Source organism: Lampetra planeri, chromosome 20, assembly GCF_965212315.1.
Source record: "Lampetra planeri chromosome 20, kcLamPlan1.2.h2, whole genome shotgun sequence".
NCBI lineage: Eukaryota > Metazoa > Chordata > Hyperoartia > Petromyzontiformes > Petromyzontidae > Lampetra > Lampetra planeri.
The window spans coordinates 17,225-135,662 of record NC_136126.1 but is presented as its reverse complement, the minus strand read 5'-3'; the positions used below and the strand labels follow the sequence as shown (position 1 = coordinate 135,662).

The window sequence follows — 118,438 nt, the reverse complement described above, 5'->3', positions numbered from 1 at the left end:
GCCCGGGCTGAGTGGAGTCGGAGCCCAGAGACCCCAATCCTCTCCCCGCCCTCGCCGAGATGCCGGTTCGAATCTCCACCGTGGAGGCCGAGGGGTCCTGTGATGGGTCTGTGGGTGGTGAGGGTTTCTGAGTGGTCACGCGCTTGAGATTGACGTCTTGACGGTGGCACAACATGAAATATCACGAATTGTGCGGTGTGGTGAGGGTGTCTGGGTGGTGAGGGACTCTTGGTGGGGAGGGCTGTTGGTGGTGAGGGCTCTTGGTGGTGAGGGCTCTTGGTGGTGAGGGCTGTTGGTGGTGAGGGCTCTTGGTGGTGAGGGACTCTTGGTGGTGAGAGCTCTTGGTGGTGAGGGCTGTTGGTGGTGAGGGCTGTTGGTGGTGAGGGCTCTTGGTGGTGAGGGACTCTTGGTGGTGAGGGCTGTTGGTGGTGAGGGCTCTTGGTGGTGAGGGCTCTTGGTGGTGAGGGCTGTCGGTGGTGAGGGCTCTTGGTGGTGAGGGCTGTTGGTGGTGAGGGCTCTTGGTGGTGAGGGCTCTTGGTGGTGAGGGCTCTTGGTGGTGAGGGCTCTTGGTGGTGAGGGCTCTTGGTGGTGAGGGCTCTTGGTGGTGAGGGCTCTTGGTGGTGAGGGCTCTTGGTGGTGAGGGCTCTTGGTGGTGAGGGCTCTTGGTGGTGAGGGCTCTTGGTGGTGAGGGCTCTTGGTGGTGAGGGCTCTTGGTGGTGAGGGCTCTTGGTGGTGAGGGCTCTTGGTGGTGAGGGCTCTTGGTGGTGAGGGCTCTTGGTGGTGAGGGCTCTTGGTGGTGAGGGCTCTTGGTGGTGAGGGCTCTTGGTGGTGAGGGCTCTTGGTGGTGAGGGCTCTTGGTGGTGAGGGCTCTTGGTGGTGAGGGTGAGAACTTCCACGGGCCCCACAGCTGCGCGAGGTGAACCGGCGCACACGCGGTTGTGATTAAACACGGGGCTCAGTTAATGAGGCTCCAGGTGAGGGGTGAGGGGGGGGCGGGCTCACCTGTCAATCAGCGTCGAGGGCAACGCGAGACACCGAGATAATTTAACAGCAGAACATGCGGCAATACCTCACTAGCACGCCGCCATAGTAATACACACTCAACACCATAGCAACACTTACACATCCACCAACAGCAATACGACACTAAAACACATCGTAATAACACCCTCCGCGCGCACGCACCACCACTCCAGCAACGACACGGACACACGCCGCCGACACCGACCACGTTAACTCCACACACGGGAGAGCGACGCCCGGGGCCGGCGAGAGTGAAACTCTCGGGCTGGGAGAGGGAGCGCAACTTTCCGATCTCGCGAAGTGGAGCGTGGCTGTTGCCATGGCGACTGGCTGTGATTGACAGCTACGATGGAGACCCGAGTTAATTGAGCTCTGATTGGAGCTGAACCCAGCACGGGGCGAGGATGCGAGAAGCAGCACGTGGCTTGCATCATCACACCGTCACATCGTCACCACCGTCAACACCATCAACACCGTGGTATATAGTGGGGCGTATCACGTGACTCGCTCCGCTAATTAAGGAGTCGCGCAGCTGCAGTCATTAACCCCCCCCCACCCCGCGCCCCCCACTCCCCTGGCGCGTGACCCCCGTGACTCGGAGCCCCGAGTTTATTTAACTTCGCGCCTCACCTGGGAGAGAAGTGGGAGTTTTAGCGTGTGCCGGTGTGTGTGTGTGTCGGTGTGTGTGTGTGTACCGGTGGGGAGCGGTAGTGTAGCGGTTAGCGCGCTGCGCTATGAACCTGGCGACCCGGGTTCGATTCCCGCTCACGGCCAACACCAGTGACGATTATTTGAACCGGTCCTGGGCCTCCCCTAGGTCGACTCAGCCTGAAATGAGTACCTGGTGCGGTGTGTAAACATCGCCACTAGGGAGACAAAGGCGGTCGGGCGTGGTGCTGGCCACTCACCCCCTCGTGTACCGTTCCGGCCTTCATAGGTGCTCGCTAACAGCACTTGCCCCTACAGTCTGTTAAGGCTATACGGGGGATCTTTGTGTGTACCGGTGTGTGTACTGGTGTGTGTTGGTGTGTCTCTGTGTGTGTGTCGGTGTGTGTGCCGGTGTGTGTGTGTGTCGGTGTGTGTGTGTGTACCGGTGTGTGTTGGTGTGCCTGTGTGTCTGTGTGTGTCTGTGTGGGTGTGTCGGTGTGCGTGTGCCGGTGTGTCGGTGTGTGTTGGTGTGTGTTGGTGTGTCTGTGTGTGTGTGTCGGTGTGTGTGTGTGTACCGGGGTGTGCCGGTGTGTGTGTGTGTCGGTGTGGGGAGCGGTGGTGTAGCGGTTAGCGCGATGCGCTACGAAGCGAGTTCCATTCACGCTCACGGTCAACACCGCAGACGATTATTTGAACCTCTTCCTTGGATTCTTCTAGGTCGACTCCGCCTCAAATGAGTACCTGATGCGGAGCGTGTAAACCTCGCTACATGGTAGACAAAGGTGGCCGAGCGTGGGGCAGTCCACCCATCCCCTTGTGCCGTGCCGGCCTTCATAGACGCTCGCCCACGGCACTTGCCCCAACCGTCTGTGAAGGCTACACGGGCGATCTTTGTCACTGGCGCTGTGTTTTGTGTCGTCTCGTCAGCCACACAAAGTTGAGGAAGTTGATCGGCCTCTGATCTCTGAGCTTGGGGCTTGTGGGGGGCGATGGGGGGGTCATAGAGGGGCTCTCAGCCCGGGGTGAGAAGGCATACATTTTACAAACACACCAAGTCAAATATCCCCCGTATAGCTTGCAGCAGACTATTGAGGAAGTTCTGTTAGCGAGCACCTATGAAGGCCGGCACGGAACACAAGATACGATAGCCAACACCACACCCGACCGCCTTTGCCTCTCCAGTTCCGATGTTTACACACCGCACCATGGACTCATGTAAGGTCTGAGTCCACCTAGGGGAGGCGTGGGACCGCCGTGGCGACTGCAGCTGAGACTTGCTGCTGCTGCTGCTACCGTGGCCCCGTAGCGCCCCCTGCCGAGCCTCAGTCGGCGGTCCCACGCCGATTTCCTCCCAGAATCACCCACAAATGTCTGTCCGTCCCGCGCGTGACGTCACTCCACGTGAGCCCCCCCCCCACTAACGCAGAGGAAGGTCGAATTAACTCATTTATTACGCAAAGTCGCTTCAAATATGACGACGTCTCTTTACAGAAAGTGACGGTAAAAAATGTATCTACGCAGCACAGTGTGTGACGTCACTGCAAAAGAGCCCCCCCCCCTTCATTAATATTCATGCCCGCGTGGAAATTTACACGAACGCACAAAAAGGTCGCGCACTCCACATGCCGCACCCCTCCCTTCATGAATAACCATGAGTGGGTGACGTCACTCCACATGCCGCACCCCTCCCTTCATGAATAACCATGAGTGGGTGACGTCACTCCACATGCCGCACCCCTCCCTTCATGAATAACCATGAGTGGGTGACGTCACTCCACATGCCGCACCCCTCCCTTCATGAATAACCATGAGTGGGTGACGTCACTCCACATGCCGCACCCCTCCCTTCATGAATAACCATGAGTGGGTGACGTCACTCCACATGCCGCACCCCTCCCCAATAACCATGAGGGGGTGACGTCACTCCACATGCCGCACCCCTCCCTTCATGAATAACCATGAGTGGGTGACGTCCTCCACATGCCGCACCCCTCCCCAATAACCATGAGGGGGTGACGTCACTCCACATGCCGCACCCCTCCCCAATAACCATTAGCGGGTGACGTCACTCTACATGGAGCAACCCCCCCTCATTAATAATCATGAGCTGAACAATTTTTTAATGAATATTTCAGATTTACTGCAATATGCACCCGTCATTGGACGGGCAAAAAAGCTAGTTAGATATAACTCATTTATTTATATATATATAACTAGCTTCTTTGCCCGTCCTAGGACGGAAGCTGTAATATTTACGAAAAAAATGAGCAGAGTATAATTGTATCTTGCATAAATTTAACGGCAGTGAATCTTGCACTAAAGTACGTCATCAAAGACTTCACTGCATTTGACTGTAGCACTGCATTAATGACAGTGGTTCTTGCACAAAACGAAGTCATAAAACGCCTCACTTCATTTTTATATAGCACTGTATATAACTGACCTTCAATTTGTGTTCAAATTCACTGCTCTGATACTTTATTCTCTTTTGCTTTCGGTCGCTGGGGTTGAAATTAATTGGAAATCGATACAATATCTGGAAAATCACCGAGAAATGTCTATTTGCCCATAATGTCGAAGTATAACTTAGACTAACATTTCGTCTCAAGTGCTGAAGAAATAAATGAAGACACCAAATCTACTTTGTTGCTGCGTAGAATTATTTATTAGGGTCACTTTCAATAAAGAAACGTCAAACTTAAAGCGAATTTGCGAAAAAATATATTTCCACTCGACAATCTTCTGCGTGAGTGTAAAAATCCACCCGCTCATGAATGTTAATGACGGGGGGGGGGGGGGCATGTAGAGCGACGTCACACGCTCATGAATATTAATGACGGGGGGGGGGCATGTGGAGTGACGTCACGCGTGGGACACACAGACATTCCTGGCTCATTATAGAAGTCATCCTCTCACCCTTCACTGGGATTACCGATCCAAGTGAAGGGTGAGGATGCTGAGAGGTGAGTTTGAGAGGCGGGGTTGAGAGATGGGGATGATGAGGGGTGATGAGTTTGAGAGGCGGGGTTGAGAGATGGTGAGTGATGATGAGGGGTGATGATGAGTTTGAGATGTGGGGTTGAGAGATGGTGAGTGATGATGAGGGGTGATGATGAGTTTGAGAGGCGGGGTTGAGAGATGGGGATGATGAGGGGTGATGAGTTTGAGAGGCGGGGTTGAGAGATGGTGAGTGATGATGAGGGGTGATGATGAGTTTGAGATGTGGGGTTGAGAGATGAGGATGAGGAGTGATGATGAGGGGTGATGATGAGTTTGAGAGGCGGGGTTGAGAGATGGTGAGTGATGATGAGGGGTGATGATGAGTTTGAGAGGCGGGGGTTGAGAGATTAAGATGATGATGAGGGGTGATGATGAGTTTGAGAGGCGGGGTTGAGAGATGGTGAGTGATGATGAGGGGTGATGATGAGTTTGAGAGGCGGGGTTGAGAGATGGTGAGTGATGATGAGGGGTGATGATGAGTTTGAGAGGCGGGGGTTGAGAGATGGGGATGATGAGGGGTGATGAGTTTGAGAGGCGGGGTTGAGAGATGGTGAGTGATGATGAGGGGTGATGATGAGTTTGAGATGTGGGGTTGAGAGATGAGGATGAGGAGTGATGATGAGGGGTGATGATGAGTTTGAGAGGCGGGGTTGAGAGATGGTGAGTGATGATGAGGGGTGATGATGAGTTTGAGAGGCGGGGTTGAGAGATTAAGATGATGATGAGGGGTGATGATGAGTTTGAGAGGCGGGGTTGAGAGATGGTGAGTGATGATGAGGGGTGATGATGAGTTTGAGAGGCGGGGTTGAGAGATGGTGAGTGATGATGAGGGGTGATGATGAGTTTGAGATGTGGGGTTGAGAGATGGTGAGTGATGATGAGGGGTGATGATGAGTTTGAGAGGCGGGGTTGAGAGATGGGGATGATGAGGGGTGATGAGTTTGAGAGGCGGGGTTGAGAGATGGTGAGTGATGATGAGGGGTGATGATGAGTTTGAGAGGCGGGGTTGAGAGATGGTGAGTGATGATGAGGGGTGATGATGAGTTTGAGAGGCGGGGTTGAGAGATGGTGAGTGATGATGAGGGGTGATGATGAGTTTGAGAGGCGGGGTTGAGAGATTACGATGATGATGAGGGGTGATGATGAGTTTGAGAGGCGGGGTTGAGAGATTAGGATGATGATGAGGGGTGATGATGAGTTTGAGAGGCGGGGTTGAGAGATTAAGATGATGATGAGGGGTGATGATGAGTTTGAGAGGCGGGGTTGAGAGATTAGGATGATGATGAGGGGTGATGATGAGTTTGAGAGGCGGGGTTGAGAGATTAGGATGATGATGAGAGGTGATGATGAGTTTGAGAGGCGATCACAAGGGACGAAACTGGTCGATGTCTCCTCATAGCGCAGGAGCACAGATAACAAAAAAACACATCTCCTTTCACCAGGTAAAGCCACCTCGAGCGATTTTCATAGGCCACTTCGAGTGCTCATCGAAGTGGCTTCTATCATCTCACGTTGGAATTTCTAGTAGCAGCCAAATCATATAAACGCGTGTTTCCAAATGTGGAGGGCAAAACCAACTTACCCGGATAAAACTCCACGCGACCACGAGGAGAGAACACGCGAACTCCAAACGTACACGGGCATCAATCGTCAGGATTCCCGTGTACCAGGCAAGGGAGATCACATCTCGCCCTCGCGTCGACTTCCTGAAGACTGTCGCTAGTCCAACAGGATTGATTTATGAAGAAATTATTACAAGTTTTACCCTTTCTGGCAATAAAAAAAGGTGTTAAGACCACTCGCTCTGGTGAGGAGGGTGAGGGTGTCACGAGAGAGAGGTGAGGGGGGTGAGGGGGGGGTGAGGGGGGGGTGAGGGGGGTGAGGGGGATGCCGCTCGTGGACGCTAGAGGGGGGTGAGGAGGGTGTCAAGGGTGAGAGGTGAGGGGGGGGGGTGAGGGGGGGGGTGAGGGGGGTGAGGGGGGGTGAGGGGGATGCCGCTCGTGGACGCTAGAGGGGGGTGAGGAGGGTGTCAAGGGTGAGAGGTGAGGGGGGGGTGAGGGGGGTGTCAAGGGTGAGAGGTGAGGGGGGGTGAGAGGTGAGGGGGGGGTGAGAGGTGAGGGGGGGGTGAGAGGTGAGGGGGGGGGGGTGAGGGGGGGGGTGAGGGGGGGGGTGAGGGGGGGGGTGAGGGGGGGGAGTGAGGGGGGGGTGAGGGGGGGGGGGGTGAGGGGGGGGTGAGGGGGGGGTGAGGGGGGTGTCAAGGGTGAGAGGTGAGGGGGGGTGAGAGGTGAGGGGAGGTGAGAGGTGAGGGGGGGGTGAGAGGTGAGGGGGGGGTGAGGGGGGGGGGTGAGGGGGGGGGGTGAGGGGGGGGAGTGAGGGGGGGGGGTGAGGGGGGGGGTGAGGGGGGGGGGGTGAGGGGGGGGTGAGGGGGGGGGTGGGGGGGGTGAGGGGGGGGGGTGAGGGGGGTGTCAAGGGTGAGAGGTGAGGGGGGGTGAGAGGTGAGGGGGGGTGAGAGGTGAGGGGGGGTGAGGGGGGGGGGTGAGGGGGGGGGGTGAGGGGGGGGGGTGAGGGGGGGGGTGAGGGGGGGGTGAGGGGGGGGGGTGAGGGGGGGGTGAGGGGGGGGGTGAGGAGGGGGGTGAGGGGCGTGGACGCTAGGTGGAGCTCTCCGCCGGCTCCCCGAGTGGTGTCCCAGGCGAGGCCTCGGCGGCGTGGCGGCGCTTTTGTTCGCGGCTGGGGCCGACCTGGAGAGGAGCCGAGGAGGGTCCTGGGGAGCTGTAGGAGGGCGCCGAGACGAGAGAGAGGCGCCTGAGGATGGGGGAGACGCACCGTGGGGGGGGGGCAGCTGCGAGAGGCGACGGCGCGGGACCGCCGCACGCTGCTTGTGAGGCGGCTGCCGCGCGCGCTGCCCGCGGACGCGGAGCGGCAGCGGCTGCTGCGGCACTTCGGGGCGAGCGACGTGCGCCTCGCGGGCCCCGCGGGGAAGATGGTGGGGAGCTGGGACGAGCTGGGGGAGCTGGGGTAGGGGGACACAGAGGGGAGCTGGGGCAGAGGGACACAGAGGGGAGCTGGGACGAGCTGGGGTAGGGGGACACAGAGGGGAGCTGGGGCAGAGGGACACAGAGGGGAGCTGGGACGAGCTGGGACGAGCTGGGGTAGGGGGACACAGAGGGGAGCTGGGGCAGAGGGACACAGAGGGGAGCTGGGGTAGAGGGACACAGAGAGGAGCTGTGGGGACACAGAGGGGAGCTGGGGTAGAGGGACACAGAGGGGAGCTGGGACAGAGACACAGAGGGGAGCTGGGGTAGAGGGACACAGAGGGGAGCTGGGGTAGAGGGACACAGAGGGGAGCTGGGACAGAGACACAGAGGGGAGCTGGGCAGAGGGACACAGAGGGGAGCTGAGACAGAGACACAGAGGGGAGCTGTGGGGACACAGAGGGGAGCTGGGATCGAGGTGAGAGGACGCGTTGTGAGTGTGAAGCCCGGGACGTGGAGGCGAGCTGGGAGAGCCGAGCGGGCTGTCTGGATGCGACACTTTCGACGGCAGAGGGCACCGGGTGTCCTCTTCTTTGCTCTCCTTGTAAACCAACCCCCACACCGATAGGCGTGGTGAAGTATGGCCAAATCACCCCCCTAGACCAGCATGGCATGGAGATGTCCTCATCCAGCAGTAGAGTTACACGCGGGCTGCGTGGCTGGTGTGAAAGATGCTCTCGTCTTGTTGGTGACGTGAGAGAGAATGATGGACGAGGTTGTCTCCTCATTGTCTCCTCTGCAGAGAAACGCGGCATTTGCCACATTTCCGAGTGAAGCAGCAGCAGCCAAGGTGAGGAGAGCACCATCACCACAATCACCATCACCAACACCACCATCACCACCACCATCACCGCCATCACCACCGCCATCACCACCATCACCACCATCACCACCATCACCACCACCATCACCACCATCACCACCATCACCACAATCACCATCACCAACACCACCATCACCACCACCATCACCACCACCATCACCACCATCACCACCGCCATCACCACCATCACCATCATCACCATCACCACCACCACGCGAGACGAACCCTGAGAAGTGGAGGAGCCACCCCCATGTTTGTTCCTGTGCCGTTGTGAACCCGGCGACCCGAGTTCAAGTCCCGCTCACGGCCAGCACCGCTTCTAGGCCTCCCCTGGGTGTCCGATGGGTACCCGGCGCGGTGTGTAAACACTGGGGAGACGAGGGCGAGCGCTGTGTGTGTGTGTCTGTGTGTGTGTCTGTGTGTGTCTGTGTGTGTGTGTCTGTGTGTGTGTGTCTGTGTGCAGGCCCTGAGGCGGCTTCACCAGCTGGAGGTGCTGGGCTCCGTGCTGGCAGTGGAGTTCGCTCGGGGCCGGGACGCGGCATCAGCCCGCGAGCCACCGGCCCCTGCCCCGGGGTAGGACCCCCCCCTCTCCCCCCCAGGGAAGGGGGCCTCAGGGCGGACACACGGGGGGGTCGGGTTATGGGTTATGGCTTCAGGGAAATTGGTCAATGAAGCAGAGATGATTTAATCTGTCGGCGCAGACGTGTCAAGTGAGTTGCCTCAGTTGTTTACTGGGAGACCCAAGGAAGCACATGCCAGCTCATTCAGGGTGGAGGGGTAGAAACATTCGCACCTCACAGCAAACAGAACCAACTCGGGCGCATTCCTGTGTGTAGTTTGTTATTCCCCTGACCTGCGTGGTTGCTTCCGGTTTCTCCAGTTTGCTCCCATAGCTAAACACATTCGCAATGTAACTGGCATTGACCGACCAAATGGCAATGCTGAATATGTACCTGCAGATTACTAGCCGAGTACTGGTAGCGATGCATGTGGCCTGTCACCCAGCACTGTGGAGACAGCCAGGGAGGATCACAGATATTGTGAAGCTTCCCGTGGACATTAACGAGGGCCATACCTGGGCTCGCGAGAATAAGGCCGCACAGTCCATGGACTAGTCACCATCTGTGTCCATCTGTATGGGGATAGAGTGTTGCCAACAATGCAGGACCCTGCTGAAAATTAGTCTCAGTGTGGCTTGTCCTAGATCAATACGTAATTATATACATCAGAGGTGGGACAAAGTCATTGTTATGCAAGTCCAAGTCGAGTCGCAAGTCATCAAATTCATGACTCGAGTCTGACTCGAGTCCAAGTCACATGACTCGAGTCCACACCTCTGATATACATATAGCAACATCATGCCCTACGGCGATCCCAGTTCAATTCCTCCGCACGGCCAACAACACGTTTATTTGATACTCTTCGGTTTGTTCGGTAAAGCCGCCACGTGGGTAAAATGTTTAAATAAATTAAATCACGACGTTTCGGGCGCAACACAAGCGTCCTTCTTCAGGTGGGGACAACGTAGCGAAAGCACCACCGCTGAAGTGTCTCCACACTTACAACGTAGTGAAAGCACACCGCTGAAGTGTGTCTCAGAGGTGGCTGTGACGAGTAATTATGTAGTCGTGGGGGGGTAGGGGGGTGGTGAGTGTGGGGTCGGGGTGGGCTGGGAGGTAGCGTCGTGTACCCCGAGTTCAAACTGAGGCTTTGTAATGTAGATGGTGGAAGGAGATAAGCCGCCTTTTGTTATGCTGCCGGGTAAATTAGTAACGCGTAGAGTTCACACTGAAATGTGCAGGCTAAAAACAACGTGTGGTAATGTGGGATAACAGACTGGGAGTATGGATATGTTTATAGAATTACATCTAAACTGGCTGTCTAGCAGTAAACTGCATGGCAGCTAACGTTTATTTGAACCGGTCCGGGGCTTCGCTTAGCCTTAAATGAGTACCGAGTGCGATATATAATCATCAGCAATGGGGAGACAAAGGCGGCTGTGCGTGGTTTTGTTCACACCACCCCCTCGTTTGTTGTGCTGGCCTTAATAGGTGGTCACTAACAGCACTTGTCCCACCAGCCTCTAAGGCTATATGGAAATTGTTTTCTTGTTTTGGATAATACCGTGTGTAAAGTTATTGTTGTGTGTTGATATAAAATGCGTTGTGGGTCTGTGGTGTCATCTGTGTGGGTGTTGTGCGTGGTGCAATGCTGTGTGGGTGTTGTGCATGGTGTTTGTTGTGGGTGTTGTGCGTGGTGTAATGCTGTGTGGGTGTTGTGCGTGGTGTCATATTGTGGGTGTGGGTGTTGTGCGTGGTGTTTGTCGGTGTGTGGGTGTTGTGCGTGGTGTCATGTTGTGGGTGTGGGTGTTGTGCGTGGTGTTTGTCGGTGTGTGGGTGTTGTGCATGGTGTTTGTCGGTGTGTGGGTGTTGTGCGTGGTGTTTGTTGGTGTGTGGGTGTTGTGGGTGGTGTAATGCCGTGTGGGTGTTGTGTGTGGTGTTTGTTGTGGGTGTTGTGCGTGGTGTTTGTTGTGGGTGTTGTGCGTGGTGTTTGTCGGTGTGTGGGTGTTGTGCGTGGTGTTTGTCGGTGTGTGGGTGTTGTGCATGGTGTTTGTTGTGGGTGTTGTGCGTGGTGTTTGTCGGTGTGTGGGTGTTGTGCGTGGTGTTTGTCGGTGTGTGGGTGTTGTGCGTGGTGTTTGTCGGTGTGTGGGTGTTGTGCGTGGTGTTTGTCGGTGTGTGGGTGTTGTGCGTGGTGTTTGTCGGTGTGTGGGTGTTCTGCGTGGTGTTTGTCGGTGTGTGGGTGTTGTGCATGGTGTTTGTCGGTGTGTGGGTGTTGTGCGTGGTGTTTGTCGGTGTGTGGGTGTTGTGCGTGGTGTTTGTCGGTGTGTGCAAAGTCGTGACAAGAGCACCGTAGGAAGTCACGCGGAGTCTTCCCCCGTGCCGCCTAAGGCTTCCCAACTCGACGCCATTGCTCCAAAACTCGGGTTTGTCATTTTGTTGACTCGATGCATCGTTCACTCTCTGCATCCCATGTGAGGACTCCCCATGACCTTGTCTCACTGTAATGGACACGTTGCCCTTTTCCTGCAGGGTGACCTACACGGCAAACCCCCTGCTGAGATATCGTTACCCACCGCCAACCACCAACATTCTCGCCAACATCTGCCATGCGCTGTCCAGCAGCCCCCGCTTCTACACACAGGCACGCACGCACGCACACACATGCACGTCGGCATGTACACACAAGCACGCACGCACACACATGCACATCGGCATGTACACACATGCACGTCGGCATGTACACACATGCACGCACGCACACACATGCACGTCGGCATGTACACACATGCACGCACGCACACACATGCACGTCGGCATGTACACACATACACGCACGCACACACATGCACCTCGGCATGTACACACAGGCACGCACGCACACACATGCACGTCGGCATGTACACACCCAGCTGGTGATGAAGTCACATACAGACAAACCCGGATTAAGTTGAAATATAAACGCACCCACGTGTACACATGCATGTCCCGTGCTCCTGATGCTGCTCATGTATCCGTGTGTCTATATCTCCGTGCTGCTTATGTTTGCAGGTCCTGCACCTCATGAATAAGATGAATCTCCCAGCTCCATTTGGTCATGTGACATCCCCACCTCCCCTGGTAGGCAAAATGCCCAGCAATCACTCTCATGGTATTTAGGAGGATGAGTGTGAGAAGGAAGAGTTTGGCATGAAGGTTTTCGCAGCCACTTGTGATCCAAGCGTGGTCTCCCAGGGTTAGACCATGTGTTGAGCATTTCCTCTCTCAAGCTTTCGCCACACACGTCTGCAGGCATCTTCAGGAGTTGAAGGAACAGCAGGAACCTCTGAATTCGCTGTCCAGTTGGCTGCATCAACTTAAGAACCTGTGATTGTGCCTAGGGAAAGCTTCATAGAAAATGTCTCAGCACATTGCCTGAGCTGAAATGCAACGTTGGAATCTATTATGATTGATTATTATTACTCTTTTTCACACAGAAAAACATCAGGACCTGTATTTGACAGACTGGGTCCTCACCTATAAACATCAGTTCACCAACATTGGTTCAAGCAAGTCTGACTCCTAATGAGACAATTAATGTTGAGTTTGCCTGTGTTTAACCAATATTGCTGATGTTATGCACTCTGAGAAGGGCGTGTGGCTGATGGGATGTCTACAAAACACTTGTATTGTTTATGTCGAGGGACCGCTATGGGAAGGTGTCTTGTCGGCTTATCTGTTGTTTATATTATCTCCGCTACGGCGCCTATGATGATCTTGTGTTCACAACCCAAGCTCGTTTTCTCTTTGCTCTTAGGTGGCAGACTTTGCTCCGGTGCCCCCTGCTGCCTTGCCACAGTTGCCCCCCTTGCCCCCCGAGGAGCCCCCCCGAGACGCGGAGCGGCTCCCCCCAGCTCCCCCGGAGCCCGAGGAGGTGGAGATGGAAGTGTCCAGCGATGAGGAGTCCGAGTACGAGAGTGAGGAGGACGAGCACGCACGCAGGTGAGTGGGGGGGGGGGGGCGCCACTTGGTGAGGCAGACGGCACAGGTGAGCGAGCAGTTGAGGGATCTGAGAGGCAAGGCGATCTGGGCCCGGTGTGGTGGTTGTGTGTGGTATGGTAGGTGCCAGCAGTTGCCCCAACAGTTGCCCCAACAGTGCTAAATGCTATATGGGAGATCCTTGTCCTTTGGGTGCGGTGGGTGTCCAGTGTTTGATAGAGCTGCCGTCCTTCATCCCGAGTGTCTCGGAGCGCTATACATGCCAACTCGCGTCACGTCCCAACTCAACACGTTTTGAGAGGACAATGGCGGCTATTCCTGTGGGATAGCTGTGCAATCCCAATTAAGTTATTTGTGGGTAACTCTTGAATTTGCCTAATTCGGATGACCCCAGCACACAATGAACTACTCTTGCAAATTATGTCACGGGACCTTTAACATCCGCTGTGAAGAAGACGGCCTGGTGCTGGGCTCAAACTGCGAACCTCTGCAACGGGCGGCGACCACGCTAGTGCCGTGCCACTACGTCACCACGTGTTGTGTGGTCTCTGCGGTCCTTGTGCTTCGTAGGCTCAAAACGATGACGGATACCGCCCCTGCTCTGCCTAAGAGGCCGCTGGGTAAGAAGAAAATATCAAAGCGCAAGCGGCCGAAACTCCAGGATCTTCTCGTTGCCCCGAAGGCCCCAGTGCCAGGGTGAGACTGGGCTTCAACGCGGAGAAACGATTACCTGCAACTGAATGAGTCGCTTGTGTATGGATGTCTCTGCAATCGGTTGCCACACACTCGGCCATTTGTAGTCAAGCATGTAATGACATGATGCATTTGTGTAACTGATGAGTTGTTACAATCCTGACATGGGTAGGGGGAGGAGCTCACCAGGCGAGGCATCGGGCTCTGCTCTAGGGGCATGGCCAGACACTTGAGCCATGCCCGGACACGCCCGGACTGCACAACTGCTCACTCAGATTGTGGATAAAGCAGTTGCAGGCAATTAAGTTGCGTGATGTCGAGAGCGATTTGGTTGATTTCTCAAGTTTGGAGAAAGCTGTAATGTGACGGTGGCTAGAGATAGAGAGTTCCCGCGAGTGGGAGCTCCCTCTCTTGGAGGCCCCTCCGTCATCAGTGGCAGGGCTGCGTCCTTACCTCTTAACAGAGACGCGAGGATACATGATGAACCACGCTGTGACTTAGGCCAATGTGCCATTAGTAGGTTTGCGCATGCCCATTAGTGCGTTCGTTACTCATATTCCACTGGAATTAGTTACCGGTTCTTGTCTTTTGATCCCAATTTGATTCCCACTCACGGCCAACAACAGCGACGAATATCTGAAGTGCTCTTGCGCCTCCCCTAGGTTGACTCAGCTGTAAATGAGAACTTGGTGCAATGTCTAAACATCTCGCTGGCACGCCACACCACTCCCTCGTGTGCCGTGCCGGCCTTCTTAGGAGCTTGCTGACAGCGCTTGTTCTGACAGGGTGTTGAGGCTACACAAGGGATCTTTATCTTTTTTGTTACAGTTCCCAGCCGGCCCTCACACCGGCACAGGTGTTTGAGCAGCCAGCACTGGCCGTGTCGCGCCAGATCGCCATCTCCCTGCCCTCCCGGCCTCCTGCACACACAGCTCCTCACCCTGCCTCACCGGGTGAGTCCCGAGCGGGGCAAGTGGTCTCCGCACAAGAACGGATGAGTCTATGAGTCTCTTTGACTACCTTATATCTGGGGTCCACTCCCCCTGCCATCTGTGCTGTTAACTCCCTGCCTCTGCTCATAAATAGACTCACTCATGGAGCCTTAAGAATTCACAGAGACCCATACACTTATAGAAAAGCTCAACGACTCACAAAGATACCTATAGCTGTCTCTTTCTCTGTGCCTGTCTTCCCTCTGTGTTGTGTTTCCATCGTCTATGAGGGGAGAACGACTCCGTAAATTTGTGATTTATTTCAGTCGATCCTCTCGGGGAGAGAGAAGGGAAGGAGGAGAGAGAGGGGATGGAGGATGTGGGAATGGGGGCTGGGGAGGAGGGGCAAGGGGGAGGAGGGTTCGGAAAGATGTTCCCTGCTCCCGCCTGCCCCTCCCCGAACCGCACGGATGATGAGGGTGAGGAGGAGGAGGAGGAGCAGCCGTCTCAGTTTATCTCCCGGAAGGAGCTGTCCTCAGGCCGTGTCTCCAGAGAAGGTGAGGTTCATCGTGACTGCAGACACATCCAGGGCATCGAGTGACACACACAGCAAAACAGTAGTGACCCCCGTACGAAAAAAAATCGCCTGTATAGCCTTAACAGACTTATGAAGGCCTGCAACACCCATATGCACACTAATACCAATACCCGCCATTCGCCACTAAGTGACGGTGACGTCACCATGGCGCCTGTGCCAGGCCAGGTGCACTTTGAGGCCACGTGAAGCGATGAAGACTCGCTGACTGACCGGAGGTCTCGGGAAAGACCCAGGTGCCATGGGTTGGCTGACTGAGATGACTGGTGGATGCACCAGCTGTACCCCCTACTGTGCCAACTTGCTGTATTTTAGCCGCCCAGCACTCCGCTCGTTGTTGTGAACCTCACTCCTCTGCCCTCCGTTGTTGCTGGAGGGCGACTGCCTCCAACTGGCCAGTAGTGTCCTTCACGAGCCTCCTCCACAGAGGCCGGTCTTGACACCGCTGGTACCAGCCATCGGTAAGTCCACTCAGCTCCCCATCCTCCCGTACTGTATCAGTCCATCTTTTCTCCCGCCCATGTCGTGCCCATTTAGCCCCCTCTATGTGGCCAAACAGAAGCTGCTTGGGCATGCGGTGGCTGGGCATGTGGTGGCTGGGCATGCGGGCTACATGACCCAGCCAATGCAGCCTTGCCTGCAGGAGGAGCTCACTGATGGGAATGTGTCGAGATCTTTAAAGGATTGTGAGCTCATACAATCCAGCCTGGTTAACCTAGGATGGATCGTAGGCAGGCCAGCCTGAAAGTTTCTAACTGGGGCAGATGTTTCATTAGAAGGGTCCACATTTCACCAGCATCGAGAAGGGAGGGCATAACTGTGGCCAAGAAAACCCGAAGCTATATGCGGAGTGAGACCTCTGCTGTCAAACCGGAGCTGTTCATAAGCACACTCCCCAGGTATGGGAAACTCTTTACGACTGTTCCATAACCAATGTGGAGCTCAGGGGGTGGAGTGTTTGGTGGCACAAAATACCCAGGCAGGTGCTTAGCTTTGGTGGGGCTGATGGTAAGGCACACTCCAAGTTCAGCAGCAGCGCCTCCAACTCCTCTAAGTGAGCAGCAATCACCAGATCATCAGCATACATAACATGGTTGACCAATAGGGAGCCATCAACTCGACCGCACCCAGGCATCGATCATCCTCCCGTTGTATCTGTATCAGATGGAAATTCCTCCGGTACAGCCATGGAGAGCTTGTTGAACTACGTGGTCAAAGATGTGAAATTATGTGGAAGCCAGAGGACATCCCTATTGCACCCCAAGGTGAACAAAGAATGGCTCCAACTCCTGGCCACGTTGCTTTACCCGTGCCTGCCCACCTCATGAAAGCCCTTAATGATTGTGAGCAGAGAGTCAGGGACTCCGAAAGCACAAAGAACTGCCCACAGCCCTGGTCTGTTGATGGTATCATAGGCCTTGACCGGGTCAATAAAGTAGAGATGTAGGTATTGTTGGAATTCCCTACACCTCTGCTGTAGCAGGCAGACAGAGAATATAGCATCCATGCAGGACCGCCCTGGTCTGAAACCACATTGGAGCTCCACAAGCCTCTCCTCAGCGTAGCTGGCAAGGCAATGTTCAATAATATAATCCTTTCCAGGACTTTTTCCAGCACAATGAGAAGAGAGATGCCCAAATAGTTGTTACAATATGTGCAGTCACCCCTATCCCCCTCTTAAAGAGGGGGGACCACCAGGGCATTCTTCCAATCCTGTGGAATCTGTCCTTTGGTCCAGACAGTTGTGATGATGTAATGTAGGGCAGTATGTACACAGATGCCACCTTCCCTTGGCATTTTGCTTGGGAGATCATCCCTGCCTGGCGCTTTTCCTGGTCTCAGACTTCGGATCGCCCCTCGCACTTCCTCCACAGACGGCACCTCAGCCAACCACTCAGAAGCGGTGGTTACTTCTGCCAATATTTGAGGCACCGCAGCCCAGCAGGGTCGTCCCCACCTTGCCCCATGATGTTGTCTGGGCTGAGGGAATTCCCCTTCCCCAAGACCTCACGAGATTATCTGAAAATGTGCAGACCTGTTGCTGGGGGTCAGAGATCACATTACCATTCTTTCCCTTAAGGATGGTGATAGGTGAGGCGCTGCAAGTAACTTTTTAAATATAATTAAATAATTAATTTTACTTGCGGGCTACTGAGGAAGATTCCATCTCCTCAGCAATCCATGCTCACCGCTCATCCTTGCAGCACCACACGGCTCTCCGAAACTCCGAGCGAAGGCTGCGGTAAGCCTCCTCATTCTCCGATATTAGGTGTTGTAGACGACGGGAGTGGGCCTGTCGTTTTCTCTCAACCAGTTGAAACACAGGGTGTCTGGGGAGGTCTGGACCGCATACCCAATGCAGCCGTTGCAGCTGCATGAGCCACAGTCCTGAACCTCACCCATTTCCCTCAGCATCAGAAGTAAGAGGGGACGATGCCAACCCCAGCTGTAAGCGACGTTAAAATTCCTGTTTGCAACTATCCTCAGCTAGCTGAGACCAGGCCACTGTGGGTTTGAATGGGGTCCTAGATGGACACCCACCACCGGAGTCGAAGAATGGCAGGCGCATCTTACAGATGACAAGTCGATGGTCAGTGGGCAGATCAGCTCCACGGTAGGTCCTGGTGTCAAGGACATGAGCCCGCATCCGCTGGTCCGTAATAATATTGTCCAGCAGATGTTCTTGCTTGGACCCGGTGTGCATCCATGATGTTGTGTGGATGCGGACATGCTAGAAGACTGTGTTCGTAATTAGCCCAGGTGTCTGCGTCATGACCCACTCGGGCATTAAAGTCATCCAACAGAATTACTCTATCCTGAGGGGCCACTTTAGCTAGCATCTGGGACAGGAGGTTATAGAAGGCGTCTGACTCATCGGCCTTGTCTGCATCCCTCCACTGATGTTCATCTTCGGTGGGGGTGTAAGCAACCACCACCACCATTCCTCACCTCTTGTTGATGGGGAGGCGAGCCCACAGTAGCCTGGGACTTACAGCTTCCCACACCTCACCACCACGCTCCCACACCCCCTTCTTTTTTTCAAAAGAAGTGCCACACCCTGCTGTTTGGTAGTTTCCTGCCCCGAGTGGAGAACTGTCCACCGCTCATGATGGCTGGAGCCAGAACCGTTCCACCAGACCTTCTGTATTCCACAAAGGTCCAGGCGGTACCGGTCCATCTCCCGACAGAGGAGTGGCCGCCTCTCTTCCGCAACGAGATTTCGAACATTCCACGTGGCCAATCTCAGTGTTTTCCTGTTCCTGGAGGAACCCTGAGAGGGGGCGGGGTTCAGTTCCCTGTCTCTGCCAGATGAAGTTTGGCCAGAAGGCATCATGAACGCCTGTCCCCCTGGTCACTAGCACGAGCTTATTTCGGTGTTTCCACCATATGGTGCATGGTAGAAAAAGTGCCAGTTGGAGGGATTACCTCGCACGTACTGATCTATCAAAATACACACACATAGTCATGCACACACATATGCACACGTACACTCACGCATGCACACACATCCATACACACACACATAGCGAACAGAGGTGTAGTTTGTGAGCACGTGTGATGCTGCCATTGCTCCAAGTGCCCCTGAGTTATCTCTGGAACATCAGAGTGGTTTCTTGCTTCATCAGCATTGAGGCATTGGTGCTCATCTCTCTTGTTTACGATGAGCCAGTGGTGGAAATTCCACATTCCTATTGCAGGGGCGAGTCTGTCCATGGATAATTTCCTTTGAATTCTTCACAAAGTGGTTCTTGTTTAATCGACCATGGAGGGATGGTGGGCTGAGCCAATCCTCAACCAGAATTTGAACTCGCGTCCTTCCAACTGCTCGCTGCTCGCTGCTCGCTGAGCCACTCACCGTGGACCGCGTTGTGGAGATGAGCGCAGCCCCCCGATGCTCGATTGTGTGGGAAGTCACCAGCGGTCTGTGTCGTTCTGCAGAGATGGCGAAGAGTTCCGTGTTCAAGAACTACTCCGCAGGAGAGCCGACGTGCCGTTTGTACGTCAAGAATCTGTCGAGGCAGGTCTCCGAACAGGTACGCACATGCGCACGCACGTACACACGGCGCATGGGTTTGTGTGTGTGTACACGAGCTAGCGTCCTGTGTACTTGTGGAATGCGTGAGTTTGAGCTTGACTGCCTGGCGTTTAATGATGCAATGATTCATCGATCAATATCGATTCTCGCGCTCATCATTCACGCATCGAATCACCCATCTTATAAGTGCCTATTTACAATTTATGCATATCAGCTTTGTGCTCATGCAACGAACAAGACAGAACAATACCGAGACAAATGAGACCGTTACACACGAGTTGTTAAAAATAAAACAAAACAATTCTTGATTCATTCATCATTCCCACAAAATGAACCTGTAAATGTCTGGCAGGATTGTTGGTTGCACTGTTTTGCGACTGCAAAGTTGTGTTAGAGAGGGCATGACACATGAGAGGTTGAGGTATCTGTTCAATGATGTGCTCCCTGTGCCTCGTGTTGGCAGGATCTGAAGCACATATTTGGAAGATACGTGGACTTCTCTTCAGATGTGGAAAAGAACATGTGAGTGTATTCGCATCACATGAACCACCATTGTCTCTCGTGTGACTGATGTCACTCTGGTCACTTGCTCACCGGTGGCCAGGCGTCTCCTTATCTCTCTTTTCTTGCTACAACCATGGATACTGTTCTTGTGAACTTTACTCGTTGATTTCTCCACCCATATTCACCCACCACACTGCAGATCACACACTCACCCACCACACTGCAGGTCACACACTCACCCACCACACTGCACAACACACACTCACCCACCACACTGCACAACACACACTCACCCACCACACTGCAGGTCACACACTCACCCACCACACTGCAGGTCACACACTCACCCACCACACTGCACAACACACACTCACCCACCACACTGCACAACACACACTCACCCACCACACTGCAGGTCACACACTCACACACCACACTGCAGGTCACACACTCACCCACCACACTGCACAACACACACTCACCCACCACACTGCAGGTCACACACTCACCCACCACACTGCACAACACACACTCACCCACCACACTGCACAACACACACTCACTCACCACACTGCACAACACACACTCACCCACCACACTGCACAACACACACTCACCCACCACACTGCACAACACACACTCACCCACCACACTGCACAACACACACTCACCCACCACACTGCAGGTCACACACTCACCCACCACACTGCACAACACACACTCACCCACCACACTGCACAACACACACTCACCCACTACACTGCACAACACACACTCACCCACCACACTGCAGGTCACACACTCACCCACCACACTGCAGGTCACACACTCACCCACCACACTGCACAACACACACTCACCCACCACACTGCACAACACACACTCACCCACCACACTGCACAACACACACTCACCCACCACACTGCAGGCCACACACTCACCCACCACACTGCAGGTCACACACTCACCCACCACACTGCAGGTCACACACTCACCCACCACACTGCAGGTCACACACTCACCCACCACACTGCACAACACACACTCACCCACCACACTGCAGGTCACACACTCACCCACCACACTGCAGGTCACACACTCACCCACCACACTGCACAACACACACTCACCCACCACACTGCACAACACACACTCACCCACCACACTGCAGGTCACACACTCACCCACCACACTGCAGGTCACACACTCACCCACCACACTGCACAACACACACTCACCCACCACACTGCACAACACACACTCACCCACCACACTGCAGGTCTCACACTCACCCACCACACTGCAGGTCACACACTCACCCACCACACTGCACAACACACACTCACCCACCACACTGCACAACACACACTCACCCACCACACTGCAGGTCACACACTCACCCACCACACTGCAGGTCACACACTCACCCACCACACTGCACAACACACACTCCGCCCCACAACACACTGCACAACACACACTCGCCCACCACACTGCAGGTCACACACTCACCCACCACACTGCACAACACACACTCACCCACCACACTGCACAACACACACTCACCCACCACACTGCACAACACACACTCCGCCCCACAACACACTGCACAACACACACTCGCCCACCACACTGCAGGTCACACACTCACCCACCACACTGCACAACACACACTCACCCACCACACTGCACAACACACACTCACCCACCACACTGCACAACACACACTCACCCACCACACTGCACAACACACACTCACCCACCACACTGCACAACACACACTCACCCACCACACTGCAGGTCACACACTCACCCACCACACTGCAGGTCACACACTCACCCACCACACTGCACAACACACACTCACCCACCACACTGCAGGTCACACACTCACCCACCACACTGCACAACACACACTCACCCACCACACTGCACAACACACACTCACCCACCACACTGCACAACACACACTCCGCCCCACAACACACTGCACAACACACACTCGCCCACCACACTGCAGGTCACACACTCACCCACCACACTGCACAACACACACTCACCCACCACACTGCACAACACACACTCACCCACCACACTGCACAACACACACTCACCCACCACACTGCAGGTCACACACTCACCCACCACACTGCACAACACACACTCACCCACCACACTGCAGGTCACACACTCACCCACCACACTGCAGGTCACACACTCACCCACCACACTGTACAACACACACTCACCCACCACACTGCACAACACACACTCACCCACCACACTGCAGGTCACACACTCACCCACCACACTGCAGGTCACACACTCACCCACCACACTGCACAACACACACTCACCCACCACACTGCAGGTCACACACTCACCCACCACACTGCACAACACACACTCACCCACCACACTGCACAACACACACTCACTCACCACACTGCACAACACACACTCACCCACCACACTGCACAACACACACTCACCCACCACACTGCACAACACACACTCACCCACCACACTGCACAACACACACTCACCCACCACACTGCAGGTCACACACTCACCCACCACACTGCACAACACACACTCACCCACCACACTGCACAACACACACTCACCCACCACACTGCACAACACACACTCACCCACCACACTGCAGGTCACACACTCACCCACCACACTGCAGGTCACACACTCACCCACCACACTGCACAACACACACTCACCCACCACACTGCACAACACACACTCACCCACCACACTGCACAACACACACTCACCCACCACACTGCAGGCCACACACTCACCCACCACACTGCAGGTCACACACTCACCCACCACACTGCAGGTCACACACTCACCCACCACACTGCAGGTCACACACTCACCCACCACACTGCACAACACACACTCACCCACCACACTGCAGGTCACACACTCACCCACCACACTGCAGGTCACACACTCACCCACCACACTGCACAACACACACTCACCCACCACACTGCACAACACACACTCACCCACCACACTGCAGGTCACACACTCACCCACCACACTGCAGGTCACACACTCACCCACCACACTGCACAACACACACTCACCCACCACACTGCACAACACACACTCACCCACCACACTGCAGGTCACACACTCACCCACCACACTGCAGGTCACACACTCACCCACCACACTGCACAACACACACTCACCCACCACACTGCACAACACACACTCACCCACCACACTGCAGGTCACACACTCACCCACCACACTGCAGGTCACACACTCACCCACCACACTGCACAACACACACTCACCCACCACACTGCAGGTCACACACTCACCCACCACACTGCACAACACACACTCACCCACCACACTGCACAACACACACTCACCCACCACACTGCACAACACACACTCCGCCCCACAACACACTGCACAACACACACTCGCCCACCACACTGCAGGTCACACACTCACCCACCACACTGCACAACACACACTCACCCACCACACTGCACAACACACACTCACCCACCACACTGCACAACACACACTCACCCACCACACTGCACAACACACACTCACCCACCACACTGCACAACACACACTCACCCACCACACTGCAGGTCACACACTCACCCACCACACTGCAGGTCACACACTCACCCACCACACTGCACAACACACACTCACCCACCACACTGCAGGTCACACACTCACCCACCACACTGCACAACACACACTCACCCACCACACTGCACAACACACACTCACCCACCACACTGCACAACACACACTCCGCCCCACAACACACTGCACAACACACACTCGCCCACCACACTGCAGGTCACACACTCACCCACCACACTGCACAACACACACTCACCCACCACACTGCACAACACACACTCACCCACCACACTGCACAACACACACTCACCCACCACACTGCAGGTCACACACTCACCCACCACACTGCACAACACACACTCCGCCCCACAACACACTGCACAACACACACTCGCCCACCACGCTGCACAACACTCACTCACCCACCACACTGCACAACACACACTCACCCACCACACTGCACAACACACACTCACCCACCACACTGCACAACACACACTCACCCACCACACTGCACAACACACACTCACCCACCACACTGAACAACATACACTCACCCACCACACTGCACAACACACAGTCACCCACCACACTGCAGGTCACACACTCACCCACCACACTGCACAACACACACTCCGCCCCACAACACACTGCACAACACACACTCGCCCACCACACTGCAGGTCACACACTCACCCACCACGCTGCACAACACTCACTCACCCACCACACTGCACAACACACACTCACCCACGCACTGCAGGTCACACACTCACCCACCACACTGCACAACACACACTCCGCCCCACAACACACTGCACAACACACACTCGCCCACCACGCTGCACAACACTCACTCACCCACCACACTGCACAACACACACTCACCCACCACACTGCACAACACACACTCACCCACCACACTGCACAACACACACTCACCCACCACACTGCACAACACACACTCACCCACCACACTGAACAACATACACTCACCCACCACACTGCACAACACACAGTCACCCACCACACTGCAGGTCACACACTCACCCACCACACTGCACAACACACACTCCGCCCCACAACACACTGCACAACACACACTCGCCCACCACACTGCAGGTCACACACTCACCCACCACGCTGCACAACACTCACTCACCCACCACACTGCACAACACACACTCACCCACCACACTGCACAACACACACTCACCCACCACACTGCACAACACACACTCACCCACCACACTGAACAACACACACTCACCCACCACACTGCACAACACACAGTCACCCACCACACTGCAGGTCACACACTCACCCACCACACTGCACAACACACTCACCCCCCACACTGCAGGTCACATACTCAGGTCAGTGCTCAGCAAATGTGTTAACAACAAAGAATGTGTCCGTTACTTGCCTGTGACTCCACAAAGACAAAGATCCCTGTGTAGCCTTCAGAGACTGATGCAAGTGCAGTTAGCGAGCACCTATGACAACCAAGATGGCGCACGAGGGAGTGGTGTAGGCAGAGCCACGCTTGACTGCCTTTTGTCTCCACACACGTACAAACACTTCACGTTCACACTGCCCTCACAGAGCCGTGTGGGTTGACTGCTTTGCTTGTGTTGTCCACTTGTGTTCCCTGTTAGGTTTGACGTGCGGTTAATGCGGGAAGGCCGTATGAAGGGTCAGGCCTTTGTGGGCCTGCCAAGCGAGCGGGAAGCGCAGAAGGCCCTGAGGGATGCCCATGGCTATGTGCTGCATGGCCGCCCGCTCGTCATTGTATCCTCCCCTGTGCCCGCCATGATGATGCCATCTTTAATTTTCGTTTTCCCCCCAACTTTATCCTGATTGTGCTATCGGTAGGGTTACCAGCTCCCCAGCGTAGAGCTGGACTGGTTGGCAACTCTACCAGAGGGGTAGCAACCCCCCCAAGTTTGACCCAGATAGTCCGTAAATGATTAGGAAATTGGCTGTGCTGGGTGGGACAAATATGTAGGATGCAAGATACGGTAATCACCTTGGAGATTGAGACGAGAAAATGGCAGGTAAGTGTTGTAGATATAGTTAGGAAAGTTAGTTGATTTCTATAAGACGATGGTATTTTTCAAGCCTACTGGCTATCAACAAAGATTCGTTCATGAAGCCATCCATATATAGAGACACAGACACAATTTTAACCGAGAGGATGGTTATAAACTCAGCAACCATTGGAAAGATGTCATCAACCACTTTGGGGCATGACTTGATTTGTGTTTTCTTGTCAACCTCCACCGTCAGCAGTATGGGTGTGTGGAGCGAGGTGCAATGATTGCCTGGATGCCCTTTTGGTGGAGACCCACTGCGTTGGCGTTGCTTTCTCCGACATTAACATCAGCTGCCCCACCCATGCTGCTGACACACTTGGGCTACGCCCATCTCTAAACCTTTATAAACAGTTTGCCTTTAGAGGCTAAACCCCCCTTTTCCTGATGACGACCGCTTGTGTTGCGATCGAAACTGAGTGGGTTTTTGTTTCTATTTAAATTTTCTTTTTATTATTTTTCTTTTCACTGAATTTTTTAAATTATTTTTCTATCTCCGTGACTTTACCGAAAGAACCAAAGAATAGGAAAAAACGGTTGCGCTGAGTGGATTGGTGAGGGCCGATTGTGGAGTCAGGCACTGTAGTGTCCAGCGGCCAAGGAGAAGATCGAATATATATATTCACTGTGTAACAAAAAAATATTGTTCCTGGGTAGTAAGTGTAATTTCCTAATTGCTTATCCCTCAAAAGTACAGAAAATGGCTGTTATTTTTCCCCACAAACTTTGCTTTTATGACCAGGGCACTGATTTTTTTTTATTTACTTATTTTTAATGTGAAAACGTGGTGTGCATTCATGTATTTTGTTCACATAAAGTCCTGGTCACAAAAGCAAAGTTTATGGGGAATAATAACCATTTTCTATACTTTTTAGGCATAAGCAATTAAAGAATAACACTTAGTACCCAGGAACAAAAACTGTGTTACATCGTGAGATCAGAGGGTGGGAGGTTAGAGCAGATGTTCGAGGCTGCTGTGTATCGATTGTGTAGCAGCTGTGGGATCGAGAGCGGAGGAGGATCGAGAGCGTTGGCGAGGCGTGGTGGCACCGGCCGCTTCGGCCACGATGACGTCTCGTTCCCAATCTTGTTGGTCTCCCTTGACTGGCTCCGCTCAGCAATTCGCACGCTCGGCCCGGCCCAAGGAAGAGCCCAAGGTGGGCAAGAAGAAGAGCTCGCTCGATGCGGTGACGTCAAACCATCCGAGATGAAACGCGCCCCAGGGAGGAGACGCAGCGGCTGTGCGAGCCGCTCACTGACCACAACGCATTCGACACCGACCACAACAGCGTGGCAGCGCAGTGGTGACACTCGCACCTCGCGGCAAGAAGGGCCTGGGTTTGATTTCTGGATAGGGCACCTCCGCGTGGAGTTTGTATGTTCTCCCCCTGTTCTCCAATGTGTGGTTGCCTTCCGGCTTGTCCGTAGTTCCTACTCGCACCTCCGAGTCATTCTCTGTCTTCCAGAGTGAGTGGATACTGTGCAGCCGCGGTGTGTTATAAGTTGAGATTGTTATTATTCATCTTGTCGTGCTGGGTTAGGGTTTAAATCCTTGCACGTGTGAGTGAAATTAAGTTGTCTTTGTAAATAAAACATGAGAGATGAGTGTGAAGCAATCCGTGTTTTTCACGTTTCTACTGCCGCACAGTGCCGCACCCTCCGCTTGGCTGTGACTGAGCCCAGTGGCTCCTTGAGTTAAACCTTGGGATTGTGATGGACCTGGCGACTCGGGTGGCTGGGTCACGCAGGTTTTGTAAAACTCTCAAACCAGCTGGGCTGCGAGTGACGGGGTTGATGAACTCTTGCAAAACTTGGACGCGATTGCCGAAAAAAAAAACCAAAGAGTTATGCTTTTAAACACAATTGCTGAGCCCAGGCCAAAACTGTCAAACGTCCAGCAACAAACAGCGAGAAAAAAGTTGCAATAGATAAGCGTGAAGACGTTTCTTGAATTAAGCAAGGTTACAAAAATAGTTTGTAGAATAGACCATGGGAGGTAATTCCAAAGTGGAGCAGTGCGGGGGAAGAAGCAGACAGTATGACGAATCAGCGTGAGGGCCGAGTGGATTAGTGAGTTCGATGGGTGACGTGAATGGGTAAGTGTTGTTGAGACCTGCAGTCGTCGTGGTCAACACGGTGTATCTGAGATCAAACTACAGTATCTGGTGGACAGGCCCCCCACCGTGGGTGGAGGGATCAATGAGTGAAGTTCACGGGAGCAGGAATAGTCGTGGTAACGATAGAAGAGTGACGAGGAGGCGACTGACCACCGGTGAGCGCTGGATCACCAATCGTACAAATAATATTTGACAAATTGAGAAAATAAATAAGATTAAATTATAGATAAACATTTGAAATAGGTTAATACAAATATATAATACAAAATTATTTAAGATGTCAGTCACAATACTTAAGCTACATTAATGGAATAGTGCATTGATATTTTTCATGCTTTATTATTTATTCAAATTTATGACAATTGTTATCGTTTGGCCAATGGAATGATCAGTCCAGAACAAGAATCGATTAGACACGGAATCGTTAACTACAAATCGTTGGCGTACGTGATGACGTCACCAATGCGGGTGGAAGTGGTCGGCGTGATGACGTCACTGCGCGTCCAAAGTGGGGCGCTGCCTCTACATTCCCTACAGCGGATACGCGGCTTGACGCTCACGCGTCTTCTCATTGGTGGAACCGCCGCGAAGGGGCGGGACGTCTTGCACTTAACACGCAGCCATTGGCTGAATATCAACGTGGCTTCGCCTCCTCCACTAACGCTGACCAATCACGCGTGAGGCGGCAGGGCTTCCCGGCCGATGCGCGCGGGGAAATATGAAACAGCCCCGGAGCGAGGAGGAGGAGAGAACCGCGGGAGGAGACGCCGCCGAGGGTCGGGAGAGAGGCGGGGGACACGGAGAGAGAGGCGGGGACACGGAGAGAGACGCGGGGACACGGAGGGAGACGAGGAGAGAGGCTGGGACACGGAGAGAGACGCTGAGGGTCGGGAGGGAGACGCGGGGCTGAGCCATGAAGTTCGCCGAGCATCTGTCCGCGCACATCACACCCGAGTGGCGGAAACAGTACATCCAGTACGAGGTGCGGGCAATCCGGCTTGAGGGGGTGCAGGGTGAGGGGTGAGGGGTGTTGTAGAGTTAGGAAGGGGTAGAGGGTGGTGAGGCTTGAGGGGTAGCGGGTCAAGGGTACAGGGTGAGGGGCACTGGTTGAGAAGCGAGGGGTCGGGGGACAGTGGTGCGGGGATAAGGGCTACAGGGTCACTCGAGGTCGAGGCTGCTGCCCCACGGCTCTGCTGCTGCCCCTGCCCCCCTTGTGACCCGCGTCTGTGACCCGCGTCTGTGACCCGCGTCCCGTCCTCTCCCCTCTGCAGGCGCTCAAGCAGACGCTCTACGCCGCCCACGACCAGGCGCCGGCGCCAGAAGGTAGGCGGGCGGCAGCAGCGTTTGTCCTGACCGGGGTGGTGACTGGAGTGGTGTGGTGAGGGGTGGGGTGGTGAGGGGTGGTGTGGTGAGAGGGGTGGTGTGGTGAGAGGGGTGGTATGGTGAGAGGGGTGGTGTGGTGAGGGGTGGTGTGGTGAGAGGGGTGGTGTGGTGAGAGGGGTGGTGTGGTGAGAGGGGTGGTGTGGTGAGGGGTGGTGTGGTGAGGGGTGGTGTGGTGAGGGGTGGTGTGGTGAGGGGTGGTGTGGTGAGGGGTGGTGTGCTGTGTTTACGTGTTGTTGTTGTGGTGTGCTGTGTTTACGTGTTGTTGTTGTGGTGTGTTTACGTGTTGTTGTTGTGGTGTGTTTACGTGTTGTGGTGGTGTGCTGTGTTTACGTGTTGTTGTGGTGTGCTGTGTTTACGTGTTGTTGTGGTGTGCTGTGTTTACGTGTTGTTGTGGTGGTGTGCTGTGTTTACGTGTTGTGGTGTGCTGTGTTTACGTGTTGTTGTTGTGGTGTGCTGTGTTTACGTGTTGTTGTTGTGGTGTGCTGTGTTTACGTGTTGTTGTTGTGGTGTGCTGTGTTTACGTGTTGTTGTGGTGTGCTGTGTATACGTGTTGTGTATTGGTGATTTCTTGTTTACGTGCATTGCTTTGTGTGTTTGCCTGTGTTGTTTTTGTGTGTTATTTTGGTGTGATGTGTTTCCTTGAGTTGTGTTTGCATGTGGTCTTTTGATCTGCTTGCGTGTTTTGTGTTGTAACTGCAGGGCGCAGCGAATGTAATTTCTGGTCTATGAGGTTTGGGCTATAAATGGTGCAAGCCCTTCCGTGGCAATCTGAGCTCAGCGCAGCGGCCCCACTTCCAGGGCCTTGCGAGTGTCTCCTCTCTCTCCCTCTGCGCCCAGTGCAACAGCAATGTGGGTCGACTTGGCACCCAAACTCACACTTCAGCAGCTCTGGGTGTCAGGCTTCAAGGCCCTGGGCATCTGCCATTGAAATACACAACACACACATTGATGTACACAACACACACATTGACATACACATTACACACGAGGCCTGTGGGACAGTGTTAGCAACACATTATACACTTCCTTAAGTTTTAACATTCATGTTGTTATGGAGAATAACAGAATATTATAAGCAAACAATTTCCTGCTTTCAATATCTTTTCCTCAACATAAAAAAGGCAAGTATTTTTTCCACATCCCATCAGTCGCACGGCCTTCTGGGAGTGCCGAGTCAAGCTGCATTGGTTCAACACAAGCAAATGCTGCACCAGTTTTCACATCTATTTCCCACCCTAGGAAAACATCTCTCAGTCAACTGTTGTTGATTCCAGTGTTGAGTTATGTTTGAACTCGAGACGAGTGGCGATGCGTGGTGCCTGCTTGGCAGTGGAGCTCCCTGCCAGGCCAGAAGCGGAAGCCAATGTCTGGGATGGAGCACCGAGTTCCTACCTCACTGCATTTGATCCAATTCAATGTAAAGCAGCCTGGTGTGTTGATCCAGCATTCACTGCAGTCACTCACTCGCGGGCAGTACCCTCCTTATAACTCTTCTATCACTCCACTCCATGGTTACTGGTCCTGTGAACATCACTCACCGATTCATCCACCCATGTTGACCACTCGGTCTACCACACTGCAGGTCACAATCACACAGACACTCACCTACCCACTCATTCGCAGAACAGGTCACAACACTGATCTTTCTGCTTGATCCACTTTGGAATAACCTCCCATCGTCCTTTTCCAAAGTTTTTATAATACGCCTACTTAATTCAAGTCACTTCGTCACTTTTTTCTATTACAACTTTGATAATGCTATTTGTTGCTGGCCGTTTGACGTTTTGGGCCTGTGGGCCTGTGCTCAGCAACTAGCTTTAAAAAGAACCCTAATAAAATATAGAACAAAACTTTTAAATGTGAAAACAATGTGTGTGTGAATATTATCTTGAGAGACAGAAAGAGAGAATACATGATTCAGAGAACATATGTAGGCTAATGACAACCAAATTAAAGTCAAGGCAGATAAAACCAAATAGAAATTGGAACAAAAAAAACTGAATAGAAATCGGACCAAAATGAACTGCATTGCAGGGCTTGTTGTGTAGCAGAGTGATGGAGCATCGCCGTTTCGGTGGCACTTTGCTTCTTTCACTCGTGGCAACACCACCCAGTCTCCCTCTCCCAAATCTTCTCCTGCTTCTTCTGTATTCTCTCGCTCTCTCTGCCGACTTGTTCATACCCACCCGAGGAGTTTCCGCGGCACCGCGAGCCCTTGCTGGACGACCACGTGCCCATCAATAATGGATCGTGCCTCTAATGGGAAAGCCATGTTGTGTGTTTTGCTATCGAGCGAGCGGCTTGTGGGCGGGGATGGGGGGCTGCCCATCCCCTCGGTGGCTCTGCGAGCTCCTCTGCGCGATTGCAAATCGCGAGTCTTTGTCCGGTCGAGCGGAAATCCGCCCCGTTACACGCGCACAGGAAATTGCAGCCTGAGGCACAGCCAGCATAGCACGTGTACACCAGGGCTGAGGATATGTGTGTGTTGTATCATGTGTGTCATGTGTGGTGATGTTAATCATGTGGTGGTAATGTTTGTGTTTCGTTGGTGTGCTAATGTGTTTATTGGGGGTGTATGTGGGGTGTGATTTGTGCGTCTCGTTTGTGGTGTGTGAGTACCTGGTGCGGTGTGTAAACATCACGAGGGAGACAAAGGCGGCCGGGCTTGGTGCTGGCCACTCACCCCCTCGTGTACCCTGCCGGCCTTCATAGGTGCTCGCTAACAGCCCTTGCTCCTACAGCCTGTTAAGGCTATATGGGGCGTCTTTGTATGGGGCCGTATTGTCTGGTGGTATGTATCGGGACGTCGTGGTTGTTTTTAACGGTGTTTTTCTAACGTGACATTCAGAGATACAGAGAGCCAAGAGAAGGCAACGCAGTTGCCGTGATTGAAACAGAAAAACACTTACGTGGGGAGACAATCAAAGCGAGATTTACTGATGCGGAATTCAGCAATTGTACACCCGCAGTGGCAGGCTGATGCCTACGATGTCACGTATTACAATATCATGTAATACTATGTCATCTATTATTATGTCATGTTATGTATTACTACGTCTTGTATTACCATGTCCTGTTATGTATTACTATGCCGGCTACGTGGTAGAGCGAGCGACACACAATCAGAAGGTTTACTAATAGGGTTTTTCCCCTTTTTTCTGGCAACAAAACTGACACCTTTTGCAAGGAATCATGTTTGCATTAACCACAATACTTGCAGTCAAATGCAAACAAAAAACAATACTCTGATAATGTATGCATTGTCCTTGAAACTGATTGGTCCACACCAGAGACAGCTTTCATTTAGAGCCTAGTCTCATATGGTGTTCGACCAGATGACGCCAAAAGGCGCCTTGAAAAAGGTGTCAGTTTTGTTGCCAGAAAAAAGGGGAAAACCCCTCTTAGTGTATTTTGGTACTGGCAAAGGAGGTCCCATGAAATCAAAAGGTTCTCAGTTCAAATCATATTTGTACGGATATTGAACTTCTTTCGCACTGTACGTATTTGCGGGGTTGACTCAGCCCATCTTCCTTACGGTGGGGTCGACACAATGATTATAACTTCTTGGGGAAGTCAACTGGTTGTCGTCCTATGGATGGCCTCAACGTGGCCAAGCGCTGTAATCGGCCATAATGGAGGTTTTTTGGGGTTAGATCGCGTAAATATATAAATGTGTCGTTAAACCCGCCACCACCCGACACAGCCAATTAGTAAGGTTTGTCACGTAAACAGAACGTGCCAATTCGTCTCTAGTACAACAGACCGGTGTGTTGGAGAACAAAGCCACAACATTTACAATCTGAGTACGACGTTTCACCAGTACTTACAACTAGCTTCATCAGGCGACAGCCAGATTTATGGAGAAATCCTCTTCTTAGGTTTTTTCGGTAAACGTGACTTTACCGAAAAAACCTAAGAAGATGATTCCTTGCAGTCACGAAAGCTTCAAATCTAGAAAGAAATCCTCCTGTTTCGTTCCTTAAATCGAGGAGTAGATGTGATGACAACACTTGTGTGCTCTTCCTGCGTGTGAAACTCGCTGTAATCAGGATATGAGCACCAGCTCAATGCTCATTTAAGCAGGAAGTAACTCATTTACTGTGACTTATTGATGTTGGTAGACAAATATGAATGTACTGTATATGTACTTTTAAGCTTTAAGTTATAGGTAACGGTTTTCCAAATATGGGGGTGTGTGTAGGGTGTCTGGTGTATGGTGGTGTGCATATTGTGTGGTGTGCATAGTGGTGTGTATCGTGTATCAGTTTAACAGCAGAGGTCTCACTTTGAATCAGTCGAGCGGCAATATCTTTTCATCGGTTGCGTAACGCTGTATGGAAGCTACCTGGTCTGTCACTCCGCACGAAGCTTCAGGTCTTCTCGGCCACAGTCATTCCCTCCCTTCTCTACACTTGCGAAACGTGGACCCCCCTAATGGAGCATCTTCGCCGGTTCGAAACATTTAGGCTGGCCTGCCTACGATCCATCCTGGGTTTAACCAGGCTGGATTGTGTGAGGAGCTCACAAATCCTTGAAAGATCTGGGCAAAGTCCCATCGGTGAGCTCCTCCAGCAGGCAAGGCTGCGTTGGCTGGGTCATGTAGCCCGCATGCCCAGCCACCGCATGCCTAAACAGCTTTTGTTTGGCCGGATCGAGGGGGCTAAACGGGCGTGGCAAGGTCTAGAGAAGAGATGGAGTGATGTGGTACAGGAGGACTTGGAGCTGAGTGGACTTGCCGATGACTGGTACCAGCGGTGTCAAGATCGGCCTCTGGAGGAGGCTCGTGAAGGACGCTACTGGGTAGTTGGAGGCAGTCGCCCTCCAACAACAATGGAGGGCGGAGGAGCGACGCTCACAACAACGAGCGGAGCGCCGGGTGGCTAAAGCACAGCAAGTTGGCACAGAAGGGCACAGGTGGTGCATCAGCCAGTCATCTCGGTCATCTCAGTCGACCCGTGGCATCTGGGTCTGCCCCATGACCTCCTGCCAGCGGGCGTTCGACACTTCACGTGGCCTCAAGGTGCACATGGCCTGGCGCAAGCGTCGTGGTGACGTCACCGCCACTTAGTGGCGAATGGCGGTTGTTGTATCGTGCATGTGATGGTGTGTCTGGTGTATCGTGTGCATGGTTGTGTGCGGTGGTGTGTGTGATGTTTTTGTAGTGTAAGGTGGTGTGTATGATGTGTGTGGTGGTATGTATTGTGTGCGTGGCGGAATGTGATGGTGCGCATGGTGCCATGAAACGCCACTGCAGCAATGATTACTGCTATCATCAGGTTTTTCCCCTTTGTTCTGCTTTGTCTTTGGAGGTGGATGGGACAGGAAAGCTTTTTGCATTGGCTGTGATTGGCAGGCCTGACGCTGCCCTGTGACCCCAGCAGGGAAGCTTGTGCCTTGATTACCTCATCGGTCGACCCCATGACCTCACTGGCTTGCGTGTGTGGGTGGTGTGCTGCTTTGTGCTGCCTGTCGCTTATGCTGATCCAAGCGCTTCTCTCATCAGCGCTGGTGGCACTGAGCTCCTGTCGTTTCTGCCATGAGGTTCTCCCACTGTTGGAACTGTTACACAGCATCCACAGTGACAGATGTGGCTAGTACTTATTAGAATTACACTTGTTGACCAGGAACCCCTCACTGAGTATCAAGACTGTTGTTGAGGAGGGGGTCCTGTTAAATGTTCACAGTACGGGGGAGATCGATTGTGATGTGTTTCTGAGTCATGTAATTGTAAAAGTGTAATTGTTGATGTTTGGCAAATTTGGACCACAGTGGTCTGCCCTTCTTTGAACAACGTTATGGGATCTTGAACATCCACAGAGTGAAGCAGACAGGCACAGTACGTTATGGTTAAAATACACCGCAGTTAACTTAACATGGAGGATTTTACAGCCAATATTATGATTCATAATAGATTTTTGGGTTAGGCCACAATGATTTGATCAAATTTCTGTCGTAAGACCCTATACCACCTGACATTCAAACAAATGATATTGTCACGTGCCAATTGTTGTTTCAGCTCACCGTGGGTAAGGCGAAGAACAATTCTCAACCAAATGTGAATACATTTCGCTTGAAACTTCATCAAGCATCTTCTGGACATAAACCAGGAAGTTGGAACAAAATCCAGTTATTCAGACTTCCTGGATATATTCTTGTACACTTGGCAATTTAATTAGTTTGGCTGTGTCAGGTGGTGAAGGGTCTTAGAGCATACATTTGGTTCGATTATTACATAGCCTAACCCAAATATCAATCGTGAAATGCACACCCCAGTATTAACCACGGCGGCCTGCCAGATGGAACCACGAAGGTCTCCCACGAGCGGCAAAGCCGTTGCTGCTGGGCCACCTCGCTACCCCACTGCCGTCCACGCGCCCCAGCGGCGCTCGTGTCGCCTGCAGTGGCCCCACTGCACCGGCGAGCGCTGCAGCTCCGCACGAGACGCACCCTTTGGTCCTCGTGGGGAGAGACCGGCGCCGTCTGAACAAGGTTATTTATCGTGAAGCATCCTAGAGGAAACATTTCTGCCTTCTAATGGTGCAGTAGTAATCATAATATTCATGGGGAATTGTTACCGTGTTTGGCTAATATCGTGGTTCTCTTCGTTCTGTCGCCACTGAAGCCGAGTGGCCTTGTGTCGTTGCAGCTGTTATGTATGCATGTTGAACTTCTTTCGCACCGTATGTGCCCAACCGTGGTTTGAAAGTAGGGATAGAGGGAGGGAGAGATGAGATGGGGGGAGAAGGGGAGAGAGGAGTTGAGAGGAGGTCGGGGGGTAAGGAGGGAGAGGGAAGGAGGAGGGGAGACGAGAGAGGAGGAGGAGAGGGAAAGAAGGGGAGGGAGAGGGGGGGGGGCTTGCAGCTGAAAAGCGAGAGCTTTGTGCCGCAGGTGATGATCGCTTGTAATTTGCGGCGCTGCGGCTGCGGGAGCTCGTTAATAGCGGCCGCTCGTCAATATGTAAATTCTGCCAAGTGGTGACTGCAGGGAGGGACTGTGGGAGGAGGGGTGGAAGTCCACAGCAGCAGTTTATCCATTGAGTGTCGGCCTCCTCTGCTGTGGGACTTGGCGCGGCTGTAGAATTTATGAGGGTTGTTTACCAACTCGTTGCATTGACACATTTAAGAATTTGCTTTTGCTCGAGCAGCTCGGAGCACTCTGCACGTGATGTGTGACTTGCATCACACATCATCTCAAACATTTGAAGGGCTCTCACAATTCGAGATTTGAAGCTTTCGTGACTGCAAGGATTCATAGTTTTAGGTTTTTTCGGTAAAGTCACGTAGGTAAAAAATAAAATGTAAATTAATAAAAGTAATAATAGTAATACAATTAAATAAATCACGACGTTTCGGAGGCAACACTTGTAATTTGCGGCACTGCGGCTGCGGGAGCTCGTGTGTTGCCTCCGAAACGTCGTGATTTATTATTTTATTTCTATTACTACTTTTATTAATTTTATTTTTTACCTACGTGACTTTACCGAAATAACCTAAGAGTATGGCTCTCCCAATGGCAGTTCTCAGTATGGTCCTGCAAGGGGACATAGTCATCCAGTAGAGGGCGATAATTGCTCCATGTAATCCCAATAACAATATAATTTTTACCTTTTTCATTGAGAATCCATGTCTGTCTTTCCGACAGACCTGTTCTTCACTTTCCATCCAGAGGTCGCCGGGTTAAATTACAGCTCCTGGCTTGGCAGTTGAAACAATGACAAGTATCTTAAATCATCATCCTATGATCGGCAGAGCACGTGTATGCTGGGTAAAGTGTGGTTGTGCCCACGTCTTCTAAGACGTCTGGTCAGGGTGGAAGAGTAGGCCACATGCCACGCTGTGACTTCGGCCTGCACCGTGCGGTTTGTGCGTCCGCGCGTACCAATTGGGGCGTTCGTTACTCACACCCCACTTGAATCAATTACTTGTTCCTGACTTTCGGAACCGGTAACCAATTATTAAAATGGTTACCGGTTTATCGTTCAACAGCCACATTATGTCAGAGAGTGGTGGGTCTACATGCATCTCCCAGTGTCTCTCTGTGCACGGCTGCTGACTGGGTATTGGGGGGGGAGCTCGGGGAATCGAAATCGACCTTCATTGTCGAGTGAGCGGCAGCCAGGAATAGTAATGGTGCTCACAACTGGACCCGTGCTGGCGGCGTCAGCTCAGCCACTCGTGCCTCTGCTCCAGTGGTTGATTTTCACCGTTTCTCTGGCAACAGCATTCCTCCTGCCACCCCTATTGGAGAATCGCATGCAGGTTTTGTTCTGCTTGTGTTTTGCACGGAGGTTTGCAGAGATGTGTGAAGAAGGCTTCTGTGAATATTCCTGCGGATTTGAGAGGCTGATGAACGATGGTGTGCGTTTCTGTTGGGGCGTGTGCGCGCGCATCTGAGCGACCTTGCCCCAACAGGTTATTAAGCCTATATGGGGGAATATTTGTCTTATGTATATGTGTACATGTGTGCACGTGTGGGCGGGCATGTGTGTGGGTACATTTGTGTGCATATGTGTATGTCTATTAAAAAAAATTCGTGTATATGCACATGCTTGTTGTGTGCGTGTGTGGGTATGCACGTTTGAATTGTGCTTGTGGTGGTATGTCGGTATGTATGTTCAACTTCTTTCGCACCATACGTAGCCAATCGTGCTAATCGGAGGTATACGTGTTTGTTGTGAGTGTACACATGTGTTGTGTGCACGCGAGTTTTGTGGTTGTGAGCATGTAATTGGACGTGATTGTGTATGCGAGTGTGTGTGATCGTTTGTGAACCGTTTATGTGCGTGTTCGTGCTTGCGGTAGTGTAGTGGTTAGTGCACTGCGCTACGAACCCGACGACCCGAGTTCGATTTCCGCTTATGGCCAACAACAGTGACGATTATCTGAACCGGTCCTGGGCCTCCCCTAGGTCGACTCAGCCTCAAAGGAGTACCTGGTGTGGTGTATAAACATCGCCACTGGGGAGACAAAGGCGGCCGGGCGTGGTGTTGGCCACCCACCCCCTCCGTGTGCCGTGCCGGCCTTCATAGGTGCTCGCTAACAGCACTTGCCCCAACAGTCTGTTCAGGCTATACGGGGGATCTTTGTCTCTTGTTTTGCTTGCCTGCCTTTGTGTGTGCACCCTTCCATGTGCGATGAGCTCGGCCAATCGCCGTCATTTGGGAGTGGGGAGAGAAGATAATAAGACGTCACCATAGAGACCACGCACCGTCCCTCGGAAGCGCTCATTTACACATTGAGCAAGCCTGCAGCCCCGCACCAACGCGGGTTGCCACCTGTCCCGGTTTGAGCCGGATAGTTCGGGAGTTGGTATCTGTGTCGGGGTGACATTGATTCATTTGTACTGAGAGCTGGTACCGTTGTTGCTGTGTCGAACTTTTTCTCAGGAAACTGCACAGTTATGATTACAGACCTGGTGCTGACTGAGAATTGTGTCCGGGTTTGGTCAACAGTGGAAAAGATGGAAACCCTCGCACCAACCGCACGCCCTGTGCCCGTTGTTGGCAAGTCCGTCCCTGCTGCAAGCGTTACCCTTAGCGCACAGTGACTGACATGGCGAGGGTTTATATTATGATTAGCATCTTCATCGTCGTTATTACGCTTGTTCGCACGGGAGTATACTATTAATTAACCAGGTGAGAACTCCAGAGACAAGAATAGTCACATTTGCAAGTAACTTGGGTCTCAATACTCTTTTTCAGAGGGGCCCTGCTCAGTTTTTGCCGTGGGGGCTAACAATTGCTTCGTGTTTGCCGATTAAGTAATTTGTGGTGTAATTTAGCAAATTTGGAACACAATAACTTTTCGAATTAAGTCACAGGGTCTTTAACGTCCACTGTGAGTGAAGCGGACTGCAAGTGGTATTCTACGTGTACACACAGCAGTGCAACCAGGACGGCATGCTGGAGGCTGACCGCGAATGTCGACAACAAGCAGTGAACGCTCTACCGTGAGGTCGCGTCACCACTACACATCATGGAAGTCAACTAAAAGTAGTCCGAGCGATCGGTGGTCCAGCAGTCATGAGCTCCCTCCAGCCATCAGTCGCCTTATTGTTCCTCTATCGCCATTACCATGGTTACTGTTCCCCTGTACTTCACTCATTGATTCCTCTACTTATGTGGAGGACTCTGTCTACCAAACTAACTGTTTCATCTCATCCGTACTGTGATCAACGACTACATTGCAGGTCACAACAATGCACTCAATCACTCACCCAATCACCCACCCACATGCTGACTACCAAAATCACGCACCGTCTGGAACGCGGCCATCATCCCACTGCACTTTCGCGGCATTCAATCTCCACCTCTTTGTCGAGACACTGAGGCGCCACCTCTTTCATAACTAAGCCTGGCTCCTGAGACACGCTCAGCCTGGCCCTGTGCCTCAATCACGGTCACTGGTGCCCGTGAGATCTTGTTGTGCGCGTTATAAGTTGCATCGTAACTAATACGCTTCTCTTTCTGCTTCTACACCCGCACTGCGAAACTTTGCAATTCCCTCCCATCTTCTCTTTCACCGCAACTTCTTTAAATATTAACATTGCTGCTCCATTCAGGAAACGTGTTTAAGACTGATCTATTTCGACTTTTATAGTGCTGTTTGTTGCTGGATGCTTGACAATCTGGGCTTTCGGGTTTGTTCTCCGCAACTGTAACAAAAATGAAAGTGTAGCACAGCTTGACAGCTCATAGTGGCTGCTGACCGAGAGCAGTTGCCCTCTCTCCCTGCGGGTCGTGGCTGCGTCTCTGCATCCAGAGCGGGTTCTCAGGACCGCTGGCTGTCTCCCTGCGTGGCCCTGTGGGACGCCTGCTGTTTGGGCAGCAATCATTGCTTACCCCAGCTGCTGCTAGAAGTGGCTTTGCCGTGGTTGTCATGGGGACTGTTGCCGTGGCAGCGAGAGCCCTCTTGTTGCATCCACATCTGCACGAGGCCGGTCCCCCCCCCCCCGTCAATGTCCGCATTGAAAGCCGCAGTTGGAACGCAGCATTCGTACAATGACGGCTCACGCCGGCGCCGCTTGCTTGCAGAAGAAATAATTTACACTGCGTTGGCAGTGGTGCACAAGCACAAATAACAAATCCTCACCACGTTTGTCCAAAACACTTTGACCATTAAAAATATATGTAGAACATTCAACGGTTTAGACAATACCCCTACGACATAGCACACACCTCTGTGCTATGAAGATGTGTTCTGGGAAGAAGGGGCTGTTATATATACATCTATACATATATATAAGTGTCTCATCAGCAGTCACGCTTGCCGAATATGACGCTGAATGTTCATACTGATCCAGAATTTGCCTATATTAAACCAATGCTGCTGAAATTATGCATTTCTAGAATGATACGTAGCTGATGGAATTTATACAGAAATACTGTTATGCTTTGTGTTATGCTTTGTGTTGAGGGTTGGCTATAGGAAGGATGCAAATTGCACTTATTCTGTTACTCAACACAATCTGACTTATTTACATAAACGATGACCAAGTGAATGCATGGTACATGTGTGCTCAACCAGCGTTTATCGCAGTGCGTTTTACGAAGACAGCAATGCCGTGATTTGTATCTCGTGTGGTTAAGAGGACATCATTCAAATGACTGCGGAGAAGCCGCTCTGACCAAACATTTAATGGACGTCTTTGAGCGATGGCGGTGGGGGCTGTGTGGGATGGGGGTGGGGGCTGTGTGGGATGGGGGTGGGGGCTGTGTGGGATGGGGGTGGGGGCTGTGTGGGATGGGGGCTGTGTGGGATGGGGGTGGGGGCTGTGTGGGATGGGGGCTGTGTGGGATGGGGGTGGGGGCTGTGTGGGATGGGGGTGGGGGCTGTGTGGGATGGGGGCTGTGTGGGATGGGGGTGGGGGCTGTGTGGGATGGGGGCTGTGTGGGATGGGGGTGGGGCCTGTGTGGGATGGGGGTGGGGGCTGTGTGGGATGGGGGCTGTGTGGGATGGGGGTGGGGGCTGTGTGAGATGGGGGTGGGGGCTGTGTGGGATGGGGGCTGTGTGGCCACTTGTGACTGTGGACGATGATCGAGGTGGTTTGTGCAGCCTCGTCGTGGCAGGCGGAGTTGTCTTGTCAGATTCATTGGCGCCGAGTGGGTGGCCCAGCGGCTGATACCGCGGCATGGCAATGAGCAAGCACCGCTCAAGTCCAGGGTTCGAATCCAGGTTTCAGCTGCCCGCGATTAAACAAAGTGCTGTGCGGAGGTCCTGATATGTTGCTGTTTGTGTGTTGCTGTTTGTGTGTTGCTGTTCTCTGTGCACCTTCATAGGCGCTCACCAACAGCACTTGCCCCAACAGTTTGTTAAGGCTATACGGGGGATCTTTTGTGTGTTTGTGTTGCTTTGTGTGTGTTTGCCCAGCGCCATGCGGATTTTAATGAGTGTGACTGGGTGGAGATGATCGGCATCGCTGCTCTGGGGGGGGAGGGGTTGTATTTCTGCCTGAAGGCCCCTCGGGGAGATAGTGAGGTTGGGAGTGGGTATAGGAGGGGGGGTAGGGAAGGTGATGTGGAAGTGGGTACAGGGTAGGGGAGTGGATTGGGGAAGGGGGTCGGGGAGGGTTACTTTGGATTCTCATGATGGATGTAACATTCACTCCCCACCAACAACCGCCAGTGGATTTGATTGGGGGTTCCACACTAAAGAAGATCATGACGACTTTGTCATCCCTTCCCTGTCTCTGACGACGAGGAGTCTGCATCCATAACTTTCCTCCCCTTTCTCATCGTCCAAGTGCCCATGGAGGCGTTGGGAGTGACAACGATTTTAATGAGTTTGAAGATTGTCTACATTTGCCGTTTAAAATTTTAATCTATTTTCCATGTAGCAGTGAAAATGAGGGGTCTCCCCCTCCCCGCCAGGCACTGCGTGCGAGTGGATATTGCCCCGAGGGGCACGGTGCGGTTATTGCGGCGCGCGGACGCGATATTAAAAGCCCCCGGGCTCCGCTCCTTATTAACATTTAGCACGCGTCCTCCATTATTGTGGGGCTGCTGCTACATCACGGCGCGGTTATCAGCGTGCTTCCCACTCGCTTCTTAAATGCTTCTCGAGCGTTGCCCGTGTTGGCGTGGCCTGTGAGTAGCGACGCGGCCCAGCGGCAGCGCCTTTGCCACTTGTAACGCAGGTTTGTGGTTTGAATCCAGCAGGCTGCCGTGGTTATTACTTCGGAGCTTGTGAATCGTAAAGAAATCTGGGCAGTCTGCACCACTCACAGTGGATGTTAAAGATTCCATGACGTCATTCGGAGAAGAGCAGTCCCGCCATTGTGCGCCGGTGTCATGGTCCAAATTTGTCCACATTTGAAAAATGACACCGCTAATTATGGAACGGTGATTGTCATCCCCCGACTGTGCAAACGTAGCAGGACCCTCCTGAAAACGTATCAGGACTCAGTGAGGCTTTCCTGAGTAAACAAGTGGGAGTTCTGCTGTGTTGATCATAGTCAGGTTGATTTGTTTAAGAATGCGTTACACGCAAAAATCACTTCTCATCTCAAACATCTGGAAGGGTGCCCCTAGTAGCAGCCGTTCCAGTGTGGCTGCAAGTAGGCAATGATATGGAGTAATTTTTAGCACTTTGCAAATTTAGACAATGATGTTGATACACAGTGGTCTTCTTGTTTCGAATGACATCACTGCGAAGCAGACGTTGCATAGTGATCTTTATGGTTCATACACCTGCAGTAATAACCAGGGCAGCCTGTCGGATTTGAGCTGCAAACCTCTGCTTAATTAGCGAACGCTGGTCCATGTCACCACCCCAATGACGCCTCGTGTGGTGGTGGCCTTGGGTAGAGGCCTTGTGTAGCCACTGCTGTTTGTGGAGTGAGAGGCTGCATGGCATCCTCACTGCACAGTGGCAGCGTTGTGTACCCAAACGGGGGTGGCAAATGGACAATTTGCCCCACACTGGCCTGGTTTTTTGTTGTTGTCGGCGATACATAACATGTCCCTACACGACATACGGGCCTTCAGGAACCTCTGGGTGGCCCTGGTGGCACCAGCACCGCTCCCCTTGTGGACTTGATCCCACTTAGGAGCGATGTGCCGATTGGGAGAACGTGGTCGATGTCTGAATGGGGTTGCTGGGCGAGAGTGTGTAGCAGCGGCTTTGTGGGAACGAGTGGTGATGCTCAGGCTCCACCTCACTTGCGGCGCCTCCTGTATCTGTGCAGCTGAGACTGCTATTTGGGTGCCGTGTTAGTTGAGTGGATGCTGTCACTGTGCAATCTGAGTATAGTGTGAGAGCTGAGTGGGTGGCGTGTTTGTGCTGTGGTGGTGCTGTCTTGGTGCTGTGTGGAAACTGCATGGTTTGTCGCTCCATACAAAGTTCCAACCACAGTTTTACCCTCCCTTGTCTAATCTTGCGAAATCTTAACCCCCTTACAAGAACACTTGCACCAGCTTGAAAAATTCAAGCTGGCCTGCCTTCACGTGTACTTAGCCTGGCACAAGTACGGTGGTGTTTTCACCACCACTTAGTGGTAAATGGTGGTTGCTATGTAAGCACGCCCGCGTGTCAGTGTGCATCGCTGGATGGACACACGTACATGAGGAGCAATCGTGTCAAGGTTAGCGCGCTATACTGTGAACCTGGTAACCTCAGTTCGATTCCCACGCGGTGACAAATCTCTAAATTGATCCTGGGCCTCTCCTGGGTCCATTCGGTCTTAAAATCAGTCCCTAGTGCGGTGTATGAACATAGATAGGGAGACAAAGGCACTCGGGCGTGGTACTGAAAATAAAAAACATTCTGATGGGTGCTCGCTAACAGGACTTGCTGCAACAGTCTGTTCAGCCTATTGGGGGGGATTTTTGTCTTCGTACAGCCACAGATGAAGCGACGATCCGTAGGTACTTCGCGAAAGTGGAGGAAAAGTTTTTCCAGACATGCGAGAAGGAGCTGTCCAAGATCAACACCTTCTACTCTGGTGAGTTGCAATACGTGCATGGTTTGTGAGTGTTTGTGTCTGTGATGTGCATGTCTTTGTCTTTGTGTAGTTTTGGGGAGCGGTAGTGAAGAGGTCCGCACGCTGCACTATGAAGCCGTCGACCCAAGTTTGATTCCCCCTCAAGGCCAACACCAGTAACGAATATCTGAACCGGTCCTGGGCCTCCCCTAGGTCGACTCGTCCTCAAATTAGTACCTGATGTGGTTTGTAAACATTGCCACTGCGGAGACAAAAGCGGCCGGGTGTAGCATTGGCCACCCACCCCCTCGTGTGCCGTGCTGGCCTTCATAGGTGCTTGCTAACAACATTTGCCCCAACAGTCTGTTAAGGCTATAAGGGGGATCTTTTTTTTTGTGTGTACGTCATGTTTGTTGTTTGTGTAGTGTTAGTTATGTGGTGTGCTGTGTCCTGGACTGTTGTACTGTGTATGTAGTGTGCGTATGCTTGTCTGTTGTTTGTGTGTGCGACGCACGCGATGTGCATCGTGAGCGAGGATCTGTGCTGCTGATGAACGCGCTGCTGCGATGGAGGTGGCTTGGGTGCAGTGGTGGCCCCTATCGGCCTTGGACTGCAATGCTTCTGCTGCAGATCCTTATCCTTGAGCTGTACATATGTTCATGCGTGTGCGCATGGGGCATTTGATGCCAAGGGGGTGCAGATGAGATCAAAGGGGTGCTCGAGAGATCAAGGGAGTGCAGGTGAGATCATGGGGGGTACAGGTGAAATCAAGGGGTGCATTTGAGATGGGGGGAGTACAGGTGAGGTCAAGGATGATCAGGCAAGATCAAGGGGTGCAGATCAAAGGAAAGCAGGGATTATCAATGGGGTGCACTTGAGATCAAGGGGTATCTAAATGTGTACACATGTTTGTGTTTATAGTTACACCTACGTGCCTGTACCTGCATCTGTACACATGCGTGTGTGCCTGTACTTACGTGTGTACACCTACTTGTGCGCATGTATCTTCGTGTGTACACCTGCGTTTGTGCTTGTACCTGCGTGTGTATACTTGCGTGTATGCGTGTGCCTGTGGGTATACACCTGCTTGTGTGCGCGTGTACTTGCATGTGTACACTTCTTATGTGCCTGCATGTGTGTGTCCTCAGAGAAGCTGGCCGAGGCTCAGCGCGGCTTCTCCACACTGCAGGGGGAGCTGCAGTCTTCTCTGGAGGCCCAAAGGGAGGGGCCCCTGGCCCCCACACCGCCCCCGCTGCTCCGCCGCCGCAAGAACGTGTTTGTGTCGCACGAGGAGCGCGTGCAGCACCGCAACTTGCGCGACCTCAAGCTGGCCTTCAGCGAGTTCTACCTGAGCCTCATCCTGCTGCAGAATTACCAGGTCTCCCGCCACCACCACCACCAGACAAAGATCCCCCCCTATAGCCTTAACAGACTTTTGTTAGCGGGCACAGCACACGAGGGGTGGGTGGCCTGCACCTCATGGAAATGTTTGCACACTTCACCAGGTACTTGTTTGAGGCTGAGTCGACCTAGGGGAGGCCCATGACAGGTTAAGATAATTGTTGCTTGTGTTGGCTGTGAGTGAGAATCGAATTCGTGTCTTCAGGTTGGTAGCGCATCACGCGAACCGCTACACCACCGACACCACTACCTTCGTACCCTACGTCGCCACTCCCACCAGCTGTCCCCACGCCGAACTACCCACTGCTGTGCGCGCACACTCCCCCCCTTCAACATCCCCCACCACGAGCCTATGTGTGGCACGCCTCAAGAATTGTTACCCTTGAGACTCACGGTTTTTCATTACTTTTGTTGTTTATCTGAAATATACGATATCCCACTGGTAGCTGCTGTCGATGCTTCAGGTCTCGTGTAAGGGTCAGATCCAAAAGTTGCGTCTTTACTTACAGCCTTTCTATGAGAAACACTGGAAACTCATCACAACTAACTCGGGTCATTATTATGATTTAATTTACTATTGGGGGTGTTCACTAAGTGGTGGACATAAGCCTATTGATGTTACCCTCGTTTAGTTACCTCTTCCCCCCCCTTTTCTCCAAATGGACTCCCCCATGTGACGGTTCAATGTCTGTGCCTCGGTTTTTAGGGATTTTTCCAAGGGTTTTCAGATGTCCCATTGATGTGAACCCTTTGGAGTTGACGTGTATGCTACCCACTCATGCTGTCGCTCTCAAATCAACTCTTGGCTTGGTACTATCGGATGATTGTCACTTTGGTTACAACTTGTATCCTCACAATGACGTGAATGATTATAGAGTTTTGCATTGAACTAGGACCCATAACTAACAGAGGAGGGTCCTTGCCTATAAACATCTGGCAGTTCACCAACATTCGGTCAAGCAAGCCTGACTGCTGATGAGACATTAAATGTGGAAACCGGCCCAGAGTTTGTGTTGAACCAATGTTGCTGAAATTATGCACTCTCAGTAGGCTGTGTGGCTGAAAGGATGTGTAATTTATTTTTTTATGTGGAGAGACATGGGAAGGAGCATGTTGTTTGTTCAGATATATTATGAACAGTTTAGATAACTGACATAAGTCGAGTAAGGTTTGGTTGAACAGGAGGCTCATGTAATAAGACTTTACAAGTGAAATCTAACGTTGCAAATGATTCCCGTAGGTGGCGCGGCTTGACCCTGCAACTTTGTAGCACGGGTTTGTGATGTGAGGGTCAGCCACGTTCTTTCCGCTGTGCTACGCTCTGCACCAGAACCTGAACTTCACCGGGTTTCGCAAGATCCTGAAGAAACACGACAAGATCCTGGAGACGAAGCGAGGGGTGAGCTGGCGCGTCGCGCACGTGGAGACGGCACCATTCTTCATCAGCAAGAAGATCGACCAACTCATCCTGGAGACCGAGGTACAGAGAGGAGACATGGTGACGGCAAGGCTGGGCATTCGCTAGACTGCAGTGATGTCGCCCTGCTTGGCCACACCACCAGGCCATCTCATGGCCGCTCCTTTTGTTGTCCTTCCCCCGCACCTCCGATTAGCACGGATGGTTACGTACGGTGCGAAAGAAGGTCTATACATATGAAGTATTGGAAAATGACGGCAGGAAACTCCTTGACGGGAACACACTTCTTTTATTAAATCTTGACTTGTAACAATACAACGCGTGGCCTCTCTTCTTCACACCGCACTTCTCTTGACTCAGGATTCTGTGCTGCCGGCTCTCTGTGCCTCGTGTAGACTCCGCGCCTCGGCTACACTCCTCTCTCGCCTCGTGTAGACTCTGCGCCTCTGCTACACTCTCCTCTCTCGCCTCGTGTAGACTTTGCCTCTCTCTCGCTGGCTACACCGTATGCATACTCGGCTCGTGCAGACCGTTCTCTCTCGCTGGCTACACCGTATGCATACTCGGCTCGTGCAGACCGTTCTCTCTCGCTGGCTACACCGTATGCATACTCGGCTCGTGCAGACCGTTCTCTCTCGCTGGCTACACCGTATGCATACTCGGCTCGTGCAGACCGTTCTATCTCGCTGGCTACACACTATACATTACTCAGCTCGTGTAGACCTTTCTATCTCGCTGGCTACACACTATACATTGCTCAGCTCGTGTAGACCTTTCTATCTCGCTGGCTACACACTATACATTACTCAGCTCGTGTAGACCTTTCTATCTCGCTGGCTACACACTATACATTACTCAGCTCGTGTAGACCTTTCTATCTCGCTGGCTACACTCTATACCTTACTCTCTTCTACTCTCCATTACTCTCCTCTCCGGGCTCTATCTCTACACCTTCGTCTTCATTCTTAGATGGTTCCACTTCTGCCCCTTGCTCCTCTGTGCATCACCTTATATACCCCTTCTTCCCGGGAGACGGAGCGGATGCGGACCTCAACGTCGGCACCGCTCCTCCGTTACCCAATCCCCACGCGCTATCCCCACGATCCGGTTCCGCTCAGCGCGTGTTTCCACTCTCCGACCAATCACACCGCGCTGCTACCCGATCACTCCCTCTGGGCGCGTCACCGGCACACAGCCAATCAGCAGCACTACCCCCACCCGCGCACTGACGCCTGCTCCTCCCCGTCAGCGCGCGTCACCACACACACACCCGTACATACGCGCTGGCACACGACATATACACCCAGCGCGTATCACCACTACATCACCCCCTCCCACATAGCTCGCAGCCGGCCCGGCTGCTAACAACAACCAACCACGACGATAAAACGACAACCAACAAAAAAAAACCCCATAACCCCCCGAGTGTGCCCCGTAACATAACACAACAACAACAACAACAAGAATAACTATGTACAGATTGACAATGAACGCGAAAAGTCAACAATAACACGATACGAGCAAATACGAAACGAACGCGCCCCACGTCCCTGCGACTACACGCAGTGACGAGGCGCTCCAGCTGCCCCGACTCCTCACGAGGCAGGTCATGCAAAGTAGCACGACCTGGCGCGAGTCCGTCTGGCTGGTCCATCGTATGGGGCGGGACACTGACGACCGTCCGGCGGTTCCGGCCGCTCCAGACGGCGCGGAACGGGCCTGAAAGGGCCGGCCCCGCCGCGGAGATCCGGCCGCCGGTGATCGGCAGCTGTCAGTTCCGAGACACCTGGGAGCAGATCAGGCGACAATACGTGTGGATCAGGCAGAGACATTTCCCCCTCTGGGTCGCCGGTCACGTCACACGCCCGGCCATCACGACACAAGGGGAGGCCATATGGAGGCGAGAACGGTTTCAGTCGGGAGGGGTGAACGTACCACCGGCGCTTTCCCCACTTTATCTGAACGCACTGGGGCCGTGCAACGCGCACGACCTCCACGGGTCCCCTCCACGGTCTCAACAATTTAGGCGACGTAGCCAAGGGTGCCTGAGGGCAATGCAGCCAGGCCCTGTCACCTGGTTTCCATTCATGCATGGACACCTTCCGTGCCCGCAACCGTTCATTAGCAATTTGGCGAGCCCGCGAATTAAGCCGTGCGGCCTCCCTCGCCTCTGTCAGCTTATGAATATTAAACTTAATATGTTCTGCCAAATTAGAATTAGTTCGTGGAGCGGACAGGCCAAGTTGCGTTTCTATTGGCGGGTCAGCTTCCCGACCGTACATCAAATAGAATGGGGAAAACCCCGTAGCTGCATGGGGGGCCATTCTATACGCGGCAAGGACTCCCGGGACCTGCAGGTCCCAATCTACATGTGCCTCGCACACCTGCTGGCACAGCATGGAAGTCAAGGTTTTGTGGAGTCTCTCCACCATCCCGTCAGTCTGCGGGTGGTACGGGGAGGTACGCACCTTCTTGGTACCCAACAGATCGCACACCTCTTGCAACAATTTACTCGAAAAATTTTTACCTTGGTCGGTCAGCAGGCGTTCGGGAGCCCCCTTGTCCAGGACATAGCCCTGGACGAAGGCATCCGTCACAGCCGCTGCCGACTGGTTAGCGAGAGGCCACGCCATAGGCCATCGGGTAAAGTATTCGACCCCCACTAACAAATATTTATTCCCTCTCGGCGTGACTGGGAAGGGCCCCAAAATATCGAGTGCAACGAGCTCGTTGGTACGCGAGACCTGAATAGATTGCAGCGGTGGATTAGCTGCCACGGCCGGTGGTTTACGCCTGGCGCACTCAACGCACCCCTTCAGAATATGCACCACATCACTTCCCATTCCCGGCCAGTAATAGTCACGCTGAAGCAGGGCAAGCGTCTTGTTAACTCCCAAGTGCAAGAGGCGTTCGTGTGCCGCCAAGACAACCCTCCCCCTCACAGCGGAAGGCACCACGAGTGCGTTCCGCCGGGACAAACTGTCCCATTTCAATAACACGCCCCGCTCAAGTACATAGGAGCCGGTACGCTCCTGGTCCCCCTCGGGACCCCCAACCTTGCGGCGCAATGCTAGCAGCGAGCTGTCCGCCATCTGGAGGCGGCCCCATTCGCTGAGCGACAGCGAGAGCAGCGAGTCCCGACCCTGAGAGGCAGTGGAATCATCCCCACTCGGTGCGCCCGCTGTCGCAGCCAGTGCCCCCATCTCCCCCGCAAGCGTCGGTTTACAGCGCGCCGATCCCGACAAACCCGCGCATTCATCACAAGGCAACAACCGCGACAAGCAATCGGCATTCGTGTGTCGCGACCCCTTACGGTACGTAGTCGTAAACTGATAGTCCTGGAGGACTTCCAACCAACGCGACAACTGGCCCGAGGGCTGGGCGACCCTCAATGAATACTGTAGCGCCGCGTGGTCCGTTCGGACTGTAAAGTGACGACCATACAGATATGGCCTAAACTGCTGCACAAAAAAAACAATGGCAAGCAGCTCGCGACGGGTGACACAGTAGCGCTGCTCCGCCGGAGACAACACCCTACTACCGTAGGCGACAACTCTTTCGACCCCCCCAACGACTTGGGATAGCACCCCCCCAATGCCCGTGTTGCTAGCATCCGTGTCCAGCAAAAAGGGACTGGCAAAATCGGGATAACACAAGGGTGGGGCACCCACCAAGGCGTCCCGGAGGGAGCGAAACGCGGCCTCCTCCTCCGGTCCCCATTTGAACTTCACTCCTTTCGCCGTTAGAGCGTGCAAGGGTTTTGCAATAGTGGCGAAGTGCTCAACGAACCGCCGATAATAAGAAGCAAACCCGATGAAACTACGCACGTCGGAAACGGACGTAGGTGTTGGCCATGAACCGACACAATCCGTCTTCGCGGGATCGGTGGAGATCCCCGAAGAATCGACAATGTGACCCAAGTATCTAACGGACCTACGAAGGAGGTGACATTTGGCCGGTTTAAATTTCAACTTAGCCGATCGCATTCGCAAGAACACCCCTCTCAATCGCCGGAGGTGTTCCTCAAACGTTTTACTGAAAACAATGACATCGTCCATATAAATCAAGCATGTATCCCACTGCAAGCCCGACAAAACCAGCTCCATAAGTCGCTGAAACGTCGCTGGAGAGGAGTGAAGTCCCATGGGTAACCGGTTAAACTGGAACAGCCCCCCTGGAGTCCGAAATGCTGTCTTAGGTTTCGACTCTTCGTCGAGCGGCAACTGCCAAAACCCCGATAACAAATCAAGAGTCGAAAAATATCGCGCACCAGACAATGCATCGAGGGACTCATCCATCCTGGGGAGCGGATACGCGTCAGCCACAGAGATCTTATTCAGGCGACGGAAATCAACGCAGAATCGCAGGGACCCGTCCTGCTTCTTAACCAGCACAATAGGCGCTCCCCACGGGCTAGAGGAGGGTGAAATAATATCGGCTTCTAGCATATCGTTAACAGCCGACTGAACATGTTCCTTCTCCACGGGACTCAGTCGGAAGGGATTTAGCCTGACCGGCGCCGCATCGCCCGTTTCAATGTGATGGTGCAACAAATCCGTGCACCCAATGTCATACTTATGTTTACTGAATACATCAGAGAATTCAATGAGCAACTCGCGCAGCGCACCCAACTGCGCCGCCGACAAATCGTCCGAGGCGGCACATAACGAATGGACCCACTCAAGGTCTTCCCTTGGCTCAACGTTCCGCGCGGGGCTCGAGCCCACCTGCGCAACCAACCCATCATCCCCAGGAACCTGCGCCGCGTGAGCCAGCACGGTGCCCTGCGGGATGACAGCTGGTCGCGACCCCGCGTTCAAAACCATCACAAACGGATCCCTGTCAGCCCGCACCAAAGTGTGAGCCACCGATAAATCAAGACCCCCGACAGCCTTGTTAGAAGGACCCAAAAGCATACTCTGTCCCGAAGCCTCCCTCACCCATGGTTTTCGCAACCGGAGGGGAATCAACATCTGTGAACCCGGGGGCACTTGCACTGTCTGCGTCGCCACCGCTTGTATCGTAGCGCACGCCGTCCGAATGTCAGTAGGGCCCGTCAAAAATGAAATCCGGCGACCCGATGGCAGTTCAATGCATCGTTGATCGATAAGAATTTTAATGGGCATTTTAGCCAAAAAGTCAGTGCCCAAAAGACACGGAACTGCCAAGGAAGACGAAACGAAAACGGGTCCCGATAATTTGATATCTCCAATGCAAATGGACGCCCTAACCTGACCGATAATGCCCAACGATCCCCCATTAGCGGCGTAAAATGGCACATCCACTGGAAGCAGCGGACGACATTGGACTGGAAGAATATTATAAATGAGGTCCGATATAATAGTTGCCGATGCCCCCGTGTCCACTAACACCCTAATCTCAACCCCATCAATAGATCCCGTAACAACGGACGAACCCGCCGAAGCAGCCACAATTCTATGCCCCAATTCCGCCCATTCAATGTCTCCCTGGTCCCGGCCGAACCCCCCTCGCCGAACCGAATCCCCGAACCTTAACCGGCCCTCCTCCGCCGCAACGCGGCGTCCCATGTGTGCCGAATAAACAGGCCGAGCGTGTGAGGTGCCGCGACTTGCCGGGGATTGTAGAGATGACTTGGGCTCTCGGTCGTCGTCCAGCCGAGCTCCCATGGCGCGCTGCCGCGGAGCGCGGCACCCGGACGCCACGTGGCCCCGGAGGCCGCAGTTATAGCACGTGACGAGGGTCGGAGTAGATCTTGGTTGCTCCGACTTTCGGCCCGATCGCAGAGGCGACCGGGCCCCCGGCCTCCAGTCCCCTGGTCGTCCCGTGGCGAACGCCTCCTCTCGTGGGCTGACGACTTGGGGTTCGGCGACCACCAACCCCGGGGCTGCGACGACAGCAGCGTTGCAACCAACGCCTTGCTTCCGTTGTAGGGCCTCGTGCGCTTGAATACTCGTGGCGACTCTCAAAGAAGAAATATCAATGTCGTCAGCTGTGTTGATAGGGACCCCCAGGTCCTGCGCCAACTTGAGCAGCTGCTCCAAAACCATCGCGTCTTGGCCCTCCTCGTCCATCCGAGGGAACGCAGCATCAGCAAGAGCCAGCAACGCCGTGCGATAGGCCAGCGCGGTCTCCGTGGCCGCTTTCCGTCTTGCGTAGAACTGATGGCGGCATGTAGAGGGAGGCCCGTAGACCCTGGCCAACAACCCCAGCGCATCCTTCAGCGTGGAGCGGTCCGACTTCCGTGCAGCCCTGAAGGCCGCGAGCGCATCGTCGTCCAGCATGGCGGGCAATGCCCGCAGCGCCGTAGCATCGGACCACGCTGACATCTCTTGATGCGCCAAAAACCTTCGCTGAAATTGGCCCCAGTCTCCGCCTTCCGCCTTGAAGGCTGACAACGTGGGCAGGCGCTGCTGAAAAATGAAGTCATCCGCCTCGTGGTTCCTCTCCGCCTGTCCGTCGGTGTCTAAGATGGCGGCTCCAGCAGCAGACGTAAGATGGCGGACCCCCTCGCGCGCTGATGAAGTCGATGCGCGCGCTTGGGAACCCACCACCACGTGGCGCTCGCCGTTCCCGCCAAAAGTAGGCCCAGGTGCAATGGCGGGAATCCCCCATTCGTTTTGGCGGGAATCTGCGGGGCGACCTCGTAAAATGTCCCCCACCGTCCCCGCTCCTCCCGACGAGCTGATCTCCGCCAAGATGGACGCGGCGGCGAGCAGCAGCTCCGCCAGTCGGGAGTGCGCCTCACGAAGCCCGGCGTCTGTCCCCGGTCGCTCGGCCGGCGCCGTCGACGGACCCTGCAGCGTGGGCAAGTCCTCTTCCTCACCCCCCGCCACCAGCGGCTCCGAGTCGTCCAGGTCTTCCTCGCGGTCAATCCCGTGGGTCCTACGGGTCTTCCTCGTCTCCATACTTGGAAGCCCGTTTCACTTCTGACGCCAGATGAAGTATTGGAAAATGACGGCAGGAAACTCCTTGACGGGAACACACTTCTTTTATTAAATCTTGACTTGTAACAATACAACGCGTGGCCTCTCTTCTTCACACCGCACTTCTCTTGACTCAGGATTCTGTGCTGCCGGCTCTCTGTGCCTCGTGTAGACTCCGCGCCTCGGCTACACTCCTCTCTCGCCTCGTGTAGACTCTGCGCCTCTGCTACACTCTCCTCTCTCGCCTCGTGTAGACTTTGCCTCTCTCTCGCTGGCTACACCGTATGCATACTCGGCTCGTGCAGACCGTTCTCTCTCGCTGGCTACACCGTATGCATACTCGGCTCGTGCAGACCGTTCTCTCTCGCTGGCTACACCGTATGCATACTCGGCTCGTGCAGACCGTTCTCTCTCGCTGGCTACACCGTATGCATACTCGGCTCGTGCAGACCGTTCTATCTCGCTGGCTACACACTATACATTACTCAGCTCGTGTAGACCTTTCTATCTCGCTGGCTACACACTATACATTGCTCAGCTCGTGTAGACCTTTCTATCTCGCTGGCTACACACTATACATTACTCAGCTCGTGTAGACCTTTCTATCTCGCTGGCTACACACTATACATTACTCAGCTCGTGTAGACCTTTCTATCTCGCTGGCTACACTCTATACCTTACTCTCTTCTACTCTCCATTACTCTCCTCTCCGGGCTCTATCTCTACACCTTCGTCTTCATTCTTAGATGGTTCCACTTCTGCCCCTTGCTCCTCTGTGCATCACCTTATATACCCCTTCTTCCCGGGAGACGGAGCGGATGCGGACCTCAACGTCGGCACCGCTCCTCCGTTACCCAATCCCCACGCGCTATCCCCACGATCCGGTTCCGCTCAGCGCGTGTTTCCACTCTCCGACCAATCACACCGCGCTGCTACCCGATCACTCCCTCTGGGCGCGTCACCGGCACACAGCCAATCAGCAGCACTACCCCCACCCGCGCACTGACGCCTGCTCCTCCCCGTCAGCGCGCGTCACCACACACACACCCGTACATACGCGCTGGCACACGACATATACACCCAGCGCGTATCACCACTACACATACATACATCAGCCCGTCATCGGGTTACAACAACCCTTCTACTCGGCTCCACCACACGTAGTGCCCACCACAGCAGCTGTCACCTCATGGCGTGTGGTCTCCTCGCCCGCAGAACGTCTTCACCAATGAGCTGGAAGCTGGAGACCGGCAGAAGGCGATGAAGCGTTTGCGAGTTCCCCCGCTCGGAGCCGCCCAGGTGAACCGCAGGCAGCTTTTGTGCTCACCTGTGTGCACATCGCTCGCCTTTCACCCGCACCTCCTGAATGCCTCGCTAGGGGAGAGCTCTCCTGCTCTTCCTGCTTTCTTGTTTAGCGATGCCTGGCATCGGCTTTCTGCAGAACGTGGCGCCACGCGTGGCGTACTCGCTGTTCTTACACTTTTCTCATTTCAGGATTACGAAGTAAACTGGGTTGTGGTTGCGTGCCGCTGTGTATTGACATTTGCACTTACGTGTATTTTGTATGCATGCGTGTGTTCACGTGTGCGTGTGCCCATGTGTACACGCGTTTGTGTTTTATTTCTATGCGCGTGTCCGCGTGTGTGCTTGGGTTTTTATCTGCATGCGTATGTCTGTGCTTGTGCGTATGTTGTATGCATCTGTTTGTCTGTGGGTGTCAATTCTTGCATGTGTTTTTATCTTTGCATGCGTGCGCGTGTGTGCTTGCACGTGGGACCCACAGCCCTCCCCAGTGTGGACCACGTTTAGAGTGGGCCTGTTCTGTGGCGTCTTTCTCGTGCTTGTGGTCACCGTGTCGCTGGCAGGTAACGGCCGCTCAGAAACTCACTCCACTAACTCCACCGTCTGGTGTTCCTCTGCTCCTAGCCTCCTCTCCTTCCACATTCCACCTCACCGTGTCCTTTCCTCCCCCTTGTCACCCTGCCCTGTAACACCCGCACCCCCACTCTAGAACATCCCCTCGGACGTGATATTCCGAGTCGGAGCTTACTTTGGAATCATCATTGTCCTTTTCCCTCTTGCCTCCTTCGCCTTGTCAGGTAGCGAGTGTGTTTTGCCCCCCACTCCTCTGCCCTTGCCCCCCCCACTCCAACCCCCTCTTCCTGCTTGATTATTCCTGCTATGTATTCCTGTGCGAGTCATGCTCACACGTAACCCCCAGTGCACTTCCATGAACACCGCTGTTTTCTATTGGCGAGATATTTGACTTTGCACATTCACTGCAGATTTTCTTGAAATGCACATAGCTGATTGTGATCATGGCGGAGGAGGCACAGTATCTCCCTCTCTGCGTGTGTCCGTGCCCTTGTCTCTTCACCTTTGTGTTTGTCCCTCCGTATCTCTGCGTGTCTGTTCCCCTGCGTCTCTGTGCGCATGTCTCTGCACGTGCGTGCGTTTGTCTTCCCGTGTGTCCGCGTGTGCGCGTCCATCCGCGCCTCTGCGATGCGTTTGTGTCTCTGCGTGCGTGTCCCCGTGTGTCCCTGCGTATCGTCTCCACGCGCGCACCCGCGCAGCGGCCTACGTGCTGGGCTCGGTCCAAGACGTGTGGCCCATGGTGCGCATCTACCGCGGCGGCTTCCTGCTCATCCAGTTCCTCTTCCTGCTCGGCATCAACACGTACGGGTGGCGGCAGGCCGGCGTCAACCACGTGCTCATCTTCGAGCTGGACCCTCGCAACAACCTCTCCCACCAGCATCTGTTTGAGGTAGCAGCACGGTGCTCTCACCGCTCCCCGCTCCCGGTGAGCACGTCGGGGTCGGCTGCCGATTCCGTGCTGTGACTTTTTATTTTGAACGTCGGTATTCACGGAAGCGGTCCTCCTGTTCAGGCTACATGTGGAATCCTTGTGTTTGTGTGTGTGTGTGCAGGTAGCCGGGTTCCTGGGAGTGCTGTGGTGCCTCTCCCTGCTGGCGTGCGTGTTTGGGTCGTACCTCCCTGTGCCCGTGCAGGCCTACCCCTTGGCGCTGTATATCTTCATCCTTCTCTTTCTGCTTAATCCCACCAAGACCTGCTACTACAAGTCACGCGTCTGGCTCCTCCGGCTGCTGGTACGTGCATCTACTTGCTCGCTCACTCGCAACATCTACCCACTGAGTGATGATTGCTTGTGCCAGGTTAGGTGCACTTTTGGGTCATGAGATGGACTCGGTTGTTTTGGGTTGATCGACTGAGATGACTGGTAGATGCACCACCTGTTCTGCCCACTCACTCTGACAGACACTCACCCATTTACCAGGCTGGTTTAATCCAGTATGAATTGTAGTCAGGCCATAGTGATAGCTGCAAGCTGGCATAGCCATTCCTTTCAAGGGGCATCGCTTCGCAAGCATTATGCGCACGTCCTCTTACGGTTGCCTGTCAATGCCTCTGCTGTTCCTGCGCATCTCCACTCCCCACCCCCCCTCCCCAAGTTGCGCGTGTTCACAGCCCCATTCCACAAGGTTGGCTTCGCTGATTTCTGGTTGGCCGACCAGCTCAATAGCCTCGTGGGCATCCTCATGGACCTGGAGTACATGCTGTGCTTTTACGCCTACGAGCTCGACTGGACCAACCTCAGAGGCCTCTGGTACCCAAAAGGTCAGCGCGGCTTCATCCTGCTTCCTTGGCCCTTCCGGCCCAATCGGCCCAGCGCGCAGTCGCGGTTCTTGGTGCACTATGTCACTGACGCTGGGTGCACTATGTCACTGACGCTGGGTGCACTATGTCACTGACGCTGGCGGCACTATGTCACTGACGCTGGCGGCACTGCTGCTGCATGCGGGTGTGTGTGTGTGTCACTGGTGCTACTTCTTCAGAGTGCTGGGGTGGTTAGTGAAATTACATGTTGCACGTGCGTGGATAGTGCGCGTTGCATGTATATATTACACGCGCTCATGTATTGTGTGTGGTTATGTGTGCGCGTGTTTTGTTTGTGCATTTCATCCATTACGTGTGTGTGTTGTGCGCATATGTATTGTGTTACACGCGTATGTGTGTATTGTGTTCGCTAAACGGGCGCGGCACGGGCTAGAGAAGAGATGGAGTGATGTGGTACAGGAGGACGTGGAGCTGAGTAGACTTGCCAATGACTGGTACCAGCGGTGTCAAGATCGGCCTCTGTGGAGGAGGCTCGTGAAGGACGCTACTGGGCAGTTGGAGGCAGTCGCCCTCCAACAACAACAGAGGGCGGAGGAGCGACGCTCACAACAACGAGCGGAACGCCGGGTGGCTAAAGCACAGCGAGTTGGCACAGTAGGGGGCACAGGTGGTGCATCAGCCAGTCGTCTCGGTCATCTCAGTCAGTCGACCCGTGGCACTTGCTGGGTCTGCCCCGTGACCTGCCAGCGGGCGTTCGACACTTCACGTGGCCTCAAGGTGCACATGGCCAGGCACAAGCGTCGTGGTCATGTCACCGCTACACCGCTACTTAGTGGCGAATGGCGGTTATTGTTGTTGCGTTCGTGTGCTTTGTAGAAGGGGACCGCGTGTGCAACTCGTATGCATACGGCGTGCGCGCCGTGATCCAATGCCTGCCGGCGTGGATCCGATTTGCGCAGTGCCTGCGCCGCTACCGCGACAGCAAACGAGCGTTCCCACACCTCGTTAATGCCGGCAAATATTCCACTACCTTCTTCGTGGTCATCTTCGCAGCACTCTACAACCTCGGCAAACGTGAGTGCCGCCTATCTCCTGCCTCTTCCACCTCCTCCTCCTCCTTCACAAAGTCTGAACAGAAGATGCTGGTCAGGTGACTTGGCGACAGAGTGGCTCTGCAGGGCTGCGTACAGGAGATGAGACGCACCACCTCGATTCTTATTGGAGTTGGAAGTCACTCTGAGTTTGTGATATGATACCATTTTTGGAGAGCAGAGTGACTGTGGTGGGCAAATAGAGGCCTGAACCCGTGAGAGTGACGACGTTGGCTCGAGGCCGGCGGAAGTGCGAGTCACGGTGCGGCACCCCCCCCCCCCCCCCGCTCTGTGCGACGCAGTGGGCGGGGAGAGCTCCTCGGCGTTCGAGGTGCGCGTGTACTTCTACTTGTGGGTGGTGGCGTCGCTCGTGAGCACCTGTTACACGCTCACCTGGGACCTGAAGATGGACTGGGGCTTGTTTGACCGCAATGCCGGAGAGAACTCGTTCCTGCGCGAGGAGATCGTCTACCCACAGAAGGTGGGGGCGCTGCCGCTGGGCGTGTGCGTTCCTGTACATGCGCGTGCCTCACAGCAAGAAGACCCGGGTTCATTTTCTAACTCTGGTGCCTGTGTGGAATTTATTCTCCCCCTGTTCTGTGTGTGTACGTATCTGCGTGCGTTTGTGGCGTTTGTGGGGAATGGTGGCGCAGCGATTCGCGTGCCGCAGTACGAACCGAGCGACCTGAGTTCAATTTCCGCTCACGACCAACACCAGTGACGATTATCCGAAGCAGACCTGGGCCGCCTCCCCTAGGTTGACTTGCCCTCAAACGAGTTACCTGCTGTAGTGTCTTAACATCGCCACGTAGGAGACTACGGTGGCCGGGGTGTGGTGATGGCCACACCACCCCATTCGTATGCCATTTTAGCTTTCATCGGTGCTCACAAACAGCATTTGCCCCAATAGCCTGTGAAGGTTAAGCAGGGATTATTCGACTTTGTGCGTGTGGGTGCGTGTGCGGTGGCAATGGGCAGGCCTACTACTACCTGGCCATCGTGCAGGACGTGCTGCTGCGCTTCTCCTGGGTGCTCTACATCTTCATCCCGGATATGGGCTTCTCCTACATGGGCGATCTGCTCTCGACACTCATGGCCCCCATGGAAGTTTTCAGGTGTGCATGGGAGCCTGGCGCCCAGCCTCACCGTCGCAACCATCAGTGTCGTCCGATCCATGTCTCATCAATTATTGATTAGCGATCTGTCTCATTAATCGTACCTTCTCTGCAGTCTGATCAATGACTTATCCATGTCGACTTGGTGTCTGATCAGTGATCATTGCATTCTACACACTCGGTGTTGGAGTTACTTGGCTTGTTTTTGGGCTCATGCCTGTTCCTGGCTACGTCTGTACACGTGGTTTTGTGTAAATGTACATTTGTGTACTCGTGCAGATTTGCATGTACGCGCCTTGTAGTACATGTAAATCTGCGGTATTGCGTGTTGTGCCACACGTGCATTGCACAGGAGCTGCGTGCGTGTGCGTGTACGTCCGTGTACGGGCGTGTGTGAATGCACCAGGCGCTTCGTGTGGAACTTCTTTCGGCTTGAGAACGAGCACCTGAATAACTGTGGAGAGTTCCGCGCCGTCCGGGACATCTCGGTGGCACCGCTCAATGCCGACGACCAGACACTGCTGGAAGCCATGATGGACTCTGAGGATGGGGTCCGCAACCGGCGCGGCAAGCGCAGCAACGGCAAACGCAACTACAGCTTCTCACTGCGACGCAACCGGTTTGTGCTGCGACTTCTCGCCGCCTGCATTAATCACTAGCTCGGTCTCCCTTCAAAAATCTGCAGATGTTCATTATCTTGCATGTATCTTTGGAGTTGGCATCTTCTCCCCGTGGTCGTGTGCATTTTTCTCCGGGTCCTCCACATTTAGAAACATGCGTTTAAAGTATTTGGCTGCTTTAAATGTCCACATGATAAGCCACTTCGTTGAGCTATCATTTGTGGCCAGGTCGCTTCTGAAAACGAGCTATATAGCTCAGTGGGTTTTGGCTGGTAAAATGTAAAGTTTTAGTTTAGTGTAGTTTGGAATGTCGGTGTGTATAGATTTGATGCATACCTCCATCATGCACGAGTCGTAACCTCAAAGAGGTCTGAGATGGATTCATTACCTAAAATCACTGCTTGTGTAGTGGTGGTGTTGACGCGCGCCGACAGTGAGAGATCACGGGGCGGCGCAGGGTGCGTGGTTGTGCGCGCTGACACAAGGTGGGAAATAGGATCGTGGGCAGCGCGCGGTGATTGGTCAACTGGGGTGGGTGCTCTCAGCGACGTCCGCATGAGGGACTATAAAGGGGGACGCGCGGGAGCACTCGGGGAGTTGTTAACCAGTGGAAGATCGAAGACGGAGTTGAAGAGGTAGGGCCCTGAGACCCCTAGTTCCGCTGTCCTTGTAAGGGCCGGGACCCTGTGTGGCTCGGAGGCGAGACTGTGGGACCCGTGGTCTGACGTCCATGTGGGACGAGGCTGTGGGACCCAGAGTCGAGACGGACACCCCAGCCGGGTGGGTTCCGAGAAGCTACGGGGCCTAAGAGCCCGTGTGGGTGTAGCCAGGGGAACCCCGTGGGTTAGGCTGCGGATTAGCCACCCGTGTAATATAAGTTGGTGTAAATAAAGAGTGTGCTACCCGTAAGGTCGTCTCCTGCCAAGTTACTACATTACAACTGGCGTCAGAAGTAAACCTGTCTTCAAAAGGATGGATACTAGGAAGACTACCCGTACCCACGAGCGAGATCGGGAAGACGACGACGTACCGGAGCCACAAGCCTCGGAAGGCGAGGACGAAGAGTTGCCGCCGATGCAGCACTTCGCGGCGATGGCCGACGCTCCGCTCGCCTCCGACACCAGCCTACAGGATGCACACTCCCGCCTGGCGGAGTTGCTGCTCGCCGCCGCTTCAATTTTGGCAGAAATCACCGTTTCAGCAGGCAGGAGGACGACTACGAGGGTGGAGGAGGGAGCGCGGCCGGAGGGATCCCGCCAGAACGCGCTCCGCGCCGAAAGTTTTGAAATTGGCGCCATTTTTGAGGGTCCACCATCGATTGGCGGGAAGCGTGGACACCACGTGGTCGGGGACCTCCACTCTACACAGCCCGCGTCATCGGCGCGCGCCAAAACTCTCCACCATGCGCCTACCGACGGAGCCGACATTTTCGTCAACCACAGCGGTGCGCGGGAAAAGCATTCATCGGAGGACGACGACCAGGTCTTCCAACAAAGACTGCCCACGCTGACGGCGTTCAAGGCAGACGGGGGCGACTGGGGGGCCTTCCAACGAAGGTTCCTCGCACATCAAGAGATGTCGGGCTGGTCCGACACCACTGCCCTACGCGCGCTGCCGGCGATGCTCGACGACGACGCACTTGCGGCCTTCACATCCGCCCCGAGGTCGTCCCGCTCAACGCTCCAGGCCGCGCTACATCTCATGGCTAAGGTGTTCGGACCGCCCTCGACCTGTCGCCACCAGTTCTACGAACGGCGTAAGATGGTTGGAGAAACTACGCTCGCCTATCGCACGGCGCTGCTCGCCCTGGCGGACGCCTCTTTTTCCCCGCATGGACAAGGAGGGGAAGGACACCATGGTGACAGAGCAGCTGCTGGCGTTGGCTCACGACCTGGGAGTCCCCATCAATACGGCGGACGAAATGGACATCTGCTCCTTGGGGGTTGCTACAGGTATCCACGCACACGAGGTCCTCAAGTGCAAGCGGGCAGTCGTCTGTGCATCGGCGGGGATCGCGACACCTGCCGCGACGGTCGCCGAGCCTCAGACTGATACGGCTCGGGAGGAGGCCTTCAACGTGTCGAGACCGGGGGAGTGGAGATCGGGAGGTCGTTCGCCCATACGATCGTCCCGCAAGCTGGAGCAACCGAAACCTACGACGTCCCTCGTCATGTGTTACAACTGCGGCCTTCGGGGTCACGTCGCGTCCGGCTGCCGGGCTCCGCGTCAGCGCGCCACGGGACCACGTCCGGACGACAACCAAGGCCCCAAGTCGTCCCAGCTAACCCCGGCAAGTCGCGGCACCCCACACGCTCGGTCCACATACACGGCACACTCGGGTCGCCGCTTTGCGGTGGGGGGACCGCGTATGGGTACCGGGGATTCGGTTCGGCAAGGGGGGTTCGTACACGGCCCGGGAGCAGTCGAATGGTCCGAGTTGGCCCACAGGATAGTGGCTGCGTCGGCCGGGTCGTCCGTAGTAACGGGTTATATTGACGGGGTTGAGGTCCGGGTGCTGGTGGACACGGGTGCATCGGCCACTATCATTTCGGACCTTATTTATAACATCCTACCCGTCCAAAGTCGACCCCTTCTTCCGGTGGACGTACCGTTTTACGCGGCGAACGGGGGTTCTTTGGGAATCATCGGACAGATTCTGGCGACTATTTGTATTGGCGATATCAAATTGGCGGGTCCTATTTTTGTGTCATCATCTCTGGCAGTTCCTTGTTTACTGGGTACGGACTTTCTGGCTAAAATGCCCATTAAAATTCTCGTCGATCAGGCCTGCATTGAGCTTCCATCGGGTCGGCGGGTTGCATTTTTAACGAGTCCTACCAAAATACGCACGGTTTGTGCTACGGTTCAGGCGCTGGCAACTCGGACTGTGCGGGTGCCCCCGGGATCGCAAATGTTGGTACCCCTTCGATTGCGAAAACCCCTCGGGGTGGATGCGGCGGAACAAGGTGTTCTGTTGGGGCCGTCAAACAGAGCTGTTGGGGGCCTCGACTTAGCGGTAGCTCAGACCATGGTGCGGGCGGACAGGGATCCGTTCGTTATGGTTCTGAATACGGGATCGCGGCCAGCTGTAATTACACAAGGCACGGTGCTGGCTCACGCGGCGCCGCTACCCGTCGATGAACAGCTCGTTGCACATGCGGATTCTAGCCTCGATACGCATCCTCCATTGGAGGAGGGGACAGAATGGTTGGACTCGTTGTGTGCTGGGTCTAGTAACTTGTCTAGTGTGCAGTTGGGAGCGTTGAGGGGCCTGCTACTCGAATTCGCTGACGTGTTTAGCAGACACAAGTACGATATTAGCTGCACGGACCTGTTGCGCCACCACATAGCGACGGGTGACGCGGCCCCTATTCGGCAGAATCCCTTCCGGCTCAGCCCAGCCGAGAAGGAGCATGTGCAGTCGGCTGTTAATGACATGTTGGCTGCCGACATCATTTCACCCTCTTCCAGTCCGTGGGGTGCTCCCATCGTCCTTGTTAAAAAACAAGACGGGTCCTTGCGGTTTTGTGTGGATTTCCGCCGCCTAAATAAAATCTCGATGGCCGACGCGTATCCACTCCCCAGGATGGATGAGTCGCTGGATGCCTTGGCGGGAGCACAGTTTTTTTCGATGCTTGACCTGCTTTCGGGATTTTGGCAATTGCCCCTCGATGAGGAATCGAAACCAAAGACCGCTTTCCGGACACCAGGAGGCCTATTTGAATTCAATCGATTGCCCATGGGCTTACATTCCGCTCCCGCCACGTTCCAGAGGCTCATGGAATTGGTTTTGTCAGGACTCCAATGGGACACCTGTTTGATTTACCTCGATGATATCATCGTTTTCAGCCGGACTTTCGAGGAGCACCTCCAGCGATTGAGAGGGGTGTTCCTCAGGATGCGTTCCGCTAAATTATAATTTAAACCGGCTAAATGTCACCTGCTTCGGGAATCGGTCAGGTACTTGGGGCATATCGTTGGCCGTTCAGGGATCTCTACAGACCCTGCTAAGACGCACTGCGTCAGCTCGTGGCCAACGCCAACCTCAGTCACTGAAGTCCGCAGCTTCATAGGATTCGCCTCCTACTACCGCCGTTTTGTCGAACATTTTGCCACCATAGCCAGGCCCCTACACGCTTTGACGGCTAAAGGGGTAAGGTTTCACTGGGGGCCGGAAGAGGAGGCGGCGTTCTGCTCCCTTCGGGACGCCTTGGTGCGGGCTCCTCCCTTGTGTTACCCCGATTTCACGCAACCGTTCCTGCTTGACACGGATGCCAGTAACACGGGTATCGGGGGAGTGCTCTCACAGGTGGTCGGGGTGTTCGAACGGGTGGTCGCCTACGGTAGCAGAGTTTTGTCGCCTGCGGAACAATGCTACTGTGTAACACGTCGTGAATTGCTAGCGATCGTTTTTTTTATACAGCAATTCAGGCCGTATCTCTACGGCCGTCATTTTACTGTTCGAACGGACCACGCGGCTCTCCAATACGCTATGCGGGTGGCGCAACCCTCCGGCCAATTGTCCCGATAGCTGGAGGTCCTCCAAGACTACCAATTCACGACGATTTACCGTAAGGGATTGCGGCACTCGAATGCGGATGCCTTGTCGCGGTTGTCGCCTCGCTCGGAATGCGCATGTCTTCTGGGATCGGCGCGGTGTAAACCCCCTGTCACCGTTCCCGCGAAAGTTTTGCTCGCCGCCACTGACGCTCCCGGGGTCGACGCGCCCGCCGCTCCCACGGGCGGGAACTCGTTACTCGCGTTGCCTCTTATCGAGTGGGGCCGTCTCCAAATGGCCGACAGTTCCCTACTCACGTTGCGTCGGAAGGCAGAGGCTCCCGGGGGGGGGGGAGACGCGGGTCGGTTCATGGGTGGTCAGACAGGGCCTCCTGATGAAGTGGGACAATGTCCCGGCGTCATACACTCGTTGTTCCATCTGCTATGCGGGGTAGGGTCGTTCTGGCTGCTCACGAACGACTCGTGCATTTGGGATTTCACAAAACGCTCGCCCTACTCCAACGGGACTACTATTGGCCGGGTATGGGGAGCAACGTGGCAAACATCCTCAAGGGATGTGTGGGGTGTGCTCAAAGAAAACCGCCACAAATAGCGGCTAATCCACCACTACAATCCATTCAGGTTTCGCGCACGAACGAACTGGTTGCGCTCGATATCTTGGGGTCCTTTCCCACTACACCTAGGGGTAACAAGTACCTGCTGGTTGGCGTCGAATACTTCACCCGATGGCCCATGGCGTGGCCACTCGCCAACCAGTCGGCTGCGGCAGTGGCGGACGCCTTTGTCCAGGGCTATGTTTTGGACAAAGGCGCCCCCGAACGCTTGCTGACAGACCAAGGAAAGAATTTTTCGAGCGTTTTGTTGCGCGAGGTGTGCGACCTGTTGGGTACGAAGAAAGTGCGTACCTCCCCGTACCACCCGCAGACTGATGGAATGGTTGAACGTCTAAACAGGACGATTACTTCTATGCTGTGCCAACAGGTCTGCAACGATCAGGTTGATTGGGACTTACAGGTACCTGGGGTACTCGCGGCCTATCGAATGGCCCCCCATGCGGCGACGGGGTTTTCCCCATTTTTTCTCATGTATGGCCGGGAGGCCGATCCGGCCATGGATGTCCAACTGGGGATTTCCCAGCCACGTGCAAAATCTAAATTGGCCGACCACATCAAATTTAATATCGCCAAACTGGCTGAAGCGCGAGAGGCTGCGAGGTTGAATTCAAGGTCTCGCCAGGTCGCTAACGAAAGATTGCATGCACGAAAGGTGTATACGCACGATTGGAAACCAGGCGATAAGGCCTGGCTGCACTGCCCACATGCACCGTTGGCTACGTCCCCTAAATTGTTGAGACCATGGAGGGGACCCGTGGAAATCGTGCGTATTGCACGACCCCAGAGTATCCAGATTAAATGGGAAAAACGCCGTTGGTACGTACACCCCTCCCGGCTGAAACCCTTCGCGGCACCGCATGACCCCCCTTTGTGCTGTAACGACTGAGCGTGTGATGTGGCCGTCGACTCGGGGAGGGATGTCGCAGTCTGATCCTCACGTGTCTCCGCCTGACCCACTCCCAGGTGTCTCGGACTTGACGGCTGTTGACCGACGTGAACCGGAACCCCGAGGCACGCGCGGATCTCCGATGCCTGCCCCGTGCCTTCCTGAACTGCCGGCACCACCGGACGGTCAACCGCGTCTGGTGCCGTACGACGGACCAGCCAGGCGGACTCGTGCTAAGACACGACACTTTTCATGAAAAAAAAAAGAAAAAAAAAAAAAGAGGGGAGGGCCCGAGATTGCAGCTCGCCGCCGCGTTCCCCTTCTGCCCGGTATAATGTCCCGTTCAAGGGGCGCTCGGAAATGAAGGGACGCTGCACGAGTCATTTTTTTGCATACACATTTATCGTTGTCGCTCGCCGGGTTGTACATATTGTCATTGTTGTTGCGGTGCCATGTTCTGATTCTTGCGGATGGCGGAGTTATTGTTGTGTTGTGTTGTTGTGATTGTTGTTTGTGTTACGGGACACACACGTGGGGGGGGGGGGGGGTAATAAAATGTTTTTATAGCAGCCGGGTCGGCTGCGAGCTATGTGGTAGGGGGTGATGTAGTGGTGGTGTTGACGCGCGCCGACAGTGAGAGATCACGGGGCGGCGCGGGGTGCGTGGTTGTGCGCGCTGACACAAGGTGGGAAATAGGATCGTGGGCAGCGCGCGGTGATTGGTCAACTGGGGTGGGTGCTCTCAGCGACGTCCGCATGAGGGACTATAAAGGGGGACGCGCGGGAGCACTCGGGGAGTTGTTAACCAGTGGAAGATCGAAGACGGAGTTGAAGAGGTAGGGCCCTGAGACCCCTAGTTCCGCTGTCCTTGTAAGGGCCGGGACCCTGTGTGGCTCGGAGGCGAGACTGTGGGACCCGTGGTCTGACGTCCATGTGGGACGAGGCTGTGGGACCCAGAGTCGAGACGGACACCCCAGCCGGGTGGGTTCCGAGAAGCTACGGGGCGTAAGAGCCCGTGTGGGTGTAGCCAGGGGAACCCCGTGGGTTAGGCTGCGGATTAGCCACCCGTGTAATATAAGTTGGTGTAAATAAAGAGTGTGCTACCCGTAAGGTCGTCTCCTGCCAAGTTACTACATTACACTTGCATAACCATCATGCAGCAGGCGAAGAATGGTGACAAATTTCAGTGGATATCCATACGTTTGAAGGATCCTCCAGTCCTTCTTGGTTGACAGAATCAAAGGCTTTCTTGATGTATTTGTGTTTTCGAGTGTGTGCCTGTGTGTGTCTAAGAGAGTATAGAATGGTCGTTAGCACACTAAGTGATAAACCCAACAATATCGGTTGACAAATATCTGAACAGGTCCTGGGCCTCGCCAAAGTTGACTCCGTCTCAAATGAGTACCGCTGCGGTGTGGAAACATCACCACTGGCGAGACATGCAGTTGGGCGTGGTGCTGGCCACACCACCCCCGCGTACGCCGTGTCAGCCTTCATATCGAGCCTTCCGCACTTAACGTTACAGCCTCGGATTGCACCGATCTTGGCACGAATGGCATGGTTACGTCACCGCCACTTAGTGGCGTATCGCGGTGGTGGTTGTCGTGTTTGTGAATGCGCGTTGTGTGTGTGCGCGTCTTGTACCTGTTCTGCTCTTCTGGCCTCAGGGTGAAGAACAAGGACACGAAGGTTCTCATCGACGACACGGACGACGAGACGCTCAACACGTAAGCGCCGTCGCCCCAGGCGGCACTGGCAGCCCCAGAGTATGGCTCCCCACTGACTTTGTTTTGAGTTTTTTTTGCATTTCATGAGCGACTGTGGACATTTTTTATTTCGCAAAAACTTTTTGAGAATAATTAATATCACCCACGAAGAGTTCATCTCAGCGGGCAAGAGGTCACCGGGGAGGGCCGTGCTGCCAGGTGCCAGCTCCAGTGCAGAAGCTGCCATTGTCGACCACCCTCCCGCTGCTCGCACTCATCACTCTCCCTTCTCTACACTCACGTTCCTTCCAACTCGCCATCGCTTTCGCACATTAATTGGCAGCGCAAATCTTCTCCCCCCACCTCGCTCATGAGCCCCCCCCCGCCACCCTCGGGAGTTGTCGGCAGAAGCCTGCACTCGCGCACGGGAACGCGCCTCCTCTCACTGAGCATTGAACTCAACTTTACTCACGTTTTGTCCAAATTCTATCCCTGTATGCGAATTTACGCGACTGCGCTTTCTCTCGGAGTGCCGTAGCTTTTTGAAATTTTTATATAAAAAAATTGCCGCACGTGAGCAGTTATAACCAGATCCTGTGACAGTAAAAGTCTTGACTGGAATCTCAAATCTCGAGCTTGCAGCTTACGGACGTTTGTCTCGGTTTCCTTGGTTATACCTAGACGCCCCGTCGATGGCAAAGCTGAGCTGCCCCCCGTCTCACTCTGCCAATGACGCACTCAGGGCTCAAAGGTGCTTGCGGGCTTTCCAGTGGCGCGTGGGGCCCGAGCCCTCTCGACGGGGGGAATCGTGGGCTCTGCTGTTGGTGGCAGCGCGCAGAGACGCGGGGTGCCACAGAGGCAAGTCCGCCCCTTGGTGGTCACGGGGTGGAAATGTAATGAGGGCTCCTGTGAAGGGTCGCCACCTGTCCGGGTTTGAGCCGAACAGTCGGCATTTGGCATCTGCGTGCAGGTGGCAGGAATTGATTTAGTACCGGCATCGCGTTGAACTTTATTACAGTTTACTGCAGTTTTGATAAACCTATGCGGACTGAGAAATATGTCCGGGTTTGGTCTCTGGAAAAGGTGGCGACTACTCCTGGGCCTCCAAGGCATTGGAGCTCAGGTCACACGTGACCTTTTCACTTCATCCGTATATTTTTTATGCATCGTTTTTCTTTTGGGTTTTGGAGCAGGCTGTGACCAGTTTTTGGCAAATTAGCCAGAGACTTTAATCACAGGGGCTGTTGTGCTCCACAAATGGTGCAAGAATCTTTTTGCCATTTAGTGAATGTGAGGTTGTGTGTCACTCTGTATGTTACACGATTAGAGGTGGCCCCACACCAGGACCATGGTCGCCAGGTTCGTGGAGACCCCTCAATTCTCACGTTGTGAAGCCCTGTGCCACCCTAGCGACCTGTATTTCCTCCTCACAGCAGTATGTTGAACTTCTTTCGCACCGTACATAGTAAACTGCTAATCGTTAGAGTAGCACGGTCTTGCATCCATGCAAACCCCAAGCACTAAGCAATGCATCTGTGCTCTTATAGAATTCAGTATAGTGCCGTCGACCTCTTTTAAACGTAGGTTCAAGTCTGGATGTAGCTATGGATGTACTACTAGATTTCATATCGAGGTGTCAACTGCTGTCCCCGTGTCCACTGGTGGTGCTGTTTGACCCAGTGTCTCCAGGTCCCCCTGAATTCCCATAATCTCTGGGTGGCCATGGACAGTGGAGGCTTTGAGCTTATTGGGCTTGGGGCCCCATTTGAACCCCCATCAGTGGGTTTGAGGCAGTTTTATTGCAGAAGAAGCTTTTGTAGCACTTGTTAAACAACAATCGTTCGGTGTTGCTTTTAACGCCATAACTAGCATTGACTCCTTCCTGGGATGTTTTCAAACGTAACCAAAATCTTCTTATGTCGGTCAGGTTTGGTTTCAGGGCAGAGAGAATCTTACAATTGCACGCTGCATTCGTGCCCTTAGCCAGCCTTAATGGACACAGGCGATTGCAGAGACGTCGCACAGCGTGCAGGAGGAAGATCAGTGTTTGCCCCCCCTCCCCCCCAAGCCCAAGTGGCTGTAGCTGGAAGGCGGAGCTGGTGGTGTTGGTGTCTGTGCTGTTGTAAACTTGCTTGTGTAGGTAGGTGGTTTCTCTGGGCTCTCCTAGTGGATTGCGATTGGCTGTGCAGTTATGTCCCGTGCGCTGTCCTGTGCTAGTTGTCGTTTGTAATTTTCAAAACGGATTCTTGGAAGAGACGCAATGGCGGTCCTCCCCTTCCAAGCCCAACCCCTGCATGCTGCGTCATTGCGCTGTCCTTCTCATGGGCAGGGTACTTGTGGATGGTGTCGTGTTCGTTGTTTGAAGTTGGAGGTAAAACAAAACAGAGGCAGTTTTTGCCTTCAATCAAACTTTATTTACTGTTGTATGTCTTAATTTATTTACAAAATGTTTTAATAATGCAAATTAGTAGTTGTGAAAATAAATTAGTGTATAAAATTCTGCCTTTGTCTTACAGATGCTACTAAATCAAAATACACAAAAGTTTGCCACCGCTGGGTTTTTGACCGCGTAACTTGTAAAGCAGCAGCGCAGTCACTGCTGCTGTCTGGAGTCGAAGCAGCAACTCCCCAGAGCGAGCGGCGTCTACTTGAGAGCCACTCAAGGCAGCAACAACACAGCCACCGGCAGGCAGCTTATGGAGTCGCCAAGCACGTTTGGGTTGTTGGGCACCATTACATTGCTTCCCCTGCGATGCCAATTTGGTCGTCCAAGGTTTTTCATAAACCTCTTAGCAGTGCAATTTACCACTTGCATCATATAAAAGCCACACTCCTGACAAAAGACTTGGGATTCTGTTTTTTGCACATAAGCCCCGATGTGGTGATATGGAAACAGAAAGAAGCAAGACAACTCCTTGTCCTGGAAGGCCGACCAATCTCCACTTTCTTCCGCTCAATAAAAGGTCCGAGTTTCAGAGGCTGCGCGGCCGGTGACATTCTTGCCGCGTGGCTCACACGTGTCCATGTGCTTCTTCAAAAACTCTGAACAGACCTGTACCGCGGTCGAGACTCTCTCACGATGTAAACCGATCCTAAAGCACACGCACACTACAACGTACACACTAACAGTCTCGATGCCGGACGAGTTCTTATTTTGCTCACACGATCTCTCGCTCGCCCCGTCCACGTGCTGTTTACACGGCCCCCACCTAAAATCACAAAAAAAATCTACGTAAAAAGCGTTGCCTACGCTGCGCAGGCCTCTCGCGGCGTTGTTGCGCAGGGGGGTGGGGGGGGGGAAGAGGATGCCCCCCTCCTCCCCAGCACCGCCGCCCCTCTCAGTGCTGTCCCTCATAGCCGCCGCTCGTCAAGTTCCCCCTGGCCTCGTCCCCCGAGCTCTCGTACGAGTGCACGGCCGGGTCGGAGCCGTCGTATGACGACGCGTGGTCAGGGAGGCCGCCCCCCCCAACCACTGCCGAGTGCTCCAGGGCCCCCCCGGCGCCACCACCCTGGTCCGGCGGCTCGGCCTCCCCATCCGGGCCCTCGTAGCAGCCCTGCAGGTCGGGCAGGAGGCCGTGGTACATGATGTCTCTCTCAGGCAGCGCCGAGTGCAGCCAGCGCTTGCGCACGCGGCGCGCGTTGGTGCACATGTCGGCCGCGATCACGTTCATCTCGCTCTCGCGGAAGTTGGGGGCGAACTTCTGGCAGTAAACTGAGGAGGCAGCGACACGGGCGGGCTCTTCGTGAGAAAACTACAACAGCACTTGACTCGGAGCAGATGATAACTCAACAGCACCGCAGGAACATCAGACATGAATTTGGTGGAGACGAAGGCTGAGGCAACTGATATGAGAAAAGGCAGATGCTGCCAGCGACCTAAGTGGTGTGGGCTGAGGTGACGCAAATCAGGTCGTGGTATTAATTGACTTAGGATGTATTTGCGAAATGATGCAAAAGGGGGAGACGTAATTTCTGGCATTACTGTACCATGAATGCTGTGTAAACCTTGTACAAGTTTCCTGTAAAATGTCACGTGGCTTAACTCTCAGCTTCCCCTCCAAAGTTCCTGCTTGGGGCCAGGGATTACAGGTGGTCGATTATTGATTATACTAATTATTTGCGTCTTAAGGCTTTTTCATGAGGGTCCTGCTAATTTGCAATGTTTGGTCAACACCAATGACATTGTTTTCAGTGAAGGGAGGAAACTGGATAACCCGGAGGAATCCGATGACGGACAGAGGGAGAACTCCACACAGGCACCTGTGTCACGAATCAAACTTTTAGCTTCGCGGATGAGGAGCACTTCCTGGAATAACTTTCTCAAACTCCTAGATTGGGGTGACATGATTTTCTCACTTTCCAAAAAAATGCATTCACGGGGTGATGGCTGAGAGCGACTGCTGAATCATCGAACGTGGACTGTGGAAGAGGTGAGAAGAGGTGAATGCTGGAATATGGAGGTGCACAACAATGAGGTGGAGGCTGTCTTGGTGACGAGCGGGAGGTCACATGACAATAGGGGGTGACCTACGTTTGACGGCATTGAGGACACGGCTGTCCAGCGGCTTGCGCGTTGGATCGTTCGTGGAAGAGCGAATCCCAGTGCCACAGCTGTTTGCCAGAGTGGTTCTGCACCCACAGCACGACCACATACCACACATACAACAACATGCAGCACACACAGACCCACACAAGTACACCCCAAACTACACCAAAAACAGGAGTCTATTAGGCTAAATGCAGAACTCGTTTCTGTGTGTGTGAATAGGTTTGTGTTTATGCACACCTCTGTGAATTGATGTGTATGGGCAGCAGTCACCCAGTGGCTACTGCAATGCAATATGAACCCAGCCACTTGGGTTTAATTTCCAGTTACGGACTACATTTGTGGCATTCGGCATCTGAACCTTTTCTCGAGTGAGTGCCTGGTGCAGTGTAAATGATGTCAGCACTGGTGAGACAAGGTGGCTACACCAAACCTACGTGTGCCATGGTGGTCTTTTGAATAGGTGCTCGCTCACAGCACTGGCCGCTCAAGCCCGTGCAGCCACACGGGCACGTGTTTGTGCATCGGTACCGGTCAAAGAATGCCGCAAGCAGACGGCGCAGCAGCACCTTGTGCCGCACGCCGGCACACAAGTGACAGTTCATGAGCTGCCCCCGCGTGATGTAGACGCCCGTTCCTGCACGGCACGAGCAGTCGTGTTGAGCCTTGAGTCCACGAGTGCACAGCAAGTACAGCATGGAGACTGCACCGAGTCTTGCCAGCACAATTAATCTTGACAGGATGCAAGTCACAAGCGGACATCGGTGTCGGTCCACTGACCTGATACCAGCTCAAGCTTCTCCCCAGGGTCTCCCTCGGAGTAGAGGTGAGGGTGGCAACGCTGACCGATCTGCGTGAGTAGGTCGGGAGGCAGGGCCGACAGCTCGCAGCGCGAGCCACGGGCCGTGGGCAGAGACTCTACACGCTCGCAAACTACACGCGCACACACAAATTCAGTACACAGGGCAGCCCATACACTTGTTCACGACACAATTCACAGCGGGCATATCTATTCTGACATCACACGAACCCTAATTTTTTTATCCAAATGTTATATGTTTGGCAATACCTACAATCCACTGCCCTAAGCTACCCCAACCGTCTGTCCCCCAACTCCCAGTTCTTTCCCAGCTAGGGAGCCAGACCTACCCGAGTGATAGGCAGCTGACATCATGCTGTACACGTGGCCGTAGTATTCGTCGCCACCCTCTTCGTAAGGCTCCTCTTCTCCCTCCTCCTCGTCCCCCACCTCCCCGTCTCCTTCCTCCTCCCCCTCCTCTATCCCAAAGGCACTGCCCCCTGCCCCTGCTGGGCTCTCCCGGCCCTGCAGGCAGCTGCCGGCACCAGGGCTGTCCTGGTCGCTGCGCCCTGCATAACCAGAAGCTTCGGCAACAGCAGAGAGAGAGAGTGGGGAGGCCATGTGGGGAGCTCAGCAAGGTGCAGGCAGAGGTTGTTGGGAGGCAGCCGGAGGGTGGCAGGCGCATCTGCCGCTCCATACCTGTGGCCCCGCCATGGCTGTTGCGCTGGGCCTTGCTGGCCACGGTGCCTTGCGCCCCGGGGCCCTCGTACAGCCGCTTGTGCGTTGGCACGCACTGAATCACCGCCTGCTGCGCGTCTCCTCCGGCCTCCAATTTCACGCGCGGCAGCAACCCATGTAGCCGGTTGCCCGAGCCCTGCTGTCCGGCCAACGCGTGCGCAGGGCTCGACTGCCCTGCCTGGGGACACGGGGGGCAAAGGGTCCAGTGTAACGGTGGGGCGAGAGGATGCAGAGCAACTTTGCCAGTCCCGGAGACTCCACACTCCCGCAACTATGCTCCCGACTTGAGACGCTTATGCCAAACAAGGGCCCGAGTTGTATACTTCTTGTCGATACCTAAAGAGTTAATGCCATTTTCTAAATTAAAGATGGCACAGATGTTTAGAGATGAGGAATATCAGCCACCCCATGTTTTTCCCTCGTACTTAAATATCCACAGCCACATCCTTGTGTGTGGGAGCATTCTATGTCGTGACAGTGTTGCTGTGTGTTTTCATTATGGGTGTGAGTTGTGTAAATGGTGTTGCTGTGGGTCCACAATGTGTGCAGTCATGTAATGTACTTTGTAATTTTGTCCCCATGGTGGTTGTGTTGCTGTGTGTTTTTGTAAAGTAATGCTGTGGTATATTGTGTGTGTCGTGTGGGTCCCTTAACCAGATGAAAACTCAAGAGACTAGGCGTCTTATTTGCAAAAATGGGACACCAAAATTGCTAAACACACAAAGTACAGTAACAAGGCAAATAGAAATAAACAAAAACAACATCACATGATAAATTGGAAACATTGCATGAACATACATCAATGTTAATTAGACTTTCTGGAGTGCGAGTTGGCTCAGAAAGATTATATTTCGACTGATCACAGCACATTACAAAATTAAGTTAAAGAAACATTAAACAGATAAAGTGAGTGACTATTGCACTAATGTGTAAACAGATGAGGGCATAGGAGTCAAATGCAAGTTAAGTTATAAAGAATCTCCAGCTCGGAATCAAATTGGCACAAACCAAGAACGTTTGTGAAGTGATGGAATCCAGGTGTTGGGATATTCACAGAGAAAAGTGCCCAGTGTGTTTTCACCGAGTCGATGTCTCAGTGTGAGGTTATGGGTCTTTGCAGAGTACCTGAAGCGATGGAATTCCAGGAAGTTGAGGCATTCTCAGAGGATGAGTGAGAACCATGTGAGCTTTGTGTCCTCGGTGAAGTGCACTTTGGTGTTATGGGGTGTCTTAAGATTGAGGAATTTGGTCCTGAATAAACACTAATTGTGTACTATATGTTACATGAGTGGATGTAAGTAGTGTTGCAGTGGTTGCTTGTGTACTGTGTGTGTGTTATCTGTGTTGTTTTTTAAACAGCTTCTGTTCTGCCAGATAGAGGGGACTATACGGGCGTGGCACGGGCTAGAGAAGAGATGGAGTGATGTGGCACGAGATTGTGGAGATCTATGACTGGTACCAGGGGTGTCAAGATCGCCCTGTAGAGGAGGCTCGTGAAGGACACTACTGGGCAGTTGGAGGCAGTCGCCCTCCAACAACAACAGAGGGGAGAGGAGCGACGCTCACAACATGAGCAGATTGATCACCGGGTGGATAAAACACAGCAAGTTAGCACAGTGGGGGGCACAGGTGGTGCATCGATTGACCAGTCATCTCAGTCAGTCAACCCATGGCACCTGGGTCTGTCACGTGACCTGCTAGCGGGCGTTCGACACTTCACATGGCCTCAAAATGCACATAGCCTGGCACAAGCGCTGTGGTGACATTACCGCCACTTAGTGGCAAAAGGTGGTTGTGTGTGTGTATATTGGGCGAGTGGTGGTGTAGCTGCTAGCGTGCACACATACGTGCGCGCGTGACGCATGCGTCTGCCCAGGTGGGGAGTGCCGATTCTGGTGTTGCTGGTAGGTGGCCCCAGGCGGAGTGGTCCCATCCCTCCCCGGGCCCTGCACATGTCGCCCGTGGCCCTGCCCAGGGCCCTGCCCCGGGCCCTGCCCCGGCGGGGAGGGCTGGTGGGTGAGGCGGTAGAGGTGTGGCGCGCCCTGCGAGGTGGTCTCCACCGCAGAACTCTCCGACTCCGAGAGGCCGTCCTCCGGCTGTGGAGCCGTCTGCGAGTCGCAGCGTGGGGAGCTCACTTTGGCGGCCATCTGCAGTCAGAATCAATGGCATGGACACACGACCCACGACGACGTGTGTTTGTCGTACACGACAGAACATATTCGAAAGACGTGCATGTTCTACAAACAACGAAGAACACAGGCGTGTGCACGCTGTACACAATAACAAATGGTCACGTTCGCTCCACGTGCACGCGCGCACACTGCTGCGCGACTGCCGTACCGCGAGCTCAGCACCCCGCTCGACGATGCCACGGATCTGCAGGAAGCCGGCCGTGTACATCACCAGGAACTGCTCGCACGCCGGGAGGCTGAGCCGCCCCGTGTAGCAGAAGGTGAGCACCTGCTGGAACGAGCATGGCTGGATCGCAGGAGGCAGCTCCACCTGTAGGGGCCCCTCTGAGCCGTCCTCTGCGTTCGCTGTGGGAACACGGCCGCTCAACTCCATCCGAGCTGTCGATTCTGTGCGGCAAAACTTCACTTGCTGTTGTATTTGACGTATACAACCGTCTCTTGACGCACTTGCACAATTATCAACCCAGAATAATTTTGATGATAGTTTGACTGAGTGGCTTTGTAAAGTAATTTGTCATGAGTCCACTTTCATTCCAAGACATTGATTTAATGTAATCCTGCTGTATATTTAGGCACTGTTTTTGACATCTTCTGTAACGTGGTTGTTTTTGCATTGATTTCTATTTGCTTCATTGTTGGAAGTGTTATTATGTTATTGCTTTTGTCATTGTGTGACACGTTACACCATCCTGGCCTCTTTGAGTTTTCACCTGGTTAGACACAATAACTGAGTGCAAGCACACGACAAACGTGAAGACGCCTAAGTTCACATTTGTGTACACGAGACATGAAACCTCGACGTGCTGCTCAGGCTCACGGAGGGGCGATGTTGCCTGTGGCGGCTGTAAATGTAGCTTGTCTTTGTCCTCTGTAGTGGCTCAGCGATCAAGCAAGTGGCTCATGATCAGAAGGTTCTGAATTCAAATACAGATTGGGAGTCGACTTAGCTCATCGTCCATCCAGGGGTCAATAAAATGATTACCACCAAGTACCACTTTGTGAGGAAGTCAACAGTTGTCCTCTTGATACTCGCCCCCACCATAGGTTAGTGGAATTTCCACCACTGGCTCTGAAGGCCTGTAAGAGATGAGCAATGCCCCAATGCTCAGAAAGCAGGAAATAACTTTTGACTTGATTATTTTTCCTTGTTTACCTATGAAAGCCTCATTAATTGTCAATAATCTTTTTCAGGATAGTGATGCCAAATTATCGCAGGAGAAAGCGATTTTGCTGCTGTGTGTAATTTGCAGATGAGCATTGGTGATGTTTGGCCAATACCAGTTACATTTTACGTGGGTTTGTTTTCACGATGGGAGAAAACCAGAGAACCCAAAGGAAGCCCATGCAGAACAGGGGGTGGACATACAAACTCAGCACAGAAAGGTGCCCCAGTCGGGAATCAAACCCAGGTCGTGTGTGCGCCCAGTACCTGTGCTAGCGAATATGTCGCGGAAGTAGGCGCTGCTGGCGGCCAGCACGGCGCGGTGCGCGCGGAAATCCTGTCCGCGGGCACGCACCGTCACGTCGCAGTAGAGGCCCTGCATGCGCTGCTCGTTGAGGCTGCACAAGACGGCGCTGCCAAAATCCGGCACCTCCAGTTGCACGCTGGACGCCATGGCGGCTTCACTAGGCCACGGCCCCGCCGCCCTCGCGCACCACACGACACCGTTTCAAAGCGCCGGTGGGAAGCGAGCGAACGTGGCCTCGCAGAAACTCCCCTAGGCGCCTCCCGAGCCGTGACGGCTCCTTCCCAACATCGCACGGCCGCGGCAGTCGCGCACTGAACGGCTCGCGGAGGCAGGGGAGAGGACCGCCCGCCAGACCTGCCACAGGCGCGGGACAGCAAGCACACACGACGTGAACACACTGCCACATGCGGTGCCTCGTGCTGTCCATTCCAGCTGCTGCTGCTGCTGCTGCTGCTTGACATCACAGGTTCTACGCACATTGTTGTAGTCCAACGCCGTGCCACAGGTTTCCATACAGCGCCACTTTGGAGAATTATTCAGTTTCTGCAACGTTCTCTTCTAAAGCTATCGAGTGAACTGAGGATACATGTTAAAGTTTCCTCCTGTGATTATGTATGTTTGGTTGCTAGAAACAAATGTTGCACATATCAAAGCTGCGCATCCTTTGACAAACAGTGGGTATCGTGTTGCCATTGAGCACATCGTGTCCTCAGTACAATACACGAGATGAGCCTCCATGCAAGGTAGTAAAATTAACACAAGACTACAGCCACCCACTGCGGGGCTCATTAGCAAACAGTCAATCACCACCACAAGCCACCATCGTCTCCATTGCAAGATGCTGACACGCAAACCTGCAAGTGCCAAGCAGATAGAGCAATGTCTCAGCATGCAAAAGCAGCCCTTTGTACTTTGGTTTCAACTTCATCCCAAGCCAATAGGTAATGATGTTAGCGAAACAGTTGGTCTGAGCAATGGAGATAAACGATATAAAATGCACCAACGTGATCACAGCTGTAATGTACACTTATCTGGCCAGTCCACACACGCACGCGGAGAAAACTACTTGTGTTCAGCAGCCTCCGAGGAACACAGCTCGTCACCGGGGAACATCACAGAGAAAATCACTCACTGCACGGAGGACGCAGGCAAAGTTGGGTATGAAGGCGCTGCCGTCACCAGCAGCAGTGTGAGATTCCGTGTTGCCGTGCGTCTATGCACGCAGACAATGGGCGGGATTGAGACGGGACCCAGACGGCCTAAATGAGTCATCACCATTCGGCATATCCCACCATGTGACACGCATGTCAAGCAGCAGCGCGGCCCGCGTTAACATTCTATGTACACACTCACACTGTACCAGCGCGCGCCAACTTACTTTGTGCCCTACAGTCGCGGATCCTATCCAAACGTGCCAGTCGCAAAACATAATAACCAGATAACAGACAGCAGGCTATACAAACAGGCTATACAGCCATACAGCATACAAACTAAACAGCAGGCTAATCAAACAGCAGAATGTACAGCCGCACAGCAGAATAACGAGAAATACAACAGTTCACCCAGAAAAACAGCAGACTCCACAGCCACACAGAAAATGAACCAGACAAGCAGCAGGCGAACCAGACAGCAGACCAACCAGACAAACAGCAGGCGAACCAGACATCAGACCAACCAGACAAACAGCAGGCTAACCAGACATCAGACCAACCAGACAAACAGCAGGCTAACCAGACATCAGACCAACCAGACAAACAGCAGGCTAACCAGACATCAGACCAACCAGACAAACAGCAGGCTAACCAGACATCAGACCAACCAGACTAACAGCAGGCTAACCAGACATCAGACCAACCAGACAAACAGCAGGCTAACCAGACATCAGACCAACCAGACAAACAGCAGGCTAACCAGACATCAGACCAACCAGACAAACAGCAGGCTAACCAGACATCAGACCAACCAGACAAACAGCAGGTAACCAGACATCAGACCAACCAGACAAACAGCAGGCTAACCAGACATCAGACCAACCAGACTAACAGCAGGCTAACCAGACATCAGACCAACCAGACAAACAGCAGGCTAACCAGACATCAGACCAACCAGACTAACAGCAGGCTAACCAGACATCAGACCAACCAGACTAACAGCAGGCTAACCAGACATCAGACCAACCAGACTAACAGCAGGCTAACCAGACATCAGACCAACCAGACAAACAGCAGGCTAACCAGACATCAGACCAACCAGACAAACAGCAGGCTAACCAGACATCAGACCAACCAGACTAACAGCAGGCTAACCAGACATCAGACCAACCAGACAAACAGCAGGCTAACCAGACATCAGACCAACCAGACAAACAGCAGGCTAACCAGACATCAGACCAACCAGACAAACAGCAGGCTAACCAGACATCAGACCAACCAGACTAACAGCAGGCTAACCAGACATCAGACCAACCAGACAAACAGCAGGCTAACCAGACATCAGACCAACCAGACAAACAGCAGGCTAACCAGACATCAGACCAACCAGACAAACAGCAGGCTAACCAGACATCAGACCAACCAGACAAACAGCAGGCTAACCAGACATCAGACCAACCAGACAAACAGCAGGCTAACCAGACATCAGACCAACCAGACTAACAGCAGGCTAACCAGACATCAGACCAACCAGACAAACAGCAGGCTAACCAGACATCAGACCAACCAGACAAACAGCAGGCTAACCAGACATCAGACCAACCAGACAAACAGCAGGCTAACCAGACATCAGACCAACCAGACTAACAGCAGGCTAACCAGACATCAGACCAACCAGACAAACAGCAGGCTAACCAGACATCAGACCAACCAGACAAACAGCAGGCTAACCAGACATCAGACCAACCAGACAAACAGCAGGCTAACCAGACATCAGACCAACCAGACAAACAGCAGGCTAACCAGACATCAGACCAACCAGACAAACAGCAGGCTAACCAGACATCAGACCAACCAGACTAACAGCAGGCTAACCAGACATCAGACCAACCAGACAAACAGCAGGCTAACCAGACATCAGACCAACCAGACAAACAGCAGGCTAACCAGACATCAGACCAACCAGACTAACAGCAGGCTAACCAGACATCAGACCAACCAGACAAACAGCAGGCTAACCAGACATCAGACCAACCAGACAAACAGCAGGCTAACCAGACATCAGACCAACCAGACAAACAGCAGGTAACCAGACATCAGACCAACCAGACAAACAGCAGGTAACCAGACATCAGACCAACCAGACAAACAGCAGGCTAACCAGACATCAGACCAACCAGACTAACAGCAGGCTAACCAGACATCAGACCAACCAGACAAACAGCAGGCTAACCAGACATCAGACCAACCAGACTAACAGCAGGCTAACCACACAGCAGGCCATACAGACACTAGAGTAACCAGACATCAGGCTACACAGACAAGATTACAGAGGGCAGACCACACAGATGGCAAGTTATACACACAGACAGCAAGTTATACACACAGACAGCAGGCGACACAGACAACTGGTTACACCAGACGGCAGACTACACATCGCCAAGTGATCCAATACAGTTTACCCACAATAATGTTTTACATCAACTCACACGCATCGCTGCGCTATTAAATGACAAGGCCCTAAAAACAGCTACTCCACTCACATTCAACAAGATGGTCTCTCACTGCTTGAACAGGACTTCAGAGAGCTATACAGACCACTCATCCACCACCACACTACTCATCCACCACCACACTACTCATCAACCGGTGAGGTGGCTCAGCAGGAGAGTCTACGGCTGTCAATCGGTGATCTGAGTTCAGATCATGGTTGGGGGTTGAGTCAGCCCATTATCCCTCCAGGGTCAATAAAATAAATACCACTTCGTGGAGAATTCAACAAAGGTTGTCTGTGGAGAGACTTGTCCACGCTATAGGCATATCAAAATCAGAATCAATCTTTGTAAAGGAGATGAGCATAATTGGTTTATTTTGGGTTAGATCGTGTAGGTAAAATGCCAACTTGTTATTGTAGCCTCCACTACACGGCAGAGCCACATAAAATCAGGTTGTCACGTGCGCAAATATGCTCGTTGATTTGGTGCCCAAACGAGCACCGCCTTGAGGTTCATTTGGGCAAGAGGTCGATCACTTTGACTTAACCAAACACGACTCATCGCCGACCACGCCACTCCCCGATGACCACGACACATTTAGTCGTGCACGGGACTGACGCAGGCACGTTCGTGCGGGCTACGCGTGCCGCACACCGCCTCAACGCATTGTGCACTCGTCAACACACAGGGACCACTGGCCGGTGCGACATTTGCTTTGTCTGTTGATTGTGGCCAGCACGCGCCAGGCAGGTCTTAAAGAAACAACACCTTGCAACCCTTCACGGGGTACCATCCTTCTTTACCAGTAATCATCCTTCAACGCCCAAGTGCCCTCGGCTGTGGCCGAACACGGCCTCATTCAGCGAGGCCACCCATACGAGTGCTGTGCCGTGGCCTCCCCGCTGCTGACCTGGGCACTACCGTCCATTATTTGCACTTTGCCACGTCCATTATTTGCACTTTAACTGAGCGCGATTCGTGCGCTGTTGGATGAGCTCCTGCGTCTTAGGAACGCGGCGTGGGCATTGCCATTCCACGCACGCTCCCGCCGGCGTTATGTCATCCGCTAAGTATGTCATCAGCATGCGGCGGCGGCGGCAGCGTGTAAACACTTTAATGTGCATTAGTGAGGCGCACACGCAGGCCCGTGCATGCCAAACGACAGCGGCCAGGGAGGGTCGCGACGGCAAGAAGACACCGCAAGACCACCTCGTCTTGTCACGGCGCACACCGCCGTCTGAGACGATAGGGTCACTCGTGCCCAGCGACCGTCCACGTGGGGTCACACGTGGACGGTCACACAGAGTTTGACCCCTCCTAACCGCCACAAGGGTTGGGTGTTGCGTGAGCACAGATTGCGAGCGCAGAGTCTGCGTGCTTACAAAGGCTGTGAGCACGCTGTCTGTGTGCTTACACAGGCTGTGAGCATGCAGAGTCTGTGTGCTTACACAGGCTGTGAGCACGCAGTCTGTGTGCTTACACAGGCTGTGAGCACGCAGTCTGTGTGCTTACACAGGCTGTGAGCATGCAGAGTCTGTGTGCTCACACAGGCTGTGAGCATGCAGAGTCTGTGTGCTCACACAGGCTGTGAGCATGCAGAGACTGTGTGCTCACACAGGCTGTGAGCGCAGCTGTGCAGCCCCCCCCCCCCACTCAAACACGGCAGAGGAGCGGCACCTCCACGCCCGTGTGAGCGGTCAACATTCGCCACCGCGAGCCGCGAGCAAACAAGCTCAACTCCTCACTGCCTCACGCGTCGAGCCGCCACGGGCCCTTTAAACAATAGAACATCCCAACAGCGCCGCCACTTCACACAAAGAATGCGAAGTTGGAACGCGCTGCGCTTGCACACGAAACGCGCGGCATGGCGACACCACACAGCGACATCGCCCGCCTCGCAGTCTCACAGATAGGGCCGAGCACCGACATCACACAATTCGTGCGTCTTAGGAACCTACAGGCGACATAAACATAAACCTACATCACACACAATTTGTGTGTGATGTAGGTGGGAAATCTTCATGGCCGAGGCCACAAAGTTTATTTTTCCAAGCAGTCGAGTCAACGTGATTTCCTACTCAAATGAGTCTCGAGGTGATGCTCATGTCCTGTTTACACACCGGAGCCAGAGGTGGAAGTTCTGCATTCTATCCATAGGCCACCGGTTGACTTCCCCGCAAAGTGGAACCTGTATCGACATCGTCAGGATGATGAGCTGATAAACCTCAACCCAGGATTGAAACTCGCAACCTTCCTCCTGAGAGCCGCTTCCTCTACACCTCCGAGCCACCTGTCGGGGTCAAGAATCGTCACGAGGCGAAACAAACGTGAATTGTTAAACCGTGGGGTTGGTTACGAGGCGGCGATGTGTCCGGCCCAATGAACTCCCGTGAGGACGCCAGAGTCGCACTCCCGTGTCGTTACTTCACCGACTCGGAGGTGCAATGGGGCTGCCGCGACATGAACATGGAGGCATTTGAACGGGTGGCGCGGGTAGCCAAGCGGCACCATTCGTCTGTTTAGGTCGCCAAAGTGTTCGTAGCACGAGAATTCCCCCTGCAATGGGCATCCGCCTCCGGTCAGTTCCACGTCTATAGGCGTCGTGTCGAAGCACAACCCATGTCACACTCTCAGTGACCCTCACACTACTCACCCTCACCTTCATCACACTCACCATCATCAGTACATCCACTCACAATCACTACCGCAAACCGTGATCATCACACTCATTCACGGCCACCCTTAGACACCACTTACCCGCAGTCTCACCCCGTCCTCCCCGCCTGTATTCTCGGCCCACACTCGCTCACGATCTCGCACTGCCCGCACCCAGCGCGAGCCCCCCTCCTCCTCCTCGTCGGCTTCTCGGCGCCGCCAATTCTCGCAGCGAGTGATGGTCCCCGATGCGACCTCTCGGCCCCCTCTCGAGCCCCCCCCCCCTCTCGAGCCCCCCCCCCCTCTCGAGCCCCCCCCCTCTCGAGCCCCCCCCCCCTCTCGAGCCCCCCCCCCCCTCTCGAGCCCCCCCTCGAGCCACTCTCCCGCGACTTTTGCCGTCGCGGCCTGTGCGGCCTTACCCGAGTAGAAGCCTGCGATTTGCCCAGCGCCTTCGCGGCCAGGAGGCTCCGCGCCCGGGGCCTCAACAATCCGACCAGGGGGGGGTCCCGGTCCGAGCCCTGGGGTGGCGCCTCTGCGCGTGAGCAGCGGCGCGGCCGAGGCGGTGAAGCGAGTGGCGGCGTCCCGAGAGGAGACGCGGCCGGGCAGCCGAGCGCACTGCCCGGGGAGGGCGAGGCGGGGCGAGGGGAGAGCGCCACTGCCGCCCCAAGTTACCTCCGAGCGCGACGACTCCGCGACTCCTCCGCGAGATCCGCGCGCTCCGCACTCCGCCGCGCGTCCTGGGCGCGGCCCCAGGCGACGCAGTCGAGCGCCGAGCGCGGCGGGGCGGCGCCTCGTGGACTGTCCTCGGTGTCACTCGTCAGCTCGTGTCGCAGCTGATGCAGAGCAACAACCACAACTTCGTAGATGCAGATCAACAACCACGACCTCGTAGATGCAGATCAACAACCTCGTAGATGCAGAACAACAACCACGACTTCGTAGATGCAGATCAACAACCTCGTAGATGCAGAACAACCACAACTTCGTAGATGCAGAGCAACAACCACAACTTCGTAGATGCAGATCAACAACCACGACCTCGTAGATGCAGATCAACAACCTCGTAGATGCAGAACAACCACAACTTCGTAGATGCAGAGCAACAACCACGACTTCGTAGATGCAGATCAACAACCTCGTAGATGCAGAACAACCACAACTTCGTAGATGCAGAGCAACAACCACGACTTCGTAGATGCAGATCAACAACCTCGTAGATGCAGAACAACCACAACTTCGTAGATGCAGAGCAACAACCACGACTTCGTAGATACAGATCAACAACCACAACCTCGTAGATGCAGATCAACAACCACGACTTCGTAGATGCAGATCAACAACCTCGTAGATGCAGATCAACAACCACAACCTCGTAGATGCAGATCAACAACCTCGTAGATGCAGATCAACAACCACAACCTCGTAGATGCAGATCAACAACCTCGTAGATGCAGATCAACAACCACGACTTCGTAGATGCAGATCAACAACCTCGTAGATGCAGATCAACAACCACGATCTCGTAGATGCAGATCAACAACCTCGTAGATGCAGAACAACAACCACGACCTCGTAGATGCAGATCAACAACCACGACCTCGTAGATGCAGATCAACGACCACGACCTCGTAGATGCAGAACAACAACCACAACTTCGCATTCAGGTGCTCACGCCAGATAACCGCGTCAGGAGCAGCGGAGTGTGTCGCTGTGATGATGCGCCCTTCGTGTTTGTGGATGGGGCATTATCAGGTCGTGGTTCTCCGCTGTGTCTGGTCGGGATGACCACAGGCGCACACTGCTGACTCCTGCTGCTGCTGGAGACTACATTCCCCACGTGTGCAGCAGCAGCAGGAGCAGCTATCAGCATCTGCCGTGGTTTGGGGTGGGCCATGAGTTGGCATGCTTTGAGTTGGCATGTTCTCCCCATGGCCGAGTTGAACTTTCTCCGGGTCTCCCACCACATTTAGAATGAACGTGCGTTTAAAGTATGAGGCTTCTATTTATTTCCACATAAGCCGCTTCGTCGAGCTGTCATTTGTGGTCACGTCGCTTCTGAAAACGAGCTGCTGGCTGTAACATCATCGCCCTGTGGGGACGAGCCCCGAGCATCTGGGACCCACGATCGCCTCCTGCCACCCGACATCAGAAACTCGCCCCGCGTCTCTCAATTCACGCGCCGACTCACACTTGCTTCCACACAACTTCCACAACCCTTTACTTTGCATATATTTGTGTTCTTGTTGCTCCGTGCCCGTACCGTTCACGTTCCGTTGTAATGTGCACCGATGTCTACTTTATTGCGGGCGATATTGGCACATACAATAAATATTACCTAGTAAAATAAAAAATGGTTGAGTTATCACTCCTTTATCGCTCTTACGATAGCGTTTCCATGAGTTTCACTCTTTGATTCCTCCTGTATCGAGGACTCGGTCTTCCAGACTTTCGTCTCATCCCACACGGTTCACCGACCACACTGCAGCTCACGTCACCTGCTCGCTCACTCACGATGCAAGTCTGCGTCTTCCCCTGCCACGCGACACTGGAACGTCCCCACTCCCCTTCGTCCATTTCCTATAGGCAGTATATAGTACGGGGTAGACTCGTGTGATGTAAGATAATAAAGTTTAGCTGGAAGCATATTATATTTTTTGCGACATAGAATTGTAATGTATTACTTACTGCTAGTAGCTCAGCTTATTGGAAAGTATATTTAGTATACTGATACTATGTAGTTTATATTTTAGTTGTTTACGTGGTGGTTTAATTACTACAGCTACATACTATTAACTCCCTTTATTAATGTTACCCCTATCCCCTCCCTTTGATGCTGTTAATCCTGCATAATGCACGGGCATAATGACTTTAAACCCCCCGCCAAACCTTCTACGCATTTCACAAGTAGTACTAATCGCATATCTGCATTTCCCATAAATATGCTAAATTCCTCTTGATATGCAAATTATTTTGTCAAGGCGCCCTTCCCCCCCTCCATCCCAGCTTAAATAGTCGCTCCAAACTCGGAGTGTGTCATTCAGACTCTGTCTTCTCGACAGACCTGTTCTTCACCTGAGGACGGCTGCTTGCGTTGTGGCCGAAACATCGTGAGAATTATTTTATTATGTTTTTTTATTTCCATTCTACGTGACTTTACCGAAATAACCAAGAAGATGAATCCCTGCAGTCACGAAAGCTTTAAATCGAAAAATATTACGTTTTGTTCAGCCAACCGATTGTACGTGACTTCTGTTTTACTGATTTGAGTTCAACTTTGCAACTCTGTAATTTGTGTTCAATGGTTTATCGGACACTACGAGATGAGAGGCTGTCTTGAACTTGCCTTTTTCTCAACATTTTTGAGAAACATCTTCTCTTGCTGTTAAGTCATGCTGAGAATGTATCATCGGACTTCCTCATTTGTATTCTGCCGCTTGTTGTACGGTTTGTTTAATGGGCCACAACAAATAATGAGTAAGCGTTGTACATTAAAGCCACGCTTAACGACCAATGCAGGCAGTTTTATTTTCAAACTTCAAAGCCAAGTTACTAAATACAATCAGACATAAAATGTTCCAATTGCAAACGATAGCTCCAAATTAAATACTCAAAAAGGTACATTTGACACAAATCAATATCAGTAATTATGTATACTATTTGGTTCTTTCGGTAAAGCCACGTAGGGAGAAAAAATAATAGATCACGACGTTTGGATCGCCACACAAGACGATGGCGATCGAAACGTCGTGATCTATTATTTTTTCTACCTACGTGACTTTACCGAAAGAACCAAAGAATATGGATTCCTGCAGTCACGAAAGCTTCAAATCAAGATAGTAATTATTTAGTTCGCATAAATTCTAAATCGTTTTTTACTTATAATTGATTGCAATTCCACAGACACGAACAATCATTTAAAACAACCATGTCAGCCATGAGTGTTATACTCCATGAGGAATGGCTGGCAATGATGAATGCCCAATATAAAAATCTGTAGTGGTGTTCAGATGTCAGTGACGTACGACGCAGCAGCAGCAGGCTAATTACTCGGTACGAATGTGGCCACCGCTCATCTCCCACTGGGATGAGTGGTGGTGGCTATGCTGGTGGTGGCTATGCTGGTGGTGGCTATGCTGGTGGTGGCTATGCTGGTGGTGGCTATGCTGGTGGTGGCTATGCTGGTGGTGGCTATGCTGGTAGTGGCTATGCTGGTGGTGGCTATGCTGGTGGTGGCTATGCTGGTAGTGGCTATGCTGGTGGTGGCTATGCTGGTGGTGGCTATGCTGGTGGTGGCTATGCTGGTAGTGGCTATGCTGGTAGTGGCTATGCTGGTGGTGGCTATGCTGGTGGTGGCTATGCTGGTGGTGGCTATGCTGGTAATGGCTATGCTGGTAGTAGCTATGCTGGTTGTGGCTATGCTGGTGGTGGCTATGCTGGTGGTGGCTATGCTGGTAGTGGCTATGCTGGTGGTGGCTATGCTGGTGGTGGCTATGCTGGTGGTGGCTATGCTGGTAGTGGCTATGCTGGTAGTGGCTATGCTGGTGGTGGCTATGCTGGTGGTGGCTATGCTGGTGGTGGCTATGCTGGTAGTGGCTATGGTGGTGGTGGCTATGCTGGTGGTGGCTATGCTGGTGGTGGCTATGCTGGTAATGGCTATGCTGGTAGTAGCTATGCTGGTTGTGGCTATGCTGGTGGTGGCTATGCTGGTGGTGGCTATGCTGGTAGTGGCTATGCTGGTGGTGGCTATGCTGGTGGTGGCTATGCTGGTGGTGGCTATGCTGGTAGTGGCTATGCTGGTAGTGGCTATGCTGGTGGTGGCTATGCTGGTGGTGGCTATGCTGGTGGTGGCTATGCTGGTGGTGGCTATGCTGGTAGTGGCTATGGTGGTGGTGGCTATGCTGGTGGTGGCTATGCTGGTGGTGGCTATGCTGGTAATGGCTATGCTGGTAGTAGCTATGCTGGTTGTGGCTATGCTGGTGGTGGCTATGCTGGTAGTGGCTATGCTGGTGGTGGCTATGCTGGTGGTGGCTATGCTGGTGGTGGCTATGCTGGTGGGGCCACTGTGGCCAAGGCAGTGACTGGTAGTTCCGATTGCACTTCCGCTGTAAACAGTATCTGACGAAGACGAGTGGATGGCTTGCATTGATTTTCACCAGCACACAATTACACAGGCTGAAAACGGATTTGCTTACAAACTGCACAATCTTTTAAAATGACTGTGGATGGTTTTCATCACCACTAACAACAACCGTTTTCCATCTCCATGCTAAGGCAACACTCACACTTGCAGAGATGCACCGTTTAAATCTTAGAGTATTTGCTCAAAGCTTAGAGACTGGGCTGCTTAGTGCAAGCTCTTGCAAGTCCAGTAGGGCTTGATGCAGAGCCTGGGCCAGACGGGCTGCAGAGGTGTCTGGGCAGGAATGGAAGGCAGACACAGCCAGGTTGATGTGGTTCTCCATGGGGTTGTAGCAAACGCCATAGCCGTCCTCAACCACTGGCCCAAAGCACATGACGCAATCTGTCCTGGCCGGAACCTGCAACAACGTGCACCACACCAACACAATGTTTACACAACGGATCCTAGTCAAATGCATATACAAACCACAGAATATTCAACAATATTTTGGTCCATCGGACTATTGGCTTTCCAGACCTATATTATGCAGCAGCTTTTGTTTAAGCAAGCAAACACTGAACAGGTTTCGACAGACCTTCTGGGTCTCATTGGCAGCTTATTAAACAAATGCTGCTAGATGTCAAGAAGTTATTGGCAAGATTAATCTAAACTATGGAGTCCGAATCAGTGCTGCTTATAAATGCGTTTAACTCGTTATGCTCCACAACAACGCATGAGTAAAACAAATGATATGCTACTCAAATGAAGATTGAGGCATTGGTGCTTATCTATTTACAGCCCAGAGTGGTAGAAATTCCAAATTCATATGGCGGCAGTAAGTCTATCTATATGACAACCTATCTATATGACTTCCCCACAGAGTGGTACTCATTTTTATTGAACCTGGAAGGAAGGACCGAGTTAACCCTCAAAAACCCTCCTATAGCGAGTCGCTCGCTTTACCGCCGAGCAACCGGAACGAATAATGAATTTGGATGAAATGCACTGGGCACAAATGCACAGAGGGAGGCCTGCCTGGCTCGTGGAGAGGCGGTAATGCATGGCTGCCTGGTAGGTAGGGTCCGAGTAGATCTCGGGCAGTGGGAGCCCTTCCTCCAGCGCCTGCAGCTTCAGCCCCAGCAGATGCCGGTCCACGCCTTGCCCTGTGATGGCCTTAAATACGCACGCTCATTGATCACACATTCACTCTAGTTCAGGGGTAATGTATAGTTATCTTTATTGCCAGCGTCAACAAAACAAGCAGTGAATGCAACTTTTGTCCAATACAGGTGTCACCAAGTGCTGGGGGGCTCACCCGGGTTGTGTATTCACGGTGAGCCTGGATTGCTTTTTTCATGAGCTGCACTTTGGTCTGCCTCTGGGTGACACAGGAACACAGTTCTTCATTGAAGAAATCAGGTGAAAGCCCATTGACACTCAGCAAGTTTCACTTTCAAGGAAACATACAGTATCACAATTAAGAAAACCAATCAAGATTATTTTTATTAAAACATGGTATAAGATTCTTAGGACATGGCTTGAGTAACAAGGCTTTGCTATTAGGGTCGTAAATGAGATAAATGTGGTAAGTTTTTCAAGGAAGTCTTGAAAACAAATGAAACACGACTGCCAGTGGAGGTAACCAGTCATACAGTAGTGGACAGTGCGCTTTTTATTTATAATTAGTAGAACCAAATACACTATTTAATCCAGAAGCAGCTACATATCATACTATAATCATTTAAGTAGTTGGTAACACACACACACACACATGCTAAACAAGAAAAGTTCCCCCATATAGCCTTAACAAACTCTTGGGGCAAATGCCATTTGCGAGCACCTGTGAAGGCCGGTAAGGTTACAGGAGGGGGTGGGTGGCCAGCAACATGCCCGGCCGCCTTTGTATCCCCCCTATGCAAATGTTTACACATCGCACCAGGTACCCATTTAAGGCTGACGCGACCTAAGGGAGGCCCTTGACCTGTTCGGATATTCATCACTGGGGTTGGCCTAGAGCAGGAATCGAACTCGAGTCGCCAGGTTCACCGTGCAGTGCGCTCCCCACGACACACAGACACACATACGTCACAGTTGGGGTCTCCCATGGCTCGTGAGAAGGCGAGCGAGTGGCGTGAGGTCGAACGGATCGTTTCCGTGCGTCCCAGGCGAAACATCCGCAGCGAGGCACTCTCATAGGTGGCACAGGGCTGTGCATACAACCTGCACCACAGCCCCAGAACAGCACCTCAACATGCCGCTGTACTCTCCTCCACTACAAACCACACGCCACCACCACCACACCACGATGTGGAATTGCTTTCAAGACTGGGTTGGTGTGACACTTGCAGTTTTACACACTGGCAATGATGTGCAGGCAGGCATTTGTGTCACACCTGTAGTGGTGTCGCACACCTATAGAAGTGTCATACCTGTAGTTGTCACGTACCTGTAGTAAGCAAGCTGCAGCCCTATTTGTATGAAAGCATCCGGGCTGAGTTTCTGTGACTTTGGGAAGCCTTTGCCAAAATTCTTGAACACAAAGCACTCCACTTCCAAGTTTGCAACCAGCCTGCATACATAAAGGAGGCACACGCACACATTTTAATGCACACTTCCTGGCACTGCACGAGGGATGAAAGCATTCTCTTACCTGGGAGACCCTCTCATTGAGTCTCAACTCTCCTTTAGGAGGGTCCTGCCAAGTATTCGCAGTAGGGGGCGATAATGCTCCTGTGTGCGATCTCAATTGAATAATTTGCAGGGCATATATCAGCATTGGCATGTTTTTGCCAATACCGGTTACATTGTGTGGGTTTAGCTATGGGAAGAAACTGAAGAAACTGGAGAACCAGGAGAAAAACTCATGAAGAACAGGAGGAGAACAAACTTGACACAGAAAGGCGAACGAGTTGGGGACCGAACCCATGCTCTTCTTGCTGGGAGGCAGAACTGTTATCAGTGCGCCACCCTGTCGTCCCATTAACAGATATTGATCTCTTCAAAATATCGAAACCATGCACATGCTTTTCAAGCGATTGGAGTCATTATAACCTTCGTACCACATAAGGAATAAGTTCATGAACAGCTCATACAGTGATGCTCATGGTTTTTAGTGCATTATTTCACCCAAAGTGGGGCTGTGAGAGGCTCACTGGTCCAGGCCGACTTTGGCCTCAGCTGCAAGCGCGAGCAGCTCAGGGCTCAGGGAGAACTGCAGGTGCCGTGGCTCCGCTCCGTGCACCGGGGCTCCCTGCGAGGTCGTGGGTGCCGTTTGCTGCCTGGATTTCTCGCTGCCGGACACCGGAGACCATGTGCACACAAACACGCACGCGCTCAACGTGGGCACCAACCTCCCGGACACCTATTTTAAAACAACGATTTTATTTTAGCAGGTAAAGCCCACTGAGTTATTAGCTCTTTTTCAGAAGCGACCTAGCCAAAAATTATAGCTCAACGAAGTGGCTTATCATGTGGAAGTTTATAGCAGCAAAATAATCTAAAAGCATGTTCTTCAACGTGATGGTAAAACCCGGAGGACTCGGAGAAAAATCCACACTACCACAGGGAGAATATGCAAACTCCAAATATACAGGCATCATCAGGGTTGGGATCGAACCCATGTCCTGCATACCAGGTGTGGGAAATAACATCTCCCCACCATGGTGCAATCCGCAGCGTCCACCGCTGCATGCGTCAGGGTGAGTCGCGCTGGCAGGCGTACGCACCAGTAGGCCACCACGTGGTCGACGAGCGCGACGATGGGCGGGCCCTCGGCCGGCGCGTGCTCATAGATGAGGCCGCATGTGCCGCCATCTCCAACTATGAACTGAATTGACAGGGACGCATCGGCCGGTCAGCCCATGGCAGCAGGCCCAGTCACACGCAAAAACCATTGATCCACATTTGACCTCTTCTATCTAGACTGTCAAAGTAAGCGTTATTAGAGAGAGCAAGGGATACATTTCAGATTAAAACATATAAGATTTTACGGACAATTTCTGATCTTGTTTGGATTGTGGATCATTGACTCAATCTTCATTTGAAGCTTTCGTGACTGCAGGAATCCATACTCTCAGGTTATTTCGGTAAAGTCACGTGGGTAGAAAAAATAATAAAAGAACACGACGTTTCGGTCACAACACAAGCGTCTGTCATCAGGTGAGAAAGAATGATCTGCTGTAGTGGCTTTATATAGGCACGGGAGGGGGGGGGGAAGGGGGGGTTTTAGAGTCGTGGCTGCAGGAGTTCACGGGGGGGGGGGGGGGACACGGTTTGTGGCCCCCCCCCCCCCGAACTCCTGTAGCCACGACTCTACAAACACCCCCCTTCCCCCTTCCCCTCCTGTGCCTATATAAAGCCACTACAGCAGATCATTCTTTCTCACCTGATGACGGACGCTTGTGTTGCGACCGAAACGTCGTGTTCTTTTATTATTTCTTCTTCTTCTACCTACGTGACTTTACCGAAAGAAGCAGAGTATGGATCATTGACTCCTTGTTCTCACGTCGTTGTGCTATGTTGATGTGCTATCAACAGGGATGTCACCCGATGCCACGTGACAACAGTTTTGGAGAAAGTGCAGAAGTTGTCATATTAGTGACATATTAGTCATATTAAGTTATGTCATATTAGTGACCTCACTTGGGATTTTCAGATCAGTTCAAAACAAATGCATATTTTGGATCACCCAAAAATGTGTTATCAAGGCCAACCTTTCAATTATTTAGGATCAATCTGAAATTTTGGAGCACATTCCTCGTCAGCACTCACTGTCCCATACAAAATACACAAAGGGCCTGTTAAGCCTTGCAGACTGTTTGATGCACACTTTTTGGTGTTTAGTTTGTTGTCCTTCCCCTGCACCTCCGATTTGCACAGTTGGCTACGTACTGTGCGAAAGAGGTTCAACATACATTCGTGGGAAATGAAAGACTCTCCTGTCTGTACACGACCACTATACAACTTTGCACTGCACCAAATATAACTTTGAACGTGATGTATCTAAAATTTGCCAACTCTCAGAGCAATTGAAGGACTAAATCACATAGAACTGAATCTCTAATAGTTGCTCCATTGTCCACACAACATCCTCAGAAGTGTAATAACAATGCATGTGCACAAGTGTGCACAGGTCAAGTGTCATGCATGCACACCTGCAAGGTCTTGTCAAACCAGCGGTTGGCACTGTGCAGCGCGCTGCCGCCTCCATGCAACATCTGTGCCGCAGCGAGGCTCATGTCCCACTCGGGGCGCTGGCCGGGCCCGTCCAGGCACAAGGCGAATGCGCTGCGTTCTACCGTGTCCACGCTGCCCCGGTGCTTCTCGTCTGCGCACGTCCCCCAGCACAGTCACAGGGGCACGGATACGAGCGAGTGTCCCTCGTCCAGTGTTGTGCGTCACTGACGCAGGCGTCTTAGGGAACACTCAAGGCACAAGCTCAATTGTAATAGTGGTTGTAGTGTTGAAACACTCGCCCCCCGCCCCCCCCCTCATAGGAAGGTGGAATTTCCATGTATGGCTGAGGGCTATAAAAAGGAAATTAGTCTTGCCTCAATGCTCACTTGAGCGGGAAATAACTTTTATTTTGTTGGCAAGGAGTGTGGATTCCCAAGGTGAACGGCACCTGCAGTCAGCACTTGGTAGGCCTTGGCCCAGCTGTCCCGGTCTTGGGCAGTGAGCAGCCCCACGACCCCAGGGGCAAGGCCCAGGGAGTGGGTACGAATGTTCTTCAGCTGCTCGTACAGATCTTCCACATCCAGCGCTTTGCCATCGGCTCCATACACTTCCATGTGATAAAACTGCAAAGGAAAAGCCACACAAACCCACAGACATTAGTAAGATGGAATGTGAATTAATTTTAGTGTTGCAGCGGAAGTCCTCTAAAACGCAAGCGGCATTGCTCAATATTTGGAAAAATATCCTGGCCACAGGGACTCGTCCACCATATCTCTGCCGTATGTTGGACTTCTTTTGCACCGTACGTAACCAACCGTACTGATCGGAGGTGTAGTAGGCGAGCACAAACATCCCTGCTCCTGACAACGCTGAGCCAAGCAAGACCCTTCCACTACCGTGCTTATGCAAGAACTATGGGTAGAGAAAGACCCAACAAGCCTGGTAGATTTTAGAGAGAGTTGTGTGGAAATCCACCCCGCAGCGGCAGGGGGAGAGGAACCTATGAGAGCCTGGTTTTCTCTCTCTGCGTGTCCCTGTTTGTCAAATTTCACACTTAACTTCTAATTTAGCAATCTTTGGAGAATGTAATCAACCAGGCGATGCATTAATTGTGTGTTAGTCGACTCTCTGTGTTGCATTGCCTTACATTTCCAAAAAATTGCTAAGTTTGTTTTCTCAAACTGCCTATTTCTCTCTCTAAAATTTACCAGGCTCTCATAGGTCCATTCTCTCTTCCTCTCCCCCTGCCGCTGCGGGTGGATTTCCACACAACTCTCTCTAAAATCTACCAGGCTTGTTGGGTCTTTCTCTACCCTGCCGCCGCGTGGTGGATTTTCACACAGCTCTCTCATTGACATGCTAATTTCTCTGCTCCAGCAGACTCACCTCTCTCTCTGACCCCCCCTCTCTCTATTTAAGGCCTCGACACAGAGGCGTTGGGTCTGTGTGTCTATGTTGTGTGTCTCTCTCTGTGTGTGTCTCTGTGTTGTCTCTCTGCTTGTGTGTCTCCGTGTCTATGTTTTGTCTCTCTCAAGTTTATAAATCTTTGGAAGAACGTAATCAACCAGGTAGGGTGTTGACTGTTATGTTAGCCAACTCTCTGTGTTGTATTGCATTATATTTGTAAGTTCACGAGTTTTGTTTTCTACCTGATGACAATTGCTTGTGTTGCAATCGAAACGTCGTATTCCATTATTTAATTTATTTTATTTCTACGTGACTTTACCGAAAGAACCAAAGAGTAATTCCTGCAGTCACGAAAGCTTTAAATCAAGTATCAAGAGAGATATATTGTGACTTAAAGGTTTCACGTTCTAACATGTGAATGACCAGTTAGTGCAGACTAGGGGTTCCCAATCTCTCTGTGTGTTGAACGTCAACCATACTAAATGGAGGTGCAGGGGAAAGACAAAAAACGAAAGAGTCGATCAATCAATAAAACTTTACTTATATAGCACAATTCGTGCAAAGCATGCAATGTAAAATGCTTTTTAGGACTAAATCAAGGGACTGACATAAAATACATATGACTGTAAACTCCAAAAATGAGTCGCTGACCGCTTTTCAGTTAAACATGCAGTGTTTTGTGATAAAAAGGTATCTGCAAGAGTTCCACGGAGTACTTCCTAGGGTCTTGCAGAGGTTCTATTAGCAGTCTACAAAGCACAGGTCGGGACCACTGGCATTAACACTCACGTGAGCATTGCTGGCCACGGTAATGTGCTTCGGCGGACAGGCGTCACGCGCAACGTTGCGCACCGAGTCACGCGGGAAGCCTGGCACGCGGCACGATGAGAAGAGCCGATAGTACTGGTCCATGCAGAGCGGGCGGCCTCCCAGGTGCTCCACTGGCAGAGATTCGCTGGGCGATAGAAATGCACAAGCGATTAGAGGGTGACTGGTCAGGCGTGTTCACGTTCGTAACTCATGAAGCACAGCACTTGCTTATTCCAGGTGGTGAACTTGATGATACTAAATGGGATAATTGCACATCGGGTTTTTTTTCTTCCAAATCAGCTCAGCGACTGGAAAGGCTCATGTCTACATTTTAAGCACTCGCATAACTGTCAACACAAAGCCTGCTTGGACATGTGCATACATGTGTGAACATGTATGTGAATGATCAAGTCTGCCAGGCTTAACCTGTGTCACAAGCTCATAACATACATTTCAAAAGGTCCCAGGTACAGTTTACCTTGAACCAGTTTAGGTTTATGCTGGAGGATGCAAATTTAGTGGAAAAGTAAGAATGTGCTAGAGATTACATAGATATCTCCTCCTGAATGAGTTTTCTTTAAGAGAAAAACATCACTGTATTTCATGTTAAAACGTGTACAGTCACACAACTTAGCATTATTTTTTAAATCGCTTAGTTTTCATATGTGGCAAGCCTGGCAGTATGAGCAAAAATACTTTTTATATATTTAGCTCATAGCAGGGGATGGTGCCACGTACTTGTCAACCATTGCCTTGTAGTCGAGCACCCCGGCAATCAGCTGCGCAGCAAACCTGCCAGAGAGACGTGTACCTCGTCACGGTGAGCATGACGGTGATGTCTGTCAAACTGAGATGGGGGTCGAGAGCAAGGGTTCCCATCCTTCCTGGATCTGGGGACCGCTCTCAACCCTAAACAAAATGTGCGGACCGCCATGCGGTGAAATTATGGTGTTTTGTGAATTGAATCGCATGTGTTCATTATTTATTATTCTTGGCTACTCAGGAAAGCCTCACCGAGTCTACTCGTTTTCTTGAGGGTCCTGCCAATGTATTGCAAGAGGGGCAAGTTGGTGCTATGTGCAATCCCAATTGAGTAATTTGCAAGTAATTTTCATCATTAGGATGTTTGGCCAATATCAGTTGTATTGTATGTTTTTAGCGATGGAAAGAAAGTGGAGAAACCAGAGAAAACCCAAGTAGAACAGGGGGAGAATATACAAACTCCACACAGAATGGCACCAATGTCAAGAATTTAACTCAGGACCTTCTTGCTGTGAGCCAGAAGTATTACCAATGCGACACCTTGCCATCAAATCTGCACCACCCTATCTGCAACTTTCCATGGCCCTGTCGACCACCAGTGGCCCACACACCACTGGTTGGAATCCTCCGGTCTATTGGTTTGACAGCGCACATTTCACAACCAACTTGGGCGTCATGGTGGCACAGCGGTGACACCTGAGCCTTACAGCGAGAATGCTTTGGGTTCAATTCCGAAGGGATCCGCATGTTCTCGAGCTGTTCTCTTTGGATTCCTCCTGTATCTAAAGACACATACCGTACAACGTAACTGGTGTTGGCCAAGCATCCCAATGCTGAAAACATTACTCTATTGGCATTACACATAGCAGCAACATCGTCCCTGACTCTGAAAACCTGCCAGGACTCTCCTAAAAAAAGTATTGAGACTCAACGAGGCCTTTTTAGGGAAATAAGCATAAATGTGTTCGTAACTTTGCAGTGCTCAAGAACGCGGCCACACCAGAGCTGTCCATGTGCATCGCGATAGGGCTGATGGGGCAGCACCACCCCCGGACTCGAATGCACCACGACAGGCAGACGGTATTCCAGATACGCCATCAGCAGCCACCAGTCCGAGAGCTGTAGCCATACAAGCCACGCGCACACACTCAACAGGTATCACAGAAAACTGTACATTTGGAAGTCTTATGATTGTGTATGAAGCTCAGTGTCAAAATTCCATAAGATTAGATATTTTTTTACCAAATGGTACACCTTAAAGAAAAAGTAGAATAGTGTAAAACTAGAAAACCATGAAGCAGGAGGTAACACTGTCAAAAAGCAAATTCGCGAAAGGCGTTATGCAAAACGAGAGCACACAATACAGGTTACCTTCTGAACACTCAACAGCTCCTTTATACTGTCCTTAACGCATACACTACCCCAAGCCTTAACCTTCGAGTTGTATCTATTAATACAAAGTATTTTAGATGTCTTATCACGTCACTCATTTATCTGGTCAGGTGGTTCAGAGGTAGAGCGAGTGGCTGCAAGTTCAAATCCTTACTAGGGGTTGACTCGGCCCATCAACCCTGAGGTCGGTGAAATAGTTACTAATTCGTGGGGAAGTCAACAGAGGCTGTCCTGTTGGTAGCCTCATTTCTTCCACAGGACTGTGCAATTTCCACCACGGGCCCAGAGCTGTTCAAAGGAGATGGGACCGTCTCAATGCTCATAGAGAAGTAAATCACTTTGAATGTTTCAATTTTTGTCTCACCACCCAAATTTCCTACGGGGGGTTCCCACCGAGCAAAGGTCCTCCCCTGCGGCGCCTCACCCAGTTTTCGCGCTCACGAGCACGACGCTCCAGCCCGGCCTGCAGCACCTCCCCCACTCCTCCTGGCTGCGCAAACTCCCGCAGCAAGCGGCGGGTATGTTCCATCTGTGTCGAGTCTTCTCCGGCGAGCGGAGCCACCACGTCTGCGTAGCGAGTCAACGTGTCCACGAGCGGCGGCACTGGGAGACGGGCCAGCGAGCTCTGGTGGGCCATGAAGCGGCCTTGCATCCGGCCCGGTGCAAGGGGCCGCACCAGGCCACTGGCCCGCAGGCCCCCAGGCGCCATTGGCCCGGGTGAGCGAACCATATTGCGCCACGGCAGCTGCCAAAAGCGAACCACGGCAGGAGTCACACATTGTCCGCCACAGCTCCTCCACGTTCCCAGTCTCGGCTGTCCCTCTCTATGCCTCCCTCACCCTGCGCCCTGTCACGCTTCCTTTTCCGTCCCTTCTTGACAAACGTCACTGGAACGAACTCCCACTGCACATGAAATAATCATCTTCACCTGCCTGCTTTCATTCCTGCCTGAAAACAACCCCCATCTCTTCTCCCTTGTCCACCCTACTGCTTACCCCAACCCCTCCTTCACGACTCCCTCCTGTCTTTTCACCATAACTGCACCAGTAGTTTAAATAATCTCACTCTTTATTTTCATCACTATTATCTTAGATACATTATTGTATAATCATTGTAAAGCGTCTTGGATTAAGGCGCTATATAAATCATATATGACGCTCTAAATCTCATTCTTGGGAGAAGACAAGGCGGCATCAATATGGGTTTCCCATAAAAGAACATTAGACGAGGCTATTAGTGGCTCTGCTGGGAATGCCAACACTTGGCAGAACTAAGCCCCGTAGAGCGTGACACCTCTTGACACGTGCAGCCATAGGTGGAAACCACAACACACACACAACAGTCTGTTTGCATATGCAAAATAAGAGTGTATTATTTAAACATCCCATTGGCCACAGTGCCTTCTGTGGCATTTATGAATCTGATTATTTATCCTGGAGGAATTCGATGAGCTATTAATGTCCAGTAGGGGCGGGTGAGCAAGTCACATTTTTCGGCAGAATCGGTTCTACACCGGCGAACTGTGGACCGATTTCGGCACAAAGTGTCTCATAAGGAGAGTCAGGCCTGTTTGAATCAAGACTGGTGAACTGCCAGAACTTTATAGTCAAGGGCCCTTTGCATATATGATTTGGCGTTGAGGATCACGCGTGGAGCTGAGGGCGCGGGGCAGTATTTGATCCTGCAGCTGTTGCTGCTGTCCTCGTTGGCGGCCACTGCGGGGTCACTGGAGCACCACCACTCCCCCCGTCTCTCCCCCCCCCCCCCGTCTCTCTCCCGATCTCATCCGTCTGTCCGCGTCTCTCTCCACTACCCCCTGTATCTCACCCGTCTCTCCCCACTACCCCCTGTATCTCCCCCGTCTCTCTCCACTACCCCCTGCATCTCCCCCGTCTCTCTCCACTACCCCCTGTATCTCCCCCGTCTCTCTCCACTACCCCCTGTATCTCACCGTCTCTCTCCACTACCCCCTGTATCTCACCGTCTCTCTCCACTACCCCCTGTATCTCACCCGTCTCTCCCCACTACCCCCTGTATCTCCCCCGTCTCTCTCCACTACCCCCTGTATCTCCCCCGTCTCTCTCCACTACCCCCTGTATCTCACCGTCTCTCTCCACTACCCCCTGTATCTCACCCTTCTCTCTCCACTACCCCCTGTATCTCCCTCGTCTCTCTCCACTACCCCCTGCATCTCCCCCGTCTCTCTCCACTACCCCCTGTATCTCCCTCGTCTCTCTCAACTACCCCCTGTATCTCCCCCGTCTCTCTCCACTACCCCCTGTATCTCCCTCGTCTCTCTCCACTACCCCCTGTATCTCCCCCGTCTCTCTCCACTACCCCCTGTATCTCCCTCGTCTCTCTCCACTACCCCCTGCATCTCCCCCGTCTCTCTCCACTACCCCCTGTATCTCCCTCGTCTCTCTCAACTACCCCCTGTATCTCCCCCGTCTCTCTCCACTACCCCCTGTATCTCCCTCGTCTCTCTCCACTACCCCCTGTATCTCCCTCGTCTCTCTCCACTACCCCCTGTATCTCACCGTCTCTCTCCACTACCCCCTGTATCTCCCTCGTCTCTCTCCACTACCCCCTGTATCTCCCCCGTCTCTCTCCACTACCCCCTGTATCTCCCCCGTCTCTCTCCACTACCCCCTGTATCTCCCTCGTCTCTCTCCACTACCCCCTGCATCTCCCCCGTCTCTCTCCACTACCCCCTGTATCTCCCCCGTCTCTCTCCACTACCCCCTGTATCTCCCCCGTCTCTCTCCACTACCCCCTGTATCTCCCCCGTCTCTCTCCACTACCCCCTGTATCTCCCCCGTCTCTCTCCACTACCCCCTGTATCTCCCCCGTCTCTCTCCACTACCCCCTGTATCTCCCCCGTCTCTCTCCACTACCCCCTGCATCTCCCCCGTCTCTCTCCACTACCCCCCGTCTCTCCCCTCTCACCCCGCGCTCCCCCTGCCTCTACTTGGCCCGACTCCGCAGTGGCGACGTGTCACGCGGCACCTCGGTGAAGAGCGACGCCTCCACACCACTCCACGGGGGAGTTTGCGGGTTCGCAACATCAAGGGCCACACGGCTCCCTATATCCGAGCCCCCCACTCTCTCTCCCTGCAAGTGCCCCAGTCGCTCCCTCATGACGCTCTCCCCAGTCTCTCCCCGCTCTCACCCTGCGCTCTCCCCGCTCACAACCAAACGCTCCTCCCTGTCCCCTGATCTCATCCCGCACGTCCCGCACTCCCTCAGAACTCTCTCCACGCTCTCTCCACACTCTCCGCACTCTCTCCACGCTCTCTCCACACTCTCCGCACTCTCCACGCACTCTTCACACTCTCTCTACGCTCTCCGAACTCTCTCTACGCTCTCCACACTGTCCGCACTCTCTCCGCACTCTCTCTCTACGCTCTCCACGCACTCTTCACACTCTCTCTACGCTCTCCACGCACTCTCTCTACGCTCTCCACACTCTCTCCGCACTCTCTCTCTACGCTCTCCGCACTCTCTCTCTACGCTCTCTACGCTCTCCACACTCTCTCCGCACTCTCTCTACGCTCTCCACACTCTCCGCACTCTCTCCGCACTGTCCACGCTCTCACCGTCTCCACGACCGAGCGCAGCAGCATCGCGACTCCGCGTGGACCTTGAGCCTCGCGCCACGGGGCGGGACTCTGGAGGGAGGGGGTCACCGGAAGTGAAGCCCCGCCCACAGAACTCGCGTCACAGGTCACGTGCAGTGCCTGCCTCTTGATTCGTGCCACGTCGCACCCTCTGGTGGCCACTCTCAGTACTACAATGCATTCAAAACGTGTCATTCGTACTGTTTGGTTCTTTCGGTAAAGTCACGTAGAAGGGAAATAATAATAGATCACGACGTTTCGATCGCAACACAAGCAATCGTCATCAGGTGGGACAACCACAGAAAGAAAAAACTGCTGAAGTAGGCGAGAGATCTGCCGTGGCACGAGGTTATATAGTAGTGTATAGTGTAACCAACATGGACACTTGCTAAATAACTTAACCAACATGGACACTCGCTAAATAACCTAACCAACATGGACACTCGCTAAATAACCTAACCAACATGGACACTCGCTAAATAACCTAACCAACATGGACACTCGCTAAATAACCTAACCAACATGGACACTCGCTAAATAACCTAACCAACATGGACACTCGCTAAATAACCTAACCAACATGGACACTCGCTAAATAACCTAACCAACATGGACACTCGCTAAATAACTTAACCAACATGGACACTCGCTAAATAACCTAACCAACATGGACACTCGCTAAATAACCTAACCAACATGGACACTCGCTAAATAACCTAACCAACATGGACACTTGCTAAATAACTTAACCAACATGGACACTCGCTAAATAACCTAACCAACATGGACACTCGCTAAATAACCTAACCAACATGGACACTCGCTAAATAACTTAACCAACATGGACACTCGCTAAATAACCTAACCAACATGGACACTCGCTAAATAACCTAACCAACATGGACACTCACTAAACAACCTAACCAACATGAACACTCGCTGAATAACCTAACCAACATGTAAAATCTTAATCGAAACGTCGTATTCTATTATTTAATTTAATTTATTATTTTATCTTTAGACGTGACTTAACCGAAAGAAACAAATAATAACTAACCAACATGGACGCGTGCTGAAGTCGGGTAGGTAGTTCGGGGTAATGAGACACGGCGGGCACAGACCCCGCGTCACTGTGGAGTCCCTCTCGCTTCTGTGGCCACACCGCGACCCGAGCCGTCACCGCGCCGCACCGCGGACTATCGACGCGAGCCGCGCACCGTGGACGCGGTGCCGCGGGTTGGTGCTGTAGCGCCACCGTGTGGTCATGTGGTGCAACTGCAGTGCCAAGGCGCGGTAATAGCAGCATCTTCCATGGTTTTGAAATTCTTTTGGTCTTTCGGTAAGTCACGTAGATAAGAAAATAACAAAAAAACTACGACGTTTTGATCGCGACAAAAGCGGTCGTCATCAAGGAAAGTGGTGAGTGTACTGGTAGTCTATAATGTAGACTGTATAAATGGTTATCAAGCTGGGTCAGTGTACTGGCAGTCTATAATGTAGAGTGTTAGGGGTTAGGGTTGGGTTAGGGTTATAGGGTTAGGGTTAGGGTCAGGGGTAGCTTTAGTGGTTAGGGTTAGAGTTAAGTTGTTATGGGTTCGGGTTATAGTAAGGGGTTAGGGGTTAAGGTTAGGGCTCGATTTTTCTGACTCACTACTCTCCGGCACATCTGGCAAAAACATTACCAAGCTGCAGCGAGTACAACATGATTTGGCAGGCGTCATGACGGGTACTGCAAAATCCGACCATGTCTGTCTAGTGCTCATCGAACTGCATTGGCTTCCTGTTGCCGAACTCATCCATTATGAGGTGGCACTCATTACATACAAAGGGCTTGCCACAAATGAACCACAATACGTTGCTGGTATCATCAAAGACCATAAACCATCAAGCAAACTCTGGTCATCTTCGCAGCAGCTTTTGGCTCGTCATCGAATAAAGACGGTCTCTGTATTGCACGCTTTCAGATGCACTTCTGCAGCCGTCTGGAATGTTTTTCCTTCCGATATTAGGAAGTCACTGGAGCTACGCATTTAAAAAATCTAGATTTAAAATAAATTTTCTTTAGAATAGCTTTTTGTGTTTAGTTTGTTGTCCTTCCCCCGCACCTCCGATGAGCTTGATTTGCTATGTACGGTGTGAAAGAAGTTCAACATACACACCATCATGGACACTCGCTAAATAACCTAACCATCATGGACACTCGCTAAATAACCTAACCAACATGGACACTCGCTAAATAACCTAACCAACATGGACACTCGCTAAATAGCCTAACCAACATGGACACTCGCTAAATAACCTAACCATCATGGACACTCGCTAAATAACCTAACCATCATGGACACTCGCTAAATAACCTAACCATCATGGACACTCGCTAAATAACTTAACCAACTAGGTGCTGTAGCGCCACCGTGTGGTCACGTGGTACAACTGCAGTGCCTGGCGCGGTAACAGCAGCAGTGGCGCTGTGCGGCATCTTCACGGCTTCATTGCCGCCAACCCGCGTGGGACTAACGCCAGGACGCCGCAGCAGCAGCGACTCACAACTACGGGGAATGCGCGGGTGACACCTGACAGCGGCAACTGCTGGCGTACTGTGTTGGCCTATACTGCACATGTCCACCACATAGCAGACGTAGCCACGAATTGAATGCTTGTGGTACTGCACTTGTCCATTAGAGGGCACACGTAACACATCAAGCGCCGGGAAAAGAAAAACTAAACTATCTGGCCGATTTGCACTGCAATTCTTTATTTCTTCGCGGATTTTCAAGTAAAAAACTGCTGCATTGATATCTATAACTGTACCATATGTTTACACCGTTGAATATATATATATTTGGTGAACATCGGTGCTGAAACGCACTGCATTCTCAAACAGTGCCCTTCAAATCTGCAGCAATCACACCCATCATTGACTTCAATGCAAAATGCCGCCCCGGTTCCACACGTTACACAAGCAAGTGGTGGATGTCCTTCGACTCTACTCGACAGAGTCGCGCCATATACGATTGAACTCATCTCACTAAGACGCGTTTAAAGGCATATTTGAGGCATCCCACTTGCAACCTTAAGAAGTCCTAATTCCCAAAGCAGGAGTCTCAATTCCAAATCTAGGAGTTCCGATTCTTCATGCGGGAATGTGAACACCAAGGAAGTGGTTGTGGGGCTCACGGAAATGGAATAGGGACTCTCAAAATAATCCATATACCCTGTTAGCCTAGTCAGGGTTATGGTTAACGGTCAGGGTTAGGGGTAAATGAGAAGTGAATTCCTCCATTGAATTTAGTCTTACAATGCTGTATATAAAATAAAAACTGCGGAATGTAACATGTATATTTTTTCTGCGTGAAAAAATCGACATAGCAGTCAAATACACTAAACGCATGTGGAGGGGAAAAGCCACACGACCGTGGGGTAAACATTCAAACTACAAACATACAGCAGGTGCGAGGGACGGGGCTGAACCTACGACCTCCTGTATACCAGACAAGGTCGTTACATTCTTGCCACTGTGAATTCTTCCGTTGACGTTAGTCTTACTACGTGATGTATGAAACAAAAACTATTAAATTAAACGTACTACGTGTTTTTTTGCAAAAAAATTGCCACATTTTTAACATGTCATTTTACAATTAGAAGCTCATTCCTCCAATGCCTTGAGGCATACTATGCTATATATCAAATAAAATTAGGTGATTATACAAATATATTTTTTCTCGAGAAAAAAATCAACGCACTAACCCAATTGAATTAGGGGTAGGTTTAGCTTTAGGGGTTATGGAGGTGCAAAGTTGACCATTCTTCAATGCAATTTTCCATTGGAAAAAGTCTAATTGTTGCAAAACATCGCTAAAAAGCACTTAATTTTGCTTGTTAATAACACTGCAACCAAAGAACATGGAGAGCCAGTTGTTGCATTTCATGCTTGCAGAATATGGAGGCTACAAATTGTCCAGGGGTTTGACGAAAAACATTTCGAAAGCATTTGCAATTTCTGCATCCCAGAATTGTACGAAAAACATACTTACACATGGTCTGGAAGATCTGTATATACTGCAACTGATGTTAACCGAGTCACCCCTTGTCTCAACGAAGCCCCCCGAGTCAAAACCAGTTGCATTTGAGCCACTGAGTTGAATGGTTTTCCAAAAAGGGGGGCTCTGTGCTCAAAATGACATTCTCTTTCACAGGCTTTCATTGACAGATTAAAGATTGTTGGCCATTGACTACTGAACAATCTAAAGGTCCACAGAGTCAGTTTTAACATTTCCTGATTTCAAAATTTGTCGGCTACAAATTGTCCCGAGGGGTTTAAAAAACACTTCCATCGTGAAATGAGCCCCCAAAAAGCATTTGCAATTTATACATCTCCGAATTGTACTAAAACAGAGGCAAACATCGGATAGCATAGGGGGGGGGGGGACATTTTTTTTTCAAAATCCCTTTTCTCAAATAACTGAAATATAGCAACTGAAATTATAACAATCATTGTGGCATGCAAGCCAGATATTCAATTCAATCAAGGCCATAGGGTTTGAGGTGGCTATATGAGCATTACAGATTATGGTCAGGGTTATAGGTTCTACACAAGTCACGTTTCTCCCTCGTGTGGACAAATGCACAACTACAGTACACAGTCGAGGGTTTTCAACGGTTTTACTTAACTTGATTCCTGTGTCGTGGTCACATCTTGTAATCAACATTTAGTCTACTTCGTGTTGTCCAATCAATTCCAAATGTTGCACACGGACTCAGATTCGGTGACAATGCATGTCTGTATCAAAATCGGCATCAATTCATAAATTAATTCGCTACTTTAAAGCAATTTACATTTTGTATGGACGCCTTATTATTTATATATATTTATTTGTGTATGTCAAAAACTGCGCGGTCCCTAAACTCTCGAATCGTGTTGCCCAAGAAGCAGGCGCCACATGCCTCAGGCGTGCACGCTCCGTGTCACGAGTTACGGGCACCCTCGCTCCACGCAAACAAAAGTTTTACATTGAAGATTCATTTATAACATTTCGTCGTGAGAATTTTTATTTTATTGTGTTTTATTTTTGTTATTTTATTATTTCCCTTCTACATTGCTTTACTGAAAGAACCAAGAAGATCAATTTATTCAAGTAAGCGTTGATGTGGGAGTAGACGCCGCATCGTTGACATACTTCTCGTACGTGAGTTAAACTAAGTTGTGAATAAAACCGTTTTTTTTACACTTTTTAAGGAGTTTATTTAACTTCACTTGTGTTTGTCGTGATCAAATCTTGTAATCAAAAGTTAGTCTACTTCCTGTTCTCCAATCAATTCCAAATGTTTGCACAAGTACTCAGATCCGGAGACAATGCATGCCTGCTTTCAAGCAATGTTTGTATGGACGGCTTATTAACTATATATCTATGTGTAGGTCAAAAAACGCCGCGGTCCCTAAACTGTGGAATCGACTCGCACAGGAAGCCGGCTCCGCGTGCCTCAGACGCGCCGCGTGGTCGAGTTACGGCCGCCATCGCTCCACACAAGCACAGAAGTTGGACATTCAAGACGCAGTTATAAAGTCATCAAACAATTCAAGTCAGCGTTGATGTGGGAGCAGGCGCCGCATCATTGGCGTACTTTTAGACCGTGAGTTGAACTAAGTTGTGAATAAAAGCGTTGTTTATAAAAAAAACATTTTAAGGAGTTTATTTTATATATGTATAATATATGTACGATATATAGATGTTGGGGCTCTAGTTGCGAATGGCACTATTATATGATGGATTAACAGACGCTATTTTTTTATTTGCACGAAGTAGTCGGGAAATGAATTTAAAGGAAAAAACGAAAGGCACCCACATCACGTGCCATGCCTTTTGAGAAAAACAAAGATGCGTACTTTAACGAAAATAAGTGACGAGACCAAAAAAGAAATTAATTGACATAATGCATTGCTGCACCTTAATATGCTGCATTCATTATCTGTGCGATTGTTATGATGATGACAAGATCTGACATCTTTGTATTTAATGTAGTTTAACTTTTTTTTTTAAACCAACGGTGCGGAAAAATGCGTTTAAGAAACCGAGTCATGTTATTCATTACACGATTTGCATATATCGGCATTTTTGTTATTTCTAGTGGTATACTGTATAAGCGCAGCTGCATTCACGTGTAACACTGGGTAAAAAAACAATGTTATATAGGTTAGACTAGCTTTACTACCCGGGACTTGGATTCACCACGCCCGACCGCCTTTGTCTCCCCAGTGGCGATGTTTACTACACACCACACCAGTCTACCTAGGGGAGGCCCAGGACCGTTTCAAATAATCGTCACCGGTGGTGGCCCTGAGCGGGAATCGAACTCGGTTCGCCGGGTTCGTAGCGCAGCGCACTAACCACTACACTACCGCTCCCCCCCACACACACGTCCATAGGTGCACAGACACGCGCCTGCTGCAGACACAACGTTCAGGGTGCGTCCGGCAGTAAACGACTGATATAATAAAGCAGCAATGCTGCGCGAAGAACGCCTTAGACCTGCAACACATTTGTATGGCACTGTACCCGCGGAGGGTTGGAGGGAGGGTGCGTGACATGAGCAGGCACACTGCGTGACGCTTCCACATGTGTTTTTTAAATACATTTACACGGTGTACAGTCTGGAAAGTACCCACATGGCAAATTTCAAGTTTGTTGCATGTCCGGAAGTACGCTAAACATTTTGAACAGACACATAATCACAACTTTGCCTTTTATATACAGTATATGGAGATGAATGAAATGCAGATGGCGGTCTTCTCGCACGGCCAGCTCCATGTCGCCTTATCTCGATCACATCGAACCGAACCTCCAGTAAGGCCTTCTACTTAACGACGAGAGAAAATTCACGTGAAATGTCCTTTTCAATAAAGTCTTCCAGATCAGGAAAATCAGGAGGACACACTAAAATTAAATAACGATTAAATGTGTTGCTCCCGCTATGTATCTTGGTGATATCTGTCTGCTAATATGTCTGTCTATAGTTTTCTGGTTAGATTTTATGTCGCTATTTCATTATACCTGATGATGATTGCTTGTGTTGCAATCGAAACGTCGTATTCTATTATTTAATTTATTATTTTATCTTTAGACGTGACTTAACCGAAAGAACCAAATAATAATTCCTGCAGTCACGAAAGTTCTAAAATTAAGATTGAACCACTTCTACGGGGAAGTTTTAAGCTTATCTTTTTTCTCTCTCTCTGGCGACTTGTTTTCTCTGCCTGTGTCCTCTTTAGAATGTTCACACTTAAATTCTAACTTAGCAATCTTTGAAATCCGTAATCAACCAGGCTATGCGTTAATTGTGTGTTGACCGACCCTCTGTGCTGTATTACATTACATTTCGATATTTTTAGTAGGTTATTTAATTTTAGTGTGTCCTCCTGATTTTCAGGCTTACTTGCCGTGCAGCACCACGTCTGTTGACCACTCATTGATATGCAAATTTTTTCTCTAACCCACCTTCCTTCTCTCTGCCTCCGCCCCCCCCTCCGTCTATTTAAGGCCACCCCACAGAGACGATCACCCCTCTCTGTTACCTGTGTTGCTCCCGCTATGTATCTTGGTGATATCTGTCTGCTAATATGTCTGTCTATAGTTTTCTGGTTAGATTTTATGTCGCTATTTCATTATACCTGATGATGATTGCTTGTGTTGCAATCGAAACGTCGTATTCTATTATTTAATTTAATTTATTATTTTATCTTTAGACGTGACTTAACCGAAAGAACCAAATAATAATTCCTGCAGTCACGAAAGTTCTAAAATTAAGATTGAACCACTTCTACGGGGAAGTTTTAAGCTTATCTTTTTTCTCTCTCTCTGGCGACTTGTTTTCTCTGCCTGTGTCCTCTTTAGAATGTTCACACTTAAATTCTAACTTAGCAATCTTTGAAATCCGTAATCAACCAGGCTATGCGTTAATTGTGTGTTGACCGACCCTCTGTGCTGTATTACATTACATTTCGATATTTTTAGTAGGTTATTTAATTTTAGTGTGTCCTCCTGATTTTCAGGCTTACTTGCCGTGCAGCACCACGTCTGTTGACCACCCATTGATATGCAAATTTTTTCTCTAACCCACCTTCCTTCTCTCTGCCTCCGCACCCCCCCCTCCGTCTATTTAAGGCCACCCCACAGAGACGATCACCCCTCTCTGTTACCTGTGTTGCTCCCGCTATGTATCTTGGTGATATCTGTCTGCTAATATGTCTGTCTATAGTTTTCTGGTTAGATTTTATGTCGCTATTTCATTATACCTGATGATGATTGCTTGTGTTGCAATCGAAACGTCGTATTCTATTATTTAATTTAATTTATTATTTTATCTTTAGACGTGACTTAACCGAAAGAACCAAATAATAATTCCTGCAGTCACGAAAGTTCTAAAATTAAGATTGAACCACTTCTACGGGGAAGTTTTAAGCTTATATTTTTTCTCTCTCTCTGGCGACTTGTTTTCTCTGCCTGTGTCCTCTTTAGAATGTTCACACTTAAATTCTAACTTAGCAATCTTTGAAATCCGTAATCAACCAGGCGATGCGTTAATTGTGTGTTGACCGACCCTCTGTGCTGTATTACATTACATTTCGATATTTTTAGTAGGTTATTTAATTTTAGTGTGTCCTCCTGATTTTCAGGCTTACTTGCCGTGCAGCACCACGTCTGTTGACCACTCATTGATATGCAAATTTTTTCTCTAACCCACCTTCCTTCTCTCTGCCTCCGCCCCCCCCTCCGTCTATTTAAGGCCACCCCACAGAGACGATCACCCCTCTCTGTTACCTGTGTTGCTCCCGCTATGTATCTTGGTGATATCTGTCTGCTAATATGTCTGTCTATAGTTTTCTGGTTAGATTTTATGTCGCTATTTCATTATACCTGATGATGATTGCTTGTGTTGCAATCGAAACGTCGTATTCTATTATTTAATTTAATTTATTATTTTATCTTTAGACGTGACTTAACCGAAAGAACCAAATAATAATTCCTGCAGTCACGAAAGTTCTAAAATTAAGATTGAACCACTTCTACGGGGAAGTTTTAAGCTTATCTTTTTTCTCTCTCTCTGGCGACTTGTTTTCTCTGCCTGTGTCCTCTTTAGAATGTTCACACTTAAATTCTAACTTAGCAATCTTTGAAATCCGTAATCAACCAGGCTATGCGTTAATTGTGTGTTGACCGACCCTCTGTGCTGTATTACATTACATTTCGATATTTTTAGTAGGTTATTTAATTTTAGTGTGTCCTCCTGATTTTCAGGCTTACTTGCCGTGCAGCACCACGTCTGTTGACCACTCATTGATATGCAAATTTTTTCTCTAACCCACCTTCCTTCTCTCTGCCTCCGCCCCCCCAACCTCCGTCTATTTAAGGCCACCCCACAGAGACGATCACCCCTCTCTGTTACCTGTGTTGCTCCCGCTATGTATCTTGGTGATAGCTGTCTGCTAATATGTCTGTCTATAGTTTTCCGGTTAGATTTTATGTCGCTATTTCATTATACCTGATGATGATTCCTTGTGTTGCAATCGAAACGTCGTATTCTATTATTTAATTTAATTTATTATTTTATCTTTAGACGTGACTTAACCTAAAGAACCAAATAATAATTCCTGCAGTCACGAAAGTTCTAAAATTAAGATTGAACCACTTCTACGGGGAAGTTTTAAGCTTATCTTTTTTCTCTCTCTCTGGCGACTTGTTTTCTCTGCCTGTGTCCTCTTTAGAATGTTCACACTTAAATTCTAACTTAGCAATCTTTGAAATCCGTAATCAACCAGGCTATGCGTTAATTGTGTGTTGACCGACCCTCTGTGCTGTATTACATTACATTTCGATATTTTTAGTAGGTTATTTAATTTTAGTGTGTCCTCCTGATTTTCAGGCTTAATTGCCGTGCAGCACCACGTCTGTTGACCACTCATTGATATGCAAATTTTTTCTCTAACCCACCTTCCTTCTCTCTGCCTCCGCCCCCCCCCCCTCCGTCTATTTAAGGCCACCCCACAGAGACGATCACCCCTCTCTGTTACCTGTGTTGCTCCCGCTATGTATCTTGGTGATATCTGTCTGCTAATATGTCTGTCTATAGTTTTCTGGTTAGATTTTATGTCGCTATTTCATTATACCTGATGATGATTGCTTGTGTTGCAATCGAAACGTCGTATTCTATTATTTAATTTAATTTATTATTTTATCTTTAGACGTGACTTAACCGAAAGAACCAAATAATAATTCCTGCAGTCACGAAAGTTCTAAAATTAAGATTGAACCACTTCTACGGGGAAGTTTTAAGCTTATCTTTTTTCTCTCTCTCTGGCGACTTGTTTTCTCTGCCTGTGTCCTCTTTAGAATGTTCACACTTAAATTCTAACTTAGCAATCTTTGAAATCCGTAATCAACCAGGCTATGCGTTAATTGTGTGTTGACCGACCCTCTGTGCTGTATTACATTACATTTCGATATTTTTGGTAGGTTATTTAATTTTAGTGTGTCCTCCTGATTTTCAGGCTTACTTGCCGTGCAGCACCACGTCTGTTGACCACTCATTGATATGCAAATTTTTTCTCTAACCCACCTTCCTTCTCTCTGCCTCCGCCCCCCCAACCTCCGTCTATTTAAGGCCACCCCACAGAGACGATCACCCCTCTCTGTTACCTGTGTTGCTCCCGCTATGTATCTTGGTGATAGCTGTCTGCTAATATGTCTGTCTATAGTTTTCCGGTTAGATTTTATGTCGCTATTTCATTATACCTGATGATGATTCCTTGTGTTGCAATCGAAACGTCGTATTCTATTATTTAATTTAATTTATTATTTTATCTTTAGACGTGACTTATCCGAAAAAAACAAATAATAATTCCTGCCGTCACGAAAGTTCTAAAATTAAGATTGAACCACTTCTACGGGGAAGTTTTAAGCTTATCTTTTTTCTCTCTCTCTGGCGACTTGTTTTCTCTGCCTGTGTCCTCTTTAGAATGTTCACACTTAAATTCTAACTTAGCAATCTTTGAAATCCGTAATCAACCAGGCTATGTGTTAATTGTGTGTTGACCGACCCTCTGTGCTGTATTACATTACATTTCGATATTTTTAGTAGGTTATTTAATTTTAGTGTGTCCTCCTGATTTTCAGGCTTACTTGCCGTGCAGCACCACGTCTGTTGACCACTCATTGATATGCAAATTTTTTCTCTAACCCACCTTCCTTCTCTCTGCCTCCGCCCCCCCCCCTCCGTCTATTTAAGGCCACCCCACAGAGACGATCACCCCTCTCTGTTACCTGTGTTGCTCCCGCTATGTATCTTGGTGATATCTGTCTGCTAATATGTCTGTCTATAGTTTTCCGGTTAGATTTTATGTCGCTATTTCATTATACCTGATGATGATTGCTTGTGTTGCAATCGAAACGTCGTATTCTATTATTTAATTTAATTTATTATTCTATCTTTAGACGTGACTTAACCGAAAGAACCAGATAATAATTCCTGCAGTCACGAAAGTTCTAAAATTAAGATTGAACCACTTCTACGGGGACGTTTTAAGCTTATCTTTTTTCTCTCTCTCTGGCGACTTGTTTTCTCTGCCTGTGTCCTCTTTAGAATGTTCACACTTAAATTCTAACTTAGCAATCTTTGAAATCCGTAATCAACCAGGCTATGCGTTAATTGTGTGTTGACCGACCCTCTGTGCTGTATTACATTACATTTCGATATTTTTAGTAGGTTATTTAATTTTAGTGTGTCCTCCTGATTTTCAGGCTTACTTGCCGTGCAGCACCACGTCTGTTGACCACTCATTGATATGCAAATTTTTTCTCTAACCCACCTTCCTTCTCTCTGCCTCCGCCCCCCCAACCTCCGTCTATTTAAGGCCACCCCACAGAGACGATCACCCCTCTCTGTTACCTGTGTTGCTCCCGCTATGTATCTTGGTGATAGCTGTCTGCTAATATGTCTGTCTATAGTTTTCCGGTTAGATTTTATGTCGCTATTTCATTATACCTGATGATGATTCCTTGTGTTGCAATCGAAACGTCGTATTCTATTATTTAATTTAATTTATTATTTTATCTTTAGACGTGACTTATCCGAAAAAAACAAATAATAATTCCTGCCGTCACGAAAGTTCTAAAATTAAGATTGAACCACTTCTACGGGGAAGTTTTAAGCTTATCTTTTTTCTCTCTCTCTGGCGACTTGTTTTCTCTGCCTGTGTCCTCTTTAGAATGTTCACACTTAAATTCTAACTTAGCAATCTTTGAAATCCGTAATCAACCAGGCTATGTGTTAATTGTGTGTTGACCGACCCTCTGTGCTGTATTACATTACATTTCGATATTTTTAGTAGGTTATTTAATTTTAGTGTGTCCTCCTGATTTTCAGGCTTACTTGCCGTGCAGCACCACGTCTGTTGACCACTCATTGATATGCAAATTTTTTCTCTAACCCACCTTCCTTCTCTCTGCCTCCGCCCCCCCCCCCTCCGTCTATTTAAGGCCACCCCACAGAGACGATCACCCCTCTTTGTTACCTGTGTTGCTCCCGCTATGTATCTTGGTGATATCTGTCTGCTAATATGTCTGTCTATAGTTTTCTGGTTAGATTTTATGTCGCTATTTCATTATACCTGATGATGATTGCTTGTGTTGCAATCGAAACGTCGTATTTTATTATTTAATTTAATTTATTATTTTATCTTTAGACGTGACTTAACCGAAAGAACCAAATAATAATTCCTGCAGTCACGAAAGTTCTAAAATTAAGATTGAACCACTTCTACGGGGAAGTTTTAAGCTTATCTTTTTTCTCTCTCTCTGGCGACTTGTTTTCTCTGCCTGTGTCCTCTTTAGAATGTTCACACTTAAATTCTAACTTAGCAATCTTTGAAATCCGTAATCAACCAGGCTATGCGTTAATTGTGTGTTGACCGACCCTCTGTGCTGTATTACATTACATTTCGATATTTTTAGTAGGTTATTTAATTTTAGTGTGTCCTCCTGATTTTCAGGCTTACTTGCCGTGCAGCACCACGTCTGTTGACCACTCATTGATATGCAAATTTTTTCTCTAACCCACCTTCCTTCTCTCTGCCTCCGCCCCCCCCCCCTCCGTCTATTTAAGGCCACCCCACAGAGACGATCACCCCTCTCTGTTACCTGTGTTGCTCCCGCTATGTATCTTGGTGATATCTGTCTGCTAATATGTCTGTCTATAGTTTTCTGGTTAGATTTTATGTCGCTATTTCATTATACCTGATGATGATTGCTTGTGTTGCAATCGAAACGTCGTATTCTATTATTTAATTTAATTTATTATTTTATCTTTAGACGTGACTTAACCGAAAGAACCAAATAATAATTCCTGCAGTCACGAAAGTTCTAAAATTAAGATTGAACCACTTCTACGGGGAAGTTTTAAGCTTATCTTTTTTCTCTCTCTCTGGCGACTTGTTTTCTCTGCCTGTGTCCTCTTTAGAATGTTCACACTTAAATTCTAACTTAGCAATCTTTGAAATCCGTAATCAACCAGGCTATGCGTTAATTGTGTGTTGACCGACCCTCTGTGCTGTATTACATTACATTTCGATATTTTTAGTAGGTTATTTAATTTTAGTGTGTCCTCCTGATTTTCAGGCTTACTTGCCGTGCAGCACCACGTCTGTTGACCACTCATTGATATGCAAATTTTTTCTCTAACCCACCTTCCTTCTCTCTGCCTCCGCCCCCCCAACCTCCGTCTATTTAAGGCCACCCCACAGAGACGATCACCCCTCTCTGTTACCTGTGTTGCTCCCGCTATGTATCTTGGTGATAGCTGTCTGCTAATATGTCTGTCTATAGTTTTCCGGTTAGATTTTATGTCGCTATTTCATTATACCTGATGATGATTCCTTGTGTTGCAATCGAAACGTCGTATTCTATTATTTAATTTAATTTATTATTTTATCTTTAGACGTGACTTATCCGAAAAAACCAAATAATAATTCCTGCCGTCACGAAAGTTCTAAAATTAAGATTGAACCACTTCTACGGGGAAGTTTTAAGCTTATCTTTTTTCTCTCTCTCTGGCGACTTGTTTTCTCTGCCTGTGTCCTCTTTAGAATGTTCACACTTAAATTCTAACTTAGCAATCTTTGAAATCCGTAATCAACCAGGCTATGTGTTAATTGTGTGTTGACCGACCCTCTGTGCTGTATTACATTTCGATATTTTTAGTAGGTTATTTAATTTTAGTGTGTCCTCCTGATTTTCAGGCTTACTTGCCGTGCAGCACCACGTCTGTTGACCACTCATTGATATGCACATTTTTTCTCTAACCCACCTTCCTTCTCTCTGCCTCCGCCCCCCCCCCTCCGTCTATTTAAGGCCACCCCACAGAGACGATCACCCCTCTCTGTTACCTGTGTTGCTCCCGCTATGTATCTTGGTGATATCTGTCTGCTAATATGTCTGTCTATAGTTTTCCGGTTAGATTTTATGTCGCTATTTCATTATACCTGATGATGATTGCTTGTGTTGCAATCGAAACGTCGTATTCTATTATTTAATTTAATTTATTATTCTATCTTTAGACGTGACTTAACCGAAAGAACCAGATAATAATTCCTGCAGTCACGAAAGTTCTAAAATTAAGATTGAACCACTTCTACGGGGACGTTTTAAGCTTATCTTTTTTCTCTCTCTCTGGCGACTTGTTTTCTCTGCCTGTGTCCTCTTTAGAATGTTCACACTTAAATTCTAACTTAGCAATCTTTGAAATCCGTAATCAACCAGGCTATGCGTTAATTGTGTGTTGACCGACCCTCTGTGCTGTATTACATTACATTTCGATATTTTTAGTAGGTTATTTAATTTTAGTGTGTCCTCCTGATTTTCAGGCTTACTTGCCGTGCAGCACCACGTCTGTTGACCACTCATTGATATGCAAATTTTTTCTCTAACCCACCTTCCTTCTCTCTGCCTCCGCCCCCCCCCCCTCCGTCTATTTAAGGCCACCCCACAGAGACGATCACCCCTCTCTGTTACCTGTGTTGCTCCCGCTATGTATCTTGGTGATATCTGTCTGCTAATATGTCTGTCTATAGTTTTCTGGTTAGATTTTATGTCGCTATTTCATTATACCTGATGATGATTGCTTGTGTTGCAATCGAAACGTCGTATTCTATTATTTAATTTAATTTATTATTTTATCTTTAAACGTGACTTAACCGAAAGAACCAAATAATAATTCCTGCAGTCACGAAAGTTCTAAAATTAAGATTGAACCACTTCTACGGGGAAGTTTTAAGCTTATCTTTTTTCTCTCTCTCTGGCGACTTGTTTTCTCTGCCTGTGTCCTCTTTAGAATGTTCACACTTAAATTCTAACTTAGCAATCTTTGAAATCCGTAATCAACCAGGCTATGCATTAATTGTGTGTTGACCGACCCTCTGTGCTGTATTACATTACATTTCGATATTTTTAGTAGGTTATTTAATTTTAGTGTGTCCTCCTGATTTTCAGGCTTACTTGCCGTGCAGCACCACGTCTGTTGACCACTCATTGATATGCAAATTTTTTCTCTAACCCACCTTCCTTCTCTCTGCCTCCGCCCCCCCCCCTCCGTCTATTTAAGGCCACCCCACAGAGACGATCACCCCTCTCTGTTACCTGTGTTGCTCCCGCTATGTATCTTGGTGATATCTGTCTGCTAATATGTCTGTCTATAGTTTTCTGGTTAGATTTTATGTCGCTATTTCATTATACCTGATGATGATTGCTTGTGTTGCAATCGAAACGTCGTATTCTATTATTTAATTTAATTTATTATTTTATCTTTAGACGTGACTTAACCGAAAGAACCAAATAATAATTCCTGCAGTCACGAAAGTTCTAAAATTAAGATTGAACCACTTCTACGGGGAAGTTTTAAGCTTATCTTTTTTCTCTCTCTCTGGCGACTTGTTTTCTCTGCCTGTGTCCTCTTTAGAATGTTCACACTTAAATTCTAACTTAGCAATCTTTGAAATCCGTAATCAACCAGGCTATGCGTTAATTGTGTGTTGACCGACCCTCTGTGCTGTATTACATTACATTTCGATATTTTTAGTAGGTTATTTAATTTTAGTGTGTCCTCCTGATTTTCAGGCTTACTTGCCGTGCAGCACCACGTCTGTTGACCACTCATTGATATGCAAATTTTTTCTCTA

The 118,438-nt window shown here is 51.4% G+C and overlaps 4 protein-coding genes across 10 annotated transcripts; 2 read left to right on the top strand and 2 right to left on the bottom strand.

Annotated features, from left to right (window-relative positions):
• Positions 1–4,624: 4,624 nt before the first annotated feature.
• RNPC3 (RNA binding region (RNP1, RRM) containing 3) lies at positions 4,625–27,174 on the top strand. The gene is made up of 15 exons (XM_078603103.1): positions 4,625–4,634; positions 7,479–7,654; positions 8,446–8,493; positions 8,990–9,099; positions 11,420–11,509; positions 11,616–11,727; positions 12,135–12,203; positions 12,880–13,064; positions 13,632–13,757; positions 14,583–14,707; positions 15,013–15,243; positions 19,221–19,315; positions 19,781–19,839; positions 25,128–25,260; positions 26,681–27,174. The coding sequence occupies exons 1-15, from the start codon at positions 4,625–4,627 to the stop codon at positions 26,771–26,773; spliced, it is 1,662 nt and encodes a 553-aa protein (XP_078459229.1). The 3' UTR covers positions 26,774–27,174.
• A 1,255-nt stretch (positions 27,175–28,429) lies between these two features.
• On the top strand, positions 28,430–70,864 carry XPR1 (xenotropic and polytropic retrovirus receptor 1). Its single transcript, XM_078603122.1, has 16 exons — positions 28,430–28,661; positions 28,951–29,002; positions 43,901–44,002; positions 45,130–45,359; positions 46,713–46,862; positions 54,920–55,003; positions 55,488–55,569; positions 56,278–56,468; positions 56,632–56,811; positions 57,175–57,340; positions 58,217–58,414; positions 58,734–58,912; positions 59,410–59,546; positions 59,953–60,165; positions 67,851–67,910; positions 70,406–70,864. Exons 1-16 carry the CDS (start codon positions 28,593–28,595, stop codon positions 70,413–70,415), a joined length of 2,103 nt encoding a protein of 700 aa, XP_078459248.1. The 5' UTR covers positions 28,430–28,592; the 3' UTR covers positions 70,416–70,864.
• LOC144724206 (nucleus accumbens-associated protein 1-like) lies at positions 70,281–84,698 on the bottom strand. 6 transcript variants are annotated; one of them, XM_078603124.1, is made up of 11 exons: positions 84,607–84,698; positions 78,766–78,846; positions 77,594–77,987; positions 76,313–76,509; positions 75,820–76,119; positions 73,934–74,150; positions 73,585–73,818; positions 73,216–73,368; positions 72,967–73,072; positions 72,421–72,518; positions 70,281–71,601 (listed from the first exon to the last, which is right to left on the bottom strand). In XM_078603124.1, exons 3-11 carry the CDS (start codon positions 77,778–77,780, stop codon positions 71,228–71,230), a joined length of 1,866 nt encoding a protein of 621 aa, XP_078459250.1. In that variant the 5' UTR covers positions 77,781–77,987; positions 78,766–78,846; positions 84,607–84,698; the 3' UTR covers positions 70,281–71,227. The 6 variants fall into 6 exon arrangements, with proteins under 6 accessions (XP_078459250.1, XP_078459254.1, XP_078459249.1 ...); XM_078603128.1 differs by having other exon boundaries at positions 73,585–73,803; positions 84,354–84,667; XM_078603123.1 differs by having other exon boundaries at positions 84,354–84,666.
• Positions 84,699–87,429: 2,731 nt separating this feature from the next.
• LOC144724204 (carnitine O-acetyltransferase-like) lies at positions 87,430–102,316 on the bottom strand. 2 transcript variants are annotated; one of them, XM_078603120.1, is made up of 14 exons: positions 102,196–102,316; positions 99,024–99,344; positions 98,208–98,326; positions 97,184–97,237; positions 96,425–96,590; positions 94,677–94,851; positions 94,207–94,379; positions 92,779–92,879; positions 92,206–92,343; positions 91,500–91,622; positions 91,138–91,273; positions 90,369–90,431; positions 90,089–90,226; positions 87,430–89,471 (listed from the first exon to the last, which is right to left on the bottom strand). In XM_078603120.1, exons 1-14 carry the CDS (start codon positions 102,220–102,222, stop codon positions 89,256–89,258), a joined length of 1,950 nt encoding a protein of 649 aa, XP_078459246.1. In that variant the 5' UTR covers positions 102,223–102,316; the 3' UTR covers positions 87,430–89,255. The 2 variants fall into 2 exon arrangements, with proteins under 2 accessions (XP_078459246.1, XP_078459247.1); XM_078603121.1 differs by lacking the exon at positions 97,184–97,237.
• Positions 102,317–118,438: the final 16,122 nt, after the last annotated feature.

What these genes read in the sequence shown, in the direction of transcription:
- RNPC3 (XM_078603103.1), top strand. An exon ending in GAGGACGAGCACGCACGCAG is followed by an intron (nt 13,065 to 13,631) that starts GTGAGTGGGGGG and finishes TGTGCTTCGTAG; the next exon opens with GCTCAAAACGATGACGGATA. An exon ending in CCGAAGGCCCCAGTGCCAGG is followed by an intron (nt 13,758 to 14,582) that starts GTGAGACTGGGC and finishes TTTTTGTTACAG; the next exon opens with TTCCCAGCCGGCCCTCACAC.
- LOC144724206 (XM_078603124.1), bottom strand. Translation starts at nt 77,780, where the DNA reads ATGGCGTCCAGCGTGCAACTGGAGGTGCCGGATTTTGGCAGCGCCGTC. An exon ending in CAGCCATGGCGGGGCCACAG is followed by an intron (nt 73,819 to 73,933) that starts GTATGGAGCGGC and finishes CTGTTGCCGAAG; the next exon opens with CTTCTGGTTATGCAGGGCGC. An exon ending in CTTGCGGCATTCTTTGACCG is followed by an intron (nt 72,519 to 72,966) that starts GTACCGATGCAC and finishes CTGTGGGTGCAG; the next exon opens with AACCACTCTGGCAAACAGCT.
- XPR1 (XM_078603122.1), top strand. Translation starts at nt 28,593, where the DNA reads ATGAAGTTCGCCGAGCATCTGTCCGCGCACATCACACCCGAGTGGCGG. An exon ending in CCCACCAGCATCTGTTTGAG is followed by an intron (nt 56,469 to 56,631) that starts GTAGCAGCACGG and finishes GTGTGTGTGCAG; the next exon opens with GTAGCCGGGTTCCTGGGAGT. An exon ending in TCTGGCTCCTCCGGCTGCTG is followed by an intron (nt 56,812 to 57,174) that starts GTACGTGCATCT and finishes CCCCTCCCCAAG; the next exon opens with TTGCGCGTGTTCACAGCCCC.
- LOC144724204 (XM_078603120.1), bottom strand. Translation starts at nt 102,222, where the DNA reads ATGCTGCTGCGCTCGGTCGTGGAGACG. An exon ending in GACCACGTGGTGGCCTACTG is followed by an intron (nt 92,344 to 92,778) that starts GTGCGTACGCCT and finishes GGTGTCCGGCAG; the next exon opens with CGAGAAATCCAGGCAGCAAA. An exon ending in TGGGAGACCCCAACTGTGAC is followed by an intron (nt 90,432 to 91,137) that starts GTATGTGTGTCT and finishes TGTGTCACCCAG; the next exon opens with AGGCAGACCAAAGTGCAGCT.